Source organism: Dipteris shenzhenensis, chromosome 31, assembly GCF_047967505.1.
Source record: "Dipteris shenzhenensis isolate YYH24624 ecotype China chromosome 31, Dip_SZ_1.0, whole genome shotgun sequence".
NCBI classification, from domain to species: domain Eukaryota; kingdom Viridiplantae; phylum Streptophyta; class Polypodiopsida; order Gleicheniales; family Dipteridaceae; genus Dipteris; species Dipteris shenzhenensis.
Genome location: NC_141626.1, coordinates 16,230,355 through 16,362,818, shown reverse-complemented (window position 1 = coordinate 16,362,818; position 132,464 = coordinate 16,230,355). Strand labels below are relative to the sequence as shown.

At 43.1% G+C, this 132,464-nt stretch overlaps 1 protein-coding gene across 1 annotated transcript; it reads left to right on the top strand.

The window, feature by feature from the left end:
* The first annotated feature begins 25,521 nt into the window (after positions 1-25,521).
* On the top strand, positions 25,522-119,819 carry LOC147881105 (DNA-directed RNA polymerase 1B, mitochondrial-like). The gene is made up of 19 exons (XM_087370260.1): positions 25,522-26,708; positions 66,474-66,689; positions 66,774-66,907; positions 67,026-67,092; positions 73,824-73,882; positions 75,167-75,284; positions 75,366-75,479; positions 75,850-75,981; positions 84,643-85,059; positions 85,199-85,249; positions 85,374-85,444; positions 107,518-107,602; positions 107,693-107,845; positions 107,944-108,018; positions 108,137-108,226; positions 108,339-108,389; positions 116,759-116,873; positions 117,932-118,035; positions 119,543-119,819. The coding sequence occupies exons 1-19, from the start codon at positions 25,836-25,838 to the stop codon at positions 119,651-119,653; spliced, it is 3,036 nt and encodes a 1,011-aa protein (XP_087226386.1). The 5' UTR covers positions 25,522-25,835; the 3' UTR covers positions 119,654-119,819.
* Positions 119,820-132,464: the final 12,645 nt, after the last annotated feature.

Below are 132,464 nucleotides of genomic sequence, written 5' to 3'. Positions count from 1 at the left end.
ACAGCACAAACAATGGCAGCAAAATTTTGCAAATCCGAACGATGACAATGTGCGCCGTAGTGTGTAGAAATTGTGGCCAAAGGCATTTTGAAATCTAACGATGGAATAAGGAGAATTTGAGGCTACAAAATCCGGGTAGAAAAGGGGCAAAACGGTAGACGTGAAGAGGGTGAAGAAGATGATGAGGTCACACTAGGACGTGGGCAGGAGTCTAGGATGGATGATATGGCTCTGATACCACATGTTGGAAATGCATGGTGATAAGGTAGAGGCAACAAGATGAACTATGAAGCTTGTTTATTGATTGAGAGAGTGTCATTATATAGACATTGGGTACATCCATAGATTACATCATATGTGAGCTCAATAGTGAGCATCTAGATCCACAATCATCTCCATGAATCTCTCAATCACACACCACACTCCTAGATTTACTCATTCACACCTACTAACTGACACATCATTAGTCACACCTACACACACGTGTTCACACACTCACTCATGTGATCGCACTCACAACCATAGACCTTATGACCCTTGGTATGCTCCCGTTACATTGATTTGTCCCAACAAGTCTCCCATTGATAAGCTTGTTTCTTAGCTTCGTAACATGATTGAGCAGTCCATAATTACAAAACCAGGTACTAAGAGAGTACTAAATTTTGGAGATGAAGATTTGAATACTCCTTTAAAAAGAGTGAAGTTCCAACCATGAGAGAGAATTGAATTCCCTAAATATGATGGAGCAAGGGAGGCTCATAAAATCCTTAATTGGATTCCCATTTTGAGTTGTACTTTGCCTATCAATGCAACACTGATCAAGAGAAGCTTGCTCTTGCCACATTGCATCTACAAAAGGATGCTTTGATGTGGTGGCCTTTATTACAAACGGGAAGAGAGCCTATCCTTGAATGGTCTAGACTACTTTCATGCCACCGAGGCATTAAGAGGACATGACCTTCCGTTGGGAAAGGTTTAGGCAATTTAACAATGAGAATAATGTTGAACTTACAGCCAAGTTTCAGAGACTCTCCTTAGAGCTACCCGAAAGCGAGGTATAAGGTTGAAATGTTCAACCCAACCACTCTTAGAGACCTCACTAAACTGGCTGAAATAGCAGAGAGGAAGTTGAATCCTCAAAATCCCTTCAATAAGGGAAAGGGAAAGGCTATTGCACAGAATGTAAACAACCAATCACGTCTTGGATGGGTGCCATTTCGTTCCATGACCGGTGGAAAAGAAGAGATTCATTAAAGAAGGTAAATGTTTCGGATGTAAGAAACATAAGCTAAGGCATGCATGGCATAAAATGTCCTATTCTATTCTTTTAGCTCCAAATTAAAAAAAAGAGTCATATTCTATCGGTGGCTGAAATTGCTAAGACCAATTTCGTGAAAAGAAAAGCTAAAGCATCCAAGCAGGAGGGTGAGGCTTCTACCTTCTCATCCCAAAAATCTCCGATGACTATCGAACCAAGAGTGAATGCTATCCATTCAGCCAACACCTTTGGTAGGTGTATGGATTTGTGAATGGATAGTCAGTCGACATATTCATTAAAGAGAATGGATAGATAATGAAGGATTTTCTCCTCCATGTAGAAATGAATACAATAGAAACAAAAGACTTAGGAGAGAAGACTAATTCAACTATGCAGTTCTCCTTGTCAAAACCATCCATGGCCTCTATCTACCTACTTCAGTAACACATTTGTGTGAGAATATTTTTAGTGCTAATTAGTTGGTTGAGGACATGTTATGGGTTATTGAGCTGGTTATTTAAAAAGAGATTTCAATAGCATTGTATTTAGAAGAGGGTTCTTAGCGTAAGAGTAGAGATTACTAGTTAACTGATGCATGAAGAATGTCTTTCATGTGAGCATGAGAAGATATTGAAGGGACATTGCAATGAGATAATTCTACATTTTTAGACATTCAGCATCAAGAGGAACCAGAACTTGAAGATGAGATTGAAGTTTTGATTCAAAAGAGATTGAGTACTATCAAGAGAAGAATACTTGTAGAAGATAAAGAGGTGATGCAAGTGCCGAAGTAAACAAGAAAGTGTACGCAAAAGAAAAGAGATGAGAGATAATCAAGAAGAGGACTTATGCTCATTCAAGCAAGAGGGAGTGTCATGACAAGGAAAATGGCCATTTTGTTAATTATTCACATTAGAACATTGGTACAATGATGCTCCAATTTGAGGATGTGACATATCTTTGTTATTATGATGGACATCGACTGGTATTATATGGCGATGGATCATCTGAGTAGATAGGGCCTGTTGAGCTAGAGACACTACTTCAGATGGCATAAAATTCGGACATGTAGATAGGGCCTGTCCGAGCTAGAGCCACTGCTTTAGATGGCATAAAATTTGGACATTTAACACTAATTTTATTAATAAAGATGTGCACACAGTTGTCTAGGTCCTAGGAGCATAGGAAAGGGAAGAGTGCATTGAATGGTAGATGCATGGAGGTTTCAGGGTTTAGGGTTTAGGGTTTAGGGTCATAGGCTAAGGGTAGAGGTCCAAATAGAAAGATGTAACTTGAGTGATCTCAAGGGACATTGAAGAAGGGGTATTTCCCTTCATTGTGAATTGCTTGTAGCATTATCCCTATCACCTTGCATTCATCGCCATCTCTCTGCCACCTTGCATCTAGGTTAAAATAGAAACAAGTACTCTCATGAGGGAATTCTTCTCTCGTTCGAGGGCCCAATCAACATAAAACATTATGCATGCATTGCATACATTTGCATTCTTATAAGTTTGGGACTTCACAAAGAGAGTGATGCACATGTTCAGAGGTCCAGGATTGAGGATTGGGCTTACAGATTATGGAAAATGGACTTGAGAGAGTGTACGACTTATTGATGGAGGCACCTATCGTGCCCTTGTGATAGGGCCTTACTTCCCTGTAGCATGGGCAAAGACGAATGTAAGCTTGGGCAAGTGCAAGACGAAGGAGGTCAAAGATTCTACAGATAGTGAAGTCTTCATGCAGACAAATAAATTCTACTTTGTGACAGGATTGACATAAAATCTCAACTTAAATTTTACACTTGTGTATGAACTTGTGTTGTGAAGCCATAGGTACCAACATGTGGTGGTAAGCTTTGGATGATGAATATATGCATGGGACATAGGTGTAGAATAACAATAAGATGCATTGCTAGGCCGACGAGAGACTATTGGACAACCTATGCAACACCTGAGGAAAGGGAAGTACCCATGTCATGTCTCGAATGAGCTGCAAGAAATGGTCAATCCATTATTTTTATTTGCTTTATGGGCCAATATGCAGGGCCCATGCAAATTGGTCACATGGAATTCGAATGTAAGTGGCAGACTCTTGTGTATGAGGCTCCAAGCAAAGCTGAGTGTGTATGAGGCTCCAAGCAAAGCTGAGTGTGTTCAAGGTTGAAGACGTGGAAGAAAGCATAAAATGTGTGCCATAAGTCATGATGTAAACCTAAGAATCCTAATGCTATGATGAGGTTGGCAAGTCAATTACCTTGGAGAACGTTTTATATGATGAGTAAGGGCTCCAAGTTATAGCCTACATCCAACTTTGGGGGGCCGTTTCCATTCTATTGTGGTTATCACAAAGGGATGGTAATTTGTGGTGGCTTAACTATCTTCAAGACCTCTTGAGCAAACCATAAGAGGATTTACACAAGAACATCGTACAAGGTGAAGATATTACTCCAACAAAAATTCCTATTGTTGAATGGACTCGCACATGGATGTGTTGTGGTATAGGACACCATCTCCTTGCATTCAAAATCAATCTGCCTTGATGCTTGAGATGAAGGTTGCAGTAGATTTGGCTCATTTATTTTATGTTCATGAACCTACTCAATGGTTGGGCACATGACAAGCTTTGATAGCTAAATGGTAAGACCTCATAAGTATCTCTTAAGGAAAGTTACCATCACATGTTGTAACCTATGATTGGTGCGTTAGCTTCAAGTGGGTCTTAAAACATTCTCACAAGGCATGCCATTACAAGAGAGAAGATGAACTAAACATTTTATGTATGGGAATCATCCAAACACGATGAACTTAAGGATAAGACTTGTGTTGGACAGTAAACAGATGGCTAAAAAGAAGGATGCTAAAGAGATTAGCACAACCCTTCCTCACAACGGTGGAGAGATTCACTATACTCATGAGTAGTGTCAAAATCTCCAGTCCAACACCAAGATCAAACATCAATCTAATACAATACCATAGTAGGTAACTCTAACCAGTAGCCAAGCACAATCAAATTATCAATCAAGCAACAAAACAATCAAATTATCAATCAACCTGTAGCCAAGGACAAACAAATTATCAATCAAGCACCAAATAGCTCCAAATTGAACAAATGACATGTAAGGTCCAAGTGAGGTGATAACTCAAACAAGACAGAAGCAAGCTAGAAATCAAATTTTAGTTGCTAGACTAGCCTTTGGTGAAATCACACAGCAATTTTAGATGTGCTTAGACAAATGGCACTAAATAGCGATGTTCATCTTAAAAAGTGTCAATGTCTATAGCAGATGGTCACACATAGACATAATAATTGGTGTTTCCACTAGTGGTTATATAGAACTATTATTGGGAAGATTTGGGACATGGAAAGTCAATTGAAATGAATCACAATTGTTGAGAACATCTCGAGCAGTAGCTCACAACTCAAAGATGAAGAATGAAATTGTAAGAAGAAGGTAGCAGGATATCATGTGGGAGAAAATGCAAGAGAGAAACATATGTTTGGGAAGCACTAAGACACTGAAGCAAATGATAATTGTTACCACAAATTATGGCGATGGTGGAAGTAGGTGGTCGAGTGAGGCAAGAACCAACTAGATCTCCATAAGCAAACATGCAAGAATGAAACGAAATAGGAAAACACCTATTTCTAAACAAGTGAAGGCAAGAAAAATCTAAAATTTTATGGAAACTATGAAAAGCTTAAAATAATTTTGTACTTTTTATGCCCCATGACCCCTCTACTAATGTACATAATGAATTTAAACATTTTATTACTGATATCATCCTCTTTGATGAATATAGACCTATAGATTCTACAAATTTTCTATATGAAAATGATTTCCATAGTTTTTAAATGACTTTCTTATTAATGTGATTGAACTTGATAAGTTCACCAATTGTAAAAGCCCAGCCTTGTGTTTATGAGGTAGATAAAAGCCAATTAACTTCAATAAAGAGCTGAGTTAATTGTAGGAGCATTATCATGCTATGAAAATCTCTATCCTAGAAGCATAGACGTGTTAATTGAATTGCACTTTTGTTGCTTGGCAGTTATGCCATTGAGAGCTTTAGTTGGTAACCTATTTTGTAAACAAACCTATGTATTAATTGCTTTTGCCTAAATTTTTCTTCCAAAGATGGCTGGATTTCAACATACGCCAAGCCATATTAATGATTTAATAATTCTCTCTTTCCGCTACTCTCATTTTTGGAGTACATTTGACTATATATTACCTTTTAATGCTATGCTTTTTGGAAATTGAATGGACTGCATCTGATTTATCCACCTTGACTTCTCCAAAATGTTTGTATTCTTCATGCCTAGATCTTTGATGCCATAAAAAGGATTTTGGAATTCTCACTTGAGGAAAAAATGAATGGATTTTGAATAAGCCATTTCCTTCATGTCCTACAACTTTTTGATTTCCTTGAAGTTTGTTAGATATGGTCACCTTTCCATTGTCAAACATTGTTGTTGAGTGTGACATTCCAATTTCAATAGGGTGAATATGACGACTTTACCCAATATAGTCCTCTTATCTGGATTGTTGTTAATGTAACATGCTTCTTTCATAGTCTTAAGCTATTTTCCTTATGTGGATAGATACCTTTTATGAGAGAAAGATTGATGCTTGATAAAGCTTCATCATTTTTTAAGTCCATTTTTCAAGTGCACCATGATCTTGATTTGATAGTTGGGGAGAAGCACCAATGATCACTAATATGACCCAAGGACCTATGCTACACTTATGAACACCTATGTTATGATGAGCAACAACACGACTGTAGGTGACCAACACCCTCTATACCTAGAATTGGGAGAGACATTGAGAACAAGCCTTCATGGCCTGATCATGGATGGAGATAACATGATGCACTGGCCCAAGTATGCCCTGATACATAGACTATGGGGGAGCAAGCAATGATCTCAACCTCTTCAATCTGCCACCATGTGTATCTCCTCCTAGTCAATGCAAGACTTCAGTAGCTAGCACTACCTCAAGAAGATTGCACCTTGGAATAATTGTATGGGCATCTAAAACCTACTCAGTTGTCTAGATCCCCATGTCCATATTGTACTATGGCATCGACAAAATCATAGCAAGTCCAAGTGGCCATACTTTTGCACTCAACTCAGCCCACTGGATCAAGTAGGAGCAAGGCTTGGGTCATTACTTCTTCTGCTACCTTAGAGCCTAAAGTACCTTCTTCTTCCATGGGCTTTGATCCCGAGGTACTTGTTTGAGTGTTGGCCTATGAGAGCTCATGTACTCCAGCTTGGCCTATCGAATTATTGTGGTCTAATGGATGTCTTTGGGGCAGCTTGTGAGGGTGTTCATCTGGAGCTTGGAGGAGATGGATAAGGGACTAAAGTTGGGCATATTGCTCCAACTTTGTATGCAATAGTTGAGTGTTCTCCTCCCTTAACTCTTTGATGTCAGCATCCACTTGTCATAACCGGGCATTCTCTTTTTCCAATGTCTCCACCTCAGTCTAGGCCAAGCTTTGGGTTGACCCTTATCTGTTGCATCTTTTTTAGTATGTTGTGAAGCTAGACATTGGCCCTTGCAACATTGACAAGACACTCTCAGCCTTGGAAGCTATCGATTGTATCCTATCCACTTTGCATTTGATATTTTTGAAGTCCATTTGTTGCTCAATGTGGGTTTGGCTCAGCTAAAAGTAGTTTTGCGGTAGCTCATCATGCATCGCTCTCCTACTATCCAGCTACTCCTGTGGGCTCTTGCACTCGACAATCATATCTACCTTAGTTCATCTCAAGCATCTCAAGTTCACCATCTGCTCTTTGGAATACTTACCCAAGTCCTCCAAGGGAGGGATCCAGTTGTTGGCTAAGTAATCTAGAGCATGTGCCATGTGCACCATATTTTCCCTCAAGATCTGCCACTAGAACTCGGTGGCACTCCAATCTTGGTGATTATTCTGTCTCAATAAGGGATCAAGGGAGAATGGCTCTTGAATGGCATATCTCATAAAGGAGAGGGAGGCAAGGGTAGAGCAAGGGTAGTGCAAGGGTTGTGGGGCAGGAGTCTCTATACTGCCATTATTATGCCCGGGTCATTACTCGGTAGGTGTCTACGGAGACTACTTCTTGTTGCCTTTGTCTATTCCCGTGGTGGCAGCTTCATCTACTCTTTGCTTCTTGGGCATTTCTCTTCCATCTGCCCCCTTAGTATTCTCTTGATCCAATTAGTCCTCGAAAGTTCCCTTGCCGCTATTCCTCTCTAGAGTTTGATCCTACACATGCTCCTTGAAGATGCCCTTGCCTTTGTTCCCCTCTGGAGTTTGTTCTTGTGCATCCTCCTTGCCACCTTGTCTGGTGTTGTCTTCTTACTCTTAGACCTACCCTTCTCAGTGGTGTTCATTGTCCTTATCTGATGAGCCTACTCCACCCAACACTCGAAGGGCATTGGGCTATTGTACCTAGCCAGTTTGTGTGGCGATGATGCAACATGCAAAAAGGGACGAGCTTGCAGTGCGTCTGTCCCTTGCTTACTACCTTCAATTGGGACTCAAATGTCTTTTCAAAAATGGTAAACCAGTCCACTACAATGTCATCCTCCAAAGCTGCCACCAACTGAGCTACATATTATTGTGGAACATAGCCCATGCTCTTCTTAAGGCCGATGAACTTAGATAAAAATCTACAAACTACCCTTACGCCTTCATCAAATGCCTTGATGATGAGGTATCCTTGTGAAGTCAAGTAGCTATCCTCATTGAAGTAAGCATTGCACCTATCAGCAAAGGCTAGCTATCTGGGGGCCTTGAAGTGGAATACCTCTTCCAACAACTCTAGGCTCAGGTGGACATGTATATCGTCTATCACAATGTTGTGATCTTCTTTGTCGTAGGAATCCAAAATCTCTTCCACCAAGGCTTCACTCCACACCTACTTACATCCTAATGGGGTGAACTTTAGGAGCTTATTGCTCATCAAGATTCCTTCGAGGATCTCATTCTCAAAGTTCTCGAGTATGAAGGTGATAGTCAAGAAGGTGCTTTTCACCTCTTCTATCAATTTGTTCACTCTCTGCACTCCTCCATGGCTACAAAGACTATGTAAAATCTAAATAGAGGTGAGGATGATGAAGAAGAGTGGAAATCACAAAAGACTTTTGGGCATGATGGAAACAAGAGAACTGTTGTGATTGCCAAAGAAATGAGGGCTATAAGAGATGGCAAAAGTGCATGAAGACGATGATGAGATTCCACAACCAAATGTATCCAAACGGGATCTAAAATTGGACGTCCCATCAAGATGACTAGCTGCATGATAAAGTAGAGTACCCCTTTCTTGGACATGATTATCTTGTATTAATGTCCCACAATGTTTAAATTGACACATGTCAGCATGCAATGCATCTCTTCCACTATCACTAAACAACGAACTGGCACTTTCGCTGGCATCAAATTTACCAAGGCATTGTCAATTGAGTAATTTGCATCCAAGTCCTTCCTAACTGAGAATATGCCTCAGTATGACTTCACCTTACTTCCATTAAACAACTTGGGGATACAGTCCCTTGCAAATCTTCAAGTTGAACTCTGCCATTGGAGAAAACTTTAGCTAACCAATAGGGACCATTCCATCCCAATTTGAAATTTGTTTTAAGAGGTCCCAACTTGGCATTGTATAACAATATGAGCATACCCTTCTTTAAATGCTTAGGCACAATATACCTATCACACCATGCATTTCTTCTCCTACACTATATCACCTGCTATGATGAGGTTGCTCAGAGTCGTAACTCATCCAGGTGGCTTAGCTGATGCAATTTCCCCTTGATTGCTTTTGACTCATCCAAGTGATGCTTGAAAGCAATATCTTTGGAGACTGGGAATAATAAATTCTAAGGGGACTACTTCCAAGCCAAATGCCATACAAAAAGGAGTAAGATTTGTAGCAACCTTATAAGTAGTTCTATATGGCCATAAATCATAATAAAGTTTAGTATCCCATTGACTCTTGAATGATTGCACTTTGTAAAAATAAGTTTGAGTGTTTTGTTTGTGGATGCAACTTCACTATTGCCATGAGAATAATAAGTAGTGAAAACAATATGCATAATTTTGAATTCAAACTTGAGCAACTGTACAATGTCATTAAGGAAATGTGAACCTTGATTGGTAACAAGTTATAGAGGGCATCCATATCTACAGAATCAACTTGGCAGTGTTCCAAGCCAAGCTATAGAGGGCATCCATATCTGTAGATGATATTTTCCAAAATAAACTTGGCAGTGTTCCAAGCCAAGTTATCTTTGAGTGCCTTAGCTTTAGCCCACTTAGTAGCGTAGTTAGTAGCTACAATGATGTATTTATGGTGTGTGAACCTTGTAGGTTTGAAAGGGCCAACAAAATCCAAACCCCATCTTTGAAAAGATTCCCAAAGTCGAGTAGGCTACAATGACATAGACTGATTGGCCAATAACCCATCCAGAGCACTGACAAACATCATAATGCATACACTTAGTTTGAGCATCCTTAAACAAGGTTTCCCACCATAATCCTGCCTGCAACACTTTTCTAACAGTTAACTCCCCTTGGAAATAGTTAACTCCCTTAGAAATGTCCTCCTAAAGCACCCGAGTGAGCTTCCTACAAAACAATCGCTCGCTTCTGTGGCATAACCCATCTACAAAGAATGCAATTTGCACACTGACAATAAAGATGTCCACCAATTAAAGTGTATTTCCAAGACTTCATGGCCTTCAAGGCACTGTATCAAGAAATGTACTCTTAGACAAATAATCCATCAACTTGGCATATTCGTGCTCATAATAGTAAATTGCAAAGAGTTTAGCATTTGGAAGCTGAATAGTAACTTCCTGAGTATCCTCGGGTGTAGGAAGTTTGGATAAATGGATAGCTCCTACATGGGTTTTCTCAGGTCTATGATTAATTTTAAAGTTGAACTCTTAAAGAAGAAGCATCCAACACACAAGTTGCCCTTGAATAACAATCTTATTGATTAGACAAAGTAATACCTAATGGTTCACATAAAATACAAAAGGATTGCCGAGTAAATAATGTATAAAGTGGGATCCCTAATCTCGTAAAGGCCTCTAGTGAAGTAGATCGAGAGGAATACCTATTATCCAAAAGAACCCAATCCAAGGGCCCTCCACGGGTATGGCCACATCCTCCATAGGTATGGCCACATCACTCTATTGGATTCTCCTTTTAGTCCTTGTGACTTACCAGCAGCTAGACTCAACGAGCATTTGGAAGCATTTTGAAGGCCTTCAAGAACCCAATAAGGAATAAAGACCTCTTTTCCATCTAGACTACTACATATAGTGAGAACTACCAAGTGGCTTGCCATGCTCATTGAGTATACTTCCATATCACATGATAGGTTGTCTATCAATCTCTTTCGAGAGAAAGGTGGAACTATCTAGAGAGTACCCCTAAAGCCAGCCACAAGTGGAGGAGGGATCCCTGAGATGTGGGCTGAGGTAAATATCCACTAGTAGTATTTATCCCTTCTCCATTTGTGAAAGGAGAGCAAGACTATATGCATCTAATGAAAAATTTATTCCAAGGTCCTTGTTCTAGAAAGAGTCCTCTCACCACAATCTTGCATAATAAAGCTCTATTCTACAAGTCAGGATCTATTATATTGAGGCCTCCTTCCAATGTGGGTAGGATTAAAGTCTCCCAAGCCACCCTGGTCTTGGTGTGTGCTGTGAGCCATCCATACCACTCCAAAAAAATTCTCCTTATTGGCCCTTTGGGTTGCGTGATGTAGTCCTTGGAATGGCATGAACAAGAGCAAAGGTACTCTGCCATGGCCAACAGTACCTACCACTACATTGGGCAAGGTCAAGTTTGGCTTAAGGTCCAAAATATGAGCTTCTGCCTTGTATAGTATATGCACTCACTTAACTAGCATAGTCATGCAAAATACACTAAAGCTAAGGCTCTAGCTCTTTGGGTCTTGCTAGCTAGCTAGCCACTACCCAATAATCATTGCCCTCTTTATAAAGTCTGTCTGGTGTCGATCTATTTGCCTATGCCTGATGTCATTATCTAGCACCTGCTCTTGAGGATCTTGGTGTGCTTACCACTTGCTCTCCACTCTAGCACCGTGGTACTAGTATGCCTTGAGATTGGGACTTTGTGGGGCATGTTGGTACCGAATGCTCATGAATGTTGCTATCATGCGATGCTTCATTCACAAGGCTTGGTTATCAAGCTACTAGTTGGCTCAAAGAGGATGAAGTGGCAATGGGGTATGCATTCTCAAAGGTTTCCTTGGGTGGACATGTGTGTATTGCATAGAGGCCAACTGGCACTTTTGGGTAGAGCCTCCATTCCTCTTTCCATTATTTGATGGCATGCACCACATCTAGATGGATGATGCCTTTTTACACGAACTTGAGTTGCACCCATTTGTGGACCACCTGGCTTTTGGTCCATTTCTCCACAATGTTTGGCATACTCCAATGAGATTCACACACATTGAGCAAGACTGGGTGAGGCTAATGGCCAATAATTTCTCTACTATGAGCTACAAGAGTTTGGTAATGTAAGTGGGAAACGTCTTTGTTGGGGGAATTGTAAATTCCACTATTCAGGCCATGATGACTTGCTTGTCTTCTTTTTACCTCGCTTTCTCCGTTTGTACCCACTCCTTCATTACTAGAAGGTAATTGATTGGAATTACCCAAGCTAAGGGTTGGTACATGGAGTGAGGAACAAGGTTCTTACCTCAATATCCAGGGTCACATACTTACTTCCAAACTCTCATTTTGCCATACCCCTCAGTTGCGTGTCAAGTAGCACCATGGCTGAGGGAAAGAACATATCCAAGGCTCTAGGAAGAGTGCTTGGCCTCACAAACCCCCTCTACTGCTCGAGTCTGCTTCACTAAAAAAATTTGGGATCATCTGTTCCAAGCTACTCTAGCCTCACCAATTCCCAACTTTTCTCTCGATGTGCTTGAGACTTTGTGATGTGGAGGTAGTCAGACCCCTAATGTGGCCTTGGTGTGAATTTGGAGGTGAGTCTTTTCCATTGCCTTGTGTTGACTCTTGATCTCCATCCAAGATGCATATTATGGATGGGGTGCTATGCCTTGATTGCTTTATTTCTTTTTCTTACATCTATTGGATCTTCTTACATTGTGCCTTATATATTGCCCTTAGGCAAACCGCCTCTATCTCAAGCTGTGTCCTCTTATCCTTGGCTTTGCTTTGGTCCATCCACAGTGCATCTGGGATTTGGTGGAGTTCTTGCGAGAGCTCTATGGTCCACTCTCAAAAGGCCATCTTGTTGACTTTGAGTTCAACATTGCATGTATAAATCCTACTTTCTTTGGGTCCAACTTTGCTCATTGTATATCAACACTTGGGGAGACACCCAATGTGTTGGTATGTGCTACGTTTTTCTCCCTCGTGGCTCTATCAATCCCATGTTTCTTATACTTGGCTTGTTTTGAGGTTCTTTAGGTTGAAGCAGAATAAACTTTGTACACCGATCAACTCCTCTTGCACCTCAGTGTGAAGGGATAAAGCCAATTTGTCTTTGTTTTGTTTTGTTTTGTTTTGGGGGGGGGAGGAGGGGGTGAAGACTGAGTTTGTGGATTACCTCAAATGGATTCTCCTTTCTTTTCTCTATAGGGAAAGTCAACTCTCGTGACCACTCTTCAAACTTTTGTCTATCTTAGGTATCATTTTGGGGGTCTTGTAAACCTATTGAGGCTAGTCGAGTCTTCCATTGTGATGCTCGTGCTAGTGGCATGTTTCTTGGTGGCTATAGTTCCTCCATGCTTGAGTCTAAAACAATTCTTGGTGGCTATCTTTCCTCCGTGCTTGAGTCTAAAACAATTCTTTTCCTACCAATCTCCTCAATCAAGGCATCTTGGTGTGGCTAATGGGATAGGGAGCTCTAGCCATTGTACTTGCCTTGTTGTTAGCTTATGTTTGAGCACAGAGTGGTGTGCTCCTATTTTATAGTGGGCTTGGGATCTTGCACATGCTTAGGACTAAGATGTGAATTTTTTGTAGAAGGGGGTTTCCCAATCTACTTGTCAAAGATCCTCATAAGTGGAAATGGTCTTTGCCATGGACACCCATGGGACATTCCTTGTGCTCTTCTTTAGCTCAATATATTAAGACAATAACTTCAAGAAAGGCATTACTGAGGCATTCTCTACCTGGTTGATAAGATGCCTTTGCAAGGAGTTGAAGCTGCCTGATTGAAAGTGTAGTCACTATTTTGAGTTGTTGGAGTTGGGTGCTTATGTGTCATGTAGGGCAACTTGAAGACTTGCACAATAAGATGTTGGTTGATGATGACCTTCCTTTTGTTGATGATGATCAATGAGTGATTAATGAGTCCTTGGCATGAAAAGTGTTAATCAATGCCTCTACTTTTGCTATGCTAAATTACACTACCCATGGAAGATGTGTGGACTTTTGCAAGCCAAAATGAGTCCTTGGAAGTAAAAATACTAATCAATGCCTCCACTTTTGCTATGCTAACACTACCCACACAAGGTGTGTGTCAACTTTTGCAAGCCAAAATTTGTGGAACTTCTCTCTACTTCTCTGTGGCTTTCTCTAATCAGTAGTGCTCACAATATATTCATTTTGAATTCCACAAGACCTACAAGGACTTGGACGATCTAACCATAGAGCTCAAATAAAGCTCAAGGTTTCTTTTAATAAATTACAATTAGAGAAGATTCAAAAGGTCAAGTGAATTCATCGAAGAGATCCATGAAAGAGAAGGTGTAGAAAGTAAGTAAAAGGAAATAATTTCCATCAAGGTTGAAGATGAGGTCATAACAATGGAAGGTATTGAGCTCAATTTGAAGAAGCTAGCAAATGGAAAAGCTCAAGGTATACAAGGCCTATTAGAAAATGTGTGAGGATGATAGAAACCAAGTATCCTCTCTCAAATCCTTGGCTTTACTTGTGATAGACAATATTATTGTGTTGATGGGCAATTTGGTTTCTTGTGACTTGGAAAGCCTTCATGAATTCCTCATACGTATGGATGCCTTATTTACTAGGGTAGAATTGAATTCCAAATCTATGGTAACCTCGAGGCCTATGAGGTGGAGCCAATTGATGGTTGCTAGTGGCCAACTTTGCTTTAGTGTGGTTGGATGTTGATCCCTTTGTCTTTCTTGGTCATCTTTTCCTTCTCTATTGTCGGTGATTGCCTTCTTTGGTCCTTCCTCTTAGAAGAGTGTTGGGCATGCAATCCATTCAAGATTTGCCTTCAATGTTATTTCATTGAGAAGTGAAACAATCTATCCCACACTAAGATGAACAACGTTTATGAAGGACCTTGACTTTGAGTTCTTTCAACAAAAGAGTCCATCAAATCAACCTTGGTTTCATGATTGTTTTGTTGATCAAATAGAGGAAGGATTGGTGATCCATATATTAGAATACAAATGGGTTGCTCATTAAGTAGCGGTGAGAGTTTTGCACATCATGCACCATTCCCAAGGCCTCCCTTTCAGCAGTGGAGTGATTCATTTCCACCATTTTTGCAAACATCCAACTTGCACACAAGATAGGGAATCCATCTGGTTGAGCCATAATGGACTCAATTGCTGTCTTCAAATGTATTAATATGTACATGAAAAATCATATTCTAGTCTAGATTTTGGAGTATTGGTGCCTTCGCATATGCTACAAAACTTGGAATGATTCAACTCATTTGTCATTCCACTCAAACTTCATGTGTTGACTTGTGAGCTAATATAGGGGTTTAGCTATTCCAATGAAGTCCTTTATGAATCACCTATAGAAGCTTGGGAATCGAATGAGCAAATGAAATGTTGGTAGGCTCCTTCACTTTCTAAATGGCATTGGTCTTTCACTATTTGGTCATGATGCCTTTACTTCAAATAGTTTGCCCCAAAAAGGCTTTCAATAAAATGCAAAATACACACTTGTACGGGCTAAGGGAGATTTGGTTCTCCCTACATTCTTGGAACATCTTTTGCAGGCATTCAAAGTGCATTAGCTTCAACTATAAATTGAAAAGTCATCCAATAAAATTGCTAGGAATTTGTCTATGTATTCCTCGAAGGTTTCCACCATAAGTCTTTAAAATGTGGCCGGTCCATTCTATAGCAAGAATTACATTCCTTTTCTTGAGTCTATTCCATGTGAAAGACTCTGCCAATGATCAAAATCAACCTTTTAAAACTTTGAATAGTTAAGATTCATGTTATATTCATGTTGTTGCAAAATCACCTTCACATCCAAGGACAAAGGTATTCGGTGTTCAATGAATGTCACTATACCCCATGCAAATACAACTTTATATTGCAAAGAGTTCAAGAGCTTGCTCTACGAATTCATTCAAAATCTTCTCATTAATTTGTATAAGCTTAGGGTTTTTGTGCGAACCCACATCAATTTCTTTGATAGCCTATCCTTCGATAATTCAGACATTGATGTAGATTCAGTGGATGCAATGTGTTGGCTCTTCTTGAATCATTGTCTATGCCTCTTTGTCGTCAACAAAGCCCTTTGAAAATTCCTCCTTTGGCTCCTTATCATCCACTAGAATCTTTTGCTACTACTCTCATGGATACATGGTTGCTATTGACACAATGTTTAGTGTGGGTAGCTTATTTCCTATATCTATGGCATATGCTTTCTCCACTTCTAGGTATTTGAGCTCACATTCTTTGAGGATGGTGCTCTTAGCCATTAGTATTCCCACCTCTTTTCTATTGTATATAATGGTGAGTGTACCACTTGCTCGATCGTGCATCACTTTAGCTTCCTTCAGCCATAGCCTTTCTAGTCACATAGGGTATCCTTGCTCATTTTCCACCTACATCATGATGAATGTCATTGTGAAATGAGCACCACTTATTTTAATGCAAACATATTTGGAAGAAATTATCCTATCTTTGAGCATTCCCTTCAGCATCACCAATCTCAATACCATATAAAATTTGAAAGGTGGCTTCAAGTTCTTCAAGTTGAGCCATCATTGGACCTTGATGATGTTGATAGTTAGATCCTCCATCAATGACAACTACATTCACTTTGTGATTCTAAATCTTCATTCTAAATCTCCATTTTGGTCTCTTCCACTCTAATAGTCCATGTCATGGGTGCCTTGATGATTAGGGAGTTTTGGAAAATCTTTGTGTAAAGGGAAGTGATTTCCAGCATTTGACCTATGGAAATTGTTCCTTTCAATTTTTGAAATTTGCATTAGGTTATATTGATTTTGTTCTACTCTATTGGAATGCATTCTGCTTCATCATCGCTCCTTGGCTCGCGTCCTTAATTTGGTCCTTCCTCTGATTGCACTCTAGCTCCTCCCATTCATTTTCTGAGTGCATTGAGATTCTCCTAGCTCTATAAGAGGCTCTTTTTGTTTAAGTTCTTGGCTGATTTCCTTCACCATCTTTTTTTCTTTTTTCTAGAAAATCCTTGGCTTTTTGGAATCTCTTGATTTGTCTGGCCCTTTGTTTGACCTACTTTGGCAAACACCGTTCTTGGTAGTGGTGCCCCATCATCATGGTCACATGCTCTTTGTAGCATATCAAGTTGCTTCTTCTAGTTTGTAGCAGTTGTTGGTGCGATGACCTTCCTTCCCAAAAAAGAAACATGCTATATTGTTGTTTTATTTGTCTCCTTGATAAGACTTTATATCCTCTCTTTCCACTTGGTGACCTCTAGGGTCCTCTTACTTTTGTCTCCTTTTGTTGAACCATTTTTCTTTGATCATGTGGCCCAAGTAATTGTAGATATTGCAATATCATCTTTACCAACACGCATTACATTCCTCAACAAGATTGCCAAAAATGTTAACTATGAATGGCAACTTACGTATAATCCATTTGCTTGGACATGCATTCAGTTTGTCAATGCTCTAGGCTCTCCAAAGGTAGAGTGTCTTTTCCAGACAACTTAATGAAGCATTCATTTGATGTTGGATGTGTCCTATTTGCTAACGCATAATCAAATTGAACATGGAAATCACTAAATATTTGGCACTTTGGATGAAAGTGGACTGTTGTACTAGTTTTCTTTAAAAACTTCCTTGTTCTTATTTTTAAAATGGCTTGTTGAAATTGGACTCATCTCCCCCCAAATTCTCTATGCTCTTCAAATTATACCAACATGTGAGAGTCTTGAGTGCCTAATCTCAAAGTGGTTATGAAATGGATATACTACTACTACTACTAACTAGTATGAAATGGTTATACACCTCCTCTTGCTCCTCCTAGTATAAAATGGGTATACTCCTAGGGGGACATGCTGGGTATAATACTACTACTACTCCTCGTAACACGGTGAATTACATTCATGGGGCCTGCTTGCTCAATTGAAGGGGAAAAGGGATTGGGATCCATTACATTGACTTTGTCATTGTTGTTTAGACCAAGGAGTGGTCAGACCAGTAAATGTAGTTGGATCCATGAGTGTTACAAGGAGTTGCACTGTGTACCCAAATTTGGTCTAGGGTTGACCCATTTATTATCATTGGTTGGGTGATTAGTTGATGCATGCCATCGCTCGCCATGAAGCGCTAGATTGTCAAAAGGCTATGGCATTGTTTGTTATAGTAGACGTTGAAGTTGCCGACGATGTAAGTTGTATTTCTATGGGATGCACGCTCCATCAGATATTTCAAGCATGTCACGAAAGTGTTGAAATTTGCTTTGGATCACTTGTATAAGTTTATGATAGTCACATTGCCATAGTGCAAGTTCTCAAAAGTTGTGAGCAAACATTCAACGGTTCTATCATAGAAGAATTATTTATCAACAAAGTGTTGGAGATTTTGTAGTACATAGCTATGTCTAGCCCTCCCATGCCACATTCTTGTTTTAAATCCTGAGAGTGAGGTTGTGGTCTTCTCTTTTGTGTGGAGCTCTTGTAGGCACAAAATACTTGCAGTGAGGACACTTCGTGATGACAATATGCTTTTTTTGTGTGCAAAGAATGATCTTGTGTTGAGGGACTGCAAGGAGCACTGGTTGTGCTCACTGGAATCTAAGTCTAACTGGATGGTGTCTCATGCACGACTTTTGCACAATCGGTCTAGCTCGTGCATGACCGATTGGTCGGCTTTGATGTTTTTTTGTTCCAAGGGTCTCAGAATATACAAGCTAGCTCAGTCACGTATGCATGAGAGTGCAGTGTAGGCTAGCCCGTGTGCTTTTATTCTTGAAGGGTCGAATGCAAGAGAGTCCATTGAAAGCCCTTCCGTGCAATGGATTGTGCATGTTGTTGTTGGTTGGATTGGGAACTGTTTCCTGCAAACACTATTGAGGTGGTTTTTCCCAATTTGGAACTCTCATGTTATTTGCAAGATCGGAGTCCAAGATGATGGAGTTTCTTGCTCAAAGAGGAAATTGTATGTTGTACATGTACGCTTCCCTATGTTTGGATTTGTGAACTCAATCCATATAATCAAAAGTTTTGTATCGGTCGATGCGTATTTGAAAATAGTATCAACTCCATTCACAAGGCCATCTGGTATGTCAAGATTGTCCTGAGCAGATTTTGACTATCATGCCAGGCTTCAGATGCTGTTCTTTGTGCAAACCTACAATTGATTTTGGATCTGATGGAATTGTAATTGTTTTACTGCATGTTCTGTGCTTCACATCTTGCACCACAATGCAATGCGGCTCAGTTTGTAGTCTTGGGAGAATGTCAAGGTTGTGTGCGTCTTTCACTATGTTTGTGTGGAAAAGATGTGGCACCTCATCCTTATTGGGTAGTTGGCGGCAATAGAAATGGTTGATCATGTTGATGTCATCGATGGTGTGAGAACCTATGCACAAATGATTTAGTTGCATAATAAATTTAGTGTCTTGTTGACCCATGGGGATGTCGAGCTCATAGTACATGACATTGTCTTCCCAGACGTGGGAGGCCAACATAGAAGGTTTACATGAGAATATCCAACTATCCTTCATGGGGCTTGCTTGGCATAATCTCCACACAAGAGAATGTCCACAACTCCAAAGGGTTGCAAGTGATTGTGTTTAATTTCACGCATCCACATGTCATCTGCCACTTAATGTTTTTGGCCTATCAAAGAAACCTCATCGAACACAATAAGTTGCACGTCTTTGTATAAGTGGGAAAGCATTTGGAGCTTTTATGTTATGAGGCTCTTGTACATTGACGTGAGCAAGGGCAAGTGAAGCATGGAGTGTATGGTTGTGCCCCCTATGTTGTACATTGCCTTGCCAATGTAAGCTAGGAGCAAAACTATTGGTAACTCAACATTAGCAAAACATTTGCACGTGTAGTGTCGTTGTAAGGCTTGCATTAGCAGCAACAGTGTAAACATTTTTCTTGTACCAACGTAACCTAAAAGGAATAAACATAGGGTGGGCCAGTACCCAGCCTCTTCCTCAATAGAATGTCTTCGAGCAGCAGTGGTGGCTGCACAAGATTCAACCTATGGAGCTCCGTGAAATACTCATAGTTGGGAATCATTTGAATGAGAAGTCCTTTCTGGCAAAAGTGCCGTTGAAGTAGAGGTTGGTGACATGGGCAACTAAATGCAAGCAAGAAACCAAGAGGTCCCAATTCTTTTTTGCCACCAAGAAAGTCATAAAGAACGTAGATGGACTCAATTTTTTAAGCATCGCAAAAAGGTTCTTCTTGAGCTTGTCCTTGTAGTCAGATGATGTGCAAAGCATGCAAAGTCACAAAAACCAATGTGCGACTGAAGGAGACACTTAACGTTTGTGTCTTTAGCTGTGTCCTTCACGTGTATCCTATGGCCTTGCAATTGTCCCTTGCATATGCGCACCCATGACGATGACATTAGTTGTGCTACAAGCACTTTCATTGTCTTGAAGAATAAGTTCTCTATTGATAGTGCAAATCACCTGCCTTTGTTAGTGAGCTCCCATCAAACAATTTGTTGGTAGGAAGTGTATGAGGGTAGGTCGTATTGGCATGGCCGGCCATAGAACAATGTTGGGAATGCAAGCTCTTTGCAATGTTTGTCTTTGAAAATTCTCAAAGGGTTGAAGCCCTCAGATGGTGCGACATTGATTGGTCTTAGTAGTCGACCACTTGTTGTGTCATGTAGATACCATGCTCTAACATGTCCATTGGATTTTCATCTTCTAGTGTTTGGATGAAACTTTGGCTCAGCTAGTGTGCATTAGCTTCATCTGTTGTGGCCTTGATGTGCTTAGCCCAAAGAGGGTTCAATGTGACATTTTTCTCTTTGTACAATGGGGTTTCCAAAAGCTCATCAAGCGCTCTAAGGGGACAGACAAGACAACACATGTAGCTATGAACAACCAAACTCTAGCTTGCGCTTTAGTGCAACAACAACTATTGAGCTATCACTAAGGAATTGTGGGAGAACGTGCCGTGCTCTATTGATGCCGGTGAAAACCTTGATGACTGTGCTATGGAGACCATAATGCTCTTCGTATGTTAGCTCACGAATTTGAGCAAAAGCTATTTGGATTGCTATCAACCTACTTTCTAACGTATTGAGCATGCTTGTGTATTTATGTTGCACATGCAATGGCATGTTTTTGGAGGCATATGTGGTTACTTTACCCTTACGGATTTTGCCATGGCACAATTTGCACATAGAGCCGTCGTGCGACAAAATGGTCATTGGAATAAGCTCATGTTGAACCATAAACGAAACTGTTGTTTTGGTAGTGTGATGCATCTTTGTTTGAATTCTAAGGTGCCACAACAAATACAAGGATGTGAAGGTGTATCATTGATTCTTTTCAAGTACAAGTTGATAGCTTTACTTTGCATTAGGTTGCATCAGGTCATGTGCTCTCGGCTAGGATTGTGCACTTGTTCCCAGGTAGCCAATTCCTTGGGATCACACCTATTGTTTGGTTGTATGCCTATTGCCAAAGCTTTCCTTTTCTTGTAAATTTTGGCAACAATAGTTTGCATTCCAGTGACACAGCTTAGTGGCTAAGTACCTTGTTGTAATGTCTTTTTCAGTTTCTTGGGGCATGGCTTCCACCAAAGTCAAAAGCATGTTCTCTTTTTTCGCAGCCCATTGGACGTAAGAACGCTTTTGCTTACGCGTACAGAGAGGGGCTATCTTTGGGGGCTTATTAATTCATCTACAAAGAGGGTATGCATATCTAGTGAGTCATTACCAACCTTTGCTATGAAATGTGTGCCAAGGGTGTCTTGGTAAAGCACCTTGAAAGAACATTTCATTTTCTCACTTGCACGGAGGATGCAATCTTGGATCAAGGCACATGAGTTTGCGCTGTTCTTAAGAATGAGCCTCACATGGTCAAGGGTTGGGATGTCTAGGTGCATAACAAACGATTCAGCAAGCCATTCTTTCCAAGGTGATCTCATGTCGGGCAAGTCAAGGAAAATGGGGTTGTAAAGCACCTCCAATAGCTGTTCATATGTATGTGCTAGGAAAAATTCAAGCAAGCATAATAAAATATCCGAATTTATAGGATGTGCTTTCCTAGATGCGATGTGCGCCACAATGTCATAAGCTTGCATGTCAGCCCATGTGTCCATTGTGCAAATTATCAGATCTGTGCTTGTGCAGAGCAATGAAAGAAAACAACACTTGCACTAGGTTCGAATCAACAGAGAAGGTAGTGACATATATAAGAGGAGAAAATAGTGATATAACTACATCAAGCATTAGGCTCGAACGCCACCAAGTGACCGTAGCTATTTATCGTGAAGCTCCCACTCAGTTTGATGCCAAGAAGCTTCAAGCGTGCATGTAAATCGCTTTTAGTGTACAAATCCAAGAAAGGTACTTGCAACCCTAACAAAGCATCCACTTGCGCACCACGAATTATGATTGTGACATCTAGACTATCACGAGTGTAGATGCGGCCTTTCAACAGTGGAACTTTTGCAATGAATTGTACTGAAGTATAAGTGTAGCAATAAGGGTGCCCAGGGTTGCGATTCATGTGTGCTCCACCCTAGATGCCGCACTGGTACTCCACAAGTTGGGCGTTGAGGTTGGTGAAATGGAGCATGCGTGTAACCTGTATATATAAAAAAGTCATTGTTGGTGTCTTCCAATGAACGGATTGGAAACCACAAGGCAAAGAAAACATACTCTTTGACCGTAGTCGATTTTGAAGACTTGTGTCATGAACACTTGTTTAAGTTCATCCTTCTTGCCACTGTCAAGGATCTCCACAAGAATCGCGAAGTTGTAGAAGCCCAAGGTGTTCTTCGCTGTCATGTAGGAGACGTTTTTTATGGTGTACATGATCCCGTCCTCATCGCACTATTGGATTAAGTGTGTGAGGACATTTTTACGTGAATCCGAGACAAATACGAGTCGCAAAGGGTAGAAGTTAAAATTGTGACTATGCTTTCACACCTCAAAAGATAACATGGGCAACGAAGCTTACAGCAGCATGGTCTTCTTCCCATGGACCATCAGCAAAACAATTACTTGCTCCACCGCACTTCCCTTGCCATCAACTTTTATGATGACCACGCTTATAGTGCCCACGACAGTTTAAAGGTTGCCTTGCCTCATCCTCAAGGTTCAGGATGCTTGAGACGCGAACTTTGCAATTGTTGTCTCCAAACGCTTTGGCTTTCACCACAAGTGTTGTCACGCCCACATGCAAGGAGAAATAGAAACTCCCACCCTCTCCTAATCCTTTCTTGCTTGGCACTACACCCTCTATTCGATAGAAAGATTCGGGGACTAAGACGTCTTTGTATTGTTGGATGAAAGAGTGAGGGACAATCAGTGTGATTGTCTCGCAATTGTGCCGATCAATGAAGTCAGTACACAAGTGTGTCTCATACTAGCATTCTTCGCTTTGAAGTTCCCGTACTTCACAAGAAGCTTCCCTTCAAAGGTGAGCCTATGAGTGATCACATCAATGATTTGATTGATGGAAAGCAAAGACAAATGCATTCCCACCTCCTATAAATTTGTTGGGCATGGCTAGTATTGGTTTGTGCTCTAATGTAATCTGTTTTTCGTCGCCTAAGATAGCCTCATTTGCATCTAAACCTTCACCCAACTCATTGCCTGCTATATATGCATGGTGCAAATTGTGTCAGGGATGTTGTTTTAAGTAAGAGGTGTGTACATTTCCATGACAAATTGTATTCATTTGACCAACCATTTACTTGAATCGTATGCACTTTTGTGTTTGTGCCCTAGCTTCAGTTTGCAAATGTCTATACTTTAACAATTAACATCAGCTATTTGCTTATATACATATATTATTTGTTTGTTTGTTGATTTCTATTTATGTTTACGCTTCATATATACATATATATTCTTACTTATAGTTGTTTGCCAATATTATGGTATAAATCCTTCAAATGTTTAATTTTTCTTGTTTAAATTCAATTTATTTCATTTTGTACTTATATATACTTATATATGTAGCTATATATTTCTTTTAAATTATTGATTGAGGATTATTTTAGTAGACTTTTTTCTCAAATGCTAACCCCCTTTTTTCTCTCATATATAAGTAAATTAGTCTTAGTCCTTTTTGCATGCAATAGTCTTTAATCGTTTTGTTTAGTTTGTCCTTATTTCAGTGCTTGCAGATATAATCGCCATAGCCAATGAAAACAATAGTCGAGCAACAGGTAGAAATTAGACAAAGAAAATAGCGATGAGAGACTCGTACATTTCGTATTCAACAACAACGTTGAACCTGTGTAGCAACCAATAGTTGCCGAATTCGTTGAATGAGTATTGCTTATGAGCGAAAAACTTGCACACGCGTAGAGCAATATAATGTACCTTCGGCATATGCCTCGCTTGCAGATGCTTGGAATGCTGTTTGAATTGAATGTCTTGCATCCTTGTCGATTGTAGAGTTTTTGAGAAGCTTTGATTGTTTGGGAGGCCTACCCCCAGAGGACAACAACACATGCGAACTAAAGGTTGAAGGTAATATTTGCACTTTGTTTTTGTGGTCCAACGAAGGCACTAATCACACTCATGGCCCCCCCCCCTCTACGCATGCATGACAAAAATACAATAGTATGTTAATACAATGGTCGCTTGATTACAAATGCTATAGTGTCAAACACTACAAACTGTTCATAAAGGACATGGCTTCGTCTTAGTTTCCAAAACCATTTCAGCAACAAGACCAACGAACGAATCTGTATTTGGAAAGAATAGAGAAGAAGGTAATCAATCCCTCTGGAACGTGTTGTTCCCACTATCCATAGACTCTAGTGAACCCTCTCTCCCGTGCATGCAGTCACCGGAAACATGACGCTCATCGTTGGACTCCGCACTCGATTGATGCTCTGCCATGAATAAACAAATTGCTGCACCAAACAATTAAGCTACGAAGTACACAAGCTCGACCAAACATCCCTTTGTAGGCATAGGCCAAGGAAGCATGCAACACCTCCCTCGGTAAACTGTGGCATGCATGGAGAATCTTTGCACCGAAATCCAATTGTGTGCGATTCATTCAATGCATGAAGAGACTCACAATTCTCGCATTATCCTTCCAATATGCCGTTCATAAGCTGGTGTTAAAGAGGCCACACAAAGAAGTCATAGAGGCCACACCGATGCGAAGCTGGAACCACTTGCAATTTGCCATTCATGGGCTGATGTTAAAGAGTTGATAGAAGAAATGCATAAAAACCGCACCGACGCCGAGCTGGAAGCGCAAAGTTCTCTGGCAAGAGACGAAAACAACACAAAATTCGCTCACGTGGTGAGCAACTTGTAAACAATACATGTGCACCAATCACAAAATTCCTCACCAAATACACAAGAAAATGACCTAAATTGTTTTTGGCATATTAGAACTTCAAAACTTCAACCGTCACTAAGGCCGAGGGTATACTACTAATTGTGGAAGGGTTTGAGAGCTGAGGAGTTTTAACTAACTACTCCTAGAGCTGTGGTTTAGAAGGGGTGGTATTACTACTACACTCCTTGTGATGGGGTTTGGAGGGTTGAAGGAAGGTGTAGAAGCACTGCCCCTCTCAGGTTTCCATTGGTAAGAAGTTTATTCAGACACAAGACATACACACAGACTCACTGTTTTCCCAAGTTTGGTGGTGGTTTAGGGCATGTGTAGAACCACAGGCTCCTTCTGGTGGGTGGGTTTGGAGGGTTTAAGGAAGCAGAGGAGCAGTTTTCTGCGTCTGGTGGGTGGGTTCGCAGGGCCTAAGGGAAGTGTAGAAGAAGAGGAGCAGTTTTCTTGTGTCTGATCATCCATTCGCTCTGTGGGTGTGTGTGTATTTGGGGAGTGGGGGTGGGGGGGCAAGGAGGTTTGGAGGGTTTAAGGAATGTGTAGAAGCAGTGACTTCTCTCCGTATAAGAGGAGCTTTGGAGGGGTTTAAGGAATGTGCAGAAAGTGCGACTTCTCTCTGTAGAAGAGGAAGTTCTTGTTTTCTGTGCGTGTCTCTCTGGCTTTGCAACACTGCTATGCAAGCATTGGGAATTCTCCAGCGTTTAAGGAACGGGTAGAAGCAGTGCCTCTCTCCGGTAGAAGAGGAGTTCTTGTTTCCTGTCTGTCTCTTTGGTTTTGCAACACTGCTATGCAAGCATTGCGAATTCTCGAGCTCCGTTGAAGGGAAAAAGGCATGTGGAGAATCACCCTCCAGTTGCTCTCCAACAGGAAGACTGAACTGCGAGTGCCCAATTGTAGTCGGGCTCTTAGACACCACCTCCACTCCGCAGCTTCTTCGGCCTTGCCTTCCCCTCAGCTCCCATCTTCGCCCTTGCCTCTTTTGCATCTCCATTTCACCAGCTACAGGTTCTCCCCCCCTCCCATCACTGACGTCCACGGCACCTTGAACACTGTCCTCTGGGGTATCCCCTGGATCGCCAACCAGATGTGCTTGAAACTGCCAGAAGAGCAGTACGATCTCATTCCGGCTTTCAGAGCGCAATGCCCCTGCTCTGAACATTTTTTGCCTCATCAATTCAAAGAATTCGTGGGAAGTGACTTCGTCGACGAACCCAACATCTTGCCACGTTCTACGCCCGGTCTTCTCACAGAGCGGCCAGATGTACCGCCTTCTGATCAGGCCAAATCTGAATCGCTTGCACCTGAAGCTGGCAAACCGGTAAGCAGGACCCTCAGATCACTGCGAGCGAGGCAAATAAAGATCGAATCAGACGCATGGCAGCGTGCTGCAAAAGAATACAAGGAGACACTGGAAGCTCTATGCAAGAATCGGTTGGCTCCAAACATACCTTTTATGAAGTCCATGTTTCTGGGGTGGTTTGAACCTCTCCGTGATGCCATTGCCGCCGAACAAGAGGCTTACCGGAAATCTGAATTTTTCTTGTTTCGCAAAATTTATGGTCCATACCTCAGTTTACTCTCAGCAGATAAGCTAGCTGTGATCACAATGCATAAGACCATAGCCAAATTGATGACTGAGAGCGATAAAGGTGGAGTACGCGTAGTGGCAGCAGCGTTGAGTATTAGTGAAGCTGTGGAGCAAGAGGTCAGAAAGCTTACCTCTTCCATTGAAGGTTGTAAACAATTTTCATTACCCGATCGTGTGTATTATGCCGTTTGTAGGTTTTGTCAGACTGCCGTCTGGAAATTTTTGAGTTACTTGGATTTGACCTCAAAGTTCTCAATGCTTAATTTCTTCAAACTGTCAGCAATGCCTGCTGGTGCGGGTGCCTGTATAACTTTTGGAACAACTCTAAACAAATTTTGCACATCAAGCTCTCACCTACCAAATTCACCCCAAGTTTTGATTCCTGAACCACAGATGTCGCCTGACAACACTGTGAGTAGTGAGATGGGCATTGGACTTCCATGTTGGCTGCTAAAAGCCACATGTTTTGAGCATCCCTGCCGTGAAACCATGTTTAGTGGTAGCCAAGGTTGTGGATGGTGAAAATGCGATAAACTACTTTAGCCATGAATATTTACTTTCTGGAAGACACTCCATCCATGGGTCCTTGGGGTGATTGTGTCGATAGAGAAGCACAACCTCGCTTTTTCAACTAGGCTGCCATGCCACAAGTGAAATCCCATTGCAACCTTTGCATCCGAGACACGATCCAATGTTGCTCTTTCAAAGGATCTAGGCGGCGCCAGTGACTCGTGATGTGTGTTGTGTGCGAGGAAGAGGGCACCTCCGCACATCTCTACAAGTGCACTACGTTGGACATCCAAAACCACTCGCTCGGATCTCATTGGACTTCTCAAAGTGAATGGCCCTCCCATAGCTAGAGGGGCTAACGTGACACGTCTTGCTTTGAATTGTGTGATGGGTCGATGGTCCTATCCTTACCCAAGCAGTATACTACTTTGATCTTCTGCCACTAGAGCAAGTCAAGGGCTCAAATCCATCTTTGGATCTCCATCAAACATTGGTTGGAGGAGCCGTTCCACGTGAGGGGGCCTCTGAGAGAATACACCAATGAGACTGTAATCATTGACCACTTGTGCGGGGGCTCTTCTTGAGAAGCCCTTGCTGAAGCAAGAGCTTCTAGGTCTTTGAGCCTAGAGTGAGTTCCACACACTGCAAGCTTGCTCGATCGGTGTCTACTTTGCATCTCCAGATCAATGTTGCCCAGTTCTCCCTCTGCCTAGGATGGGATCACTGTTTGCTAAGTGACCTTGGCTCTAGTGTTTCTCTCGTCATCCAATCGTGTTCACAAGAAATTGCACACCAAGTGCCTGAGCTGTCCCATGCATCCCTTGTGAGAGCTTGCATCACCAAAATATCAATGCCCACCTGGCAGCCTAAGTATCTCATGGTTTGACCTTGCGGGATCCAACGAAAGCCAAGAGCAGCTCCCCAATCCACAATCTCTTGAGCCTCCTCAATCACTACATGGAAGCTGATGGTCCAGTTGATCTTGGCCCAGATGCCTTGCAGTATAATTTAAGGGCAGCCCGGACTCCTTCAAGTCTCGCTGTTGTGCTCTCTATAGAAAGGTTCGTGTTGTTTGCAAACTCTGAGTCTAGAACCTTGTGCTCTTGGCGGATTGGTAAGCGCATCCCAGGGAGACAAGTCATCAGAGAGCAAAGAAACCAGCCCAGAGCCTTTGCCTCGAATAGAAAAAGAAAAGAAGCTAGAGGGCAGCCTTGTCGTACTGAACGAGATAGGGACAAGGCCTCCCTTGTATGGCCCCAATAAGCATTTGACTATCACTTCCCATGTATAGGGCTGCAACACCCCAAATCCAACACTCCAAAAAGCCCATCCTCCTCATGGTGCCCTCCAGAAAAGGCCACTCCACCCACCACCCTCATAAGCCTTATTGAATCCAAGAGGGGATGTAAAAGTGAAGATGTTGCCAAAGGTGCTGCGCTCCTTAACAAAAATTCTACGAGTGTCATGTATGATGTCGGCATGATGCTGGGCGCAACCACAAGCAAGACCTTGGCTAAGATTTGTAGGGGTTATCCAAAAGGGTGATTGAGTTGTCTTTCCCTTTCGGTATAAGGCAAATCGAGCCTCGACTGAGGCATCAATCCGGAATAAAACATCTCCTGGAAAGCCAAAAGCAGGGGAGTATGAAGCACTTGAAGAAGGCCGGGTTAGGCCATTCTCTCCGGGTTAGGCCATTCTCTCCTTGGCATTTCTACGGTGGGAGGGGGCCTTGATGGCCTCCACGAGGTCCTTGTTTGTGAATGGAAAACTCCAATTGTTTGCTCATGCCTTGAGAGACCATTGAAGGGGTGTGTGCCCACATGGGCTCGCGGGCTGTGAGGACCTGTCGGGTCTCCTCCCCTGATTGAAACAACTGACTGTAGAAGGCTGTTGTCATCGCCAGAATCTTCTGAGGATCGGAGTGAATCTAATTGTCCTCGTCTTGTAGTAGTTGCCAAAGCGGGGTCACAAGAGACCGTGGGTCATTGGTCTGAAAGAGTTGCTTGCTCATCTTATCCCCCTGCTTGACCTAGTGTACCTTGAAGGAGTGGCAAGACAACTAACTCTGCTCTGTGGATCTTTGCGGCATGAAGGTCAAGGCACATGCTCTTGTACCTGCTCACAAGCTGGTGGGAGGTCGGGTCCATCTTACTCTTGTGAAGGGTGTGCCACCTCTGTAATCCCTGTGACTGTTGCTCCTTGCTATCCTTTGAGTCGCTATGTTGCTTTGCTAGCTTAGACGTCCTAAGGGGGCAAGGTCGACTGTTGTCAAGTCTCTACATGTCCTGCTCTCGTAACAAGGCATTGGGGATACGCACCCCCTTGTGGGGGGGCCCCCAATGGGATTGCTCTAAGTGAAGCACTATCGGGGAATGATATGACATTGTCGTCCTAGCTAACATGCGTGTGCTCCGTGCGTCGCTCAATCCACAACATAGAATTTGTCGAGATGCTTGAGCAAGCTATCATGCCGCCTCTAGCCAAATGAGTAATGTATGCTGCTAGGGAGTTTGGAGAACTCTACCTCTTGCATGGATCTCTGTCGCTCACCATGAAGGTGAATTGCTCTCAAGCACTGTGCTATGAACGGGGCATTGCAAAAAAGGAGGCTCCTCCTTGCTTGTCCTCCTTAAACTCTAGATTGTTAAAGTCTCCTTCAACAATCCACGAGTCTATGTGCGGGAGGTTTTGTGTGAGCCGTTTTAAGAAAGCTAGCCTTTGTTGTCAACAATTTTGTGCATAAACATTCAGCATCCCAATCTTGGACTCCACCATCTTCATGCCAATCCAAACTAGTCGTGCTCCTATGGGCTCACCTTGGTCAAAAATATCCACAGCCAAGGATTGTAAAACTGAGACGAATACTCCCTCGCTCCTACCTATTGTTGGGGATTGGACACCGAATCTTTGGCCCACGCCCTAGAAGGAGGCTGCGTTGTCGTCTGATGTCCAAGGCTGAGAACATGTGCTTCTGAATCATGAGAAGGTTGACTAAATGACCCACCAAAGCATGTTGCAGCTCTTGGTGAAGAATAAGCTGCTACGGCTATTGATGTCTCGGTCATAAAGACCACACACATTCCAATTTACCATGGTCCAACTCATGAGGAGGAGGGGGGTTGTTAAACAAGGCCCTCATATGAGTGGAAGCATGTGTGATGATCATGGACTTTTGTGACTTTGGCGGGAGTAGTCTGTATTACCGGCTCAATGCGCAACCTTTAGGCCCCACTACATCAGGAAGGAGGTCTCCACTCCTAGTTGGCTGGCACCCTGGTTTGACGGCAAGTGTGTGGCTTGCTTAAGTTGAACCTTTGGCTCTAAGTGGATCACACCTATTGTAAGGCCCATGCCATCTCTCTCTCGCAGAAGGTTAGAAGGTGGCCATGGGAGATCCGCAACTATCTCCCTTGATGCCTCAGCCACTCCTCCATCATGCGGAACACTTGCTTCCGCAACATGAGGTCAAAGAGATGGGGTTTCCACTATTCCTCTTGAGTGGCTATAGAAAACAGGGCGCCCTGCTTCGCGCACCCCAGGACCACCCGGGGTAGCAGGGCGCCCAATGCCCGTAGCACACCCAGTACCACGATGGAGAGCTATCAGAGCGGCTCCCTTACCTCAGGAGGAGACTTTTGATCCTGTTCAGACAGACGCCTTCCAGACTCCAGAGGTGGATGTTGCTGCAGCCCCAGACACTACAGTTCTACATCAGGAGGGGCCTTTAGATCCACCAGCCCCAGTCACTTTGGTTTGTGACCCCTTGGTTTCTGACCACGAGGGGGCTACAGGTACTTCTTCCCCGCAGACTGTTCCTGCCACAGTCAGGACACCCGAGAAAGTGCAGGTGCAGATGAGGGCCCCTGATTCCTCTTCACCCCAGCCAAAGGCCTCCTCAACCCCCAGCTCCAGTTCTGCTGATAGAGGCCTGACAGGTCCTTCTCCTCCATCTTCCACGAGTGCAGGTCTTCTTTGCACTCCTCGGCCAGACTTGCTTATCAGGAATTCTTTTTCGGCACTGACAGATTCGGCGACTTTCATGGATGATGAGGAGTTTGTGCCCTCCACCTTAGGGGTCTCGGTCATTGGGATTCCTTCTGACAGGGCCTCCCTTTCAGTAGGTGTGGGAATCCTTTCACTTGTTGAGTTTCCTGCTCTCAGCAGGAGTGTTTCAGCCCAGGGGAAGCTGGTCTCCTCTAGTGGGTCAGGTAAGCCTTTCCATCCAGCATCCTCCTGTCGATGAGGATAGTCAGCTGGAAGCTCTTGGAACATACAGGGCCTAGGTGGAGTTCCACACCGTCACCATAGGCAGCTGATTCGGAACCAGCTTCATCCAGGTGTCACTGGAGGTGCTATTGATATCCTTTTTATCCAGGAACACAAGCTAGATGCCAGTGATTGCTCTAAGTCTAGCAAACTGCTTTCAGGACATACCTTTGGGTCGCCTGCTATGGGCACAAGGGGAGGTACTTGCATTTCGGTCTCTCTTTCTATTCTCCCCTTGGTTGCTGGTCATGGTATTATCTCCCCTTCTAGAGCTCAATGGATCATTATTTTGATTGGAGGGCGTAAGATTGGTCTTCTCAATCTTTATGCTCCCAACAACAGAGGGGAGCGGATCTCCTTTTGGAAGGAGTTACTCTCTTGGGCCCCCATTGGAGATTCTTGGATCATTGGTGGCGACTTCAACATGGTTGAGTTGCCTTAAGACAAAAAGGGAGGCAGACAGGGTGGAGTTCATTCTTTGGAGAGGGCAGCCTGGGATGCCTTCCTCTTTCAGTTCATTGGCAGGGACACTTGGTTGGATGATGCCTTTCATATTATGCCACAGTCACTCCTATACTCTTGGTCGAATAGGAGAATACACATGCCCATTCATGCACGGATTGATAGATTTTATGTAGACGATTGGGCACTTGACAGAGGAGGATCTGTATGCATTTCTATTGGGGTTTCCACCTCAGATCATTTTCCAGTGGTGTTGCAAATTCTTGAGCCTCATCGGAGAGGACGCTCTGCCAGTGTTAGGATTCCGGATGCTTTTTATGCAGAGGAGAGCCACGGAGGATATTTTACAGATTTGGGTTTCTCACATATAGGGTGGAGCTGTCCACCCATCTCAGGTAGCTGCAGCCTTATCCGGAATTAGTGATTATTATCATACAGTCGCTGATTCTAGGAGACGTGAGATTCTTAGATGTGAGATTGGTATACGCCAGCAGCTAGCGTCCCTTCAGAGGGAAGAGCATAAGAGGCCCAGAGATGCTTGGATTCAGGAGCACCTTGTATAAAGAAAATACTTGGAGACAAATAAAACAATACTGAAGACAAATAATGGCTGAAGAAGATATATATATCACAAACGGAACTCAGTACAAGTGAAGATATGAAAGAAGCTCCGGAGGAAACAAACGTCAGTCCTGACAATTGTAGTGGACTTCTGCACTAGCTCCACAAGTTGGAACTGAACCAAATCTGAGACAGCAAACTGATGCAGGGGTTGCTGCAGATTTGGAATAGAAAGAACAGAATCTGGAGCGGAAGTTGGAGGTAATCTGGAGCAGAAGTTTAGGGCAGATCTTGGAGCAGAAGTTGGGACAGATCTGAAGCTAAAAGAAGGCAGATCTGGAGCAGAAATTGGAGCAGATCTGATGCAGAAAGGAGGGCAGAACTGAAGCAGAAAGGAAGGCTGTTCTGGAGCAGAAAAGAGGGCAGATCTGGAGCTGAAAAAGGGGACAGATCTGGAGCAGAAAGGAGGACAGATCTGAGCAGAAAGGAGGGGCAAATCTGGAGCAGAAAAGAGGACAGCAGAGGAGGCAGCCAGGAGGCAGAAGTTGAGGCAGCCATGAGGCAGAAGTGGCTCAGGGTGTGTAGGAACCTCTGGAGCTGGAAGAGAGATGGTTGTTGAATACCTAGCCCCCCCCCCTTTAAATAGGAAGGGGCTTTAAGTCGGTCAACCAACAGGTTGACCGACCTGGTCAGATTTGACCGACCAGGTCAATCTGGTCGGCCAGATCTGGTCAGGCCAGAAAAAATCTTTTTTTTTTTAAATAATTTTTTATTTTGTTTATCCTCTGAACCGGGGCTTTTGACATTTCTTTAGTTGTGGTTTTTGCCTCCGATTCGGGGTTTCTTTGACAGGATTGTGAGAGGCACCAGTGGTGTTTGTACCTGTTTATCTTGTCCTGGAGAATTGGAGATTGCCTGGCTTAACACCTTGCTGCAGCAAGGGCTCATTTGCAGACATTGTTGGATCAGAGAGCAGAATATGCCTTTCATGCATGGGAATCCTTTTGGATTCAGATGGGTGGCAGGGTCAACAAACACTTTTTCTCTACTCATGGGCCCATACATAGTAGAGATAGTGTTTCGCAGCTTGTTGACTCAGACGGGGTGTTACAGTCAGATCCTGATGCTGTCATGCGTGTAGCTTCAGATTTTTTTGCATCCCTTCTTATTGCAGATCTAGGCACACAGGCCATTGATGATGCCAGAGAGGTTATTGGGCAGTGTATCCCTATATTGGTGAAGGATGAGATGTATGTTTCTTTGGATGTACCTTTCACCAATGCAGAATTCAAGACTGCATTACTTGCCCTGGTTCAGATGGACTTACCCCCTCCTTTTTTATTACTTTTTGGGAGCAGATTGGTGATCACATTACATCAGCCCTGCAGGGTGTGTGGGACTCTGGTGAGATGCCGGACTCACTTACAGATGGACTCGTTCATCTCATCCCAAAGGGGGGTAATAGGAATCTTGTGTCTCAATGGAGACCCATCACTCTATTGGGCACTTTTTACAAGATTCTGGCGAAAGCCATCAGTCTGCGGCTACAGGTTTTTCTTCCAGATTTGATTCATGACACGCAGACAGGGTTTGTGCATGGCAGAAGTATTTTTGATAATATTTTCTCATTTTGGGAGGCCTCAGAATGGGCCATGCAGAGCCGCCAGAGATTGGCCATTCTACTCTTGGACTTTGAGAAAGCTTACGACAGAGTAAACTGGGATTTTTAAGAGGGTACTCTATCTCGCTTTGGTTTTTCAGATGCATGGATTAGAGGAGTATCCTCTCTCTCCAGATCAGCCCATAGCCAGTTGCTCATTGGGGGGGTAAGAGGGGATAGGTTTCAGATTTCGAGATCCCTCTGCCAGGGATGTCCTCTTGCCCTGTTTCTTTTTCTGTTTGTGGCGAAAGCTATGAGTATCTACATTAGATCTCAAGCTGATATTTATGGACTGAGGCTTCCTATCCGCCGGGAAGAAGAGCTCCTGGATAGTGAGTTGGCAGATGACACGGCTGTTTTTTGGGATGCCTCCCCGAGGACACTCACTTCCTTCCGGACAGCCTTGGATTTGTTTTGCACGGCTGCAGGTGCACACATTAATTGGCATAAATCCAGTGGTTTTTGGATTTGCGAGGATGACACCCCGGATTGGGGTAATGATATTGGCTTCACTTGGGTACAGTTGGGCGTCTCTGTCAGATATTTGGGCTGCCAGGTTGGGGTGGGCATCTCTCCTTCACAGCAGTTTGCCTCAGTGTTGGAAAGCATCAGAAGAAAGCTCCTTTTCTGAAGCTCATCCAAACTTGACTTGGCCTCCAGGGTGGTGGTGGTTAACGAGGTTCTTCTAGCCACATCATGGTTTGTATGCTCTTGTTGATGCCACTCTAGGGATTGTATCACTCAGCTTAAGAGGCCTGTACAAAACTTTTTATGGAGTGGTCTAGATGGCACAACTGATGTTATAGCCAGGGTGGCTTGGGAGACCTTGATTCTTCCTACAAGAGAAGGGGGTTTGAATATCATCCACCCAGATCTACAGTGCAGAGCTTTACTCTGCAAGTTCATTGTGAGAGGGCTTATGCCAGGGCAAGAGCCTTGGAAGGATTTTTTTATCAGATGCATACAGTCTCGCATGCCCGCTTCAGGAGAGGATTGGACACACAGTACTAGATGGGTTTTCACCACAGCCCACCTCAGGTCTCCCTCTTCCCCTCTTATGGTTGCTATCCTGAAAGCATGGGCCAGCTTCAGGAGTACTCTTTGCAGGATTCCCCCATCCACCCGTGAAGAGATTGAAAGGCAGCCTATCATGTGGAATGACAGGATTTTGGATGAGCTTGGCAGAGCGCTTGGAGCTTCTCCTTACATGTAGTGGCCAAGATGGGAGAGGGCCCTTGCATCTATAGTGGAAGCATGGAAAGCCTTTAGGAAGCTTCCTGCAGAGCGACAGGCCCAGATGGTTCTTAATCTCAGAGGGAGTGCAGGGAGAGTCCAACAGATTGATGCAGCCTTGCCCTTGGATTGGGTGGACACAGATGACATGCCTATTACTTGCTCCACCTGGATGGGGGCATTTTCGAGATTGGGAGTTTCTTTATAGGTGATTGCTTTTCTTGGCACACCTGAGGATGCCTTAGTTTTTGATGTTTCTTCGAGGGGCAGGCTGTCCAGATCCACAGACGATATCTTGTTGGAGGTACCGTTTCAGCCAGTCAGGATAGTGGGCTTCATGGAGCATGGCTCTCTTTCATAGTGGTACTTGGATCCTGACCCGCTTCTCCTCGCCCTTGGCTCATGGAGACTGTGGCTCTATGGAGATGTCCCAATTAAGTTTTTGCAGTGGGACCTTGGGGAATGGGAATGGATAGATGAAGGGCACCGAGAGAAGGGCATCCCCTTCTTTCGTTACACGGTCAGTAATGCAAGGAAATTCCAGCTCAACTGTAGGGGTTGGAGGCCCACCAGAGCTCATCATTGGGAGAACTTTCAGATTCCTGCTGACTTGCAGAAATTTTTTTGGCAGAGAGACTGGAAATCCCACCGGAATAGAAAAATCACTCTCTTCTTTTGGCTTTCTATACATGGTGGGATAGCAGTAAACCATTGGAGATCCAGGTTCGGAGCTGACCCTTCTTGCCCTCAGTGCCTTTCTGCTTTGGAGACAATACAGCACTGCCTTTGGGATTGCAGACAGGCGAGAATCATATGGAAGGGGATTGCAAGACTTTCAGCACTTTTGTTCGCCTACCTTTCTATATGACCTAGGGATCAGTGGCTTGGCTTACTCTTTTAGGGCCCCAGGTATTTTTTGAAAGACTTGATTCCTCTTGGGCTCTTCACATCCGACGACACTTGGTGGAGTCGTGCTCTCTAGAGGATGTTCTGGCCACTCTTTTCAGGGCTGCTCACTCCTCGGTCGACTCTCCATGGGAGATCCTAGCTAGCATTGCAGCATGGCACATTTGGAGAGCTAGATGCATGGAGGCTTTGGAGGGTTCTCAGGTTCACCCTTCTCAAATCTTGGCCAGTACTTGGACAGATACGATACACACTCTGATGGCCATTTGGGCGACCATGCAGGGATCATCTTGAGCAGCCTCCTCCAGGAGAGTTACTTTTCTCAAAGATTGGAGAGATTCTCCCTTCTTTGCTGAGACTTCTACAGGGTTGAGATGGCATTTTCAGCCTCAGCCTTGGTTTCTTTCTACCTCATTCCTCAGAGGTGTTTTTTATTACATGCTTAGCATGGTGTATTTCCGCACAGAGCTTGCTCTAGCGGGTTTCTTTCTTACTTAATAGAAGTCTCTTTTTTGAAAAAAAAAAAAAACCCTAGAAAGGATGAGAGGGAGTACCAAATTTCCAATGGAACCTCCCGTTTGGGGCTAGAGGATCATGACCGACATCTCCATGATGATGGGGTAATCGTTTGGGTTATCAAGGTAGTTCTAGGGACCTAGCCTCCATAACCCTCCAGAACCCACCTGTGAGCCCCCGATTCGAGGGGACAAGGGGGCAGGAGACTATAGGGGGATAAGGGCTGAGAGTACCTGGCTGTTTGGAGGCAGATCTCTTCCAGATCTGTGCGTGGAAGATTGCGATAGCATCATGGGCCCATGTGGAGGCATATGCAGCAGTACTTGGACCAGCCAGCAGCAGCCCAAAGGCCCAGCATATGGGGCCTTATATAGGCCAGGAGGCTGGCCTAGAAACCGACCAAGGGGTGGCCATTTTGGCCCCTTCAGGGGTTGGTGCAGTTGGCTGAAGCTGACTTGCTTAGTCGGCCAGTTTGAGGGCTCCAGTCCCTCCTATAAAAACCCTCCACTCCCCCCTCATTTCTCATTATCTGCACTGACAGGCCTTGCACTGGCAAGCACGCAGGGAGAGGAGAACACTCAGCTTTTGTTGACAGCAGCCTTGCTGTCCTCTGTGCTCATCTTTGAGCTTTTGTCTGCCCACATCTGTGGAAGAATATATAGATCTGAGTTTTGTCTCTATCTCTCTCTATCTCTTTGAGTGTTGTTTGAGCTGCAATTGGGAGTGTGAGGAGTGAGTGATTCTATCCTTTACTTTCCAACATGGTATCAGAGCAAGGTTTCCAGCCTCTAGAATGCTCCTAAGCAAGAAGGTGACTCCGATTAACACTTAGGTTTGGTGCGTGGTCAGGCTCTCTACTGCAAATTCCTTTTTCAGTTTGCTGTTCGCTATTACAACAAGGATGGAGGACAAGGATTCAACTGCTGCCTCTTCAGCCCCTTCTCCTCCTTCCTCCTCGTCTAGATTTCTCTCATTCACCATCCCGAACTTTGGAGAGTCAGGGGAACTAGATGGGTCAAACTACCCAATCTGGAAGGTGTCATTTAGTGGCTCGGAAGTTGTGGAAGTTGACAATGGGGGTGGAGGCAAAGCCGGAAGATCTGTTGGACAACAAGGGGAAGATTCTCATTCCAGTAGATGGAGAGGAGCTTGAAAGTTGGGAAGATAGAGATGCCGACTCCCTAGCATTAATCATAGGAACCACGGCGGACTCTGTTCTTCCGCACATCTAGATGGCCAAGACGTCTGTAAAGGCGTGGGCTATTTTGAAGGATCTATATGAAACAGACAACACATCTCATATCTTGCTTCTTCAACATCAACTGTACAATTTAGATATGAATGAGGGGGACAATGTGCATGACCATCTGACAAAAGTGAAGGTGGTAAGGGACCAGCTTGCTACAATTGGTCAGAAGGTAGACTCGAGTCATCTAGCATTGCTGACTTTACACAAGCTACCTTGCAGTTTCAAGAGTTTCGTGACTACGGTCACTGCAGGACAAAGGACCAAGCCTCTCACCTTGGAGGAGCAGCTTGCCCCCAAGACTCCAAGAACAACAAGATCGAGGATGCAAGAAAAAGAGGCAGATGAAGTGCTTCTACTATGAAAACCTTTGTCATTCTGCTAAGGAGGGCAGCAAGAAGGTGGACCTCAAGCAAAAGAAGGAGTCCAAGTCCAAGGAGGAGCCAAAGGCTGAATCGGCAAATGTTACGACCGGCGCTCTCTTCATCATCACTGAGTACTGCTTCGCCTATGCAGTCAGTGAAGGAAAGGAAGGCTGCTACGTGGACAATGGAGCTTCAAAACACATGTCCAACAAGGAGCGGTTCAAATCCCTGGAAGGTACGCATCCCGATTCCAAGGTCATTGTGGGGGATAACCGGACATGCCTTGTGAAGGGTGTTGGTAGTCATCACGACTGCAAGAAACGAGGAGCTGATTTTTGCTGTACTGTATGTACCGAATTTGTGCAAGAACCTTTTGTCTGTCAGTCAGATGGACATGAGAGGGAAAGAATGAGGGAGAGGAACAACGGGGAGAGAGTGAGAGAGAGGGGTAACACAAAAGATGTGGGTGTGAAGTGTTGAGCCACACCACAAACTCATAGGTTTTATTAGGATTAGGTTTTTCACCCTATGACTGTCTTAAGACAGTCATAGGTGTCATATCTTTGATAAAGGGGTGGCAATGTGCCTTTACCCCAACAACCTCCCACCTAAAGGCCAATGTGCCTAAAGGGGAGAAAAGAATAAAAATTACAGCAATATACAGTTACTGTATACAAGACCATAAAATAAGAATGGTCTCATCCTAATCCCATGATGTGGCGGCAATGTGCAAACCGCTCTGTAGGCAAGCTCTTAGTGAGCAAATTTGTAGGATTATCATCAGTATGCACCTTCACAAGCTCAAGTCGCTTGTCTTCCAGTACCTCCCTGATGAAATGGTATTTCACATCTATGTGCTTGGTCTTTTGATGAAAGACCGGATTCTTTGCCAACATGATAGCACTCTGACTATCACAATGCAAAACTGGCATATCTCCTGTAATGCCCAAATCTCCCACCAGCCGAGTAAGCCATATTGCTTCCTTGCAAGCCTCAGTGGCTGCAACATATTCAGCTTCAGTAGTTGACAGTGCAACGCATTTCTATAACCGAGACACCCATGATATAGCACCTCCTGCAAATGTGAAAATATAACCGGTAGATTTCCGGTTATCTGCATTTCCTGCATAGTCTGAATCTGTAAAACCATGCACCAATGCATCCTGCCTACCATAGCATATGCACAAGTCTTTGGTACCCTTGAGATACCTCAAGACACCTTTCACTGCTTCCCAGTGCCGCTTGCCTGGATTTGCCATATATCTGCTGATGACTTCCACCGCAAAAGCAATATCCGGACGAGTGGCAACCATGGCATACATCAAAGAACCAACTGCAGATGCGTATGGAACCTTGGCCATTTCAGCCTTATCATCATCTGATCTGGGGCTGTCCTTACTGCTGAGTTTTAAATGTGGAGGCAACGGGGTACTAATAGACTTCCCCCCCTCCATTTTAAACCTCTGCAGTACTTTGTCAATGTACTCCTTCTGTGATAGAAACAAAAGTCCCTTGGACCTGTCACGAGCAATCCGCATGCCAAGAATATGGTTTGCATCACCCAAGTCTTTCATGTCAAAAGACTTATGCAGTTGTTTCTTCAAAGCACTAATCTCATACTGAGATTTACTGGCAATCAGCATGTCATTCACATATAGAATGAGTAGCATCAAACTTCCATCCTTTGCCCGTTTGGTGTACAAGCAATGATCGGTCTCACACCTATGATACCCTTGGGACTGCATGAAGGCATCAAACTTCTTGTACCATTCTCTTGGCGCCTGCTTGAGTCCATACAAGCTCCTCTTGAGCTTACACACAAGCTGCTCTTTCCCTTTAACAGCATATCCCTCTGGCTGACTCATATAGATCTCATCATGGAGATCTCCGTGAAGAAAAGCAGTCTTCACATCCATCTGACATAAATCCATGTCCTCATGAGCAACAAGAGCTAACACTGCTCTCAAAGTAGTCATCTTGACTACGGGCGAAAAAATCTCGTCAAAGTCAATGCCCTTCTTCTGCTTAAATCCCTTGGCAACCAATTTGGCCTTATACCTCGGTAAAGCATTTGAATCCACTTTGACTTGGTAAACCCACTTGCATGGCAAAACCTTTCTGCCTGCAGGTAGCTGCACCAAGTCCCATGTATCATTTTGAAGTAGGGAGTCCATTTCAGACTGCATGGCTTTCTCCCACTTCCTTTTCTCTGTTCTTCCCATAGCTTCCTTGAAACTGGAAGGCTCACCACAATCTGTCAGCATAATAAAATCAGCCACATTATTGGCTCCTGGAACAAACCTGTCAGGAGGCCGTTGTACACGGGTGCTCCTCCTAACAAAATGTTCCGGATTAGGCTGCTGTCTAGCCTGTTCGTCATGCATGACGGGTGGCTGTACCACCATATGTGGCTGTTCTACAGCCCCATTTGCTGGCATATCCAGTGGTGCATCATTGGCAAAATTATCTGGCTGATTTTCAGCCTGTATACCCTCTTGAACAGGGTTATCCGCAGCAGCCTGCTGCTGCATATGAATGGGCATTCTTTGCTGTCCGACATCATCATAAATAACCCTCCTGTATTCCACAGGTTGCACGGGTTCTTTGTGTACACTATCCTCTTTAAAGATGACATCATTGCTGCGTATAATCTTCCGTTTAACGGGATCCCATAACCTGTACCCCATTTCACCTTCGTCACCATAACCCATAAAGATGCATCTGGAAGACTTTGGCTCCAGTTTGGTGCGCAGTTCTTTGCGTATATGAGCAAAGCACTCGCAGCCAAACACACGTAAGTGCTTATATGAAGGTGGCTTGCCAGACCACACCTCCTCTGGCACTTTCAACTCCAAAGCCTTGTTCGGTGACCTGTTAATTATGTGAACTGCTATTTGCACGGCTTCTGCCCAAAAGCCATGGGGCAATGCAGCATAAGACAACATACATCGAACCTTTTCCTGAATAGTTCGATTCATCTGCTCACTCATACCATTTTGAGATGCATTATGAGGGGCTGTGAGTTCCTGTTTAATGCCCTTAGCTTCGCAAAACTGTACAAAAGGATGTGACACATACTCACCCCCATTATCGGATCTAAGGCATTTCAGCCTGAGACCTGTCCGATTCTCAACCTGAGCGACAAACTTCTTGAAAGCATCTAAGGCATTGCTCTTATGCTTCAAGAAATAGACCCACACTTTGCGTGTGGCATCATCAATAAAAGTAATGAAATACTTTGCACCTCCTAGTGATAGCTGTGGCATCTCACACAAATCAGTGTGCACCAGATCAAGCGGTGCTCTATTTTGGGGAGTTCTCCTCTTATGAGGAGTCATAGAATGCTTGCCAAATATGCAATGATCACAAGTAGGCAAATCTGAAAATGAAAGAGACGGCAGATAACCCAAACGTGACAGTTCTTGCATTCCTTTAACGGACATGTGTCCCAACCGGCTATGCCACAATGAAACCTTTGGCAGCTCGGTTATGGCAACAACATGATTACCTACACTGGAAACATAAAGAGGGTACAAGGTATCACTCTTATAACCCTCAGCCACTACAACCTGGCCATCAGTAATCACCCATTTGGAATCCCCAAATGTGGTGTGGTAACCACTGTCATCCAACAAGCCAGTGCTAATCATATTTTTCTTGATTTGCGGCACATGGCGAACACCATCAAGCATAAATATGCGTCCATCAGGGAATACTATCTGTATACTGCCAATCCCTGCAATCTGACATGCATAGTTGTTCCCAAGGTGAACAACTCCATGAGTACCTGTGTAGGAAGTAAACCACTCCCTATGAGGCGTAACATGAAAAGAAGCACCTGAATCCAAGAGCCAGGTGTGCATGTCATGGCCATCAACAACCAATGTATGTGCAATTACAGCAGAAGAACATAATACATCATGTCTGTCACTGTCACTGTCCTCTGCTGCAACATTCACTGCATCCAAGTCATCTGCCTTGGCCTTGCCTTTGCCTTTGCTTCCATTGCCTGCATCCTTTGCCTCAGCCTTCTTGGCTTTCTGATCCCGTATAAACTTGAAGCACTTAGACTTCACATGTCCCTTCTTGCCACAGTAAAAGCATTCAATATCCTTTTTGCCACGGGACTGACTGCGGGATTTGGACTTGCTAGCAGATCTTCCCTTCTGCTGAGTCCTGCCTCTTTCTTGTACCTGCAAAGCATTTGAAGACTTGCTGCCCACATTATTCTTTCTGCTCATCTCCTCCATAAGGAGAGAGCTCTCCACATCAGCATATATAAGAGTGACATTTGAATTAGACAGGGTGGTCTTGAAAGTGTCCCAACTCTCAGGGAGGGTACACAACAAGAAAGTAGCCTTGAACTCCTCATCAAGGTTCAACCCCTGTGCAATCAGCTGTGTAAAGATGGCATTGAACTCACTCAAGTGTGAGGTCATAGCTGTACCTTCCTTCATGCGAAGATCAACCAGCTTCTTCAACCAATAAACCTTACTGGCTGAACTCTTTTGGGCATACAACTCTGCTAGCCTCTGCCATAGGCCATAAGAGGTCTTTTCAGCCTGAACATTGAACACAAGAGAATCACTGAGAGTAAGCATGATAGCAGCCCTCGCGGACAAATCTAGCTCCTCCCACTCATCGTCTGACATCCCAGATGGCTTGACACCCTTCACCCTTATGGGCTTAGAAATCTTCTTTAGCAGGAGTACATTCAAACACTGTTCTGCCCATAATGCATAATTGTGTGCCCCTTCCAATTTCTTTATGTTCAGAATTGAAGATTCACTTCCCCCTGATGCCATATCAGATAAGGAAAGTACCTGACTCCCTGTAAGTCAAAAAATGACTAAATAAAATTCTGATTTCTCAGAAAAACCTGCTCTATCAAGAGCCAGGAGCACTCACAATAGTGCTGTTTTTACTGTAAAAAAAAAATCTGCAGCAAAACAGAAAATTTCCCTCCAGTCATTGTACCTTCTGACACACTGTACCGTGCTCAAATAGGCATAAAACAGTAACTTCAGAATGCTGCAGCTGTTCCACAAGTGCTTTATCAGTGCATCATCAGCTGACGAAGCACAAGAAAATTTCCCTCCAATCACTGTACCTTCTGACACACTGTACCATGCTCAAATAGGCATAAAACAGTAACTTCAGAATGCTGCAGCTGTTCCACAAGTGCTTTATCAGTGCATCATCAGCTGACGAAGCACAAAACACTGCTGTCCTGGACACTTCTCCCACCTCAGATGAGGTATTGCACTGATTTTATATGCATAAACCACCGCATACACTGTTTTGTTCACTGAAAAAGAGGCTCCAAAACACTTCAGCCTGTCACAAACCTGCAACAAAGAATGGGACAAATCCCAAGCAATCACCCTTCTGCCAAGGGGATAAAAGGTATCTGAAGGTCTCAAACAGTAACTCAAGTGCTCACAAGCAAAATCTGGGCAAAAGCCCCTTGATTTGACACCTGTACCAAGTGAAAAACACCTCAACACTGAGGTAGCATACAAAATACAGCGCTCTCCTGGTACTTGCACCTGACAATGTGATGCATACACGGCCCTGTGTACACAGTAACAACACAGATCCCAACGTACAAACACTGAAGAGAAAATCTTTTGAGCACTGTCAACGATGGACAGTTAGGGACCGAGTAAACTCGATGCGCCCTGGCCAAGCGTGGCTCAACTGATATTTTTCAAGGTGTCATACAAAAAATGTGACCTGCAGAAATGTCACTGAATACACCGCGGAAACAAGACCAAAGTGAGCTCCCTGGCTCCACACTGCCTCAAGGCATACACTGCATAAACTTCCAGGCAAAAGCCCTTTGAAAATGTCACCCAAAAGCTGAGATTTGCACTCAGCAAAAGCATAAAAGCCCTCTGCAAAATCAAGGCATTTGACCTTCCCGAAACAAGATAACTGTGCAACCACCACACACTGTGGTACTAGTCACCTCAAGCACGAGGGACACGAGGGTACTTGCTGTACCTTCAACACACAGTTTGGAGAACTGAACAACCGGGAATGTGAAGAGCAGAGTGCTCTCTCTTTTTCTTCTTTCCCAAAAAAACAATTGCTGTACCTGCTATACTTTTTGTACCTGTTGTACCGGTTGTACCTGTGCAGGGTACAAATCCCAAAACCAAAAAACGAACTGTACCTCTCTTTCCTATCTGACGCGACGATCGTACGGCAGCGTCCATACGGTACGGCCGCCTGTACGGTGTCCGTACGGCGGTACGGTGTCCGTATGCGAGCTCCCCTGCACTGCCTGCACGCGCCTGCGCGCCGCCTTGCTCGATGCCCTGAGGCTGCCCCGCGCTGCCCCGCTGCAGCCCGCGCGCTGCCTCGCTGCAGCCTGCGCGCTGCCCCGCTGCTGCCCGTGCGCACTACCTGCGTGCTGCCCTGCTCACCCGCGTGCTCTGCCTGTGCTACCCGCTGCGCTGCCCTGCTGTGAGCTCGTTGCTGAGGGCATGAGGCCCGAGGGGATAAGGAGGGGTAGAGGGTGCGGTGAAGGCTCTGATACCAGTTGAGAGGGAAAGAATGAGGGAGAGGAACAACGGGGAGAGAGTGAGAGAGAGAGGTGACACAAAAGATGTGGGTGTGAAGTGTTGAGCCACACCACAAACTCATAGGTTTTATTAGGATTAGGTTTTTCACCCTATGACTGTCTTAAGACAGTCATAGGTGTGATATCTTTAATAAAGGGGTGGCAATGTGCCTTTACCCCAACAGGACAAGCACAATATGTCGGTCTTATTTGACAACGGCAAAGTCACTGTCACATCCAAGGCAAATGGAAAGGTGGTGGCTCAAGGAGTCGAGGAGCATGGGCTATATCGGCTCAACGCTTTGTTGGTGCACGGGGACCATGGCAGATCCAAATCGTGGCATGAGCGGTTTGGTCACGTCAATTATGGCACTCTCATCGAGATGCAAAGTCAAAGATGGTCGATGGACTTCCATCGATTGCAGGCAATGATTGTGTTTGTAGGGCTTGCTTGGAGGGCAAGCAACATAGGGACAAGTTCCCACATGAGGCCACATCATGGGCCAAGAAGCCACTCTAGTTGGTTCATTTCGACAGCTATGGCCCAATGTCAACAAATTCATTCATAGGTTTGCGGTATTCTCTTTTATTTGTGGATGATTGTAGTCACATGACGTGGGTATTGTGCCTGGCTAAGAAGTCTCAGGCTTATGAGAAATTCAAAGACTGGAAGGCCCACGTAGAGAAGGAGAGCGGGGAGGTAATCAAAGCCTTTCGCATAGACAGAGGGGGAGAGTTCACTTCTACCAACTTCAATGGATTTTGCAAGAAGCACGAGATCAAGAGACAGCTCAATCCAGCTCGCACATCTCAGCAGAACGCAGTTGGTGAGAGGAAGCATAGGACCGTCACAGAGATAGGTTTGACTATGTTGCGAGGGAGGAACCTCTTAAGAGCTTACTGGAGTGAAGCCGTGAACACTGCTGTTCACATCCTCAAAAGAACCAAGACGAAGGTTGATGATGACAAGACTCCATATGAAGCTTACTATGGTAAGAAGCCAACAATATCTCATTAATGGATTTTCGGTTCTAATGCATTTATACATGTGCATAAAGATGAGCGGATGAAGCTTGATTCCCATGGCCGAAGATGCATCTTTGTGGGATATAGTGAAGAATCCAAGGCTTATCGTCTTTTTTGACCCGAAAAAGAAGAAGATCCTTATTAGCAGGGACGTGATCTTTAAGGAGTCGGAGCCACAGCCTGTAGAAGAGGTTCCTGAACTTCCGTCATTACCCCCACCCACGGTCACCATCTAAGAGGTATAGACGACAGAAGACCACGTGGAGGAGGAGGAGGAGGAGGAGCATGCTGTTCCAGATTCAGCTCCCAAGGCGACTCCAACAAAGGCACCTCCATCAGAGAAGAAGCTACCTCAGTGGTATTTGAAGACTTTAGCAAACTCACGGGTTACGGACAGTCCTGAGAGCAGTTTCGGAGTGCGGCGGTCTCAACGCAACATGAAGACTCCCTTTGTGAACTACGCTATGGTGGCTCAGCTCGAGGAGCCCCATTCCTTCAAAGAAGCGAAGGATATTCTAGAATGGCAGGAAGCCATGTAGGCAAAGATGGATGCTATTTTGAAAAACGACACTTGGGATTTAGTGCCCAAACCAACCAAGCGGAAGGTCATTGGGACTAAATGGGTGTACAAGCTTAAGTTCAAGTCAGATGGGAGCTTGGACAAGTATAAAGTGAGATTGGTGGTGATTGCCCCCACAGAGGGGTGGTGACCATTCGGATAGTCATTGCCTTGGCTGCTCATCACAGTTGGCCTATTTTTCAAATGGACGCAGGTATGAGGGTACTAAGGTACTTAGAAGGTACTTGCACCTATGGCATCACTTATACGAGAGGCATTGAGTTGGGAGGTTTTTGCGATAGTGATTGGGCAAGTGATATTGATAATCGGAGATCGACTTTTGGATATTGTTTCTTACTCTCATCAGGAGCTGTGTCATGGTTGAGTAAGAAACAACCTTTTGTTGCCCTTTCGTCGATGGAGACAGAGTATAGGGCTGCTTTTACAACGGCATGCGAAGCATTGTGGCTTAGGTGGATCTTGGAGGACACGAACGTGGCGTGGATGATTTTAGTCACATGACGTGGGTATTCTGCCTGGCCAAGAAGTCTCAGGCTTATGAGAAATTCAAAGACTAGGTAGAGAAGGAGAGCGGGGAGGTAATCAAAGCCTTCCGTACAGACAGAGGGGGAGAGTTCACTTCTACCGACTTCAATGGATTTTGCAAGAAGCACGAGATCAAGAGACAGCTCAATACAACTTGCACATCTCAGTAGAACGCAGTTGGTGAGAGGAAACATAGGACCGTCACAGAGATAGGTTTGACTATGTTGCGAGGGAGGAATCTCTTGAGAGCTTACTGGAGTGAAGCCGTGAACACTGCTGTTCACATCCTCAAAAGAACCAAGACAAAGGCTGTTGATGACAAGACTCCATATGAAGCTTACTATGGTAAGAAGCCAACAATTTCTCATCAATGGATTTTTGGTTCTAATGCATTTGTATATGTGCATAAAGATGAGCGGATGAAGCTTGATTCCCAAAGCCGAAGATGCATCTTTGTGGGATATAGTGAAGAATCCAAGGCCTATCGTCTTTTTGATCTGGAAAAGAAGATCCTTATTAGCAGGGACATGATCTTTGAGGAGTCGGAGCCACAGCCTGTGGAAGAGGTTCGTGAACTTCCGTCATTACCCCCACCTCCGGTCACCATCTAAGAGGTGGAGAGACGATTGAAGACCTTGAGGAGGAGGAGGAGGAGGAGCATGCTGTTTCAGAACCAGCTCCCAAGGCGACTCCAACAAAGGCACGTCCATTAGAGAAGAAGCTACCTCAGTGGTATTTGAAGACTTTAGCAAACTCACGGGTTACGGACATTCCTGAGAGCAGTTCCGGAGTGCGGTTGTCTCAACGCGTTACGCAACATGAAGACTCCCTCTGTGAACTACGCTATGGTGGCATAGCTCGAGGAGCCCCGTTTCTTCGAAGAAGCGAAGGATATTCTAGAATGGCAGGAAGCCATGTAGGCAGAGATGGATGCCATTTTGAAAAATGACACTTGGGATTTAGTGCCCAAACCAACCAAGCGGAAGGTCATTGGGACTAAATGGGTGTACAAGCTTAAGTTCAAGTTAGATGGGAGCTTGGACAAGTATAAAGCGAGATTGGTGGTGAAAGGCTATGCACAGTTAGAAGGACTTGACTTCGACGAGACCTTTGCCCCCACAGAGGGATGGTGACCATTCGGATAGTCATTGCCTTGGCTGCTCATCACAGTTGGCCTATTTTTTAGATGGACGTAGGTATGAGGGTGCTAAGGTACTTGAAAGGTACCTGCACCTATGGCATCACTTATACGAGAGGCATTGAGTTGGGAGGTTTTCTGCGATAGTGATTGGGCAAGTGATATTGATAATCGGAGATCTACTTGTGGATATTGTTTCTTATTCTCATCAAGAGCTGTGTCATGGCTGAGTAAGAAACAACCTTTTGTTGCCCTTTTTTCAATGGAGACAGAGTATAGGTGTGCTTATACAACGGCATGCGAAGCATTGTGGCTTAGGTGGATCTTGGAGGACATGAACGTGGCGTGGATGATTTTAGTCACAAGACGTGGGTATTCTGCTTGGCCAAGAAGTCTCAGGCTTATGAGAAATTCAAAGATTGGAAGGCCCATGATGAGAAGGAGAGCGGGGAGGTAATCAAAGCCTTCCGTACAGACAGAGGGGGAGAGTTTACTTCTACCGACTTCAATGGATTTTGCAAGAAGAACGAGATCAAGAGACAACTCAATACAGCTCGCACATATCAGCAGAACACAGTTGGTGAGAGGAAGCATAGGACCGTCACAGAGATAGGTTTGACCATGTTGCGAGGGAGGAATCTCTTGAGAGCTTACCGGAGTGAAGCCGTGAACACTGCTGTTCACATCCTCAAAAGAACCAAGACGAAGGTTGTTGATGACAAGACTCCATATGAAGCTTACTATGGTAAGAAGCCAACAATATCTCATTAATGGATTTTCGGTTCTAATGCATTTGTACATGTGCATAAAGATGAGCGGATGAAGCTTGATTCCCATAGCCGAAGATCCATCTTTGTGGGATATAGTGAAGAATCCAAGGCCTTTCGTCTTTTTGACCGGAAAGAAGAAGATTCTTATTAGCAGGGATGTGATCTTTGAGGAGTCACAGCCATAGCCCGTAGAAGAGGTTCCTGAACTTCCGTCATTACCTCCACCCATGGTCACCATCTAAGAGGTGGAGACGATTGAAGACCTCGAGGAGGAGGAGGAGGAGGAGCATGTTGTTCCAGAACCAGCTCCCAAGGCGACTCCAACAAAGGCACCTCCATCAGAGAAGAAGCTACCTCAGTGGTATTTGAAGACTTTAGCAAACTCACGGGTTACGGACATTCCTGAGAGCAATTCTGGAGTGCGGTGGTCTCAATGCAACATGAAGACTCCCTCTGTGAACTACGCTATAGTGGCTCAGCTTGAGGAGCCTCGTTCCTTCGAAGAAGCGAAGGATATTCTAGAATGGCAGGAAGCCATGTAGGCAGAGATGGATGCCATTTTGAAAAATGATACTTGGGATTTAGTGCCCAAACCAACCAAGCGGAAGGTCATTGGAACTAAATGGGTGTACAAGCTTAAGTTCAAGTCAGATGGGAGCTTGGACAAGTATAAAGCGAGATTTGTTGTGAAAGGCTATGCACAGTCAGAAGGACTTGACTTCGACGAGACCTTTGCCCCCATAGAGGGATGGTGACCATTCAGATAGTCATTGCCTTGGCTGCTCATCACAGTTGGCCTATTTTTCAGATGGACGCAGGTATGAGGGTGCTAAGGTACTTGAAAGGTACCTGCACCTATGGCATCACTTATACGAGAGGCATTGAGTTGGGAGGTTTCTGCGATAGTGATTGGGTAAGTGATATTGATAATCGGATATCTACTTTTGGATATTGTTTCTTACTCTCATCAGGAGCTGTGTCATGGTTGAGTAAGAAACAACCTTTTGTCGCCCTTTCGTCGATGGAAGCAGAGTATAGGGCTGCTTGTACAACGGCATGCGAAGCATTGTGGCTTAGGTGGATCTTGGAGGACATGAACATGGCCCAGGAAAATGCGACGGTGGTTATGTGCAACAACCAGAGTTGCATAGCAATTGCCAACAACCCCATGTTTCATGCACGGACGAAGCACATCGAGGTCCACTACCACTTTGTTCGTGAACTCATCGACAAAGATGTCATAGATTTGATGTACTACTCGAACGGCGACATCATCTCGGATGTCTTCACGAAGGCGCTTCTAATCTGCGGAAAGAAGGGAGGCATAGAAAGCTGTCGCTAAGTGCAATACAGTATTCGGATGAGATAGCAAAACGCCGTCAGAGTCATTTGATGCATGGGGATCGGCCCACAGTTGTGTCATTGAGAGGGGGTGTTAGAAATGTCACTGCCCCACCTGTGAGTCCCCGATTCAAGGGGACAAGGGGGCAGGAGACTATAGGGGGATAAGGGCTGAGAGTACCTGGCTGTTTGGAGGCAGATCTCTTCCAGATCTGTGGCAGCACCCTGCATGGAAGATTGCGCCAGCACCATGGGCCCATGCAGAGGCATATGCAGCAGTACTTGGACCAGCCAGCAGCAGCCCAAAGGCCCAGCATATGGGGCCTTATATAGGCCAGGAGGCTGGCCCAGAAACTGACCAAGGGGTCGGCCATTTTGGCCCCTTCAGGGGTCGGTGCAGTTGGCTGAAGCCGACTGGCCTAGTCGGCCAGTTTGAGGGCTCCAGTCCCTCCTATAAAAAGCCCTCCACTCCCCCTCATTTCTCATCACCTGCACTGACAGGTCTGCATCATAATCAAGCCTTATATGCTCCATATCCAAAACAATGGATGGCTGTACCAAAAATCAGCAAATGCTTTCTCTACCCAAGCTGCTCAGGGACTCGTCTGGATGATTTAATGAGGGTCCCGGCAATGGAACCACTGTAACCGGCCTTTGACCGACAAAGGGCAGTGTAACTAACTCTATTATCTCTCAAATCTGAAATACAGCCAACTTGAACCATTGCCATTGCCCACAAACAAAACTTAGAGCATGCCCCTACTCAAAAGCAAGAAAAGTGACACCTGTTGGCCCCAACACTTGATGCCCCTTGCAGTATTTATTTAATTACTGGTTAGCTCCAATACAAGGGACTCCCTTCAAGAGCTCACCCGCAGGTGCAACCCAGTACAATGCCAACCCGTGGCTGTGCCAGTATCAACTCCCTGTGCTATTCTCTTGGTTCCCTTCAATAGCCATGCATAACACAAGTAGAACAACCCGACAGCATGCCAAAAAATGCATTCACATAGATCAAAGCCATTATTGAGCCCAAGGCTTGCCACTGCACCCCCTGGAAGAGAGTATCACAACTAGTGCCCCAATCCTCTTTCGGGCCAATGGCAAGGCATCCAACCTTGTAGAATCTCAGCTAGAATGACAGTAGCATAGAGCAGAAGAAGAAGATAAGAATCCAGCCAAGAGAAAGAGCCTGTTTCAGCCTGGAAAAGCCCCAGAAGTTGGTTGAACAACAGACAGCAGACTTTGGTAGGAGGGAGCTGCATATGACCGACTTCCAGCACCAGAAAAGATCAAGAAAGAGAGGGTTCAGCAAGCTGAAACAGATCCGCCATGATTGCGTCCACCAGAATGGAGATTCCAGCCCACCAGCACCTCAGTTCTCAGTGTGCCTTGCACCAGACAGGAGCTAGAAGTGAGGAGTCCAAGAATATGGTCTCAGATGCAAGAAAGGAAGACTTTTGTTGCGAAGAAAGTCAAGAAAACCTCCAGAAATGGCCCAGAATGGAGGCGTCTAGGTTCAGGAAGCATGCCAACAGCAGAGAGCACCAAGGGAAGGAGAACTGTCGTGAAGAAAGTTCCAAAATCGACTTCATGCAGCAAGGGAGAAGCTGCAAACATCCGCCATCTTCAAAATGAGGGACTTCTGGTAGGGGTGAAGACTCAAAACAGCATGGAAAGGAAAGGAAGGGCTCCAGGACCTTCCAAGGGCTTCCGGAGGTGACACCCAGGTGCCACAAGGCAAGCAGAGAGGCCACACTAGCTCCACACACAGACGCATGGCAAAATGAGGCGTGGGAATTTAATGTCCCTAGGGGGTCAATGGGCAAACCATGACCCTAATGCTTGGGAACCAATAGGGGGTCAATTTTGAAAGGATGACCCCACTGAATCAAACCAATGACCTTAGAAATTGAAACCACTGTAATAGCACTAGGAGTTGTACTTATTGCACATGAAATCATAGGTACCTTTTGGGCATTAACTAAGGCCCCTAGCTTGGGACCCTAGGCTAAATTCAGTGACAGTTAGTTTGGACACGTCACCATCACCACCACGTCCCCATGACAGCTGCCCCCCCTCAATGACGAATTCAGCGAGGTATGGAAACCGAGATAAGACTCAAGAAGAGAATTCAGAGTGGTGGTAATCATCTCTGAATCCGGACTAATATCTATATTCAGCAACTGTTTCCTCAAATCCTGAAGTTTTGTGAGGTGAGCATTCATAGAATCTCCCTCTTCCATATGTGTATGAGATAGCTCTTTATTAAGGAAGGAAACTTTGGCATCATTTCTTGCTACAAACATGCTCTCTAAAATCTCCCAAGCTGCCTTCAAGGTCTTGCATGACCGAATGTGAGGAATGATAAACCTCTTGACAGAAAAATAAATAACTGAAAGAGCTTATGCATCCTGTGAATCCCACCTTTTCTGTTCTTTTGTGGGAGCCACCAAAGTAGCAGTTGCTGCTCCTACCACTTGTCCTGCATTTTAACCTCTACCCCTGCCTCCACTTGTAGGAGTGACAGGTGTAGTCACAGCATAGTCACAAGAAACGTTTTGTCTGTTTTGCCGTTTCGTTGTTTTGATAGGTTTTGTTTTGTTTCGTTTCGTGTTGTCAGACGAAACGGATAGGTTTCGAATTGATACATAATATATACTCTTATAGGTACAAAAAGATATGTTATATTTAAGCTAGAGTGAACAAAGAGAAATATAAATTCAAGATACTAAAAGGAAATTCAAAACATAAACACCTTGGATTCTAAAAAAAACGGATGTTTATTTTGATTTGGGCGAAACAAAGGTTTCGTTGAGAGCGTTTCGTCCTATTTCGAAACGTTTCGTTTGTTTCGCGTTTCAAGGTTTGGAAGAGGACGAAATGGTATTTCATGTGACTATGAGCCACAGTTTCTGGCCTTGTCTCATCTCCATTGACATAATCCTAGAGATGTCTGCCAATCAAGATGTTGTGAATCATAAAACTCCACAAGGAGTAGTTGGTACCATCCAACTTATCCTCCTGTGTGCTTCCTGGGACGTAAGATGCACAACCAAAGTCTGCCAAAAATTTTGCCTAAAATGACAATTGCTGTCACAGCCTATCAAAGGCTTGAAATGCACCAAAATGCTTTGCAAATGCCCAAAATCTGCAAAATATATCTGCAAAAAGTGGCAAATGTCTGCAATGTGACTCAAACTGAGTCCAAAACTCTGCTTTCAAAGCTCCCAAATAATTTGTCAAGTGCCAAATTGCATCCAAAATGCAAAAGCCCCAGATTCCTACAAGAAATTGCACCTGAAAGAGGACAGATCAACCCAAAACCCCAAAATTTTCAATTATCTGCAAAAGCCTCAAATTTTGTCTGCAAGATTGCAAGCAGAATCAAAAAGCCTCAAATTTTTGGAGCAGATTCTGCAACTTGACTGCAATGCCTGCAACAAACAAAATGCCCCAAATGTGCTTCCAGAATGCAAGCCAAACAATGGATGTCTGCAAAATTCACCTGCACAGGAAAACCTGTAAAGTAGTCTTGCAAAGTGATCTGGCAAGAGGACCCTACAAGAAAATGTACGGACGCCTGCAAATGTACGAAATTGACAGGACGGCAAACGTACGGATGTGCGGACTGACAATACATATGTGCTGTACGGATGTACGGACTGACGGTACGGACGGCGTTGTACGGTCGGCTTTGTGCGGACGGGCATTGTACGGTCAGTGCTGTACGGGCAAGATGTATGGAACTGGTTGCAGCTAATGGGGACATGGTTGTACGACGTACGGTAGTTTTGTACAGTTGTACGGACTGTACGGACGAACTGCAGGCGAATGATATGGATGACGAGCTCCGATAGGAGCTGTACGGACTGCTTCGAACTGTACGGAATGCTGCAAATATATGGATGAAATGCGGCAGGAGCAGGAGCACGAGCAGTACGGGCAGGAGGAGCTTGGGCTGGTGGCAAGAGCTCAACAAGGCTGTGATACCAAATGTGAGAAAATGGAGGGTGCATGAAGCAAGAGTGTGAGAGCAAGAGCAAAACGTTGAGTGTGCAATAGAAAGATTAAGATGAGTACAAGTGAGAGGATAGTTTTGTCTAAGTGACAAAACTGTACTAACTCACTAACTATGGTCAGGGGAAAAAACCTCCTAGTGAGGGAAAAGTGACCTAACTCACTTATGGATTACATTAGCCACTGCCTAGAGTATGCCAATAATTCTTACATGGATGTGACCGCAGGGGGTGGACGTTTGGCTCATGAATGGCAGCTCGACCACTTTTCAGCTAGGTTTTCCTTCCGAGAGACCTGGTATCGGTTATGCCACGGGTGTCATCCGTCTCGGACCGGGGATACACTACCACTAGTGTGCAACCACATTGGGGATTGAGGTGCCCTTCATGATGCAGTGGTTTGGAACCTGTTATGCCATTGATTCGCCGGCGCACAAGTGCGGACTACTCCCCTTTGAAACCCCCCTCCAAATCCCATAAATCAGACTCAGCCACGTAGGCTCCTTCCCAATAGAGAGCTATGTTTCCTCAAGCCTCTTCTCCATGAGCTAAACACTAGTAAGTTGGGGCCTTCATGACCGGGCACGTCAGCAACCACACTACGTGAGCTTCAGCGGCCAATGGTTGGGAGATCGATGGATTTCTTTTTGGTCTAGGAGCATATGTTCTCAGCAGCAATCGGCTGATGACACCACCTTCTACCAGGGATAGGTCTAGAGGTTCGGATGTTAGAAATGAGGAGGGAATGAATCACTCAATCCTCCACCCAAGATCTCTCCAATTCTTATACACTCAACTTAGATAGATGATCACAGATGCGACAAAAACACACTCAGAAATAACAGCAAATATAGATGGAGAGAGAGAGTATTTTCATCCACCGGATGGTGGGCAGAAAATGGCTCCAAGGGAGCAATACAAATCACAGCAGGGTGCTGGAGAAAACTGATGAACTCTCTCTCACAAAACTGTCCCAGATCTGAGTGCTGAACACGGCCTTGAAGAAGGGCTTTCTGTATTGCACTGGATGCTGGGCTGAATGCAGAAGTGGGCCTTTTATAGGCTCTGCCCAGGTCCCTTCAAATGACTGACCAGCAGGGTCGGTTACCCTGTCTGGTGGCCGACCATAGGGGCCCCATAAACCGACCAGGGTTGGCCTTGGTCGGTGGCCCTGGTTGGGCCGACTTGGCCAGCCACAGGCCCCTATATAAGGGTGCCCTGGGCGGCCAGACTGTGCTGCTGCTGGTGCCTCCATGTGAGGCCTAGAGCCCCCTCATACCTGCTGTTGCAGGCTGCTACCAGCCCGTGTGCTGGTCGCCTATTTTTACCATGCGATCCTCCCTCCGATGCCGGCCTGGGTCTCTCCCTCCTATCTCTCACTGCCCCTTGTCCCTCAAATCGGGGGCTCACAGGTGGGCACAGTGAGATTCTAACAACGGGTAGGGCAATATGGATGGGGATCGCAGTTGGGGGTTCTAGGATTGGCATACTGAATGACTACGCTTTGGTGTGTATGCAGCAGTGCCCAACTTTTTGGATATGCTTGACGGAGTGTCTTCTAGACATGGACTCTTGGATTGTTGGAGGGGACTTCAACAACCTAGAGCATGCCGAGGACAAGTAGGGAGGTGTGTCCTTTGTAGAGATGCCGGCTGTAGAGAGAGCAGCTGTGAGCACTTCATCTTCATGGTTTGAGACAGAGACCCTTGGAGAGAGGCTGAGCTCTCTAGGCTTCTAGTCAGCCTTAGCTTTTCGTTGGTCAGCATAGGTACGATGGTCTTTTAGAGAGGCTGGACCGGTTTTATGTGGGAGACTAGGCTTTGCGTAGAGGCAGAGCCATTGGTATTCTGGTAGGTACCACAACGTCGGATCTCTTCTTAGTGATTTTGCAGAGAGGACTTCTCCAGAAGGGGATCCGCGTCCTTGACTCTCTACTACAGGAGCAGGAAGTGTAGGAGGCAGTCACACGGAGATTTGGAGACAGCCGGCTGATAGTCTAGAGGGCGGATGGGCTATGTGGGCAGCGGAGGCCATTCAGAGGAGCAGTGTAGGCTAGGGCAAGCAATAGAAGCTCAAGAAATAAGGGTTTGAAGACAAAAACGAGCTGCTGTAATGAATTACTGCAAGACTCATTGGAGCCGCAAGAGAGAGCCAATATAAAAAAACCCTAGGGCTAAGTGCCCTAACTGGACTAAGTGTCTTAAGTGATACATGTACTAATTGTACCAACTGACCTAACTGATTGTAACTAGGCCTAGAAGGCACATACCAAGGAATGTGTGGCACTTGTGGATAGCCCATAGAATGGCCTACAAACCCCCCTCCATGGTATGGGCTGAAGTATCTTGGACACGTCTCAGAACACGTGAATATCTAGTGTCATAGTTGTACATGTTCATTCTGTAGGGATATAACAACCTATGATTGTACAGAGTCCAACAGATCAAGTCACAAAAGGTACGAAGTTTAAAGCTTGCCAAAAAGCTTCAAACTTAGGTCGAGGAAGAGCCTTCGTGAAAAGATTTGCCAGGTTGTCTTTAGTGGGAACAGAAGACAACTGAATATCACCTGCTGATAATCGCTCTTTGACATAGTGATAGTGAACCTCAATATGCTTTGTGCGAGCATGGAAAATTGGATTCCGTGGAGTAGTCTGACATGCATGAAGATCTGCAAGTAACTTCCGGAGCCAAATACACTCCACCTTAGTTGTAAAAGCTGCTCTCTACTCAGTCTTACAGCTAGAAGTAGCAACTATAGTCTGCTTCTTGCTGAACTAAGAGATGCATGAAGTACCAAAGCATGAAACAATTGCCACTTTGTGACACACGGGTGTCCGAACAGCCAGCCCAATCGCTATCAATGAATCCATGCTTAACAAGTGAAGAATCAGCCTCATAAAGGAGGCCCAAATGCTGAGCTCCTTTGAGGTACCTGAAGACATGCTTCACGGCTTGCCAATGGTGCGTAGAGGGGCTGTGCATATTTTTGCTCAGCTATGAGACAGCATACTGAAGATCAGGTCTAGTATGGCATAAATAAATCAAACAACCAACTGCCTTTTGATAGAGAGTGACATCAAATGCACCGCTGCCATTGTCAGAAGAGACGTGACAAACAGGCGCTAATGGTGTGGATACTGGCTTGCAATCCTCAAACTGAAAATGCTGTAAAAGCTGCCCTATGTACTTGAATTGTGACATCAAAATCCCCCCCTCACTGCTAGCAAATTGAATGCCCATATAGTAATGCAAAAGACCAAGATCAGACATAGCAAATGTCTAGTGCAAGTCAAGCTTAAAAGCTGCAATTTTCTCAGCATGTGTCCCAGTCACAAGCATGTCATCCACATAGAGTACTAAAATCAGCAAATTTGTCCCACTCTTGCGGAAGTAGAGAGTAGCCTCAGTAGGGCTGTTCTGAAAGTCAAGGATAAGCAAATGAGCATGGATCCTGGAATACCAAGCCCTGGTTGCTTGCTTCAATCCATAGAGGGCTTTCTTTAAGCGGCGTACCTTACTTTCAGAATCTTCAACCTCAAAGCCAAGAGGTTGGGTAACATAGGCCTCTTCCGGCAAATGCCCATGAAGAAAAGCTGTCGTAATATCTAGCTGATGTACCTTCAATGAAAATGGGCAGCAAAGGCAATAACAATCCTGATAGTAGTGATCCTGGAAGTGGGGGTAAAAGTCTCCGTAAAGTCAATGCCTTGCTGCTGAGCATAGCCCTTAGCAACAAGACAGGCTTTGCAATGGTCCATTGAACCATCAGCTTTCTGTTTAATCTTATAAACCCACTTGGTTCCAATGGCATTCTTGCTAGGATGCAAGTCACATAACTCCCAAGTGTTATTTTGATAGATTGAATACAATTCAGCCTGCATAGCCTTCACCCAACATTCATTTTGAAAGGCATCCTATGGCATAATGGCTCTTCATTGCATGCTGTAGCAACCAATGCACAAGCAACCAAATTAGCGTGCTCTTTGTGGACAACTGTTCTAGTACAGGCTGGCAGAGGAGTATCGTGTTTGCTGTCTTTTAATGTGTCAAGGAGCCAACGGGGGACCTTTTTGGGCTCTTGTGTTTCAGCTCGCTCCTGGTCAAGAGCCCTGTGCACAATATCCTGGTCAAGTTGAGGCATATCAGGCTGTAAATGATGCTGAATGTCATGCTGCACATGTGGCTGCAAATGACCAACAGATGGAGGAGGAGCAACCTCAGATGTGACATCATCATGAGCATCTGATGGAAACAAAGGCATCAAGCTGTCAAAGAGATCTGGAGCATCAACAACGGGTTGTTTTTGACAGTCTAGCAAAGGCATAGTGGATGATTCATCAAATACAACATCCCTACTCACAAAACACTTGCCCGTGCGGGGCTGGTAGAGCTTATAGCCCTTGCTCTCTGAGCTATACCCAATAAAAATGCAATTGACAGCTTTATCATCGAACTTTGTGCGTGTCTGAGAAGGCACATGTGCATATGCCAAGCATCCATAAATTCTCATGTGAGAAATCCTGGCTTATGACCTGTCCAAGCCTCATAAGGTGTGATGGTCTTCAATGCCTTTTTGGGACATCTGCTCAAAATGTAATAAACACATAACGGCATGTGAGGCCAAAAAATCAGCAAATTCCTTGGAGATATATTCACCCTCTTGTTTGTATTAATGTGGGCAATTTTCAGCCCGCTCTCATTCTCAACCAAGACAATAAAGTACCTGAAGCATGCAAAAACTTCAGATAAACAAAAATCCAAGTATACCTGGTGAAGTCATCAATGACTGTGACAAAATAATAGAATCCGCCAAGAGTTGCAACCTGCATGGGTCCACAAACATCGCTTGGAACCAAACAGATCTTGTGTGAGGCACCAACTCTCCCATCCTTGGGAAATACAGAGCAGTGCATCTTACCAAGCAAGCAAGGTTAACAAATATGCTTTGAAGGCATATGCATTTTTGGAAGATCAATAACCATACCATCCTTATGTAGCTTCACCAAAGCCCCAAAGTTACGGTGTCCAAACCTCTCATGCCACAAATGGGTGTCTGCCATGGTAGAACAATCAACATCATAGGCATCTGCAAGTCTAGCATCATCCCAGGATCTGTCATATGCATCAAGTCTATACAACCCTCTAGTCAATGTCCTATCAACACTATGGTAAAGGCATGTGTAGCATCATAAACCGCACACCAAACACCATCAAAGAGAACCTAATAGCCAGAAGTAGCTATGGCTGAAATAGAGATAAGGTTCTTGTGAATGCCTAGAACATAAAGCACATTGTCTAGAGTGAGTAGATCACCATAAACAAAAGTAATGGCAACTTGCCCAATGCCTTTCTCTGTATATGATGCATTATTGGCACATGTAACTGTTCCCCCCCTAGATGCATGCTCAAGTGAGCCGAATAACTTCCGGCAGGAAGTAATGTGGTTGCTAGCACCACTATCAAAGAACCAGGCATTAGATACATCAGAAACCGTCATGCTGGCTTGTGCAAAGTTAGCTAACTCATGGTGATCATTTGGACTAGCAGAACGAGATACTGTAAGACCAGACTTTTCAGATGCAATTCTCTTCCTGCATTCCATAGTTTCACGAAACGGCGTTTTGCCGGTAGGAAACGAAAACGCTGGGGAAACGAAAATGGCCGAAACGTCATTTCTGTTTCCCTGTTTTTTTGAAAAACCCTAATATCGAGTTTTTTCATTGTCTTGTACCGTTTTACGCCTTTGTTCATTGCAGCCTGCTCTTCCGTCTACCCGCCTCCACTCTCCACTCTCCTACCCTCCACTCTTCTCTCCTACCTACTCCCCACTCTCCTACCCTCCACTCTCCTACGGTCTACCTACTCTCCACCCTCCTACCCTCACTCCACTCCAGTCTTCTCTCCTACCTACTCTCCACTCTCCTACCCTCCACTCCACTATGGGTGTGCTTTTATTTTTCAGACATTGATATGTCACATGGTTCATGAGTTTGGAATCTGGATAATAGTAGATACTATGATGCTTTTTACTTATGCAGTTGCAATATTGTGATTCGTTTCAGATTGTTGTAACTGTTGTTGATTCTTGAATCTTGAAGCATCATTCATGAATGATAGATCATAGAATCATAGATGTTGAAACTTGAAGCATCATGCATGTTGCATAAGTCATGACTTAATAGCACTAGTGGACTAAGCAGATGCTAAGTAGCATAATTTTTCACTTTAAGCACTCTGCACTATATTTATAATTGTATTACGTATTTTTACACATAAATTGTACTATATTGCCGTTTCTCGTTTCCCTGTTTCAGCTTGGGTCGAAAACTCCGTTTTCGGCGTTGCTGCCATTTCCGTTTCGGCTGGCAACTATGCTGCATTCAGAAATGTCATGCCCAGGTTTTGTGCAATACTTGCATCTCTTCTTTTTCTTCTATCCCCAGAAGCAATGTGAATGAGGTGGTTTACCAGCTTAAACATTGCCTTTGCCTTTGTTTTTATGCTGGGCAGCAAAGGCTTGGTCACTAGCCATAGAAGCATTGCGGTTTGCACGGCTTTGTTCCTCCTAATGGAAGAGTGCAACCAGCTGGTCAAAGGAATAATGGTTTTGGCATTGCCACCTGCAATCAACGTCAATCTAGTTGCAACGCCCTGATAAGAGTCATGCAACCTATCAGGGTATTAGAAACAAGCTGAGAACCATCAATGTTAGCCAACTGCTCTTTCAAATCTTTCACATTGGTAAGATAGGCATCCATATTACCACCCTCTTCAAGCTTCAAGCCCTTCAAGTCCTTCAACTGCTTGCGGAGATAGGCAACCCGCGCCTCATTCCGGACGTGATATAAGGATGCAAGCTGATCCCTCTCTTGCTTTGCTATCTTGCAAGACCGTGTATGAGGGATAATGACCCTTTTAACAAAAAGAGCAATCAAGGCCTGTGCTTTGGCATCACGACCATCCCACTGAATCTGCTCTTGAGCAGGAGGCAAAGTACCTGTAGTAGAAGATGCAGCTGCTTCAGAAGTAGCTTTAGACCCATTACTAGATGAGCCTGATGCAGTACTTGTGGTACCAGAGGGAGTACCTATAGCACCAGAAGCAGCATTACGAGTAGGCCTAACCTCAGTGCATGAAACATTGCTCCACAAATTCTTGGCAGCCAAAACATGCCCCATCATGTATGCCCACATGGGGTAATTAGTGCCATCAAGCTTGTCCTCAGTCCGAAGCATCTAAACAAATCATCCTTGCCGCTAGTCATGGTGCTGAAATTCAAGGCAAAAGTACCAACTGGCAAGGCAAATGAGAGGAGGGCAATCTCTCAAAATCAAAAGGCAAAACTCTGCTCAAGCTTCAAAGCTTGTCATTGCAAAAGATTCCTCTGTCTCAAGGTGTACCTGCTGCAAAAATTCCCCAAAAGGCAACACGAACCTTCCAAGGCAACATGAGGCCTTTCCACAATGCAAATGAAGCAAAGAAAGGATTGTTTTGCAGAAATTGAAAAGAACCAATGCAAACGAGGCTTACCCAATGATGTAGCCCAAAAGTACAGGCTCCTAATGCGAGCAGAGGGATTCACCCTTGAAGGAGAGGTGAAAATGACAGCAAATGGCAATGAGAGATGCCAAGAGAGGGCTGGAAATGAGAGTTACAGCAAAAAAAAGTGCTCTCACGAGGAGGAGAGCACTTGGAAATGACAGGAGAGTGATCCAATAGAGGGGAACTTGGAGCCCGAGGCAAGGGAAAGCCAAATGAGAAGGAGTGGGCTCAAGGAGAGGCCTCTCAATCATTGTAGCAAGCTCCAAAAGTCTTCAACAATCAGCACGCAGCATGAGACAAGCTTCGAAACACTGAAATGAGCCTTGAACAAAGTGAAGAAAGCCTCAAGCAGGTCCGTACAGCAGTGAAAATGGCCGTATAGCAGTCCGTACTGTTGTATGGACCACACGTGTGGGAAATAAATGCAGAAAACAGGCCATACAGCTGCGTAATCACCTTGGACAGCTCTTAAATGCTGGTGCAATGGTCCGTACAGCTGCAGAAATGCATTAATTGCACGCACAAACGTCCGCACAGCCTCCAAAATGCATTCAATGCTGGTGCAAATTTCAGTACAGCATTAAATGCTGTTCTGACAGGTCCGTACAGTCTGTACGGCTGTATGGAACCACACGTGTGAGGAAAGTACTGCAGTAAATGCTCCGAAATAGATCTCCCTTCACAACACGGATGCTCCAAAATGCAATTTTTTTGCGTAGAAAACAAATTTCTCGTGACGGAAGTGCTTGGAGACCAGCAGAACAGCAAGAATGAGGGCTCAAGAGGCTGCCAAACTTTGGAGAGCTGTCAATGGCTGAGGTAGGCTGAGGGCAGGGGGGGTCCCTGACCTGCGTTGATAGCACTGCAGGCAAGGGCAAGCAATGGAAGCTCAAGAAATGGGGGTTTGAAGACAAAAACGAGCTGCTGTAATAAATTGCTGCAAAACTAAGTGGAGGCTCAAGAGAGAGCCAATATAACAAAACCCTAGGGCTAAGCAATAGGACTAAGTGTCCTAAGCTCGTATCTCATTTTTTGTTAGTGCGGATTCAAGATGAGCAAGACAAAGTCTACCTAGGAGTCTCTCATCTTACTGTTGAGGCGGTTACTTGGTTAGTAAGTATACGAACCCAGTAACTTTTAAGACGAATTTTGTTTCGGCAACGTTTGTTACTGACCTCAAAGCCCGTTTTCTAGCGCCACAATATATGCTTAACTTGGAGGATGAGTTTTCTCGTCGCTCCCAGAATGGTTTGCCTGTGTTGACGTACAATAACAATGATATTACTCTAGCTCAACAATTGGGCGCGTCTGAGAGCGGCAAGATGAAGCAATTCATTTGAGAATTGGATACTAACATCTGTTTTACCATCCGGAACTTTGATGGCCTAATTACAAGCGTGCGTTGACTCTCGTCCGTAATCAAGAGATGATGTTGAACGAGGGAAAGCCCAAGCAGGTCTAAAAGGATCCCAAAGTCCCGCAGCAATCAAACAACACAGCGGGTAAGGATCAGAAGGATAACCAGTACCAAAAGAAAGAAGGACAGGCTTGTGGTCAAAAGGAGTCTAAGCCAAAGATGACTTCAGACGAAAAGGCGAAAGCGAGCATTATGGGAGGCTATCTATAGCTCGAGGAACAGAAGTGGTACCACCAAGAACATTGCTGCTTTCTTGCTGCTTTCATTGCGACCACATCCCTGGGCACGGCAAGAAGGACTGTCCCAAGTGGCTTGCCGAAAAGGCTGCGAAAGCACCTACTTCTTCTGTCGCCAATGTAGTGGCTCCCTAGCCGAGCCACCAGCCTCAGCTACAAATGCCGTCTTTCCTACTTTGAACGTTGTCCCCACAGTGGTCTTTCAAGGTAAGAAGGAGGGCGACCTCACACCAAAAGAAGGCGCTCATTCGAGTGTAGGGCATAGCAAATGGGCATCAGCTCATTGTTCTATTCGATATGGGGATTTCAGAAGATGCCATCTCTCCTCAGCTTGCCAAGACAGTGGGGTGGACTTTGGTATCTCATGAGCTTGCAATGGATGGGTTCACACCTAGCTTGTGCACACACATCACGCATAAGGCCATCCTTTTTACGTTTCCAGTTCAAAAGGCCATTTTTATGCGGGATTTCATTCTGACACCTTTGATGGGATGCGACATGATCCTTGGGATTCAGTGATTCCGTGAACATGTACCATCGCCTGATTGGCAGCAAGACACCTTCACTATTGTGGAAGGTTTACTAGAGCCCGCCGTGATACGCGGTGATCGGAGCATACCGGGGATTCCGCTAATATCTCATATTCAAGCAGGTTGTGCCGTCTGCAAGGGTGCCATGTGTGCACTTGTTTATGTTCAGTGCCTGATCAATGCAATTCAAGCCGCTCCTTTGGACCTCCTCTTACTGAGATTTCTGACGAACAGCAACCTGAAGTCCTTGATGAAGCTGAAATTTTGCAGCTGGAGCAGATGCTCCTTCATAAATTCAAGCATGGGTCAGGACGTACAATCCAGGAGTTTTACACCAAGTTTCGTGATCGAGGTACCCATGAAGCAGTGTAGTTGGACGAAGACTTTTCCCAGGAGTTCCCATAAATTTTGGCGGACTCTTGGAAGCAATGAACCTAAGTTAAGGAGGGAATGTCACATGCACCCTGCACTTGGGTGCAATATGACACATTGGCTACATCGACGAGTGCATAATAGTTCCCTAATAGGGGATTTTGTCATATGCTGTGACCCCTTTGTGAGCCCTTGTCCAGGGATAGTTAGGCACAAGCTACGTAAGTCAGTCTCTAAGCCTTATGTCAAGTCAGACCGTCAGTCTTGTTCACTAGTACCCATTGGAGAACAGTAGGTAGTTAGTGTTTCCATCTTAGGTTGGGTTAGGTCTAGGTCATAGCCTAGGATAGGAGCCCTAGAGGGCCCCCCAAAGGCTGACCAGTGGACCAGAGGGAAGCAAGCAAGGCAGCTTGCAAGGGCTGCCCACAAAGCTCCCTGGCAAATAAGCCAGGAAAGGGCTTTTATAGGCCAAGGGGCCAGCAACAAGTAGGCTGTAGCTGACTGCTCAGTCGGCTCAGCGAGGCTGGTTGTCTGGATCCCGAGCCCCTATAAATAGGCCCTTGCTGCCCTCTCAGTTCTCACTCAGCCCTCCTACCTTCAGCACTCCTGCAGCTCCACTCCAGCCCCTCTTGAGCAGCTTGACACCTCCAGAAGTTGGCCTCTGACCAGCCTCAGCTCTTGGCCTCAGTTCAGCCCTCTTGGAAGGTGTTTATGCAGCGCATCAGTCGGGGATTCGGATCAGCAAACGGAGTAAGGTTTGGGGTATTGTTTCAACATCTCTTTTTCAGTTATCTTTTACAGTTTGCACAGCTCACTTCTCAGCTCGTTATTTCAGTCATCTCTCAGCTCTCTTTAGGATCTATCACTCCTAGCTTTCACTCTTTCACTCACGCAGTAACCCTGCATTCCGGTGGACAGTACAAGCCTCTTCCTTGCCTTGCACAAGTGACCTACATTGTCGGTGTGGACAGCATCAAGGTCTCGGTATTGGTCGGTGTTGCCTTGGGTCTACGTGTGCACAGTGTACTCTTCAGATTTGCACTTCCGTGCTCTCTCGAAGAGGGTTATTTGTATTTTCTCAGTTCTCCAAGTATAAAGCAAATTCTCCCCTGATTGGGGGAGGGGGCTCTCAGTGGGTACAGGGACCCAATCAGTTGTCAATTCCATTCTCTTTCTAGCCTTATCTCCTCTCTCTCTCTATGGTGCATAATGTTAATCCTTGCTAAAGTTTTAAATAAGGTCTTGCTGTGACTACACGATCAGGTTACCGTTGCATGTTAATAGATCCTTCCCTTGCTAAAAAGAGATGCAGGAGATTTAACCATCTTGTCAAAGGTGACAATGGGCTACTTACACAAAAGCAAAAAGAAAAAGAAAAGACATTAAATAAACTTTACTCATTCATATAAACACCTAGCACCCAAAAAATATCTACAGAAATAGCAGTTCCAAACAAGATTGTGTGAGCTCCTAAAGAGTATGAAATTTGGGAATATACGTGAGCAGAAAAGATGTGAATCGCAGTGATCATGCAACACTGCAATATCCCAGACCCCCCCCAACAGCATAACCAAAACCCAATTACTTTCGCAATAGCTCAGGAGCACCTAATGCACTTCCCTTATTATGCAAAAATAACAAAGTATCCAAAAGCATACTCAATCAGCCACCAGAAACACAATGCATTGTGTCAACCACCTAAGAGAAATGATTCCACCTCACAAAAAACAATAAATCCAAACTATTCACCCTAAAACCCAAGCTGTGTAAGAAGTGCTGCTGCTGCATACAGCCACTCCTTTGCTTCCACTAGATGGCTGGTCTGTACCCTCGAATGGACTGGTCTGCCCAAAGACTGAACTAACTGAACTGCCCAAATGGTGATGGTGAGCACAAAGAGGTTTTCTTATTCAGATCCCAAGGGTCATGTTTAGTGAAGACCGACCCATGTTATGTGATGTTGAAAGCTCTTTTTGAAGGGTTTCAATACTGTTAATTTTAACAATGAGAAGAGTTTGTATATAGTATAGCAGTTAATATGTTGAAGGTAAAGAAACAGTTTTGGATACTTAGAAGCTTCTTTACTTTCAGGTCAGATTGCAGCATGTTTTAAGGAAAACGATTTGGAGAAAAGGTTATATGAAAGATGAACCAGATGATGAGACTGTCAAATTGCAGAGAGCGAAGCATAAAGCCTTACAGAAGGAAGTCAAGAATTTGATTAAACGACAGAGACACAGAATGGCGCAAAGGAAGTTGAAGGCAGCTACGGATGCGGAGCCATGGAGTAAACCTGTCCATGCTAAGGTAATTACGGTGTTAGTTCAGTACAATGGGGTATACCTTACAATGAAGAAATGCTAACATATGTTCTTGTGTTTTTGAATATAGCTAGGGAGCCGCTTGCTTGAGCTTCTCATCGAAACAGCGTATATCCAGGAACCTGGTGATCATCGGTCGGAAGGCTCTGCAGAAGTTCGGCCAGCCTTTAGGCACTTTCTAAAGACGTTCAAGGGAAAGGAGAGGTAACGTCTATAAGACTTCATACAATATATTATGCCATGGATTTTCTGTGCCCTTCTGTGTTATCGATCCCAACAATGGATGGTTTGAAAGCTCAACTCATGTTGTTTTGCAATGTAGCTCTTCGAAACGAAAATACGGAGTGATAGAGTGTGACCCATATATCTACAGAGGCATTCATAAGACGGTATGTGGTGAATTTTGTATGATTTCTCCTTTGATTATGTTTTGCTTTGCCTTTATTGGGATGTCATTCTTTTGCCAAAGATTTTTGACGTCAAGAGACTAAATTTTTTCCATATCTGACTTAAATAGAACAGTAAGTTCTGTTAGCCTATGTATGACTACTGTCCTCGTCTAGTTAGTTCTGTTCTAATTGGGTTTTATTAAAAACCCTTTGTCTATGCTGTACCATGATGAGAATATATACGTTTTTTTCGCCTCTGCTTGATGTTGAGATTTCACTTCCGCTTCTCTATCTCGTCCAACACTTTCAATTTGATACCTTTCTTTTGTGAACATACTTCTAACTCTGTAGATTCTTCTGCTATTTTGACTGCTCTTCAGTATCTTTCTCTATATGTATTTGTCTTGTTAGTACAATCATCTCTTATGAATTTGAGGTTTTTTATTGTGAATCGTCATTAAACATTACATCCCTTGAGATAATTGTTTTTCTATTGATTGGATTGTACCGTTTATAAGCTTTGCTATGTTCACCATCTCCAACTACTATGCATTTCTTGGACTTCACATACAAGCTTTTTGCTGTGGTCATCATGTATATAGGCATATACTATGCATCCAAATTTTGAGATTTTTAATCCTTGGCTTATACCCTGTAAAGGCTTCATAAAAAGTCATTCCTTGTACCGATTCTTTCGGTAGTGTATTCAGCATATAGTTTGCTCTACCGATTGCTTGTGCCTGCCCAATATTTGTTTGGCAAATGTTTTTCATTGAGCATTGCTCTTGCAACTTTCTGTTAAAGTTCTGTTCTTTCTTTCTGCAACTGCATTCTATTGAGGACTATTTGCACAAGTAAACTGTCTTTTGATCCCACGATCCTTGCAAAAAATCATGAAGGCTGAAGACATTTATCTTCCTTCTCAATTGGCTCTTAGTTCCTTGATTGTTCTTCTTGTTTGGTTTTCAACTATGGCTTTGAATTCTTTGAATGTGTCAAAGATTTCGAATTTCTTTTTGATAAAGAACAGCTAGCAATATTTACCATAGTCATCAATAAAAGATGCACCATTGATGCTTTTGGTTTGTGCTGTGCATATGCCCATGTGTTGGAATATATCAAATTAAGAGTATTTCTTGCTCTATATTAAAAAATAATAATCTGAGTCTTGAACTGGTGACATTCATTTTCTCTATGATAATTTTCTCTATTATTGTTATTCCGTCCTTATGGATCATAGTCTTTTCTTTTTTCAATCTCTTTTAAAATGAAATTTGTGACAGTAGTGCATTGTATGCCTAACATATTTCTTGATAATTTTTTTAATATTTTCTTTGTTTGAAGAATTGTCTTTGTTTTGATATCCAGTTTCCCGTGTCAAAAGCTTTGATTGATTTGATTTCTCAGTGTCAAGATCTTGCAAGTATTTCTCTTCAGCTCCGGATTGTCGACATAAATTCAATACAAAGACTTATGAGTGACTATCATGAGATTGAAACTGCATTATGTGTTGTATTTTTAGAGGAGGAGTTTGGGCATGGGCATGTTCCTGGATTCATCTAGATATATAAAAAGCAACAAACATATTCCATGCTTCCTTTGGCGTTTTCATTGTATTTATTTGTCTAAGCATGACATCTTGTACATTGTATTTTATCATACGAGATAGACATATTTATTGTTAGCTACCAAGTAACCTTTCATTGACTGTGACCAAAGCCAAGAGGTAAATTATAAAAGCTAGAAACATCACTAGCTTGCAAGAGATATCTCCACCCAGCCAATACGTTTTTCATAATTTCTAGTGTCGTAGTAGTCGGCTTGCACAAAGTTTGGAAATATCCCCTAGGCCCTAGATACCCCTCATACTTGGCATCTTGCCAAGTGTTCCTCTCATGTACACTCGCTCTTTTGTCCATGTAAGTCCTCAATGAGACCCACACTATTTATATTTGGTCATATTCGCTTTTAAGCTTTGACTACTTTTTGATTAGCCTTCTCCTTTAGTGCTAGCCTTTGTCATGCTGAGTTTTCCCTTCACTTCTGGAGTGCCGATAGAAACTCAGTACGAAGACTTTGTATAAATGGATGCTCAAGTATGTGTGGGTGTGTGGATTTGTATGTATAAGAGCATATTTTTATACTGTGGTCTACACCCACTGTTGGGCGTTGATGATGTCAGTGGGAATGTCATAGTAGCTAGTCCTTGCTATGCATGATGGAGTTTATGGTTTTCAATCTTATGAGTGACTATCGTGAGATTGAAACTGCACTATGTTGTGTTTTTAGAGGATGAGTTTGGGAATGTTCCTAGATTCATCTAGGTATATTCGCTTTTAGGCATTCAACCCCAATAATATCACTTGGACACTAGTATGCATAGAGAAAACTCTGAAGATATATAGTCCTCTCGTGTCTCGCACCAAGAACATTAACAATTAATTGTTTGACCATTTTACTCATTGCAAAATAGAAAACACCAAACCAAACCTTGTTTCACACTTTATATACGTGTATATACCTTAACATTTCATGGTCTCTCTAAAGGCTATTGTCTACTGATTACTCCAAGGTCTTGCTACATTCTAATTGGAATGTAAGATTCATTCCTTTCTGACAAATTAATGTTTCGGTGAGAAAATCTGGGAATGCTCTCTGTCTTAGGAGATAAATGGATTTTTAGGTAGCTTTTGATAGAGGAAGTTTGTGCCAAGCAACCAACACCGTAGGCATCTTCCAATTCAAAGTAGCATGTCTTCTTGGTATAGGATTCTTGTTGGTATGTGTCTTGTATCATCCTTTGGTTTCCGTCAATTAGAGGATCAGTTGGATGTAAAATGATAAAGAAACATGAAATACTGAACGCACCTTGCAACCCTCTGGTAATATTTGTCCGTAGGCTACCTTACCTATTCTTTTCTGAATTCTTATCCATGGCCCACAACTTTGGGGTGATAACTTAACATATCGGGTTTAGTGCGTGCAGGAATTCTAAGAAAAACTCTCCTTCATCAAATTCTTTAAAAGTCCTATTCCCATCTACATAAGTTTTTTTGCTTGAGTGGATGTTTGGTTTAGCCAACACTAGCATCTTCTTCATTTTAATTATGTAATCTGCGGTACTAGGCACCTTTTGAGGAATCGTACGGTAGTTGGATTAGTTGGCTTAAGCCTATTATTTAATGAATGAAGGGATTTTGGACTACTTTTTGATTAGCCTTCTCCTTTAGTGCTAGGCTCTAGCCTTCGTCATGGCTGAGTCTGTCCTTTACCTCCGGAGTGCCAACAGAAACTCAGTATGAAGACTATGTATAAATGGATGCTCAAGTATGTGTGGGTGTGTGGATTTGTATGTGTGAGAGTATATTTTTATACTACGGTCTACACCCATTGTTGGGTGCTAATGACGTTAGTGGGGATGTCATAGTAGCTAGTCCTTGCTATGCGTGATGGAGTTAATGGTTTTCAATCTTATGAGTGACTATCAAGAGATTGAAATTGCACTATGTTGTGTTTTTAGAGGATGAGTTTGGGAATGTTCATGGATTCATCTAGGTATATAATTTAATGAATGTTTTCTATCACTGTAGGCAAATTCTACTGATGGCAACCACTTGTTTCATGAGCTTCTCCTTGATAAAACATATGCTCTTTGTATATTCTCAAGCATTTGGTTGATTCTCTCTGTGTGACCATCTGTTTTAAGACGATCCCCACTACTCATTTTAAGATTTGTCCTAAGTGCGTCAGCTACTGCAGTCCAGACATGAATAGTAAATCTTGTATATCTATGTGATTGTGGATCTTGAAAATACGTTATACTAAATAAATTTGCTACCTGTGGAGCATTAACTGACTCTCTTTTCGGAATGAAGTGAGTCATCTTGGTAAGACGGTCAATCACACAAGAATGGAATCCTATTCTCCTTGTGTTTTTGGAAGATCAACTATAAAAATCCATGGAGATTCCCTTTCGTATACTTGATGCTATTTCTTATGGTTGTGAAAGGCCAACTGCTTTGCCTTACTCACTTGACACGAGAAACATCGTGTAACATATTCATAAATATGTTTTTTCATTTTTAGCCAAAGGAAATCATGTTTATGAGTTTGAGTGTCTTCAACAGATGGTGTTCCATGGCTATCATGGCATTGTTGAATGATCTTCTGCCTAAGATCATTTTTATCAGATGTTACAACCTTGAGCATACCATCATCTATGGTATATCTTGCATACGTATGGCCTTCTCTAGATGCTAGTTCATCAATTACCTTGGGTTCTATCACAATAGCCTTAGGCCAAACGCTCTAGACATACTCATCCACCTTTTAAGTTTCTTTAATCTCAACCATTAGAGCACTCTCTAATAATGTGAAACTCATATTACGCATAATGTGTGACAATGCATCAATGCCTTTATTATCCTTTCCTTTTTGGTACCGAATTTTCATATATTTCCATATGGAGTTCTTGCATGAGTTCTAGCCACTAAGCTCAGCGGCCACTCATATTTGGCTCAAAATTATCATGATCAACATCGACATAAAACTATGAACCATATGAATAATGTCTCCATACTTTCAAAGCATGAATAGACACATTACAACTCTTGTTCTTGAGCTAGCCAATTTCACAAAGAGGGAGAAAGCTTCTTGCTTTCAAAGGCGGCTGGCCTTCCCTCTTGCACAAAGGACATGGAGCAATTGGCTTCTTATTGTGACAAAACTCTTGTTGTCGAAACGAAATGTACTCTATCAAAAGTTAACTCAGTTACTAGAGAGTCTCAGAGTCCACTTTAATATGCCTTCTATAAAATTAAACAAATCCTAAGAATGACTGCAAAGTTATCACACTAAAATAGCAGCCATTTCACCCCCATTAGAAGTTATAACAAACCCCAGGTATTCTAACTTGACCATACATAGCACAATCTTCTTCTTGTTAGCTTGTCTCAAAGTATTGAACACTTTCTTAATTGTTCCCTATGTTCAGCGATGCTTTTACTGTAGACTAAAATATCAACAAAATAGTAGCCGTTTATTCCGGATCCATTTCACCCCCATTAGAAGTTATCACACTAAAATAGCAGCTGTTAATTCCGGATCCATTTCACCCCCATTAGTAGTTATAACGAATTCTAACTTGACCATACATAGCACAATCTTCTTCTTGTTAGCTTGTCTCAAAGTATTGAACACTTTCTTAATTGTTCCCTATGTTCAGCGATGCTTTTATTGTAGACTAAAATATCAACAATGAAATGTACTACGAACGTCCCAATATAGGGGCGCAGTAAATCATTCATCAACATGACGAATGTATCTGGAGCGTTGGTAAGCTGAAATGGCATTTCCAAAAACTCATCATGACAAAGTTTACTTCTGAAAACAGTCTCATATACATCTTTAGATTAAATCTTGATTTGATAGTAGACTTCGTCATGATTGAGTTTGCCCTTCACCTGCGGAGTGCCGGCAGAAACTCAGTACGAAGACTTTGTATAAATGGATGCTCAAGTACGTGCGGGTGTGTGGATTTGTATGTGTGAGAGCATATTTTTATACTACGGTCTACACCCACTGTTGGTCGCTGATGACGTCAGTGGGGATGTCATAGTATCTAGTCCCTGCTATGCGTGATGGAGTTTATGGTTTTCAACCTTGTGAGTGACTATCATGAGATTGAAACTGCACTATGTTGTGTTATTAGAGGATGAGTTTGGGAATGTTCCGGGATCTATCTGAAATGGTGCGTTGCCCTATCAGCTAGATTTAGATGCTCGTTTGGGAGAGACTAAAATGAAATCATCTAGACTTCACAAGCAGTTGTAGCTTGAATGAAGAGATTTTGGACTACTTTTTGATTAGCCTTGTCCTTCAGTGCTAGCCTTCGTCATGACTGAAGTCTAAGTCTGTCCTTCACCTCCGAAGTGCCGACACAAACTCAGTACGAATACTTTGTATAAATGGATGCTCAAGTATGTGTGGGTGTTTGGATTTGATGTGTGAGAGCATATTTTTATACGATGGTCTACACCCATTGTTGGGCGCTGATGACATCAGTGGGAACGTCATAGTAGCTAGTCCCTGCTATGTGTGATGGAGTTTATGGTTTTCGACCGTATGAGTGACTATCATGAGATTGAAGCTGCACTATGTTGTGGTTTTAAAGGATGAATTTCCTGGATTCATCTAGGTATATATACACTAGAGATCAATCTCACTAAAGATTATGGCTCCAACTAGTCATCAATTCTTGCCATTGTTTCACCAAGCCATAGCATATTTGTGATGGTGGGAAAGGAAATCCTGATAGAAGTCTCTGCTGTTGCTGGAACTCGAGTTATTTTCAGCGGAAGGTATCAGCCTAGAGTTTGAATCAGATTTTATACATTCAAAGAAGACAGGTTAGTGCCTTTGACATTGCAAGATGGGATACATAACACAAACTCGTTGTCAATTGCTGTACTGTGAATCAAAGGCCATAAAATAGATATGAAAACAGAGGCTTGAGACCTGATTGTTTTTAATTGCGTGCTATGATAAGCTCTTATCTTATGTGTGACATTTCTGCTGGTGTGTGGCACTTCTATCAGCGTTTTTTTGTAAGTCATTGCAAAACCTGCTATGATTCTCAGTGGTGGTGGATATTTTGTACCCCTGTTGATGGGGATTGATTGTTAACTACTTTGTTTTCTGATTCATTCTAACTCACTTTTTTATATGTCCAGGCTCGAGGTATATTGACGCCATACATGCCCATGCTGGTGAAACCTCTCCCTTGGAAAGGGTATGACAGCTACAAAACAAAGCTACTCTCAATAATTAATCTGAGCACAATCGTTTCCGTTCACAATCTGATATACTTATGGATCTTATTGAGAAATTGTAAAGTTGATTTTTTTACTAAGAATCTCAGATATCCTTCAGTGCTGTTATATGTTGGCCAAGCTCATTGTTCTCTTACTCTTACTCTTACACTTACACTTACACTTACACCTACACCTACACCTACACTTGTACGTACACCTAAACTTACACCTGCATTACTTGCTTTTGCTTTCACATGCACATGCAACATGAAACACGAACACATGCACATGCACTCAGGAAAGCTTAAAAGAAAGGAAGGAAAATGGAAAAAAGCAAAAAGTAAAAAACCCAAGGGAAATACCGCCCTTGTGCCTATCCCTCCTCTTTCTTGCTTCAAAATTTTCCCTATAGCGTATTTTGATTTTGTTATTTATCTTTTGCCTGCTTCCTTTTTCCCTTAAAAGGCTATTTTCCTCATTGCCCCTAAGCTCTTACCTGTAGCTGTTGAAAGTGGGTGAGAAAATACGGAATCCACACGGCACACCCCTTCCTCTGGCCTCAAGCCCATTTTCCATGAAGGTTTTTCTCTTTTATATGAGCCGTCTTGATTCTGAAAAAACTTGGTGTGATTGGTTTGCGATGGATCCCATAAATATGTGTTTTGGTGGCGGCAAGTCTGATGTTTTTGGAATTGACAACTGGGGCTTATTTGCTGAGCATTTGCATTTCCCACAGCATTTAGCTGAGCTATGTCTTCCAGGATCTTTGGTATTGGTGGCACTGCCATGGAGGGCACATCTTCAAGGTTTCATAAAGTGGAGCCCCATCCCAAGTTTCAACAAATATGCTGCCAATCCAATGACCTTTTCCTCTGTAGGGTTCTTCCCCAAGTGCCTGCTTAGGCTGAGTTTTGCTAGTCGATCCAGAAAGGCCAGTTGTACCCTGCTTGTCTCCCTGTCAGCTGCAAGCATTCACTCTATTACATTTGAGGGAGGATGAACATTTGAAAGTTGCATGTCCAAGTTGTTTTAGGAACCTTTAACCATTTAATCGATAAATCTTTGTGTGACATGCACTAGGATTTTCTAATGCACTACAATGTTTTAATAAGGTAATTTTTTTTAGTATTTCTACATTCATTGCATGTCTGAATATATTGTGAGTGAGCTTGCCTTGTTACAGGACGTGTCATATGTCCTCAGGTTCATTTTGTTGGAGGATCTCAGAATCGGGAACTCAGGCTCAGTGTTTCCTCATGTAGGTATAGGAAAGGGGGGCATCTTCTTTTACCTTCGTGCATTATGCGGACACATGGAGCAAGAGAGCTAGGCGAGACCCTAAAATGCACTCCAAAGCGTCAATTGCGGGCTGTATTCAATGTAAGCTTCCATGTTGGATTGCAAAGAGACCTGGATGTCTTCCTGTTTGTCCATAATGTCTTATGTCATTCTTCATTGCAGGCTCTGGATGCACTTGGTTCAACAACATGGAGAATCAACAGGAGGGTGCTTGAAATTGTAGAGAAGGTGTGGGAAGAAGGAGGTCGCATTGCTGACATGGTCGATCGTGAAGACGTAAACACATTCTTCACTGTGACCATTGACTCATTATTAACTTATTTGGCTTGTAGAGAAAATCTATGTGCCTTCTAATGAAATGGTGCAGTATAACGCTGCCACGTACAAGGCTTTTGGAGGGAGATGGGTTTCTTTCTTTACCTTTTTTTTTTTCCCCTTAGGAAAGCCCGATTGTCTTTCGTGGATCTGTTTGGGAAACTACCGGGACTAAGAGGTTTACTGATCCATAGCTTTTAAATAAGCTGAAAGCTGCTATAGGTGGACAAAGTCGCTTGTTGCTTTTATTTCCTTGGCAATTTGACAGGTTCAGTGGTTGGACCCGCTTAAGAAAAAATATCTGCCTTTATGAAGTTGTTCTGTCATACAGGTTCCTGTTCCGGAGAAACCAGACAGTGATGATGCGGAAATAATTCGAAAGTGGAGATGGGATAAACTAAAGGCAAGACGGATAAACCGTGAACTACATTCACAACGTTGTGACACTGAGATGAAGCTTGCTGTAAGTTGTTGTCACACTCTTTTCATAGATTTCGTGCCATGTTAGCTGCCATGTGGCTATCGAGTTGATTCCTTCGTAGCATGGCAATTTTACTTGGTTAATGCACAGACTATGTACCGTATCTTATCAAATGACTTCGAATATAGGTCCTGGGAGGATGTTTGTTCTTGTATAATAAGATATATTATTCCATAAAAGTGAGAAAGTACACAATGTTGGAGGATGAACATGTGTGTGTGGTTGAAAGGTGATGCATGCAGTTATGATTGAATTGATAGGCATACAAAGGTCGTAGATGCGCTTATATGGATTCGGCTTTATGTTAACAAGTGTATGTCCTATTTTCATCAATGTCAATAATTAACATAGCTACAGTTGTTAAAGCTTGGCTGCTGGATGACTGTTATATATGTGAATGTCACCAATCTGTACAACTTAGACCTGAAGTATTCATGCTACATAACAGCAGGAAGCTCTTAACACAAACTTCACACCTGACAACTCGTAGTTCCACCGTGGTCAATCAATGTTGAGATAACCGGAATGTCTCTTAAGAATTTGCAAGAACATAGCAACGTCTGTCATTCATCCCAAGTATAGCAAGAGGATGAAAACGGGGCTATTCTTTCGACCTGTGCGAACTCCCTTGCGAACTCCCGTGTGAACTCTCCTGCCCACACCCATCAAGAGATGGCATAACTTGATTTTTAGCCCAAATGGTTGGCTATAGCTATCAGGTTAATTGTTGGCCTGAACGACGGAGTTCTGGACGGCAAAGATTGCAGACAATGCTGGCATCTTTGTGGTGACAGTTTTCAGATTTCTTAGCCCAAAACTTCATGGTGTAGGTTGTTTTGTGGTGGGAGAGTGTTATGACCCAAGGTCATAGCATGAGCTGGAATTAATAGTGAAGGGTCAGTTTATACGTGATAACTATTCCCATAGTACGAGTGCCCTTGGGTTATACACCCCTAGGTGACTCCATATATATGAGCTGTGAGATCATTTGTGGGGATCCCTCGAGATAGACTCGTTGGGATACAGGGACCTAGAGCAAGCCTATGCCTTGTCTGGCATAGCTCCGAGAATGGGACACAAGGGTTGGGCCATGAATGTGGCATGGTGCTTGGCTAACCTTAGGCTCAGAGGGTGATCTTTTATACTAGATCTATGGCTGGGTAGTGAGCTTGTAGCTAAGATAACCAAGAGCGCCTATTGCGAGGTCGAAATGTGATGAAATGTTCCGCTGAAATGTGAGAAACTCCTCACCTGCAGACAAAACGTTTGGGGAATCTCATGTCTGGAAACTGTCGCCACACCTCTTTTCACCCACCGTTCTCAGCTCTACCTTGCTGTTCTCTTCCCTCTTTCAGCTCACCTCTCCTTCCCATACCATCCATACTTATTCCTCCTTCCTGCACATGCCTGCACAAAAGTCTTTGCTTCTGCATTGCCCACATCTCTCTCCCTTTGCTTCATTTAAATCCAGGGTGGCTGTTTGAACTTTGGACAGCCACTTTCTTTAAGCATCATGTCTCAACCTCCATCTTTTTTCTTCTTGTCCTCCTATTCTCTATATAATTGACAGATATAATATATTAATAAATTTGGATACAGTAATTTACATTATATTTTATGTCTTTTACACGTGTAAACAGAATGCGTTTCTAGGTCAAACTCCTATCAGAATTACGAAATGTTTCTATTTGAAATCTGGGAAACAGGTTTCACGAAACGTGTCTCGAAATGTTTTTGGTAACTATTTTGCTAGCTCCTCTATATGGTCTTTCTAATCTTTTGTAGTTTGCTATCAAAGTAGAAACTGGAATAACCTAGGCTTGGGCCTAGGTACCCCTTGTCTTTAGTGTCGGTTTCATCCATGCTACCTGTTAGTGACCTTCTTACTTCTAGCTCCTGTTGGCCATTTCACCATGCATCCACCACCATACAAGGTCTGGATATAACATCTAAACTAGAGAGCTTGCTTGCTGCAACTCCCTGTAGCGGTAGACTTCCTTGAGATCACATAACTATGCATAAGATACAGCTCACTCTGTGTGCAGAATGTAACCCTTTAGATCTAGAGAGAGAACACTCAAATGTACAGCCAGAGAATATGTTATAATATAGAAATCAAGTACGAAACCTGTACCTACAGTGTACTGTGGCTGAGGTAAGGCACCAAAACCAGCTCCTTATGTTATATTTTCTGCTTTACACTACTCGTCTCTGCCACGAGTCTTTAGTGGACTTCAGTAGGTACACGGATGAGCACTCCTGCTACCCTTCAGGGCACCACCTATGGCTCTTCTACCTTGGTCTAGTTCTGTTACTGTGATAGGTGTCTGGTTGGCCCAAAACTGCTGGAGGATTCACTGAATAATGTGCCCCCAAGGGCCCCTTTTATAGGGGATGAACATGGCCCTGTGCCTCGCGTCCTTTCTAGGGATTTCCCAGAACATCTGCCCACTGTATGGGCTCATAGATGGGAATATATCAGCCCCTCTGTCAGCCGTAATTGCTGACCAACTGACTAGGGTGGCTCATGTGGTTGCCCTAAATCTAATCTCAGGACATATAATTGCTGCCCTTGTGGCAGCTAGTTTTCTGCCTGAGCCCCCCATTCCATCCCTCTCCTCTTATCCCATGCTACGTGTCATCCTTCTGCATATTCTCCACTCCATCGGAACTATTATTAGCCAGCCCTAGAGAAGTGGTGAACTTTCTTGTGGATTGTCCTATCCACGTCTATGAGAGGCATAATTCCAAGATATGCAAAACTAAACAGGGCTTAGGCAAAAGGGATTAGATGATCAGCTTTGGTGCAGGAGCAAAGAAATAAGAGTAAAGATTCTGAGTTAGCGACCAAATTGAAAGGTACGAAGATATAGATGTTAGAAGAACTAACTGCCGACCAGCTCAAGTAGAAAGCCACAAATCTTATTAAAAAGATATGCTCGGAAGGAGGACAAATGGGCTTTCTTCAGAGATGGCAAAGCACTCATCAGGGACTTCAAGGCTAAACCCAAAGACTTAGTCTTTACTGATGTAATGGAAGTTTTCTTTAGTTTGTCTTTGCCAAGTAGCACAAATGAAGTATGCTATGTAATAATCTTGAAGGGGCTTCATGCACTAGCAGAAGCCATACACACTCCCCATTTTGAGCTCTTATGTAATGGTTACTTTTTTGGTCTATAGATCAATTTGGTCTACTACAGATGTTAATAGGTATCTCTCTCTCTCTCTCACACACACACACACACACACACACACACTCGAGAAGACTTGAGAAGATTTACTTCCTACAACAAGAACTCAGAGATGCAAAGCTTCGCATTGTCTCTCTGGAGAAGGCAATCTCAGAAATGAAGAGCAATGGCAAACAAGAGGTAATCCAAGAAGTCTTACAGCAATGTAGTATTGCAGCCCCTGCACCACAGCTTGTGACCAAGGTACAAGAAATTGTTACTACTCAGCTCAAATCTATGGGACAGGAAATTACAGCAACAATGCATAACAAGAATGACAAATGTGATGTTTATGGAGAGGTACAAGAGCAGGGAGCCATAGCAAGAAACAAGAGGATCTTACGCATTGGGGGATTGCAAGACAATTGCACTAATTGTTTTGATGATGACACTGAAGAAGAGAAGCAAAGCCAACTAAGAAGGCAATACCACAAATCGAATGGGATGAGAAGAACGTTGGCCTTATCACCCGAAAAGAGAATCAAATACAGGTTTATTTCAAAGAAAAGATTTCAAGAATCAAGATTCTCAGACAAACCAATAAGCTGAAGGGTACTAGAGTCTGGAGTTGAAGAGCTCACTCCGACTCAGCTCAAGCAAAGGACAAATGAACTTAACAAAATGAAGGAAGCATGCAAAGAGGGCAAATGGGCAGTCTATCGAGATGGGCAAGCACTCATATGAGATTTCAAACCTAGACCCAAAGACTCTTAGTCTTAAACTGATGTTATTCAAACCGATTTCAAAGTGAGCTGAGCTGCCATGAGCACTCCTTGACTCTTTGGTCTACTATCCAGATGTTGTAAGTCATTTTGACATTTTGCATGTTGTTCCATAGGCCCATGAGGCCTCCCGAGGATGAATATGACTTTCTTTCTTTCTCTCTCTTCTCTCCTCCCCCCCCCCGGTCCCTCCCCCGCCCCCCCTCCCTCTTGTAAAGAGCTTGAGAGTTTTGAGGAGCTACAACAAAATCCCAGAATTTTTTTTAGAAATTCCATGGTGGCAGTAAATCTCAAGAGAGGAAAGCAGAGTAGAACTACTAAAAGGCCAATGGAGAAGCTCGAGAGGAAGCTCGGAGCCGAAATGACTCCAAATGGGCTATGAAAGACCCTTAAAAAGAGGCTGAAAATGTGACTTTTTTTGTGGCCACCTTTTTTTTTGAGTTTTTTTGTTGGGGGGTTCCTAAGTTACCTGCGACTGTTAGTACGCCAACCTAGGACAGCTACAACAGTTAGGACACGGACTTAGTCTAACCTAACTCAACCTTTAACCCTAGTTAGCACTAACCTAACTCAATCTCAACTAGACCTAAGTGATCTAGCTTGAGTTAAACTAACCTAACAATTAACCAATGATTTCCAACCTAAGGATTGGCGGCGGACATTGGCCGATGGGCAAAAATCCATGGCTAGGCAGGGCGCGCGTGGCAGAAAGATGGCGAGGCACTGTAGCTTGTCGGAGCAGCCTCGTCGTCGACGTAGTTGCTCGTTGGCCGATGTAGGTCGCAGTCACCCAATGAAAGGGTTCGTCAATGAGCAATGGCGTTGGGCGACGTGAGGCGAAGTAGGTGGCGCGGTTGTGACTAAGGTCATCCAGATAGCAGGTCGGGACAAATTTCATCACGTTAGGCGTGGGATTCAAGCGGAGGGGAGCAGGTGCATCGTTATGGTCGGACAGCTCTGGACGGGGCAACGTTGGTCGTCAGGCACGCTGTTGCTTAGCTCGTTGATAGTTTAATTAGTTGATGGCTTAGTTCGTCGTTGGTTGTGCAAAGCTTAAGCCTTCAGGTTGTTAAGACGAAGAATTGTTGACGGGTAGGCTCGTGAAAGCTCCTACTAGCGATGCGCTCCTTTGATTTGGCTTGGCAAAGGGATAGGCAGCTCAGTTATCCCTTCTACTCCATGCTGCACTAGTACAGCGTCTCATCATGCTTCTTCCCTTTGGTTTGTTTGTTAGCACTGCTGCAGTTGCGTTGCATTGTTGACGTAGCCCTATTGTGTGCAGTCTTTGGTTAGAGTCGGGGCTCTGATACAAATGCAATGAAGGAGGCCCGGGCTGAATTGGTGAAGCGCCAGAGATGGCAGGAAAGGGGGAAGAGGAGAGGGAGAAAGAAAGAAAGTCTATTAACGTCCACTGGAGACCAAAAGGTCTATGGGACAGCAAGAAACCCTCTGGTACATCTGCTTTAAGGAGGGCACATGGCAGCTCCCAAGGAGTGCAAAAAGCCACCCCCATTATTTGGAATACCTACATGATAGTCTGGAAGAGTAAATAGCCATACATTAGTTTAAGACTGAGAGTCTTTTGGTTTTGATTTGAACTCTCTGATTAGTGCTACACCTTCACGGTAAACTGCCCATTTTCCATCCTTTCTGGCAGCCCTGACTTTAGCTAATTCAGTTGCCTTAATCTTAAGTGAGCTTGTGTAAGCTCCTCTGCTATCCATACTTTGGTGCCCTTCAACTTGTAAGATTGTCGAAGAAGCTTAATCCGCATATCTTTTGACTTCAGTGTAAGGATAGCATGACCTTTACAGTGCAAAATAGAAGCTGGCCTAGAGTCGTCATCATCCTGCTCATCATCATCCACCCATTCAATGTTGGGCTTCAGCGCATTACCACATCTAGCTTCGTGTTCTTTAATCTCTGCTTGAATTTTTGACTTACATGCTTTGGTGTCCACTTCCACAATCACTTCCTTCTTAGCAGCTTGAGAGATAGGAGGGAAAGGGGTAGAGATAGGAGGGAAAGGGGTAGAGGGAGAGGAAGAGAGAGAGGAGTGAAAGGGGAAAAGAGATAGAGAGAGATTGAGAGAGAGAGTGTAGACAGCATGTAGGAGATAGGAGGGAAAAGGGGTAGAGGGAGAGGAAGAGAGAGAGGAGTGAGGGGAAAAGAGATAGAGAGAGATTGAGAGAGAGAGTGTAGACAGCATGTAGGAGGAAGGAGGTGGGAGTAGATAGGATTAGATTTCACGTCAAAAAGGTACACAAATAAGGGTGGATGGGGACTTATATAGTCCCTCCACATTTCCCACCTAAGAGGCCTCTAAAGGTCCTCTAAGTTGCTTCTTTCTCCCCTTCATTACACATCCTGGATCCCATAGTCACTTGCAACCTCTCGAAGCATTGCCATTGAATCGCTGATAGATTGCCTCCCCAAAAGGGTGCCACATACATGGTCGTTGGTCTCAATAATGTGTCAAATAGCCATCCCTTCGTCGGGGGTCCTGGAAATGTGCTTGAAAGCATAGTCTTTCTCAGCTAGAGCTCCCTGCCCTTGTGTAAGTTGCACCCTGGCTACGTGGGTCATCATGAAGACTGGACCTGCAAAGACAGCCCCTAGGTAAGTGTATGGTTGTACAATCTTCATTGGCTCCCCTCGGTAAGTGAAGCTATGTCAGTGAAGAATTGCTCGTGAGGTGTTGAAGATCATAACCTTGGTCTTGCCAAGGTTGACTGTCAGGTCTTTCTCTCTGCAAAACACCTCCAGGGCCTCTAGGTGCTTTCGTAGGCCTGTTGTTGAGGAAGATAGGAGGACTATGTCATCTGCATACAACAATATCTGTATCATCAGATCAGCCAACAATGATCCCTCGCCCCCTAGATGGTCAGTACTTTCCCTCTGACTGAGTCATATAAGCCCATAGCATGTTTCTGCATCTCCTGAAGTAGCATGATTATGCGAAATCATGGGGTTATATCGAAGGCCTTCTGAAAGTCTACAAAACATGCATAGACTTTCTGGTATCTCGACCTCGCCTCCTCAATGACTGCCCTCAATGTGAAGATGTGATCAAGAGTGGAATGTTGTCTGCAAAACTCAGCCTACCCCTGTGCCCGCTATCCATGTGCTTTCATGTAGGAGATGATCCCCCTCTCTAGTATTGACCCATATAACTTGGCCAGTGTATGACGAATCATGAGAGCGCAGTAGTTCCGAGTATCCATGGTGTCTCTTGCTTTTTGTATCGGCACAATGGTAGTGGTACTCCAAGCAAGGGGGAAACCGTGGCGCACAACGTGATTGAACATATATGCTAGGATCGGGGCCATGACCTCCTGTCCATGTGCGAAGTGCTCAGTGCGCACTCCCTCATGGTCCTAGGGTCTCCGGTTGTGAGATAGAGGGATGTCGTATAGGTGTGTCACACATGACACATCAACATCTGTGACGCGGATAGGTGACCTCCCCTCAGACAGGAGCCGCCAGGCAACGGTGGAATTACCTCCTTGAAAAGATCGAATCACCGCATCCACCCTATGTGATAGGAAAGCCCGCCTTTCAAGTCGTGTCAAGTGCCGGTAGATCCACTGTGCCTCTGGCCTCGTTAGGTGTCCCAAAGTTGCACTTGTATGAGGTGAGATCTCATCTCTCGGCACTCGTGGATTACTTAGATGGGGAGGGGGCTGTAGAGCGAGTCGTGGAAAAAGACCTGCTTGGGAAATCCTGGACCACCGAGACCAAGGTGTCTGAAGCATGTGAAAGGTTTGCGTCCTCTCCCAGGTGGGTGGGTAGCTCACGTGACAAGTGGCTCATATACACTGCATCTAGGGCATGGTCAAATTGTATTTGGATATGGATGGGAGCCGGCTGGTCCTGTCTTGCTATTTCCATGAGAGAGAGAGAGAGTATATTAAAAGTCTTCGAAAGTCCGAAGGGTCTATGAGACTGAAAGAACCCGATCCAATAAGATGAAGGGGTGGAGCCTCTAAGCGGGCATCGAGGCCCATGACAAATAAAAAAAGAGCCGTAATCCTAATGATATATATATGTGTGTGGGGGGGGGTGTGGGGGTGTGTGTGCTTCCATGCTCTACTATTTCTGCACGTCGCTCAGGCAATCCTTTTATGATTGCTTGTCTACTGATCAGATAGATTACACTATTTACTTCTCTTACAATGAAATTTTCTGATCTTGTATTTTGCTGCTCCCCATTTTGGAGACAGCCTCTTGTAATATAAAAGTACATGGATTTCACCAAAGAAAATGTGTGTGTGTGTGTGTGGAGAGAGAGATAGATGATATGATATCATTGTATTAAAGTCTGCGGGAGACCCTTAAAGATCTATGGGATTGGCGATCACTATCAACTAATAGTGATCCCTTACATTCAGTGAGAGAAAATATTACAAACTTGTCATTTGTTGAGTACTTGTTGGGCTAGCTTGTGTGCTAGACCCAATACCTTGTCATTTATTGACTACTTGTTGGGCCAGCTTGTGTGCGAGACCCAGCACCTTATTGCAATTCCCCATGATTCCATCCATTGCATTCCCTCTTTATGCTGTCCCATGATTTGCGTGCACGCGCACACATACACATAGATAGATAGATAGATAGAGAGAGAGAGAGAGAGAGAGAGAGAGAGAGAGAGAGAGAGAGCACTAAGGTGTTTGGTGGTTTCGCTCAAGCAGATAGCTCGAAAAATGAAGGATGAAGAGCATTTCTACTACCCTCACAATCTAGATTTCCGTGGTCGTGCATATCCTATGCATCCCCATTTGAATCACCTTGGGTCGGACATATGTCGAGGGTTGCTAGAGTTTGGAGAAGGTCGACCTTTGGGGACGACAGGGCTTAAGTGGTTGAAGATTCATCTCGCAAACTTGTTTGGAAATGGTGTGGATAAGCTTTCCTTTGATGACCGTATTTCTTTTGTGGAGGAGAATATGGAAAATGTACTGGATTCTGCCACAAGGCCCTTGCAGGGTGGACGCTGGTGGCTAAGGGCAGAAGATCCTTTTCAATGCCTTGCTACTTGCATGGAGATTGTCAATGTATTAAGTTCTGAAACCCCTGAGAACTTTATCTCACACTTGCCTGTGCACCAGGTCGCCATCTCTACGCTATCTTCTCTTCTCTTTTCTGGGGGTATGGGGGGCTTTGCCATGCGTGTTTTTCTGCGAGCCTCGTGAACTTTGCTGACACCTTTATTTTTCTGACTGAAGTTGTCACTTGCTATATTGGCAGGATGGGTCTTGCAATGGCTTGCAACACTATGCCGCACTTGGGAGGGATGTTGTAAGTTTATGTCATGCACTGTATTATTCTTCACAATATAATCTTTTGAAGGGCTACAGCCTACTATCTTATTTCCTTAGCTGTACCCATGTGATCTGAGTTTTTGGGTGGTTGCCTTTGGCAGTTGGGAGCAGAATCTGTGAACCTTACAGTACAGGAAAAGCCTGCTGATGTATACTCTGATATTGCTGTTCGGTGAGACATTTTAGATCTGTTACATGAACTTTTTAATTAATTAATTAATTAAAATTTTAAAGATCTGTTACATGAACTTTGAAACATGTAAGGTCAAAATATACCACTACAGTGAGAAAGTTGAAACATCAGAGAGTAAGTTTTAATAAGATTACAAAGTGCAACGAGGTGGATAAGCTGGATTTCAGCCCGATAGAAGGCTCAATGCAGTATCTCTTTTGGGCAAGCAATACCCCTTTCATGCTCACAATATCGTTTGCTTCGCACATAGTAATGAAAGTGGAATTACAAGCTGTCTATCATTCACATGTGCAGTGCAGTGCAGTGAGGTCAAAAAGGCTGGTAAAGCTACAGCAGTAGTGACCTTTGGTTGAGGTCGCCAGTGATTGAGGCAGATTGACTCTCTAATTTCTTGTCAGAACTGTGCTTATACAAAAGTGTGTTTCCAAGGATTTATTTAATTAAAGTAAGAGATTCACATGGAGTTAATGGCTTCTTCCTTCTGATGGGTGTTCTGCCTTCCCCCCCAACCAATGCGGATGATCAACGGGATTCATAGCTGCACCCTTCACTTTCAGACGTTTACCTAACCACCATGTAGATCCTGCCTTTCCCAAACTCTCGTTATTGATATCGGCGTTTCCGACTCGTCCCACAATAGCTAAACAATTCTGTCATAACCATTAACTGAAACATTAAACCACAACACATTCATTCACACATGGTCTTAAAACTAAAATAAATAAGTGAATAGAACATTTAAAAAGAGTGTGGGGTATGAATGAGGATCACCCCCTATTAGACATCAAGCACCTGGTATATTTTTAATTCCAGTAATGTTGAATCGTAAGACAATAGTATTCCAGAACTAAGGATGGAACGTATGAAGCCCTAAGGAAACAAAGAACTAAAACCACTCCTTTACAACTCTAGGAGGGAATTACAATGCTTCAACAAATAGGATAAGGATAATAAATGAAGTTCGTGTAGCCGAGATGTGGAGAGGACTGCCAAAAATTCAGTCAATGGAACAGGCTGAAAGCAAAGTTCTCATGCTTTCTTCATTCTCCTTCCACGAAGACATTGTCGCAATCACTTTCCACTTTAGATGGGTCAGAAACTTAGTCTCATAATTGAACACTAGTGGAAGACACTAGGAAATCTTCAATATCTCAACAGAAATTGAAGCCGTAAGCTTAACACTGAAATTGTCAATCAAAAAGATGAAAGGTGATGAAATATCCAAAACCATCATCATCCCATAGTGATCATCAGGAGTTCTAGCATAAAATCATCAATCTTGGAGCATAAAAGTTGTGTCGTAAATTTTCAACCACCCTCTATCCCCCAGTATTTTACGTTCAAAATTTGATTGGAGCCATCCTTTGTATTTAATTGCTGCCATTGCTTTATAGTGATCTTTCATGTCACCATGTTGAGGCTTTGAATGGGTTCGCTTAGAGCATCTGCTTAACATCCACATCATTGCAAGGAGTATGGGATATGGATTTTGTATTTTGATTCCTAGCTGCTCTAGTATCAATATACTGCCTTCACTCTCTTGGCATTCCACTCTTGATGTCCAACCCATAGAGACACACTCTACAACCTATGAGAACTTTTTAATATTCCAACCAATTCTTGATCTATTACATTCATCTAGAAGATAAAGAGAAGTTTTATTCCCCCTAGAACTCTTTTCTCGTTGCATGCTCCATTTGTAGTTGTGTTTGCTAGAATTATTGCCATATTCTAGGCTGTGACCAATATAATGTAATAAGTGGGTTAGGGGCACTTTTCCCTCTTTAGAGGTTTGTCCCGCTAACCCTAACTACAGTTAGTAGTTAGGATAGGGTTTTGTCACTTAATAAAACCTTCTCTCCTTTGTAAATTGTACATTCTCACTCTATTCAACTTACGTTTTGCTCAAGCTCTCTTGCTTCCTTCATTTCCTTCATTGGTATCAAAGCAAGGTTAGCTTCCACATCCCGTACGTGCTCTTGGACCAGCTCTTGCAACCAGCTCCTATGCCGTACAGCTCGCGCTATCTCCGTTTGTATAATTGTACGGTTCAGTACAAAGTTGTCTGTACAACAGTACGGTTTTGTACCATATAGCTCCCGTTGCCATCCGTATAGCTTCCATAGTGATACGTACAATCTGCCATCATCGAACAACGTGCCCGTCGCTAGCATCATCGATGTCCATACAGCTGAGTACAGAATCCGTACTGTTCGCTCATCGTTGTCCGTACAAGTGCGCCACACTGCTCGCGCCGTACTTGTCCGTACAAGTGCACGGTTCCGTACCGTACAGCCATACAGCCATATTGTACGGATTGTCTTGCCACGTTCAGCTCCTACGTGCCTCGAACTCCGTGCCTGTAGCTATCTCGTTCTGTTCCTGTGCGCACTTAGGTGCTCTCAGTTTTCGTGCCATTTGCAGGAGACCTTTGCAGGTTACATTTGCAAGTGACATTTGCAGGTGACAGTTGCAGATTGTATTTGGGGCTTTTGGTTTCGATTGCAATTTTTGGAGAGAAATTTGGGGCTTTTGCAGACAATTGCAAACTGTGGGGGCTTTCAGTCAATTTGCCTTCTTTCAGTTGCAATTTCTTGCAAGAATTTGGGGCTTTTGGCATTCGGATGCAATTTTGCTGTGTACAAGTTGTTTGGCATCTTTGCAAGCAGTTTTGGACTTGGATTGAGTGACATTGCAGACAATTGCCATTTTTGTAGTGTTATTTTGGCACATTTTGGGCTTTTGTAGGACATTCTGGTTGCATTTTGAGCCTTTGATTGGCTGTGATAGCAGGCTGTCATTGTGGACAGATTTTTTTGCAGATTTGGGTTGTGCATCTGAAATATACTAGGAAGGGATATTTATTGTTACATTTGCTGCATTTTGTTTTCTTTGGCAGTTATGGCTCAGAACAATCCCAATGAAGTGTTTGGCGTCCTCACACAAGAGGATAAGTTGGATGGAACCAACTACTCCTTATGGAGTATTATGTTCGCAATCAGTTCGTTGCCAAAAACTTATGGGAGTATGTGAATGGGGATGACACAAGACCAGAGAATGTGGCACCTGCCACTCCTCCCCAACAAGGAGGAGGAAGGGGTAGAGGACAAGCTCAGGGTGCTGGACAATTGCTAGGTGGAGTGGCTGCTATAGTTGTGCCTCCCACACAAGAACAAAAAAGGTGGGATTCATGTGATGCACAAGCACTTTCAGTAAGCTCTCTTTCTGTCAAAAGGTTTATTATCCCACACATTCGGTCACCAGGTGCTCAAAGGCAGCATGGGATATTTTGGAGAGTTTGTTTGCAGCCCGCAATAATGTCAGGGTCTCTTTCTTGAAGAGAGAGTTATTGCATACTCACATGAATGAGGGTGACTCCATGTCTGATCAGCTCACCAAGCTTCAGGACTTGAGAGAGCAATTGTTGAATATAGATGAGATTATTCTTAATTCAGAGATGATAACCAATACTCTGAATTCTCTTTCTGAGTCATATCTTGTATTTCACACCTCACTGAATTTTTCATTGAGGAGGGTGGCAACCCTCTCACTTTTCACGAGCTGATAGGACTTCTATTGCAAGAAGAGCAAACCATGAAGAACATGGCTTCATGGGGCTGGTGAGCATGCCATGCTTTGGAAATCCAAGCCCAAAGAGAAGGGGCAGCATAAGCAGCATGCACATCAGCATAAAGCTGATTCTGGACAGCCTTCTCACAAGGCTAAGAGTGATGGAGAGAAGCCCAGGAGAAGGGTTATTGCAAGATGCCGGGTCACTACATAGGAGAATGCAAGAAAAGAATTGCCAAGGAAAAGAAAAAGGATTCAAGCATGGCTGCCTCAGATTCAGCTCGTGAGTCCTCATGCACATGATGGTGGTTATGCTTCTATAGGCCATCCTCTGGTGGTTCTGGTGATGCCCTATAGGCCATGGTATGTGCCTTGTAGGCATAAATAAAGACACTTATAGTGTTAGTGTCTTTTAGGCCACATAGGACACTTAGTCCTATGTGACACCTAGGACACTTAGTCCTAGGTCTAGGTACTTGTACCTTGTACTTCTTTGTTTTTGGATTATTCAAGTTTGACGTGACGGCTAAGTCTTGCACTACGTTTTGCTATCTGTACTCTCTCTCCTATCCGATTCTACAGTGTTATCAGAGCCAGGTTGACTCGTCTCTTGCTCCTTGGATTACGTACTAGCGCTCCTTCATTTGTACAGTCTGTATGATTGTACGGACGACTGTACTCACAGTTTGCTTCCGTACAGACTTGAGCCGCCGTACAATCATGTGGCAACGTACCTACGTCGTACTTCTGTACGTATCTGCATCGTCGTACAGCAGACGTACGGTGACTCTGTACTCTTTCGTACACCGTACTGTGTGGTACCTATTCCGTATAGTGTATCGTAATTCCTCCATACTGATGTACATTTTTCGTACAGCCGTTAGCTGTTCATCGTAACTGTCCCGTACCATATCCATACCTACAGATCCATACTTGCATTCCGTACAGCCACATACTTGTGTCGTACCTACGTTGTGCTTGCATCGTACTTTCGTACAATCGTACTTGCAATTGTTCCGTACAGGATACATGTTGTATTCCGTACGGGTATTTGTAGTGTTGGGGCTTTTGCAAGACATTGGCAGATTTGGGGTTTTCAATACCTTTCATTTCCTCTAGTTGCAACTTCTTGCAAGAACACTAGAGTTTTGGGATTTGGTGTTCCATTCCTTGTTTGATTGCAGTACATTGGGTCAAGTCGCAGGACATTGAGTCACATTTGCAGGACATTGGGTCAATTTACAAGACATTGAGTCACTTTTACAGGACATTGAGTCACTTTTGCAGGGGACTTTGAGTCAGATTTGCATACATTGGGTCACATTTGCAAAAATTTCAGCAAAATTTGCGGCTTTTCTGCATTTGCCCTCTTTTTGGCCTATTTGCCCTCAATAAATTTGGGGCTTTTGCCAGATTTGCTGTTTTTGCAGTGAACATTGCTTGCCATAGCCACATTGGGGTGAGATTTGCATTTGCCCTTTGATTTGGGTCAGAAATTTGCAGATATTTGCTGTCATTTTTTGGACAGCCAGCTTTTTGCAGTGATAGCCTTGAGGCTTTTGGGTTTGCAAGTCTTTTTCAGGGTATCACATTTGCTATGGCTGGGAACAATCAAGATTTATTTGGAGTCCTTCGTGAAGACGATAAGTTGGATGGTACCAACTATCCGATGTGGTCTTATCTCATGAAACATATTCTTGTTGCAAAGCATTTGTGGAATATTGTTCTGGGGCTGATCTGAGGCCAGCCAATGCTACAATGGTTGCCTCTACTGCTGGTCCCTCTGCAGGGGGTACTACTCCCGATGCCTCTTTCTCTAGCACTCCTGTTGCTGCTGCTCTTCCAACTCAAGAACAGTCAAGATGGGATGCAAGAGATGCAAATGCACATTCATGCATTGCTTTATCATGCAAGAGAATCATTATTCCACACATTCGGTCTTGCAAGACAACAAAGGATGCTTGGGATAAATTGGCTTCTCTCTATCAGATTCGCAATGAAGCTCGTGTTGCATATTCGAGAAGGCAATCACAGGAAGTCAGTATGAATGAAGGTGACTCTATGGATGCATACCTGACAAAGGTCAAGGACCTCATGGAACAGCTTGCCAACATTGATGAGGTGGTGCCAAATTCACAGCTTGTCAGTACCACATTGAATGGACTGTCAGATACATATCAAGGGTTCGCTACAACCCTTCGATTAGTGGCCATGGGTAATCCAGACCACTATTCTTTTGATCAGCTAGTTACTTTGCTTTTGCAGGAAGAGCCAAGTAGAGCTAATAGACAAGCCATTATTCCTGATCATGCATTTGCTTCATAGCAGACAGGAAGAGGCAAGGCTTCCAAGCCTATGAGCAAGCCAAAATCTGCGCATAGCAGCTGGAATTCCTCCCATGCATCTAAAAATATAGCAGATAAGTCAAAGAAGAAAAGATGCAACTATTGTCGCAAGCCTGGACATGACATTTCAGAATGCAGGAAGCGCATTGCTTCGGAGAAAAAGAAAGCAGGATTGACAGTTAATGCCTCACATGCTATTGAATCCCATGAGCCAGAAGATGCTTCACATGCACATGCTCTTCAGGATGATTGGGCATGGCTGTCCATGTCTCATTTGATCCCTCCAAAGCTGATGCATTCTTTACTGCTAATGATGCTCAGTCCTGGTACTTTGATAGTGGTGCTTCCAAGCATGTCACATCTTGCAGACAGTTGTTTCATTCTTTAGCTGATGCACCTCGAGGGGGGACTGTTACATGTGCTAATAATGCTTCATATGCTGTAAAAGGAGTTGAAGATGTGCAGCTCACATCCATTTCAAGCCATCCTGTCACTCTGACAAATGTTCTTTTTGTGCCTGGCATTGAAGTCAACTTGATTTCAATTTCAGCAATTGCTACTTCAGGTTTCAGAGTGATTTTTGATGGCTACAGATGCCTAGTTTATGATCTTCGTGGTGACAATGCCATAGTTCTCACTGGCACTTTACAAAAAGGGCTTTATCACCTTGATCATCATTCAGCTGCACTTTCCATTGAAGCATTGGCTATTTCAGATTCACAGCTTGCTAAAACTCATCTTTTGCATGAGAGAATGGGCCATCTCAATTATAGAGCTCTTGCAAAGCTACATTCACAGCAGATGGCAAATGATGTACCTCAGACTCTCACAGTTTCCAAACATGTGTGTGAGGGTTGTCTTTTGGGTAAGATGCATTGATTTCCTTTTCAAAAGAATTGTTCAAAACTCTCACAAAGGAAATTGCAGCTAGTACACAATGATGTCTGTGGCCCAATGAGGACAAATGCCATTGGGGGATATAAGTATTTCATGACTCTCATTGATGATTTCACAAGATATTGTTGGGTATATCCTTTAAAAAGTTTTCTTATGCTTTCAGAGATGGCTGAATATGGTTGAGAATGAATCAGGATGCAAGCTTGTGACCCTCAACATAGATAGGGGGGGAGAGTATATGTCTAAGGAGTTTGATGCATTTTTGTCTTCACGGGGCATTATTCACTCATGCACTTCTCCTTACACTCCTCAACAGAATCCTGTTTTTGAAAGGAAAAACAGGTCGATAATGGAGATGGCCAGATGCATGCTTAAGGCCAAGTCTTTGCCCAATTAATTTTGGCTTGATGCAATAATGTGTGCCAACTATGTGCTGAATAGATCACCTACACGGGCATTGAAGACTGTTACACCTTGTGAAGCATGGAAAGGCAGGAAGCCTTCACTTTCACACATGAGAGTTTTTGGGTCTCTTGCATATGTTCATGTACCATCTCAGCTGAGACATAAGCTTGATGACAAGGCAATCAAATGCATATTTATTGGTTACAGCCAGGAGAGCAAAGGGTATCGGTTATATCAATCAAATACTGTGAAGATTATTGTCAGTAGAGATGTAATCTTTGCTGAACATTCAGCTTCTCCTCTTGTGGACTGCAAAGCAAAGCCAGATGTTGACATGTTTGATGCCTTTGAATCTTGGTTACCTCTGCCATCATCAAAAGAGGATTTTGACTAGCAACATGAGCCTTCTGCAGGCCCTCCACTAAGCAATAATCAGCCACAACCTCATGCTGATTTGCAGGTTTCTCTTCCGGCACAAAATGATCCCACTACTCATGATGCAGTCATTGAAGAAAGAGCTGTCAATAGACAGCAAAGGCAAGTTCCCAGATGGCTTCTGCATACATTGAGGGACAGCAAACAAGATCAGCCTTTTGCTGCCCGGACAAGATCAGGGAATAGGCAGCATGGTCACTTTCTTGAGTTTGCACTCCTTGCTACAGCTTGCAATGAAGAGCCTCTGTGCCATAAAGATGCTTTTGACAGCAAAGAGTGGATGGATGCAATGAGAGCTGAGTTACAATCTATTGCAAAAAATGACACATGGGAATTAGTAGATCTCCCTCCCGGCAAGCATGCCATTGGAACGCAGCGGGTCTACAAATTAAAGAGGAAATCTGATGGCAGCATAGATTGATACAAAGCCCGTCTTGTTGTGCAAAAGGGTATGCCCAACAACAAGGCATTGACTTTGAGGAGACATTTGCTCCCACATCCAAGATTACTACCGTTAGATGTGTCATTGCCATTGCAGCCCATCATCATTGGCAAGTGCACCAACTTGACATCAAGACTGCTTTTCTTCATGAGAATCTGCAGGAAGAAGTATATGTCACACAACCTCCTAGCTTTGAGGTTGTTAATTCTGAAAATAAGGTATGCCGGCTTAGAAAAGCCCTTTATGGTTTGAAGCAGGCATCCAAGGCATGGTATGCCAAAATTCATGCACACTTACTATCCCTTGGTTTTCAGAATAGTCCCACAGAACCCACTCTTTATGTCCCTGGGAGTGGATCTGATTTTTTAGTGCTGACTTTATATGTGGATGATATGCCCATCACGGGCCCAGATACTCACCAAATTACAGCTTTCAAGGCTGATTTGTAGCAGATTTTTGACATGTCTGACATGGGACGGCTCCATTATTATTTGGGCATTCAGTTTGCTCATGTTGAGGGGGGTATCATGATGTCTCAGTCCAAGTATATTGGACAGCTCCTTGATCGTTTTCAGTTTGAGGATTGCAAGCCAATCTGTACTCTAGTGGACCCTGGCTTCAAACTCTCAGCTCGTGATGGGAGCCAACCATGTGATATCACTCTTTATCAGCAGGCTGTTGGATGCCTTATTTATTTATGTCACATGAGACTTGACTTACAGTATGCAGTATATCAGCTCAGCAGATTCATGCACATGCCCAGTTCACAGCATTGGCAGGCAGTGAAGAGAGTCTTCAGATATCTCAGAGGCACTCAAGATTTAGCCCTCTTCTATAGTGATCAGGGCTCACTTACCATGCATGCTTACACGGATAGTGATTGTGCAGGATGTTTCGACACCAGAGTGTCACATACTGGCAATTGTTTTTTGCGTGGCAATTCATGTATCTCTTGGCTCAGCAAGAAGCAACCAACATTTGCCACGTCTAGCTGTGAGGCTGAGTACAGGGCAGCTTTCACTGCTATAGTAGAGTGTGTTTGGCTTCGACAGTTACTTAGAGATCTTGGTATTCGCCAGACATCTTCCACTATTGTCTACACTGACAGTTAGAGTGCTTTGGCCATTGCGCGTAACCCAGTGTTTCATGCGCGTACCAAGCATATTGAGGTTCACTATCATTATGTTCGGGAGCGGTTGTCAGCAGGAGACATATAGTTGTCCTATCTTTCCACAGAGGACAACATAGTAGATATGTTTATAAAGGCACTTCCTCGTCCCAAGTTCGAAGTCTTTCGACAGTCTTTACACTTGGTTCCCTTTGTTACATGACCAGACATCCCTTGTACATTCATAGGTGGCTATATCCTTTTGGATGAACAGGTGCCACCATGACTAGAAAATACCAGGTATTCTGAGACGTTTCCAGAGTACTTCAGCCCATCCCATGGAGGGGGGTTTGTAGGCCATCCTCTGGTGGTTCTAGTGATGCCCTATAGGCCATGGTATGTGCCTTGTAGGTATAAATAAAGACACTTATAGTGTTAGTGTCTTTTAGGCCACATAGGACACTTAGTCCTATGTGACACCTAGGACACTTAGTCCTAGGTCTAGGTACTTGTACCTTGTACTCCTTTGTTTTTGGATTATTCAAGTTTGACGTGACGGCTAAGTCTTGCACTACGTTTTGCTATCTGCACTCTCTCCCCTATCCGATCCTACAGCTTCAGCCAACTTCGTGGAAGAAGACTATGCCTTTTTGACTTGCATTTTTGATTTTCAGGTGGCTGCTCTGGATACTACAGCCACATCTGAGGATGACTCTTATGCTTTCTTGACTTGCAGCTAGGACCCTTGAGATGATGCATCCGCTTTCAGTGTCAATGAGACACTGAACACATGGTATTTTGATAGTGGTGCCTCCAAGCACATCACTTCCAGGAAGTGTCTTTTTGCCTCTCTGCATTCACCACCCGTTGGAAAAAGGGTGACTTGTGCCAACAACTCTTCTTATTCAGTTTGTGGTGTGGGTGAGATTGACCTAACAGCCACAGATGGCACAAACTTCAGAATTTCTGATGTCCTTTATGTGCCTCGCATTAAGAAGAATTTACTTTCAATGTCCTCTCTCAATAGAGGAGAATTTCATGTCATCTTTGAAGATGACAAATGTGCAGTCCGAGACAGGGAGAATGACTATGCCTTGAGGTTGTTTGGCACTCTATTCCGTGGTCTTTTTCAGCTTGACATCATTGACTTACAGTATCCACTCCCATTGCTGCCATGCAGAATGCAGAGTTATGGCATGCTAGATATGGGCACATGAGTGAGTACTACTTGCATTTGCATTGCTTTTTCGACATCTCTAGGTGTGGGAACTGCCCGATTGATATCCTCAACAAATTCGGGAGGTGGATTTATGTGCAGTCCAGTGGGTCAATGAAGCTCTTCTTCAAAATCTGTACATAGTGGTCCTTGTAGAAGCTGAGCTTCAGAGGAAGCTTGTTGGGTGCCAACCAAGTCTTGAATGTGTTGTAGTTGTAAGGGATCTTCTCGGATAACTTGGTTGTGCATGTGATAGGTGAGCGGAACAGAAGGGGCCTCAATGCTATACTGATAGGGAGATAATCTGTCCATTTGGAGCTGTAGACTCTCAAATCATCTGCATGTGCCTGCAAACATACTAACACCTCTGATTGTCTTGAGCTACCAAAGTCATGGATGAGGAAGATAGGGCCAGCCACGGTAACCTACATTGAGGTGAGGTATAAGAGCCATCATTCCTTACTTGGTAGGGGTACGCGATAATCCGGAACGTTGCGTCAAGTTGTAGTGGGGATGCTCCGAACTCAGAGGAAGCTTGTTGGGATGGTCCTTGTAGAAGCTGAGCTTCAGAGGAAGCTTGTTGGGTGCCAACCAAGTCTTGAATGTGTTGTAGTTATAAGGGATCTTCTCCGATAACTTGGTTGGGCTTGTGATAGGTGAGTGGAACAGAAGGGGCCTCAATGCTATACTGACATGGAGGTATTCTGTCCATTTGGAGCCGTAGACTCTCAAATCATCTACATGTGCCTGCATACTAACACCTCTGATTGTCTTGAGCTACCAAAGTCATGGATGAGGAAGATAGGGCCAGCCACGGTAACCTACATTGAGGTGAGGTATAGCAGCCATCATTCCTTACTTGGTAGGGGTACGCGATAATCCGGAATGCTGCGTCAAGTTGTAGTGGGGATGCTCCGAACTCAGCCTGAACTATCTGATGTGGGACTGGTGACTTACTGCGGACCATCGTGACAGCAAGAGAACTTGAAGTCTCTCCACTCGAGCCCAATTTGGCATTGATAGGTCGGGCGCTCAACATGGACTTCGATACACACCTGCTAGGTGGACGAAGGAATCAAAGAGAAGTGGCTAGTTTGAGGATCCTAGAGATGGGAGTGAAAGCACTGCCGCTCGAGTCTAGCAAGTGCGACATATTCCCTGCTTCGTCAAGCTTGCATCGTGAAAATCGGACCATAGAAAAGGATCCCCAAGTATGTCTAGGATGTGACGATCTCAATCGGTATCCTATCCAACACAAAATGCCCTCTATGCATGGCTGCTCGAGATGTGTTGAAGGTCATGACCTTGGGTTTACGAAGATTGACCTTCAAGTCATGTGTCTCGGAGAAGGTATGAATCGCATCGAAGTGTCCTTAGGTCTTCTGCTGAGGTTGAGACTAGGACCACATCATTTGCATATATAAGGATCTGAATAAAGAAGCTGATGAGAGACTCGAGAGTAATCTGTCCCGAGTGTCCCAATAAAAGTCTCGAGCTCATCAACATAGAGGCCAAACCAGGTTGGTGATAATGGACAATCTTGTTTGACCACAATAGTGCTTATGATCTCCTTTGTCCACCTTGCACTTGTTCAAACCCTGCTTGAGACCTTCTCATATAGTGCCACGACTGCCCAATGATCTCTTGACCATAGTGCAGCTCTTGTAAACATTTGATTAGGCGAGCTCTTGGCCACCATGTCTAAATCTTTGTGGGAATCCACAAAGCTAGCAATAAACCCTCAGTCTCCATGCTTTGTTCTTCTCAATGACCCCTCTGATTGTGAGGATTTGATTTATAGTGGCATGATCGGCCCTGAAGCTTGCCTGCCCCTCTGCCATGAGTCCGTGGAGCTCCACAAAGTGGCTAACTTGTGTGTTGAGCACTGATGCATAGATATTAGACATCACATGCCCAATCATAATGGTCTTGTGGTTTTCCAGGGTCATGGGCTCAAGGAGATTACCTAAGTTAAGCATCAGCAATGTCATGTCACTGAATTTCTCTCATTATGATGCCAGCCTTTACTAGAGCCACTGTTGGCTGAGATAATCTGTTCTATCATTAGCCGGTCAGGGGATTGAATCCCTTGGGACAGCATACAGAGGTTCAGACACGTTGTGGACAGCTGACTGGCTGGTTCCCCTAGGCTATGTGCACCCTCCTCCGATGACTTTGTGATGTACTTCTCTATCTATTCTTCTGATCTCAGACATCAGCCTTGAGATAAATGCCTGCTTTAGTAACTCCATCTCTCAGCTTTTATTGTATTTGGTTTCTTCAGTCTCATAGATCCTTTAGTTTTATTGAAGACTTTAATGCTTTAGATGTTTAAAAAATGCAGTATGCAGAGATTGAATGCTTGCAGAAAAGGGTGAAGGAAAATAATGAAGAGACTGTGCGTAGATTGCGTGCCTCAATGGAAGAAGAAATTGGCAAACGGAAGACTAAATGCAAGTGCAAATGGGGGTTCAAATAGTAAAAATGCAGGAAGATATGGCTCGGATCCTAGATGCTAAGACCAGCCAATATGCCTTGAGGATAAAGGAATTGGAGGATAGAGTGACCAGCTTACAAGCTGAAAATGAGGCTCTAAAAGCACACACTCAAGTGGAAGATGGTGAAATACAGCCCCTACTAAATGAAGAACTGAATATGCTTGAGGAACAGGTGCAGACATTGCAAGTGCTAGAGGGGAAGGAGAATTATGCTTGCAAAGCTTTGGAGGAATTCAAAGCAGAGAATATCAAACTCAAGAAGGATATGGCAGCCCTACAAGCCACCCTGCAAGGGAAACACGGAGAAATCTCTCAGCAAATAAATGAAAGGAAATTAAAAATGAAAGAGTTGACTGAAGTGGTCAAGAAAGGCAAATCAGTTTCAAAAAAAGAGAGAATTTTTTATGCATTAGAGGAGGAGTAACGGAGACGCCACAAATCCTTTGGGCTACTTGTGGCTTGACTCCCGCGAGGCACTTAACCGCACTAGCCACTTTTTGTGGCAATTTGCAACTGAATTTTCTAGTTGATTCTATTCATTTTTAGTAAGACAATTGATTATCCATTGCTTTAGCTTCTATAAATTCCAGTGGCTGATGCCAAGGCATTGATCACTAAAATGGGCATCAATCTCACCTTTGAAGGGGCATGGAGAATAGGTAAGGATCATGGTCGATCTAGGCCTATGATAGTGAGATTCAAGACAGAAGCATATAAATCCTCTTTTATGAGTCTGAGAGCAACGTTGAAGGGAACAAGGACATATCTAGATGACGATCTCACACTTCTGCGGCAAGAACATTGCAGAGAAGGGATGGTTTGAGTCATGGCAGCAAGGAAGGAGGGAACAAGTGAAGGGTCGAATGAGAGAGAGAGTGCAGATAGCAAAGGGTCGCAGAAGAACACCCGTCAAGGAGTACAAGGTACAGATAAACAAAAAACAAAGGAGTACAAGGTACAAGTACCTAGACCTAGGACTAAGTGTCCTAGGTGTCACATAGGACTAAGTGTCCTATGTGGCCTAAAAGACAGTAACACTATAAGTGTTTTTATTTATGCCTACAAGGCACATACCATGGCCTATGGGGCATCACTAGAACCACCAGAGGATGCCCTACAAACCCCCCTTAATGGGATGGGCTGAAGTACTCTGGAAACGTCTCAAAATACCTGGTATTTTCTAGTCATGGTGGCACATGTTCATCCAAAAGGATATAGCCACCTATGAATGTACAAGGGATGTCAGATCATGTAACAAAGGGAACCAAGTGTAAAGCATGTCGAAAGACTTCGAACTTGGGACGAGGAAGTGCCTTTGTAAACATATCCGCTATGTTGTCCTCTGTGGGAAGATAGACAACTCTATGTCTCCTGCTGACAAGCGCTCCCGAACATAATGATAGTGAACCTCAATATCACTGGGTTACGCGCAATGGCCAAAGCACTCTAGCTGTCAGTGTAGACAATAGTGGAGGATGTCTGGCGAATACCAAGATCTGTAAGTAAGTGTCGAAGCCAAACACACTCTACTGTAGCGGTGAAAGCTGCCCTGTACCCAGCCTCATAGCTAGACGTGGCAACTATTGGTTGCTTCTTGTTGAGCCAAGAGATACATGAATTGCCAAGGAAAAAACAATTGCTAGTATGTGACATTCTGGTGTCGGAACATCCTGCCCAGTCACTATCCGTGTAAGCATGCATGGTAAGTGAACCCTGATCACCATAGAAGAGGGCTAAATCTTGAGTGCCTCTGAGATATCTGAAGACTCTCTTCACTGCCTGCCAATGCTGTGAAGTGGGCATGTGCATGAATCTGCTGAGCTGAGATACTGCATACTGCAAGTCAGGTCTGGTGTGACATAAATAAATAAGGCATCCAACAGCCTGCTGATAAAGAGTGATATCGCATGGTGGGCTCCCATCATGAGCTGAGAATTTGAAGCCAAGGTCCACTGGAGTAGAGATTGACTTGCAATCCTCAAGCTGAAAACGATCTGTCCAATCTACTTGGACCGAGACATCATGATACCCCCCTCAACATGAGCAAACTGAATGCCCAAATAATAATGGAGCCGTCCCATGTCTGACATGTCAAAAATCTGCTGCAAATCAGCCTTGAAAGCTGTAATTTGCTGAGTATCTGGGCCCGTGATGAGCATATCATCCACATATAAAATCAGCACTAAAAAATCAGATCCACTCCCACAGGCACAAAGAGTGGATTCTGTGGGACTATTCTGAAAACCAAGGGATAGTAAGTGTGCATGAATTTTGGCATACCATGCCCTGGGTGCCTGCTTCAAACCATAAAGGGCTTTTCTAAGCCGGCATACCTTATTTTCAGAATTAACAACCTCAAAGCCAGGAGGTTGTGTGACATAGACTTCTTCCTGTAGATCCCCATGAAGAAAAGCAGTTTTGATGTCAAGCTGGTGCACTTGCCAATGATGATGGGCTGCAATGGCAATGACACATCTAATGGTAGTAATCCTGGATGTGGGAGCAAATGTCTCCTGAAAGTCAATGCCTTGTTGTTAGGCATACCCTTTTGCAACAAGACGGGCTTTGTATCGCGATCTATGCTGCCATCAGATTTCCTTTTTAATTTGTAGACCCACCGCGTTCCAATGGCATGCTTGCGGGGAGGGAGATCTACTAATTCTAATGTGTCATTGTTGGCAATAGATTGTAACTGAGCTCTCATTGCATCCGTCCACTCTTTGCTGTCAAAAGCATCTTTATGGCACAGAGGCTCTTCAATGCAAGTTGTAGCAAGGAGTGCAAACTCAAGAAAGTGACCATGCTGTCTATTCCCTGATCTTGTCCGTGCAGCAAAAGGCTGATCTTGTTTGCTGTCCCTCAATGTATCAAGAAGCCATCTAGGAACTTACCTTTGCTGTCTATTGACAGCTCTTTCTTCAATGATTGCATCATGAATAGTGGGATCATTTTGTGCGGGAAGAGAAACCTGCAAATCAGCATGAGGTTGTGGCTGATTAGTGCTTAGTGGAGGGCCTGCAGGAGGCTCATGTTACTGGTCAAAATCCTCTTCTGATGATGACAAAGGTAACCAAGATTCAAAGGCATCAAACATGTCAACATCTGGCTTTGCTTTGCAGGCCACAAGAGGAGAAGCAGATTTTGGCTTGCTCATAGGCTTGGAAGCCTTGCCTCTTCCTGTCTGCTGTGAAGCAAATGCATGATCAGGAATAATGGCTTGTCTATTAGCTCTACTTGGCTCTTCCTGCAAAAGCAAAGTAACTAGCTGATCAAAAGAATAGTGGTCTGGATTACCCATGGCCACTAATTGAAGGGTTGTAGCGAACCCTTGATATGTATTTGGCAGTCCATTCAACGTGGTACTGACAAGCTGTGAATTTGGCACCACCTTATCAATGTCTGCAAGCTGTTCCATGAGGTCCTTGACCTTTGTCAAGTATGCATCCATAGAGTCACCTTCATTCATGTTGACTTCCTGTAATTGCCTTCTCAAATATGCAACACGAGCTTCATTGCGAATCTGATAGAGAGAAGCCAATTTATCCCAAGCATCCCTTGCTGTCTTGCAAAACCAGATGTGTGGAATAATGATTCTCTTGCATGAATGTGCATTTGCATCTCTTGCATCCCATCTTGACTGTTCTTGAGTTGGAAGAGCAGCAGTAGGAGTGCTAGAGGAAGAGGCATTGGGAGTAGTACCCCCTGTAGAGGGACCAGCAGTAGAGGCAATCACTGTAGCATTGGCTGGCCTTAGATCAGCCCCAGAAACAATATTCCACAAATGCTTTGCAACAAGAATATGTTTCATGAGATAAGACCACATCGGATAGTTGGTGCCATCCAACTTATCATCTTCACAAAGAACTCCAAATAAATCTTGATTGTTCCCAGCCATAGCAAATGTGATACCTTGAACAAGACCTGAAAACTTAAAAGCCTCAAGGCTAAGCTGGCTGTCCAAAAATGACAGCAAATATTTGCAAATTCCTGACCCAAATCAAAGGGCAAATGTAGATCTGACCCAAATGTGACTGTGGTAGGCAATGTTCACTGCAAAAACAGTAAATCTGGCAAAAGCCCCAAATTTATTGAGGGCAAATAGGCCAAAAAGAGGGCAAATACAGAAAAGCCCCAAATTTTGCTGAAATTTTCGCAAATGTGACCCAATGTATGCAAATTTGACCCAATGTATAGCCTCAAGGCTTTAAACTGCAAAAGTATGATGTACTTTCCCAAACACTAGCTGAAATTGAGCTCCCAACACAAAAGCCCCAAATTTTGTTGACTTGAGTGATGACATGGCACAATGTGACAGTCCTAAACCTGAAATTAACTGAAAACTTCAATTTTTTGAAAGATTTCTGTTGTCAACCTTGTCCAAAATATTGTATTGACAGGTTGAAGGTCCATATGTCAAAAGCCCTAAATTTTCGTGTTGGAAATTAGGGTTTGACAGTCAAATACTGTCACAATGCAGTAGGTTCAGGAAAGGGGAGGCTGTAGGATCCTGTAGAGAGCAAATTGGACAACTCTAGAGAGGCTCCTAAATAACTCGCGTGGAGTAGGCGCTTGCTGTAGATGAGCATTCGCCACTTGGAGGTGCCTCGAAATAGAGCCTAGTGCAGATTGCGAGCTGAAAAATTGTATCCAGCTGGTCGCCTAGCCAATAGAAGTACCTGCGATGGAGATAGAGTTCCCAGCAGAGCAGCAGTAGCAAGTCGAGGTGAAGGAGCAGCTACAGGTTGGCTGAAACTGCCTGGAAAGGCTTTGAGCTAAGGATGTAGCTGCTGGAAATCCCTATGGACAGACGCCTGTGAAGTCGTCGATGAAAAACTCCTGGAAGTCCCTGGAACAGCAGCTGTAGGAAATGTGCGGTATCCGTACGTGTCTGTACGGACGTCCGTACTATTGTACGGACTGTACGGAGAAATGGCGCATGATAGTAGATCTATTGAACGATGGAGCAGGTCCAGCACAATAGGTGTACGGGCAACTAGTACGATATGTACGGAAAGGGTGCTTAGGGGTAGGTACAGCACTGTACGGCAGGTGTACGGGCAACTAGTACGATCTGTACGGAAAGGATGCGTAGGAAGAAGGACCTGCTCTGATACCACTGAAGGGTCGAATGAGAGAGAGAGTGCAGATAGCAAAGGGTCGCAAAAGAACACTCGTCACGTAAAACTTAGATAAACCAAAAACAAAGGAGTACAAGGTACAAGTACCTAGACCTAGGACTAAGTGTCCTAGGTGTCACATAGGACTAAGTGTCCTATGTGGCCTAAAAGACAAAAACACTATTAGTGTCTTTATTTATGCCTACAAGGCACATACCATGGCCTATAGGGCATCACTAGAACCACCAGAGGATGGCCTACAACAAGGACATATCTAGATGATGATCTTACACTTCTATAGCAAGAACACTGCAGAGAAGGGATGGTTCGAGTCATGGCAGCAAGGCAAGAGGGGAAATGGGCTGGTTACAGAGATGGCAAAGTCATCATGAGGGAAAGGCCAACAAGGGAGGAAAGGGATATAGAGATGTAGGAGACACATGATGGTGTCGGGCTGACATGATTGTGGCAACATGAGATTGAGCTAGAGGAGCATTTTGCTTCTAGATGTCCCGTGTACTATGAGATTTGAGGTCATGACCACTGTCTTATCAGAGATGGATTCGGACCCCTCTCCAAGCCTCTTGGTCCACCTCAGATCAAAGACGTTTGGCAACCTTGATTCAGAGCCCTATGACACAGAGACCAATTGCTTAGGGCACGTAGACGAGATTCGGGTGCCCAATCAGACTCTATCGAGAGCGTGATCATTGGGTTCTTTTAGTCGGATAGCACGGACCAACTGTCTCCCAAGGAGATGCAAAGTCGAATCCAGAGTGAGATACGACAAATCCATCAATGTGTCGATGCATAGATCCGGCTTTGGGGGGCACAACCAATGGATGTGATGTTTGACGGGGAGCTATGGCTAGGAGACATAGCAGACTACCTCTATCACAAGTTTCATGTTGCCATAGCACCATAGCATTGGAGTCTGTCTCTATTAAGGCCGCTAATCATTCTCAGCCGCCCGATGGACTTAGTCCCTTAGTCAGCATACATAGGACCACTGTGACACCATTATGTAGTTCTGATTTTGCTCGTGGGCTCAGATACCTTGTAATAGTGTTTGTGTTTGTAGTCATCTTGAGTGCAAATGCCTACTTAGAGGCCTCACCCACTCAGCTCATTGTATTTGGTTTTTTAAGTCTCATAGACCCTTTGATCTTATAAACTTTCTTTCATTCCTTAGGAGATGTAGATCCCAAGAGATATGATCTGGGGGGTGATGAGTTTATATGAGTCAGTCGGAGGGAGAGTATGCGCCCTAGAGGCTTGTAAGACTGGATTGCGAGCATGATCGGAGTGCAGCAAGGATAGCTCCTCTCATTGACACTATTTGGACTCTACATTGATGAGATCACGGCTTTCATTGACCCTCTAAGAAGTGAGACTAAAAGCGGCAAGACACATGAAGAGGCTATAATAAATAGAAAGATACATGAGTGCTGGTATTGTGAATATTCTTTCTATCTTAAATGGTGCGTTGCCCTATCAGCTAGATTTAGATTTAGATTCTCATTGGGGAGAGACTAAAATGAAAACGTTTAGACTTCACAAGCAGTTGTAGCTTGAATGAAGAGATTTTGGACTACCTTTTGATTAGTCTTCTCCTTTAGTGCTAGCCTTCGTCATGGCTGAGTCTGCCCTTCACCTTCGGAGTGCCGACAGAAACTCAAGCGAGTGACTATCATGAGATTGAAACTGCACTATGTTGTGTTTTTAGAGGATGAGTTTGGGAATGTTCCTGGATTTATCTAGGTATATGCTTTTGCCGTATTAGCGGACATGCAAATTTCACCTTGTGAAGTTTTCGTCCAAGTTGCGGCCTGGTGGTATTGTGATAATTCTTTCTATCTTAAATGGTGCGTTGCCCTATCAGCTAGATTTAGATTTAGATGCTCGTTGGGGAGAGACTAAAATGAAAACATTTAGACTTCACAAGTAGTTGTAGCTTGAATGAAGAGATTTTGGACTACCTTTTGATTAGCCTTCTCCTTTAGTGCTAGCCTTCGTCATGGCTGAGTTTGCCCTTCACCTCCAGAGTGCCGACAGAAACTCAGTACGAAGACTTTGTATAAATGGATGCTCAAGTATGTGTGGGTGTGTGGATTTGTATGTGTGAGAGCATATTTTTATACTATGGTCTACACCCACTGTTGGGCGCTGATGACGTCAGTGGGGATGTCATAGTAGCTAGTCCGTGCTATGCATGATGGAGTTTATGGTTTTCAACCTTGTGAGTGACTATCATGAGATTGAAACTGCACTATGTTGTGTTTTTAGAGGATGAGTTTGGGAATGTTCTTGGATTCATCTAGGTATATAATAAATAGAAAGCCAACTGTAAAGTGTCTAAAAAACTTTGGTTGCATTGCGTATGCACATGTTCCAAATGAGAATGGGAGAAAGCTAGATGCAAAATTTGTTAAATGCATTTTTGTCAGTTATGAAGAAGAGCAAAAAGCGTACATGCTGTACAATATGCAGTCCAAAGAACTCGCATTTTTTGGGGCACCTTGTGTGTGATTATCCTTATCACTATGTTGTCATTTGGAATTATCATGTTGTTTTGGCGTCAGACTAAATCAGGTTTTTCAAATTGCTCTCTACTCTTAGCCACTAAGGGTGTATCATCCTGATTTTCTAATTTCTTGCTTTGAGTTTTGGATTTATATAACCAGGAAGCTTAGGTAGTCTAGTGGTCTTCTTTTTGTATGAGACTGACAAAATTGTCCCATGAGTTGGATGGAGTGTTGAGAAGAAGTTCAACGACTTGTTGATGTCGCTTCTTCTCACCATGCATAGACAATGGTCTAGTAGGTCTTTAATTGATTTAGATGGTTATTAACAATGTGACCTAATCCGGTTAAGCTACCTCTTTATTAGGAAACTCTCTGTACTAGCATCCTCCTATGCGGTTTTTAGATGGTTGTTGAGCAGCCAAAGTAGCCACATTACCTGATTATATAGCTCATAGAGAGACACACAGAAAAATAGAAAGAAAGAACCGTCTTCAAAAGGCCTCACGGGCCAGGTTGTGGGACAATGTTGTCAAAGCTCCAATATTATGGGGGGAGGGACAAAAAATACTGTAAGTTAGATGAGAGGAGCTAACAGGCTCATGCTCTCATAAGCTTGTCTATTAATAATAATATCATCCCCATGGTCATGAACATTGAGACTCTGGCAGAACCTTGAAAAAACCTCTACAATTGCATAGGAGGACGCTAGTACACAGAACTTAGTAATAAAGAGGTAGCTTAACTGGATTAGGTCACATTGTTAGTAACTAGAGATAAGTACTTTGTCTAGTCAGTCGATTAGATGACATAACTGTTTTGCTGTCCCCAAAATGTGAAATCACTATTTGTGTTCACAGTTTTTAAAGTTTTGATGTATATTTTTCTTCATTGATTGAATTGGATTGAATTTGATTCTCCTTTTGGCTTCTTTCTCTCCCTCCTTAGTTAATGTCTTCATAGCATTGTTGTTGAAATGGACGATCTTCTAAGTCGTTACACTTTGAGATTGCTAAGGTTTAATTAACCTGCTCTTGACAGATCTTCAACGCATGGATATGGGTTTATTGTTGGAGGCATATAGCATATTGCGATGTGCACCCACCATGAAATGCTGTGATGTCAGTGGAGATGTTGCTATAGCTGCCCCTGCTTTGAGTAGTGGAGTTTAATGATTTTTGCGTTGTCCGTGGTGATTAGATCAAGAACTGCAGTAGTTTGTGATAAGTTTGGGCATATTTGTGGATTCATCCATCTATATTATATTTTAAATTGGCCAATATATATGAACAACTTGATTTGCATTCTTAGAAAGGTCACAAGAATGTATTTCTTTCCTCAAATACAGTACCATAGCAGGAATTTGATTATTGCGACGACCTCCTTTTTATGATTGCAAGCTCTTTCTGGTTTGATTTCTAAAGCGGGGAGCATGTCTTGTTTACAACTATAGTCGAGTTGTATCGTGACTGATGTTGTTCAGTCCTTATTTGCCAGTGTTAGAGGACTCCTTGAAATGGATCTTCTGAAGGACGCTTCAGTTAATCGTGATGCTGCAAATGCTAAGTTATTGTATGGGCAGGTGAGCTGTTTTCTTGTGTGAGAAGCATCTGAGCTATTTGAGGCCTCTCAACATGATAACAATATTCTAACGCCCTCAAACACCCTTTAGGTGGACAGGAAGCTTGTAAAGCAGACTGTCATGACCTCAGTTTATGGTGTCACATATGTTGGGGCTCGGGAACAAATTTTAGACAGGTTACAAGAAAGGGAGACCAAAGGAAGTAGCTCTGAGGTCTTTGCAGCCTCCTGCTATGCAGCCAAAGTGAGTATATGCTCTGGTTCATCCTTGGAATCAATTTTGATTCAATTCTTTTTTCTATTTTCAATACTTCAAAGAATGACATGTTTCACGACATGCAGACAACACTCACAGCCCTTGGTGAGATGTTTAAGGACGCAAGGACGATAATGGGATGGCTGGGTGATTGTGCTAAGGTGCTTGCATTTGGAAATGGTGTCTTGTCTATTGAGAGTTTCCTGTTTTATCTTGCCTGTATCTTACTTCTGTAAATCTGTAAGATTTTACTAGACTGCAGATTTGTTTTATGGGCAGATCATTGCATCTCACAATCAGCCAGTAAAGTGGACAACCCCCCTTGGCCTGCCAGTTGTCCAGCCTTACCGGAAGTCAGGAAGTATCTATGTATGTCCTGTTATTTTTGTGATTATGTGCTGGCTGTTCGGCGGCATGTCACATATTTATGCTTTGCTCTGCTATGTAATGTCACATTGAGGTCAGAATGAACATTTCACAGGTGAAAACGTCATTGCAAATTCTTGCTATAAAAGATTCAAATAACACCAAGGTACCGAATCTCTTTCTATTAACCCTTTTTCATTGTTAGTGAAGTTCCTGTTATCTGCTGTGTAGTGTCTTGTTTGGTATGCTTTGATAAGTTCTTAGGATGATGCTGGAAAGTGGCTAAAAATAAAGATATTTTCCTTTTAATTCGTTTTTTAATAAAAGACTTGCAATGAAATCCCCACCCCCAACCCAAAAAAAAGAGAGGAGAAAAAAGAAAAAAAGAAGAGAGAGAGAGAGTGTGATGATTTTATTAAAGTTTGCGTGAGACCCTTCAGGATCTATGGGACTGTTGATCACTATTAACAGATAGTGATCTTTTACATCTGGTGAAAGGAAATCTGATAGACTTGCTATTTGTTAAGTATTTGTTGAGATAGCTGGTGCGCTAGTCCGAGAACTTTGTTGCGGTGTTCCAAGACTTCTTTTGAGTATCTTCCTAGCTTTTTGGGTGGCTGTTCCAACAGATTTTTAAGGTTGCTTCTACTGTTTGCACTAGTATACTGTATAGAAACTTTCTCATTTCCCAATTCCATGGGTGTGCCTTCTTGCAATTATTTCTGGAGCCTCCCTAAATTCTTCTTTCTATCTATAATTCCATTTGTAATTGTTTGCAAATTCCAGCCTCAAGTATTTATATGCGGTGGCTTCAATGACTCCCCTTCTTCTTTCTTTCTATAATTCCATTTGTAATTGTTTGCAAATTCCAGCCTCAAGTATTTATATGCGGTGACTTCAATGACTCCCCTTCGAAAGTGACATAAATTTGTTTGTTGCGAGTCCCAATCATCGTTACCTTAAGGATGGAGGCCCTTCTGCAATTGGCTGAAAAGAATATGCAAGATGCGTGAAGACATAGGGAGCGCTTACTGAGACGGCAAAGACAAATGGACACACAGATAGACTCATCAGCCAAATCATACAGATCACCACATCATGGGTAGTCGACGAGATAGAGATTCAAAGCCAGTGACACAACACACTCGACAGAGGTATGACACATAGATCATGCACACTTGGGGACATCCCTTCTATGATCAAGACTGGGACACGACTGACAGGGTTTACAGTGGCCCTTGTTAGACATAGAACCATTGCCAAGAGGCCACGTCAGACCGCACCCACAGATAGCCGCCAACGTTCTTTGGCCTCATACCAACACAGCCCCACCTGCCATTGGGTCCATCATGACTTGCACTCTTGGACCTCCAGTATGTGTTGTATCGGTCTAGACTTGGCATTGGAACATATGTGATGATGATGATGATGTTGTTGATGTTATGATGATTTGATATGGAGTACTGATGATATTATGACTATATAGTACCTACCCATGTAGCATGTGTGATGATGCTCGTTCTAGTAGCTCCTCCCCCACCCTTTCAGCTTGTTGTATCAGGTTTCTCATAGTCTCAATGGACCCATCAGTCTTTTTAAGACTCTAGTAAACCCTTTCTCTCTCTCTCTCTCTCTCTCTCTCTCTCTCTCAACATTGAAGGGGACGACACAAACTTAGATGATGGTCTCATGCTCATGCAATAGGAAGAGCATTGGAGGGAGGGATGGTCCGAGTGATGGCAGCAAGACAGAAGGAAGTTGGCTGCATACAAAGATGCCAAGGTAATTACTCGAGAAAGAGGAGAGAGGGGGCACACAATACATGATAGTGTTAGGCCTATGGGACGGGGATATAAAAATGAATTGAGCATGGGTGTGTGGTATTGCAATGGTAGCCTTTGGTTGATCCAAGGGGGTTCTCAGAGACTTGCATTACAGTCAGTTTTAGTGCGTCGATGGCATTCCATAACCTTGGACGTAAATTTCTCAATATCCTAAAAAGATCAAGGAATAAGCAGCAAACAAAATTCCACCTATGCCATGAAAATAGACTGCACTATACAAGGCTTTCCCTAACCTGCATACTTTGGGATCCTGATGCCCTTCTGAGCCAATAATTTTACAAATTCATTTGACATGTATCCCCCCCCCTTCCCTCTTGCGGTACAAAATGTAGGCCATTCTATGGGCTATCCATAGGTACCACTCATTCCTTGGTATGTGCCTTGTAGGGCTAGTTATAGTCAGTTAGGTCAGTTAGTATAGTTAGTGCATGTGCCACTTGGGACAGTTAGGACACTTAGTCCAGTTAGGGCACTTTACCTTAGCGTTTTCTTATATTGGCTCTCTCTTGAGCCTACTACGCTCAGTTTTGCAGCAATTTATTACAACAACTCGTTTTTATCTTCTCTCCCTCATTTCTTGAGCTTCCATTGCGTGCCCTCGCCTACTATGGTATTAGGGTAAAGGGGCTAGTAAAGAGGCGGGTGCCTTTAAAATGTCACCACCCTCCCCTATTTTCTCCATGGAAAGACCCAATAAAGAGGCATGAAAAAGGGAAAATATGCTTAGGTGTCAAGCTCTTATGAAAAGTTAAGATAGTCTAAATGTGGCACAGTACTAGCCCACTAGTGCCTTTAGTATTGTGTATGTAGGTTTTTCACCAAGTTAATATTTTTCTCTCTTTAAAAATAAATAAATTATATTCTTTCTCTATTTCCATTCATGCGATGCCCTTACATTTTGAAAAACATTAAAAAAACTATAGGCGCAGCTCCTTACACTATGAAAAAGATAGGGGTGCACAAGACTGGCCCCTTTACCCTGGAGCAGGTTGGGGATCCATTCCCTCAGCCATTGGCAGCTTGTGCAAGCTGTTTGGCAGCCTCTTGAGCTCTCATTCTTGCTGGTCTGCTGGTTTTCTACACACCCGTGAGCATCTATGGCCTCTCCAAGCTCTTCCATTGCGAGAACTTCGCATTTGGCACGTGAAGATTGCATTTTGGAGCATCTGTTGCGAAGGGCGACCCATTTCGGTTCATTTTCTGTCACCGTCTTTACACATGTGGTTCCTGTCAGAACAGCATTTAATGCTGTACGGAACAGATTTGCCTGCATTTAATGCATTTATGACACGGGACCTGGAAAACATAATTTAATGTTGTACAGAAGCATTAATTACTGGTACAGAATAGTACAGACCTGATAGTTACTGTACGGACCTGCTGCATATGCATTTACTGCTATACGGCCTGCCTTGAGGTTTGTGCTATCGTTTTCTAAGCTTTTTCCAGCCTTTCAGAGCTGTCTCTTGCTGCATGCCAGTGTTTGAAGACTTTTGGAGCTTGCTGCTGTGATCCGGAGGCTTCTGCTTGAGCCAATTCCTTCTCATTTGGCTTCCCCTTGCCTTGTGCTGCGAGCTTCCCTCCATTGGATCACCCTCCTTTCATTTCGAAGTGTTCTCCTCCTCGTGGGAGCACTTTCTCTTGCTGTAACTCTCATTTCCAGCCCTCTCTTGGCATCTCTCTTTGCCATTTGCTGTCCTTTCCGCCTCTCCTTCAAGGGTGAATCTCTTTGCTCACATTCGGAGCCTTTTCCCAGCTGTATTATCGGGCTACATCATTGGGTAAGCTTCTATTGCCTTGGTTCTTCCCGATTTCTGCAAACAGTCCTTTCTTTGCTTCATTTGCTTTTTGAAAAGGCCTTTTGTTGCCTTGGAAGGCCTCATGTTGCCTTTTGGGGAATTTTGAGTCTTTTGCAGTGAAAATCTTTGAAGCTTGAGTAGAGTTTGGCCTTTTGATTTTGAAAGGTTGCCCTCCTCTCATTTGCCTTGCGAATTGGTGCTTTTGCCTTGAAATTCAGCACTATGACTAGCAGCAAGGATGATTTGTTTGGGATGCTTGGGGCCGAGGACAAGCTTGATGGCACAAATTACCCCATGTGGGGATACATGATGGGGAATGTTTTGGTTACCAAAAATTTGTGGAATATTGTTTCAATCACTGAGGTCAGTCCTACTCGTAATGATGCTTCTGGTGCTACAGCTACTCCCTCTTGTACTATAGGTACTGGCTCAAGCTCATGTGGTGATGGGTCTAATGCTACTTATGGAACAACTGCATCTTCTACTATAGGTACTTTGCCTCCTAGTCCAAATCAGATTCAATGGGATGGACGTGATGCCAAAGCACATGCCTTGATTGCTCTTTCGGTTAAAAGAGTCATTATCCCTCGTATCCGGTCTTGCAAGACAACAAAGCAACCATGGGATCAGCTTGCATCCCTATATCAGGTGTGGAATGAGGCACGGGTTGCTTATCTCCGCAAGCAGTTGAAGGACTTGAAGCCTGAAGAGGGTGGTTAAATGGATGCCTATCTTACCAGTGTGAAGGATTTGAAAGAGTAGTTGGCTAACATTGACGAGGTGGCTTGTTTCTAATATCCTTGATGGGTTGCTTGACTCTTATCAGGACTTTGCTACTACATTGAGGTTGGTTGTAGGTGGCAGTGCCAACCATTATTTCTTTGACCAGCTCGTTGCCCTCTTACTTCAAGAGGAACAAAGCCGTGCAAACCGCAATGCTTCCATGAGTGATCAGTCTTTGTTGCCCAACATAAAGGGCAAGGATTCAGCTGGTAAACCCCCTCATTCAGATGCTGGTCACTCCCATGATGCTTCTTGTTTGGGGGATAAGAAGAAGAAAAAGAGATGCAACTATTGCGGGAAACGTGGACATCACATTTCAAATGCTTGAAGAGAATTCCATTTGAGAAGAAGAAGAAGAAAGCTTGCTTGGTAAGATGCACCGTTCTGCGTTTCCCAAGGATGGGAGAGTCGGTGCCTCATGCAAGTTGTATTTGGTTCATAGTGATGTTTGTGGAACCATGTGGGTTGCAATTCTTGGGGGATTCTATTATTTTGTCACATTCATTGATGACTTCACCAGGTACACTTCGATGTTTGCTTTGAAATCCAAATCTGAAGATTTTGCATGCTTCTGGTATTTTATTGCCTTGGTTCAGAATGAAAGCGGACTGAAAATTGTCCACATTAATACAGATAGGGGGGGTGAATATATGTTGAACGAATTTGCTGATTGTTTGGCCTCATGTGGCATACATCATCAGTGCACTGTGCCTTATAGTCCTCAATAGTATCCCGTGGCTAAGAGAAAGAATAGACCAGTCATGGAGATGGCCATGAAAGGAAAGCACTTGCCTAACAAGTTGTGGTTGGATGTCGTTATGTCTGCAAATTACATTTTGACCAGATGTCCCACCAAGGCATTGAAGACCATTACACCTTATGAGACTTGGACAGGACGTAAGCCCAAGATTTCTCACACGAGGACTTTTGGATGCTTGCCATATGCACATGTGCCTTCTCAAACGCGCACAAAGTTGGATGATAAAGCTGTCACCTGCATTTTTATTGGGTATAGCTCAGAGAGCAAGTGCTATAAGTACCAGCCCCGCATGGGCAAGTGTTTTGTCAATAGGGATGTTTGTTTAATGAATCTTCCTCAGTTCAATATTTTGACAGTGGTGCATCCATGCATATTTCTTCCAAGAAACATCATCATTTGGAATTTTTGTTAATGAAGTCACGAGAGGGCATTGTTAGGAATTATTCCAAGTATATACAAGGACTGTTACACAGGTTCAACAAGCAGAATTGTAAAACAACTTGATGTTGCTGGACCATTCACGCTGTTAGGTTCTAATACTCACGTTGAGGTGTCACGAGTGAGTAGATAGTTGCACATCACGAAGCTCACTTGTTGGTATGTATAAAAATGCATTTTGAGATATTTGTAGGCCACCCAACCTTCTAGGATTGTTTTATTTCAGGGGGGGAGTGACTCTCAATTTCATGTATTCGGTGATTCAGACTAAATCCTTCTCGGATTTTTGTGAATCTATTGCTAGATTCTAGAAAATCATTCCATACTTACTCTTCTCTCCCCTCTTTAAAATAATAATAGGGCTGCCGTGACCTGTATCAAAACCAAAACACCTTGGCCTTGAAGGAGAGCTATGGGTGGAAACTCCATCAAGTATACGATTGCTCAATGCCAATCCTAACATAAGGCTTACTCTTACATTAGCCACATTTCATATAATAAAAGCGATTCTTATCTTGAATTCGTCTTCTAACATCTGTCCTTGCTTATGCAAACATAGGAATGCACACCCTCATCTATGTCTGACAAGATGCATTAATGAGGTCTATTTCTATCCTATAACACACCTGCCAACTCCAAGCAATGCATGTAGCAAGAACTCCATAGTTCATTTATGACTGATACCCAACATTTCCTTACTGCGTGCTTAATCCAAAGTACCAAAGGAATTGAGAATAGGAAGCTCTCTCAAATTGAGGTTCAAGTGAGCCAACCCTGATTGAGATATGTCACTGTAGTGACATAGTCATGTCACCTTAGTGATTCATAAAGTCAAAGCTGGTTTCAGGTTCCATCAGAGTTCTTCCTTCATCCTCCTTGGATGGTCTTGCAGAAATTTTATGAACCATCTATCAAAGTTTGGATTGCCCTAAGTTTGCTTGTAGTGATTGTTGAGCCAAAATAATAAAGCATCTTCTAGCAAAGCAATCCTACTTGACAATGTATGGGCCGCTTGGCACGACAACTGCTGTGTCATCCAGACTTCCAATTCTATGGGATCCACCTGTGAGGCCTCTTCTTCAACCTCTATTGCTTTTAACCATAAACTTAAGTCTACAGAATTTAACCCTGCTTGGGTTGGTTGGTTTTTTTAAATAAAACAACCACACTAATCAAATTGAAATATTCAAGAAAATATAACACTCCCAAACTTTCTGCTATATAGGCATATATCAAGCTCCAAAACTGTAAGCTACAAATCACCAATATTTTCACTATGCTAGGGAAATTCTTGCACCCTCAAGTAATGGGGGGAAAAAACTACGCTGCAATAAAAGAACTCAGAATTCATCAGCTCCCCATCGTGTGCCCTTCTCTTCGTAATCTCTATCCCCTCCCCCCGCCATCCTCTATTGACTCCTGGGACTTTATCTGAATGCCTTCATCAAGCTGTACTTCTTGGATGTACAACAGCAAGCATAAGAGCCTCTAATTAGCAGTAAAATAGGCCGTACTTCTACATCTATGTGGTCATATGGGTGCTCGCAATCAATCCATACAGCGATCTTCAATCAGCTCGAGATGTGGCCGTACAAAAGGGCATACAATAGGGCCATACATCTAGATGTGACAGGCCACACACTTCTCTTCCATTCCGTACAGATTGGAATCCATTTTGGAACAGTTCAACTGCTGTCTGTACTGTGCTTGGACAACAATATTAGCTATTGGGTTTCCTCAGCAATCTATACTTGGTTTCTAAGGCAACTTGCCTTCGTTTGGCGTTGCTTCATTTCAAATTTTATGGCAGTCCTTTCCTGGAAATTTTTAGCTCCTTGAGTCCTTTTATCTTCCCTCAGCCTAAGAATCACTCAGGATGAGAATGTATGATGGCACACATGCTAATGACAGATTTAAATGCTAGGCAGAGGGCAAGGGGAAGCAGGGATCCCCAGAATAAGAAAGATGGGCAAGAACAAGCGTCTTTAGTTTCAAAGAAGAAGAAGAAGAAGATCAAGGGCACCATGCCAGGGAGTGCAGGAGAAAGCACAACAAAGAGAAGCCTGAGGAGGCACCAAGAGCAACAAAAATGTTAGCATTGATGAATTGTTTCTCATCGTTGAGGAGATACCCATCATTGCAAGTGTGTATCCAAACCAGAAGATGCATGGTATATTAACAGTGCTGCCACCAGTCACATGATCAACCAATGGGAGTGGTACAGCTTGATTAGACTAGTGGATTGGAGTTCTTCAGTCACATTTGGTGACAATTCAAGAATTCAGGTGGAGGGGATCGGCAGTGTATTTTTCATCACCAGGTCAGGCTACAAGTGCATTGCTCTCTGATACGATGGGTAAGGTTGGATGTCAATTATTACCAAGCTTATTTGGAGGTTTTTTCTCGAATGTTTTCTGTTGAATGGTTGCTTTGAGATAAGCTGATTCACCTTTCCATGTTGGTAAGGAGTCTTTAGGTATGTCTCATACAAAAAGAATGTCAAGAAAGACGATGTTCGAAAGAGACAGGTTTATATGAACTTCAGAGTGCATGTCAATGGCAAATGATCGGGAATCGAGAAAGGGAACTGGAAGCATATATGTCATCTGAAAATTTGGACTAATATAGTTCTAGATTGTGTGCACGCAGCAGCTTTCTGAGTGTGTCTTGTAAGTGGTCATTGCCGGCTAATATTATTGTGTATGGATCTGCATAAACCAACTATCATCAGGCTCTTCAATAATATATGTTGCACATTGCTTTTTTTGGATCCCTCTTGGTGTGCACCTCAGCTTGTGTTAATTAAATTATATGGTATTGAATGAGTGTAGTACTTTTGTATTTTTCAGCTGCAAATTACTTTCGTGCTCATGATTCTTATCTTATTTTCTAATTATTTTGGCTATTTCAGGTTCTAACAAAAAGACAAAAAAGTGCATTTCCGCCCAATTTTGTTCACTCATTGGATGGCACTCATATGATGATGACTGCCAATGCTTGTAAAAAGGCCGGCCTTACATTTGCTGGTGAGGAATCTGGTGCTTGAGCCTTGCAGAATGTTTGAGGAAATGTAGACTGCTTGTGGATTAGCCTTCTCCCTGAAATCATTGACAACGTTCCTTCTCTTCTCTGGAGGTTTGACAGATATGCAGCATGAAGATCTTCCTTCATGTGCATCTTCACGTTTGTGCCTATGCTTGAATATTTTATGTATTCAGTGTTGTTGGGTTCTAATCAGGCCGAAGGAGATTATATTATGGCGAGTTCATATTCTCTACAATTCTGCATGACGATTGCATGAAATTAAAAATTTATTTTTTGCTTTGTTTTATGTGGTGAGTTTCAGGATGATTCTTGATTCTTGATGGTATTTATGGTAATCTTGGTAGAGAACCACAGCTTTCATCGTATGTTATCTTGTTGTATGCTGTTTTTATAGCATTAAAATTCTGGTCCTGAAGGTAATTCGATTTGGGGTTTAGGGAAGACATCCGTGGGTGAGGGCATGGTTGTTCCATTTAGAATTTGTTTGAAAAAAGAAAGAACCAAATATGGCTAAGGAGGATGTGAAAAAAGAACCAAATATGGCTAAGGAGAAGGAAATAAGCATAAGCATAGGCAAATGCTTATGAGCATAAGCATAGGCAAATGCATATGCTTATGAAAAGAAAAAGAAAATAGGATGAAAGAGAGGAAATAGGTTTCTTCTCTCTTTGTTCTCTTTTTTCCTGTTAAGTATACAAGGTTTATAATTTTTGTGATCATCATTATTTTCCTTTTCCTTTTCTTCTTGAAATGAGAAAGGTTTCCTCTTGGCAGTGCACGCCCTACTTTGTTCTGGAGGTGTATATGACATTGTAACTCATTTGCCGTTTACTTTGACTTTTATGTGGAATTTTTATATGTTAGACCTATGGGCGTCGAAACATTGATTAAAATTTGTATGTGGGAAGGATAGATTGCATTGCTGAGGGTTGTCAAATGATGTGGCAATATGATTGTTTCTGTGGCTGCAAGTTGATGAAACCTATTGGAAGAGAAATATAAAATGAAGTAATAAATTATATTGCTTTGATTTTTGCAGGTGTGCATGATTCCTTCTGGACACATGCTGGGGATGTGCAAAGGATGAATGTCATTCTACGGGAGAAATTTGTGGAGCTATACAGTCAGCCCATACTTGAAAATGTGAGAATCTTTGCATCCTTTTGTTTGTTAGTTTCACTTTCAGGTAGAAGATAAAATTGGGGGTCAAAGGGGTGCACGAGGGGGAAAGAGGGAAATGAAGCAAAAGGAGGGGGGGGGTAGAGCAGTTATGTGTGTATAGCCTGTGTAGGTCAGCCTGTGGCTAGACAGTGAGTTTACGTCCTTGCCGAGTGGCAATATTTCATCATTGCAGGCCCTCTCCCATTCAAGCCTTTGGGAACTGGGCACACAACAACCTTAATACTTCTGATGCATTCTAAAATACTCTTGGTACCAATGGTAAGTTCGTTTGCCGTGCCTTGAAGCACCTAAGTCCTGTGCGTGAGGTGTGTGAAGCCTGTGGATGAGTAAAAAGTACTGCATAGAGGGGAGAGAGGGAGAGAGAGAGAGGGGGGGGGGGGGGGGATACATACTCGTAATTGTAACATGGCATCAAATCAGGAGATCAAATAACCTGTCTTCACCTCTTATAGCATAGGGTTACCTCACAATGGCATCCATTGATCATAGGTTCCAGGCCATTGGAAATGAACCGGGGGGGGGGGGGGGGGGAGAAACACATACTCTTAATTGAACCATGGCATCAAATCATAGGGTTGCGTCACAATGGCATCCATTGATCATAGTTGCCAGGCCATCGGATATTTTCCCGTATGCATTTTTGTTTTTTCCTTTTTTGTTCTATTCTTGCCTTCTACACTACATCACTATGCATGAGTGCCCCCCCCCATTCATTTTACTGCACATTTTAATCTCTTTGCTTGCATCTTATATGACTCACAAAGCAGGATTGATGACAGAAGTTCATTCATTTTAACTATATACCATATGTACATGTTCTTGCATGTTCTCATAGTCAGTTCTAGTACATACATACTCCTTAAACTCTAGACCATGAGTATATATAGAAGGCAGGAATAGAACAGAAAAGAAAGAAAAATCAAAATGCAAAAAGATCTAAATGCTTGCAAGGGTTTGGTCACCTGGCAACTATGATTAGTGATGATATAAGCTGGGAGATGTGAGCATGCGCCAGAAAGCAGACAAGTGGCCACGGTGGGCAGGATTAGATAAAGGGATTGACTGAGGCAGGCATGCGGGCATGCTGGTGTATTGAAAAGAAGAGGAGTCCCTGTGGTTCGAAGGTTATAGACACATCAACTTAGCAAGTGTAAAATTAGAGAGCCTGTACTTTAAAAGATCATGCTTTTCATATGTTACCTTGGACCTTTCTAGCTGTGATTGGAAAGCTATAGGTACAGCCTTGTGGGACTTTCTGATGGGAAGCTTTGTCCTCTGACGCCCACTTTTTCTTCTACTTTTCTACTGCAAACTCACTCATCTCAAAGCAATCAAGACACACCGAAAGTAAAAAGCTGCTTGTTTTTTAGTGATAAATGTTACAAATCTTTTGTGATATTTGTCGATGCATCTTGTTCTTTCATGCATGCCTCTAATTTTTAACAAAGTTCAATTTTTTATTTTACAGCTGTTAAAAGATTTTCAAAAGAATTTTCCAGACGCAAAGTTTCCCCCCGTTCCAAATCGTGGCGAATTTGATTTGCAGGAGGTCTTGCAAGCACAATATTTTTTCAATTAGGTTTAGGATTCCTGAAAGAACGAGAGCTCAAAGGGGCACGTTCAGCATGTAAAAGAGGCTCTAGCATTTATTCTCTTGGGTGAGGGCACTGGCACTGCCACAACTCTGATTAATGCTCAGCATGTGAGCAGAAGAAATAAAATAGTGAATTCGTTTTTTTTAATAAAAATTTGAGGAAATATGTATCCTTGTACAGATACATTGTTACATGCATGCTCTCTCCTATTGCACAGATGTCCATCTTATAGGCACGCATATATGCCATGCATGCGCAAGCACAAGCACATGTGCACACCTTGGTACATGCACAAGCTCAATTGTGTGAACAGACGTGCAAACACTTTCAGGTGAAAGACAATTGAAGTATGCACTTTATCTTGGAGCTTTGGATTATTAAAATATATGCATAATTTCACAGCATGTACATGTTTACAGACGCAAATCATTCATATAATTTGCAAAAGGTAAGTTATATGAGAGCATTGCATGAAGATGTGTGATGTAAGGAGTGAGCTCGGTAGAATGTAAAGATAACCTTAGTAGGAAGAATTGTTGAGTGTTCATGTGATGAAGGCCAGAAAGCAAGCCCCTACCAACTTACCCATGAAAGTTCTAAAAAGTGCTTAGCAAGGCTTGGAACAAGTCTTAACCATAAGTCACTAGAAACCTTCCACTAGAAAATAAAACCCCCCAAAAAAGGCCATTGAGTGACCCCAAGGTTTGTTGGGGACCAACATCCAGCAAGGGCTACATTTGACCCTCATTGAGCCTTTGGCCATTAACAAAATGTGCTGTCTCAGCACTACTAATAGTAGCACTAAGGGGCCTTGAATGCTTGGTGACAATAGGTTACACGAGGCAACCTTGAGTGAGAGATGGAAAGCATCAAAGAATTCCACGTACCCATTGGAGCAAAATCATGACATTTGCTAGGTAGAGCTTACCTTGCATCTCTAAATTTGTGATTGTATTGTGAGTATCGTACATTTACAACTTTCTCAATGATAGCCTAATCCCTTTGCTAATAGTTTAACATCGTAATGGGTTCATCAATGTGCGTGGTTGTTATGGTGTTACGTCAACTATAATACCGTGTGACCACGGTATAAGGCGGGAAGCCAGAGGGCTTGACAGCACTTGCATTAATAGGGCCTAAAGGGCTTAGATCTAGGGTCACGCCTAGGTCTAGGCATTTATGAGGTGGTGCATAAGGACTCCTAGAGAGGGCTATAAAGAGAGGAGTCCCTTGTGGGACATGTGGCACCAAAGTTGGAGGCCAAGTGGCAAGTGCTGGGCTAGGAGGGAGGATTCTAGAGGGAGCCAAAAAAAGAAAGGAGGTTTAGGGGGCTCCAAGAGAAGGGAATCCGTGGTCGGGTGGATGATTATGACAGCAGAAGCCCTCGAGGTTTGAGGACCCGCAACATTGGTATGAGAGCTTGTGTAACTGAGTTAGTCTTGGCCATCACGGAAAGGAGCCATCATCTTTATTGCTGTGAGCTTCATTGTGAAGGAGCCATCACGGGAGTATCATGTACTATTATACGTGTTGCCGCCACACAACGCTTGAACAAAAGCAAAGTAGCAAATGGAGAATAGCGAGCTCAACAAATTTTTGGAAGGTTGAAGCAGAATTGAAGAGTCGATTGGTCACTGCCGCGCAACCTACAGCAACAGTTCAGTAGCGTAGCCCAGGACAATGGGCTTTGGAGGCCACTAGTACTAGATGACAGCACTACTATCACACAAGTGCGTAGTAGGGTTGCGAGACTTAGAAGCGCTGCAAGCTTGCGAAGGCTGCGAGTCTGATTTTGTTTGAAGCGTTTTAATTTCCAAGGCTACGTGTAGCCATCATCATTACTGTGGGACCGAGACTAGAGGGAGTATCATTATTGCGGCCTTTGATTGCTAGGCTCTCAGAGGTCTAGAATCCAGGGATGGCTTACGTATTCCAATAAACAATTGAAAGTGAATCGGTGCCTTCGTCTGTTCGTGGACCTGCAGGCTGCATAAACACACAGAGATTTATTGAAAGCCACATCATTTAAGGTCTTTTGACCTTTAGAAAAAGCCACATCATCCCTTTTTTTTACCCCTCTCTAAAGTCTAAAAGCCCCCCTCTCTTTTCAAAGTCTTTTCACCCCATTCTTCTTTCCAATCTCCTTAGCCTCGCCAAACTCAAAGAAGAAGATCGAAGAACAGGCCGAAAAGTTCGAAGCAAAGAGTATAAAGAAGAGAGGGATCGGGACGAGAGATCAAGAATTAAAGGCGTGAGAGGACGCGTCTGCTTCAAAGACAAATTCAAGACCATCGAACAAATACCAAGGAAGTGGGCATCATATTTTTCTCTTTGATATAAAGCGCTTTGCTTTACATTTTCTGAAAAATATACATTTTTAAAATGACAACTCCAGAAAGGGATGGTATGAATAGGGAGGCCGAGGAAAGGGCTAGAAAGGGAAAAGCAATCGTTAGAGAGGAAATACATGAGGAGGTACAAACTGAAACTCAAGAGGATAATGTAGAAATGGAGGATATTGATTATGGTGATTATGGAATTCCGTATGCGGAATTCACTAAACTTGAAACTCGAACGTAAAATATAGAAACACAGTTAGGAGTCATTAGTGAAACATTAAAAACCCTAGCTGAAGCTATAACTAAGATAGCCGATTCTCAATCGGTATCTATTACTGAAAAATCACCGATTCTTCCTAATTAAGTTGAGAGGTCTACCTCTCGACTTAGAGAAACCTCGAACATCCTTAAGGACTTAAAACCACCAATTTTCAATGGGGAAGAAAAGGAGCGTAATAAAGATGCGATTAATACGTTCTTGCAAAAATGGCAAGACTTTCATCGACTCAGGAATACACCTCCTGAAAAATCAAGTCGTGGAAGCAAGTCTTTCCCTTGGAAATAAAGCCTATAAATGGTGGATGAGCCTCAGGGAGTGATAAAATTCCTAGATATTGGACTGAGTTTGAACAAGCCTTCCTAAAAGAGTTTTTACCGGAAAATGACTTAGAAAGAGGGTGGGAGGCTTGGGACAATTGCACTATGGGTAAAAATACTCTAGTCCAGTACATAGCAAATTATAGGCAGGCAGTTCTTAAGCTGAAGGAAATTGATGAATTCCAACATATAAGGGGTTTCATGAGAGGTCTCAAAGACACTTATAAGGTTGAGGTGAAAAGAAATTCTCCAAAAACCTTTGAGGAAGCCATTAAGTATGCCCAAATATATGATGATACGATTGGGAAATTCAGAATTGGAACTTCGGAGCAAACAGGTTTTGTTCCAAAGTTCAATAAATTTTCCAATTTGAAAAGGAAGGGGCACTTTAAGGAGGTTCCTCAGGCACCACCTAAGAAACCTCAAACACAAAATTATCCTCTCTTGAAGAAAGAGGATTATGAAAGGGCCAGGCAAGAAAATCTTTGCTTCAAATGTCTGGGCAAAGACCATGCTGCTTGGAACTGTCCTAAAAATAAACCAGCGGGAGCTAAAGCACCAAATAGACCTCCACAAAAACAAGTGCATGCGGTGCAAGTGTTACCGCTCAATGGTACTGAAAAATACATTGAGGTAGAGGTCTATCATGAGGATAGCACCCATATGTGCTGTCTATCATCGGCAATGTGGCAACCCACCTTTGGTCCTCATGATTTGATGAGAATGCATGGAAAAATTAAGGGGCAAAGAGTAAGAGTGATGGTCGATGATAGTGCAACACATAATTTCTTAAACTACTCATTAGCTAAGAAATTAAAATTGCTCGAGAGTCCCAGTGCCCATAAATATGTGGTCTCTTTGGCAAAGGGCAGTGATAAAAAAGTTTGGAACGCCATGATATATGGTATAGAGATGGATATTCAAGGCTATCAGGATGCCTTGGATTTCCAAATCATGCATCTCGACCGAACAGATGTAGTGCTTGGTCGAGAATGGTCGTATAGTCTTGGGCATAGCTTACAGAGGAGTTGTCTTAATAACTCCATTATGTTTGAAAAAGATGGTAGAGTCTTTCAGATTCAAGGAGAACATGATGTGCCTAACTCTCCTCTTATTTGTTCGATGGAATTGGAACGACTACCACACCAAGAAGAATGCGAGGTATATCTTTGTGAACTTACTTTTATTGGTGATTTTATGTCTTTTGCATCGGAAAGAAGTAATGTTGTTTTTTGTAATGTTAAAAAGTATAAATCTTCTTTAAAAGATTTAATGTTTTAATTCAAAGATGTTTTTTCGTGTGATTTACTTGATGGTTTACCTCCTGAGAGAGAAGTAGATCATAAAATAGATTTAATTCCTTGATCTACCCCTGTTTGTAAACCCCCATATAGGCTTAGTCAAACGGAGGAACATGAGGTCGAAAGACAGTTAACGGAATATCTTTAAAAGGGCCAAATCCAAACAAGTAGTTCACCTTGGTCTGCACCAGTTTTACTGGTAACGAAAAAAGATGGTACTATGCGTTTATGCATAGATTACCGAGCATTAAATAAAATCACCATTAAAAATAAGTATCCTATGCCTCGCATTGATGAGCTCTTTGATCAATTGCAAGGGGCAAAATACTTTACTAAAATTGATTTAAGATCAGGATATCATCAAGTACGAATTAGGGAAGAAGATGTCCCTAAGACATCATTTCGTACTAGGTATGGGCATTATCAATTTAAAGTAATGCCATTTGGATTAACAAATGCTCCAGCAACTTTTATGACACTTATGAATAGTGTCTTAAGGCCATATCTAGGGAAATTTGTTGTAGTATTTCTAGACGATATCCTTATTTATAGTTTTTTTTTTTAAAAACATTTGGAACATTTGCAAAAAGTGTTCCAACTGCTTAGAGATAATTCACTCTTTGCAAAAGAATCCAAATGTGAATTCTTTGCAAAAGAAGTGAAATACTTCGGACATATAATATCCCAAGAAGGGGTTCGTATGGACCCTGACAAAGTAAGGGCCATATTGGAATGGCCACATCCTACAAATCTAGAAGAATTACAAATATTCTTAGGTTTGTCAGGATTCTATAGGAGATTCATCCAAGATTATGCTAAGATTGTTGTTCCGATGATAGACCAGCTTAAGGGGAAGGGAAGCACCTTCATATGGGATGAACCTCAAAAGAGAAGTTTTGAAAAATTAAAGGTAGCTATAGCGGCAGCTCCTGTCTTAAAAGTAGTGGATCCCAATGAACTATTCGTGGTTGAGACAGATGCTAGTGATTTTGCTGTTGGGGCAGTACTTATACAAAAAGGTCGACCAGTGGCTTTTGAAAGCAAAAAGCTAGATCGTGCCCAACGGAATTACTCGGCATATGAGAAGGAACTATATGCTATAGTCTATGCTTTAAAGAAGTGGAGGCACTATTTATATGGTGCAAAATTTGAGATCATCTTTGATCAAGAAAGCATTAAATGGATTTGTAATCAGCCAGAGCTTAAAGGTAGAAAAGCTAGATGGGCTGAGTTAATGCAAGAGTTTGATATACAATTGACATATAGGAAAGGGAAGTTTAATGTGGTAGCAGACTCTCTTAGCCAAATGGCAATTGTTAATGAATTGAGTTTTACTCAATTTCAAAATGATTTCCTAGAGTCCTTAAAAGGGAAATGTGAATTTAATCTTCACTTCTCTGAAATATGGAAAGCAATTAAAAACAGGGATCCAACTAATCGAGAGGCTTTCACTGAGGAGTCGCATGGAAATGGCGACACACCACAAGTTGGTGATAAAGGACTCAAGTGGAGAAAATATACTATTGAAGATGGCTACCTACTCTACAAGGGCAGAGTATGTGTCCCGGATGATAATGACATTAGGCGCCAAATCCTTTTTGAATGTCATGATAGTCCAAGTACTGGACACCCGGGAATTCAGAAGACATATGTACTTCTGAAAAGATAATTCTTTTGGCCTGGAATAGGTAATGACATCCAAGATTATGTATTGAAGTCCCAAAAATGCTAGGTCGATAAGGCTGAACGCCTTAAGGTAGGAGGTCTCCTACACCATTGGAGATTCCATCTGGCAAATGGGAAAGCATCTCCATGGATTTCATTGTGGGACTACCTAGGACACAGAGGGGGCACAACTATGTGTGGGTAATTGTGGAGTTGACCAAGATGGCTCGTTTTATTCTTGTCAGTGAAGATGTTAAAACTCTAGAATTAGCTAGGCTATTTGTGGAGCATATCTATAGACTGTATGGGCTACCCGTCGGTATTGTTAGTGACCGGGATAGCAAATTTAACAGCCATTTTTGGAGGGCTGTTAAGAGGTTGGAAACTTCATTGAATATGAGCACCACTGATCATCCACAGAGTGATGGTCAAACTGAAAGGGTCAATCAAATCATTGAGGATATGCTTCGAGCATATGTAAGTAAACGGCAAACTAATTGGGAACAGTATTTGCCCATATTAGAATTTTCATATAACAGTGCCAAACATTCAGCTACAGGTTTCAGTCCATTCATGATGATGTATGGATTTCAACCTAGAGCCCCAATGACAGTGGGACTTGAAAAAGAGAAGGTTCAAGTGGCCAAAGACTTTCTTGAGGATATCAATCAAATGCTTAAGTAAGCTAAAGATAGCATAAGAAGAGCTCAAGATAGAGCACGAAGTTATGCAAAAAGTCTACCTTAAGGTACCTGAATCTTCAGAATCTCTAAAAACAGGTAAATGTCCGAAGTTGTCTCCTAGGTATTGTGGACCATTCACAATACTTAAGAGGATTGGAGAACTTGCTTACAAATTAGCCTTGCCTGAGGGATGTAGAGTACATCCAGTTTTTCATGTTAGTAGGCTAAAAAGAAAATTAGGAGATGATGATAATTTCATTGGAAATGAAGTCATTTGAACTTATTGAACCCGCATTTTTACCACATGAACTAGAAAAAATTTTAGATACACAAGAAAAAAGAACGCGACATACTATATGGAAAGAATGGTTAAGTGGAAAGATAGATCTGAAGAGAGTTCAACATGGGAAAAGGTAAGCAGTCTCCAGAGGAGGTTTCCCAATTTTGTTTTTGAGAACGTAAACAATTTTTAAGGGGAAGGGAATGTTACATCAACTATAATACCGTGTGACCACGTATAAGGCGGGAAGCTAGAGGGCTTGACAGCACTTGCATTAATAGGGCCTAAAGGGCTTAGACCTAGGGTAACGCCTAGGTCTAGACATTTATGAGGTGGTGCATAAGGAGTCCTAGAGAGGGCTATAAAGAGAGGAGTCCCTTGTGGGACATGTGGCACCAAAGTTGGAGGCCAAGTGGCAAGTGTTGGGCTAGGAGGGAGGATTCTAGAGGGAGCCAAAAAAAGAAAGGAGGTTTAGGGGGCTCCAAGGGAAGGGAATCCGTGGTTGGGTGGATGATTATGATAGCAGAAGCCCTCGAGGTTTGAGGACCTGCAACATATGGCGTCTACAACAATCGTGTAAGAAGTTAAAGCTACTCAACCTCACATCACTATTATCAACTAAAGAATAGTTGACCCTTTGAAGTTAAGGTCACAATGGATTCTTCTTTTCAAAGGCTTTCAAACAAGTATCCATGTTGTATAGTTCCAAGTTGATCTTGATCATGAAAATTTCTTAACAAGGATCTTGCGTAAGTCACATTCCCACTGCTCACCCTTAAGTTAACCATTAAATTTTTACATTCGAACTTCTTTCTCTTCATAAAAGTCCTTTGAGGGGGTTAAATTTACAAGGATTTTTGAGGGGCCATTAGGAGATTTAACTTAACTAGACTCTCTAAATGCCAATGGGAATGCACAATTATGTGAACATGCCGTTAAGAGCCTTAACTAGTGCTCCCTAACTAGTAGTGGAAATAGGCCCTAAGTGATGCATAACACGAACAATAGTCCTCCCTCCAAAAAAATTAAAAAATTAAAAAAAATGTGGGGCTTTTAAGGTCGATTGATGCTTGGTTATAGGTCATCAAAAGCCAAAAGATTGAAGTTAGGAATAATATAGTGGGATGGCCACATGCTATACGCCTTGTATATGAATGAGTTGGGGGGGTGTGCACTACTTGCACACTCTCTCTATCCCCTTGCTTGGCCATGATGGAGCTAGCTTCCTTGCAAGGCTTCATCTATTATAGCTCACATTTTGCTCTATGTGAGTTTTACAATTGTTCATCAATCCTTAAGGATAATTGCACTTGCCCTTCTTGATATGTTTTCGCTTCAATCTCAACAATTGAGGTAAGCATTAAAGGGCATGCATGCCAAATTGGTTGGAGATCTACCTTGCTTGTCATCTATTTTTGAATCAATATTTTTATATCTTTACCTAACATTTGACTTGAAGATGATGAGCAATCTTCATTTAACATTCGCAAAACAATCATAATTACCACGCACAAAGGATGTTGATACATGTTGTCATAAATGGACATGCAAAATCTGAAAATGCTTGCATAGCAAAGGGGAACTTCTCGTATATAGGGTGTGAGCATGATATTCTTTGAAGGATTTCTTGCATTATGAATAGAAATATGTACAATTAATGAATTCTGCTACACTTTCATGAGAAACGGCCTTCTTGAAGCGATACGTTGGACCATGGACAAACATGTAGCTTGCACACACTCAATATAGGTGGCCTTTAAATCAAACCCTTCCTTTAATTCCACGAGCATGGTGTATGAGTTTTTGAAGGTCTCTCCATTGAGGTCTCTGAATTTCAAAGGGTCTCATATTATTCGCATATAGGAGCACAGTAGTCGCTATGAAACTTCATATTTGATGGCCAATCCATGTACTTGTTTTCGATTTCTCATGAGGCTCTCGCTGAAAGTGTTCATTGTTACATCGTACATTTTTGAATGGAGGAACACATTGTGTGGCAATCAAGTGTCTTGTATAAATTTCAAAGCCAAACTGTGGCCCTTTCCTAGAACCTTGAAATGCTCAAGCTTGGTTGCTTCCAATCCTTCCAATCATTCTATTCCATCCTCTGTTTGCAATGCTATCTTAGCCGACCATCGATTAGAACCACTTCGCCTTCTCTTGCAACTCCCGCATGACCTCTGCTCTAATCCTTGCTTTGATCTCCTTTCTAGATTCCCTTTTGCTCATGTTGCCATTCCCAGCTTCGGCCTAGTTTTCTCTTAGCTTTTCTTGTTGACTAGGTAATCTTCTCGACTTTTTAGGGTTCACGCCCTCTCCATTTGCTTGTGCCCCTTTGCTTGTGGCATCAGTAAAGACACAAAGTCCTCCTATGTAAATATTTGAGGGTCGTATAAGTCAATCTAGGGGTTTGATTTCTTTAAACTAGTTTGAGCTGATGTTTGCTTTTTGTAGAAAGATGAGGGAACTTAGGAGTGGGGTCAAGACATGGATGCATTTCATAATCAAAACATCAAAAAGGTAAAAACTTCTAGAATGTTCGAATGGTACCTTAATTGTACAACTTCCCACCAATTTAGGTGGCTAAGTGCTCCCACCCCATCCAAAATAACTCATGAGCTTTTTGCAAGGGCCCGGATACCATAGACGTTTCTTAAAGGACATCTGGCTCAAGCTCTGCCTCCTCTTTGTCAACTTCACCAGCTTCATGAAGCTTGGAAGGAATCCCTTTGAAGTGATGAAGAAAACTTTACAAGAGGCTCCAATATTGGCATCTCCTAGCCCTAAAGATCTTACAAGGTATTTTTGCTTTAAGGTTTTGGACGTAACTTCTTGTATTTTCCCAAATGGTGTAGAAGGATGTAAACACCAACCTATCATGTATGTGGGCCTTAAGATGTTGTCAGTTTATCAAAGCTAAGGCAAAGAGTTCATGCCATACTCCATGCCGTAATCAAACTTTAACACTATTTGTTAGGTCATAAGGTGTTTTTCAAAGTAGTAGCAAAAGCTCTTTGACATTTAATGAATGTCTATACTCATAAAAACCTTATGAAGTGCTTGGTAATGCTTCAAGAGGTGCAATTAAAACTTAAGACCAATGTCAACAAAGAAAATGATATTTGATTTTAAAATAGTATTACAACTTATGAGTTGAATAAATTAAAGACAATCTCTCTGCTTAAGTTTAACATGACTTGAAAGGAAAATGTTTTCGACTCCAAAAAAAGGATGGGATGATACAACTTTGGATCATGTTAATTGGCTAGACAACACAGATTATTCATGGATAGGCATCCATTGCATGCTTAAGCGGTTGTGATGTGCATCAGCTACTATCAGTGGACCTTGGCTGTGAGGAGAGAAAGGAGTTACTATTGAAGTCAAGTGGAACTAAAATGAGTGTTTGTTCTATTGTCAATTTGAGATCTTTGAAAGATCCATATTGTTCCCTTCCCTAATCGGCATCCTCCCTCTTATGTAGGCTTGTTGTGAAGGGTAATGTCTTAGTAGGATAATCCTTAATGAATTGATTGTTATGTCTTATTCCTCTAGAAAAACCTAGCAATTGCGGTACATTTTGTGAAGTGAATAACTTCCTTATCTGGTTGACCTTGTTTGGATTAGTCGGGATTCCCCTATAGCTAATAAGATGTCCCAATAGCACATGACAAGGGATATCAAACATGCACTTCTTGAGATTGAATGGTATTGATAGTCTATTAACACACTCCTTAGGTCATCAATGTGATTTGAAGGAGGAGTACCTAGAGGTAGCTCATCCATGAAAATGTTGAGGTTGCTTAATGTCAATTCCCGAAAGGAATTGTTCATAAACCTCTCATAGCTCCTTGGTGCATTGTGCAACATCACAAGGAGCCCCAAAACTTCAATCATGGAGATGAATGTAGTTTCTAGCTTGTCCTTGGGAGATGTGCTATTTGTTTATATTGCACAAAGAAATGGAAGGGGATATGAATTATGACTATCACCTTGTTGAACTCCCTATAATCGACACAAACTCTTATTGTAGTGGACCCCTTCTCAGGGACTATTACAACGGGTGAGCACCATTCAAGTACACTTACTGCTGGAAAAATGAGGCTAGTCTCTAAGATGGTTTATCGACCAACCTTGAACAAGGATTTTGAATGGTTTAGCATTAGGCTTCAATAGGATCTGATGCACCACTTTTGATAGGCAGACTCTTTTGCTATCTCTAAAAGTCTATGTAAAAATATCAGCAAGATCCCTGCATCAATCTATGAGTTGTTCTTATACACTGAGTAGGGGGTTTTGGATTCAAAAAGTGCCTCTTGGATTAGACATGTAAGCATGGGTCGATTCCTTTGATTAGGTTCTAGACCAATGAGAAGGCTCATGTATTAAATATTTCATGGAAATGATCCTCCTTATGGGTGGAAAAAAGGCACCACTAGGAACGATTTCATGATTGTAAAGCGGGATTTTAAGCCTCATCAAAATATCATGACCATTGGAGTATCCAAGCAGATCAAGGGTCTTCATTAATCGTCACTAAAATCATTGATTATGGATGATCCAATGGTTCTCATTAGGTGTGGTGTAAGGAAAAGAGTATTATTCCACACACATGGCATGCGCGAGGAAAAAACTCCATTGAATGCATTGGTAATTGCACCCACTTGCTTCTTCCACCCTTCGTGGATGCACTATTGGACATTATATCTGGTGTAGATGTAATGGCCGACCTTGGCTATATCGTGGGTAGTCCTTGCACCCAAGACACATGGCATTTTGGGTCAATGCACTTTCACAACATTCAATGCCCTTGCAACCTCCCTTTTGCACATCATTACAAGATTCAAACCATTGGATCAAGTGAGGATTTAATGGTTGGAGATGGGTGCCACTACATACCCTTAGATGGAACATGATATCCAAATGTTGGGCATAGGCACCTTGTACGCACCATGATGTGATCCTCTTGATCATTAGGTGATCCCAATGGATCACAATCATTTGTATTATGCACTGCGTTATCTACATCTACACCATCTATTAAGGAAAATTTTATAAAAACAAAATTTTAAATTCATAATGAGTCCTAATCCTTTTAATGCATAGTCAAGACCTTACATTTAATGTAGGTTACCATAACTTATCAATCTTTTAATTTGAAAAATCTCCCCTCCGTTTAATCCAGTCCTTATGAAGGCCTTTGTGAGTCCAAAACTCCCCTGATGGGCTAGAGTGTGATCCTATCTGGTGATTCTTTACCCCCTCATCAGTTCCCAAGTTAATGATCCATAAAATGGCCTCTCTTATTGTAGGGTCTCTGTCATCTCAAGTGCGTTGAAAATTAGTTCTTCCATTTCATTATAGAGGATTTTGTAAACACCACCCATGACAAAATCACTTGTAGGGATTTGAATCATTATCGGTCACATTGAGCTGTTAGTCCATCTTTGATATTTATATTCAACATCATTTTTTATACATTTATGTCATCAAATGTAACAATGATAATGTCAATGATAGCAGAACAAAATCACCCTTACATTTGTATAGAATTTGAGGGGTAGACCATAATGAATGTGGCATTAGATGTTGGGTCAACTCTAAATGTCATGAATTACAAAACTTATAGAAGTTGGACCTAATGAGATCAGGCCAGTAGTGTTATTTTTGAAGCAATGTTATACCAAGTGCATGTGGGAGTATCAGGGGTGGTCACTAGTTGTGACTTCCATGTGACTCCATTGGCAAAAGGACATTTGCAATACTCAGTACTACTTAAGAAACATTGGATCATTAGCAGTGACTGCTAGGTAGACATTCCCATGGGAAACTTAATTTTGGGTCAAGGGAAGGATCAAATACTAATTGATGCTTATCCTGAAGCTGATGCTAAAAGTGTGCACTTGAGGGTAAGTGGGTTGGTGAAGATA

What these genes read in the sequence shown, in the direction of transcription:
- LOC147881105 (XM_087370260.1), top strand. Translation starts at nt 25,836, where the DNA reads ATGTGGAGAATCACCCTCCAGTTGCTCTCCAACAGGAAGACTGAACTG. An exon ending in AAACCTCTCCCTTGGAAAGG is followed by an intron (nt 73,883 to 75,166) that starts GTATGACAGCTA and finishes TTCCTCATGTAG; the next exon opens with GTATAGGAAAGGGGGGCATC. An exon ending in TACTCTGATATTGCTGTTCG is followed by an intron (nt 85,445 to 107,517) that starts GTGAGACATTTT and finishes CTTATTTGCCAG; the next exon opens with TGTTAGAGGACTCCTTGAAA.